The 131,955-nt window shown below is 41.2% G+C and overlaps 1 protein-coding gene across 2 annotated transcripts; it reads right to left on the reverse strand.

Annotated features, from left to right (window-relative positions):
* Positions 1–529: 529 nt before the first annotated feature.
* Positions 530–73,884, reverse strand: LOC116980492 (ribosomal protein S6 kinase alpha-3). 2 transcript variants are annotated; one of them, XM_033032769.1, is made up of 23 exons: positions 73,459–73,884; positions 71,370–71,510; positions 62,751–62,810; positions 54,114–54,233; positions 48,844–48,925; positions 43,260–43,340; positions 40,259–40,338; positions 35,469–35,575; positions 35,266–35,303; positions 34,031–34,173; positions 32,163–32,233; positions 31,958–32,046; positions 30,588–30,652; positions 30,298–30,400; positions 29,863–29,984; positions 24,261–24,383; positions 19,749–19,838; positions 18,960–19,118; positions 15,009–15,170; positions 9,099–9,175; positions 6,211–6,328; positions 3,269–3,409; positions 530–2,105 (listed from the first exon to the last, which is right to left on the reverse strand). In XM_033032769.1, the coding sequence occupies exons 1-23, from the start codon at positions 73,516–73,518 to the stop codon at positions 1,980–1,982; spliced, it is 2,358 nt and encodes a 785-aa protein (XP_032888660.1). In that variant the 5' UTR covers positions 73,519–73,884; the 3' UTR covers positions 530–1,979. The 2 variants fall into 2 exon arrangements, with proteins under 2 accessions (XP_032888660.1, XP_032888661.1); XM_033032770.1 differs by lacking the exon at positions 71,370–71,510 and having other exon boundaries at positions 73,459–73,883.
* Positions 73,885–131,955: the final 58,071 nt, after the last annotated feature.

Consider the following 131,955-nt stretch of genomic DNA (forward strand, 5'->3'; position numbering starts at 1 on the left):
TAAGTGTTTGGTTCAGTCTTGGTCAGACTTGCGGTAACAGTAGCAAGAGTTATTTTTCATAAAAGCCCTTGAAGATAACATTTTTTTAAACGACTGTTTGAGGTCAAATAATGATGTCATTAACACAGATAAAGGAACAGCACGCAAGATATCAAAGATATGTAACCGCAATTAAACTAATGGAAGGGGAGAACAGAAATGCTGAGGAACGGAAATAAATATTTTCAGTGAATAGTTTAAATATATATATTCTTATTCTAAAAGTAGAGCCGGACATTATTAAAAAGATATTTGGCAAAAATATGGGGCAAGACGAGCAGAACTTAATTTAGGCACTGCCTAAATGACAGCTGAACAATATACTTGAAAAATAATACTTAACATAACATTGGTTCTAAGCAGCCATTCTCTGTGATGCCCAATGAAATGTACAAATTCCAGGCTGAACCTTCTTTCCAAGTTGATTGAAATAATTCCACAAATCCACACATTGATTCATCATTCAAAAGCAAAACTGAAAGGCTATAAGTAAATTATACCACAATTTTAATGTTTGAAGATTTATTTTGTATAAATTTGTTTTCCTGCATGATTACAAAAAAGTTTCCAGCCCATAAGGAGTGACATGAGTAATGTTAAAAAAACTCTGTTTTCATTTCAATTTCACCTCAAATCAGCCAAGGCAAGATTAAATTAAAATGAAAACATTCTGATGCTGTACCAGAATGAGGCACAATTAAGTCAATCTTTTCCAGCATTGACTATTCTGGTCATTCCAGTTAAAATGGCAGCATTGCCCAGCAATGTCAGCGGAATCTGACTTTAGACAGCTACCAAATTCACACTTTGGTAAAGACAGTATAAAAAACCTCATACATCCACTTCAGTGCTATGCTACGCTGTGGAGTCCAGTATAAAGCTTGATTTTTTTTTATATAGAAGTTTAAAAAAATATTACATCTGTGATACTGTTTCATTTTAAAAACTCACCAAATAGATTTAGAAATTCATAATAATTACATCCATCAACTTTACAACTTCCCTTCAAGCTTTGATAGCTGTATGACAACACTTAATGTGCATTATTTGAATATATTGCAATCCCAATGATAAGTAATCTATTAAAGACTACAATATCTTGAAAGTACTATGTAAAGAATGGAAGAGCTGAAGGAATAATGGATACACAGCAAAACATCTTCAACCAATTTCAATTTCCCCTCACCGCGACTCGAGTGCCAACATGAAACCATGAGAGATTTATCTTATTTTGTTCAGCAGCACAGTGAGCAGCAAAAAAAGATTACCATCCCCTTCACCATAACATACTAAACTAAATATAATGCAAGATTACTTTATAAACATACTTTCACACAAAAGTAAAAGTTTTTATAATATGTGTTCTAGTTGGTTGGTTGCCTTCTGGATTACAGTAACACAGTTGGTTGTTTATGAATTGAATCAAGATTCAGGCAAGGGGATGAATATTGATCATAGTGTGAAAATAACCGATGATTCAGACAAACATTGAATGTCTATTCTAAAAGAAAATGCAATTGGAGTCACTGCCTACAACCAGGGTCATGACAATCAAAAGTGGCACAAGGCTGACAGTGATAACACGTATAGGATGTACAATACTCAAGTGCTCAAAAAATCAATTACAACAATAACATTCCAGGTGGATTTGTACATTCCCAGTAAAAGTTCAGTATGTTTCAGAGTGCTTTTCCTATTGCTAATTTACAACTAATACAGTGTTCATTGCAACGCCAAGTTTCTATGCTTTTACCCAAATAACCTTTGATCCTAAATATGATTCCACTTCACATTCCATCAAAATTCCCAAAATCCTGGTATCCAATCATTCAAAGCAGGTCTAGCAGAAGGCAAAAAGCAGCATAAAGGTAATTGTTAGTTTTCACACTTCTGTGTTACATGTCCAAGGCTGCTATGAAGTCCAGTTTTCAGAGGTCACTTTAAAGAGCAGTTGAGGTAAGTTTCTTAACACCCCTTCGCTGAGCCAGGTTTGAGCAGCCAACTGGTTCTAGAATGGGCTGCAATGGTGTGCGGTTCAATGCAGAAAAAGTGGCAGCCATGGCCCCCTAAAAATAAAAGAACACGAGTGAAAAACACAAAGATAAAATGCACATATCTTTACTCAAATCAATGGATCATTAATTTCATAACTATATATTGGAATTTGTAATTGACTTTACAGGGAACCACTACACTAGCATACAACTTCCTCTTCTACGAAGTGCTTGGAGCTATCGACGATATACCAACCAATTTTTCCATACTATGAATTTCAATAAATCATTGTACCATCTTTCCCTCAATTAGAAAATTAACTTAAATTTAAATACAGCAAAATTAGTTAGCATATTAAAATTGTCAGATATTCCACAATCTGTGTGTAGATTTTCTTTTGGAAGTATATGTTGACTTATCTGAAATGCATCTTAGATAGCATTGAACACTGTAGCGCAGTGCACTGGAATGCCACCCTAGATTTTCATGCATTAATCTTTTAATGAACCTAGAAGCGTCTGGCTAAGATAAGTGCGCTACTGACTATGCATGATGCACAAGGATTAAAATGAATTATTTCAGTTTTCACCCTACTTCATTCTAACTTCTCCACATACACAACCTGGGGGGGAAAAAGAATCCCTGGTCTAATTTAGCAACACAAACAGATGTTTACAGGCCTAACCCAGCTAACAAATGGGTTCTGTTTTCAGACATCCATATATTAATTTTGTCCTTTGAACGACTTTTGAATTTAATAATATTCTGGGAGCTCATTTGTATGCACGAGTGTCTGCAAGTTAGCTGTTTATAACCCGGGTAAGCCCTATATTTTAAATTTTAGTCATAAGTCAGATACTGCATGAAAACTGCACAAGGAGTGCTGCAAAATAAACCACTAGGTGGCAAACCACATCCTAACCTACTTATAATTAATGTCTGTAATGATCAACTCTTAATATTATATAAATAGCCTTTTTATAAATAGCTTTGATTTGGAGTAATAATGTAATTTAACTACCTTCCATACATTTTTTCCCCTGTTCAATCCAACAGGAAAATAGATTCATTTTGTACTTAGTATGTGTTATAATTGACACCCAAAAAGCCAATAACTGTGACCCATTTTGTATGTTAAACTAAATTTTGCTTGAGCATCTTCTCATAGCGGTTTTAGTGATGGAGTACAAAGGGCAATATATGTTACTCACAAATCAAATAGGCAAGATCTCACCTTTACTAGATGAGGGGCATCCTGTCGGTTTAAGTGAAACTGTGGAAGTTGATCTCGATGAATAATCCAAGGGTGCCGGAGGATCTGAGCTGTGGATAACCTTTGCTGTGGATCCACATGAAGCATCTTTGATACAAGGTCCTATTACATCAAAAGTTAAAGTCATTATGCTTTCAATTATCGTTAGCGTCACTCTGCTCTGCTCAGTGGGTGGAAAAATTCTCATTACACAATTAAAAATATTGGTGGGTCAATGGCATTTCCAAAGCTTGAATACATTTAGCATCTCTCACAATTTCTTAAAGTACTTTAATTGAATGAAAGATGCAGCATGGAAACAGGTCCAGAGTCCATGTTGGCCATTGATCACCGATTCACACTAGCTCTATGTTATCCCACTTTTACATCCACTCTCCTACATACTGGGGCAATTAACAGAGGCCAATTAACCTCCAAACCCACCTGTTTTGGGGATGTGGGAGGAAAATGGAGCACCCAGAAGAAACCCACCCAATCACAGGGAGAATATGCAAAGTCCACACAGACAGCACCCGAGGTCAGGATTAAACTTTGGATCCGTCTTCCTGATGTACTAGCCAGAGGATCTGGGGTGGCAAAGGAACTGAAGGAGATTCACATTAGGCAGCTGTTGGGTAGACTATTGAGACTGAAGGCTGATAAATCCGCAGGGCCTGATGGTCTGCATCCCAGGGCTCTAGAGATCGTGGACGCATTGGTGATCATTTTCCAATTGTCTATAAATTCAGGATCAGTTCCTGTGGATTGGAGGGTAGCTAATGTTGTTCCACTCTTTAAGAAGGGCGGCAGAGAGAAAACAGGGAATTATAGACCAGTTAGCCTGACAACGGTGGTGAGGAAGATGCTGGAGTCAAAAATAAAAGATGAAATAGCGGCACGTTTGGATCAGTCCGAGTCAGCATGGATTTACGAAGGGGAAATCATGCTTGACTAATCTTCTGGAATTTTTTGAGGATTTAACCAGGATAATGGACAATGGAGAGCCAATGGATGTAATGTACCTGGACTTTCAGAAAGCCTTTGATAAGGTCCCACATAGGAGATTAGTGAGCAAAATGAGAGCACATGATATTGGGGGTAGGGTGCTGACATGGATAGAAAACTGGTTGGCAGACAGGAAACAAAGGGTAGGAATTAACGGATCCCTTTCAGAATGGCAGGCAGTGACTAGTGGGGTACCACAAGGCTCGGTGCTGGGACCGTAGCTATTTATAATATATATTAATGATTTGGGTGAAGGGATTAAAAGTAACATTAGCAAATTTGCAGATGACACAAAGCTGGGTGGCAGTGTGAACTGTGAGGAGGATGCCTTGAGGATGCAGGGCGACTTGGACAGGTTGGGTGAATGGGTAGATGCATGGCAGATGCTGTTCAATGTGGATAATTGTGAGGTTATCCATTGGTGGCAAAACAAGAAGGCAGATTATTATCTAAATGGTGTCAAGTTGGGAAAAGGGGAAGTACAACGGGATCTGGGGGTCCTTGTTCATTTGTCACTGAAAGTAAGTATGCAGGTACAGCAGGCAGTGAAGAAAGCGAATGGCTTGTTGGCCTTCATAACAAGAGGAGTTGAGTATAGGGACAAAAAGGTCCTCCTGCAGTTGTCCAGGGCCCTAGTGACACCATACCTGGAGTATTGTGTGCAGTTTTGGTCTCCAAACTTGAGGAAGGACATTCTTGCTATTGAGGGAGAGCAGCGCAGGTTCACGAGGTTAATTCCTGGGATGATGGGACTGTCATATGTTGATACATTGGAGCGGCTGGGTTTGAATGCTCTGGAATTTAGAAGGATGAGAGGGCTCTTATTGAAACATTTAAGATTATTAAGGGTTTGGACATGCTAGAGGCAGGAAACATGTTCCCAATGCTGGGGGAGTCCAGAACCAGGGACCATAGTTTAAGAATAAGTGGTAAGTCATTTAGAACTGAGATGAGGAAAAACATTTTCACAGAGATTTGTGAGTGTGTGGAATTCTCTGCCTCAGAGGGCGGTGGAGGCTGGTTCTCTGGATGCTTTCAAGTGAGAGTTAGATAGAGCTCTTAGGGATAGCGGTTAAGGAATATGGAGAGAAGGCAGGAACGGGGTACTGATTGTGGATGATCAGCCATGATCACATTGAATGCTGACTCGAGGGGCCGAATGGCCTACTGCTGCACCTATTGTCTATAAACCCGAGTCTCTGACGCTGAGGCAGCAGCTCTACCATCACAACTAAGCCACCCTTATTATTATTTTCTTTCACTCTCTCTTTCTCCTCAATTCTACATAGTTATCTTAACCTCTCTTCCAGTCTTGCTTATTCTATTTCTCTTCTAATCAATGCTGTGGCTGGTACATATCTAATCAAGGTTTTAAAGAATTCATATTATGTTCATGTCATGCAGTCAATCCCGGCTACAGAACTTTTGAAGCTTGGTAGCTATTTCCTAATATATAGGAAATGCACCAGCCAATTTGCTGCCAAAACATTTATCTCAGAAATATTAAATGATAGGTTAAAATTTCCTAGAATACCAGTGATAAAGATCATTCGTCCATATAGATCCAACGTCTTCAGGAACAGGATCCCAAATCTTTGTCTCTAGCAACCATACTGGCACCAGTGATATGGGGTTAGGAGAGTTGGCATACAAACTGCTTACTGTATGCAATTTGGGATTTTTAAGATAATTAGATAGATTTTATGATCCAACCCATTTTCCCCATATAATGAAACAATTCAATGCCAAATCCTTTCCTGGATTATTGTATTAAGTCCCTGGCTTCAGTATCTAGTGTTGCCTTATGTTTGTACATTATTCAACGTATTCTCTACTATCATGCATTCATGCATTTATGCACCTCCCCTTTTCAAGTATTAAACACAATTTATATGTCATAAAATGTCTTCGGAACCAACCTTGGCAACATCAGAGACAGTATCCCAGTAACCTCCAATCAGGCTAAACTTTCCACTACCTATTCTTGCCAATATTTCTTCTGGCGTGTCATCAGGTCCATTAGCAAAGGGGGTGTAACTGAAACAAAATTGAAATTCTCATTAAACCACAAAAATGAAGAGATTAGGAAATTTACATTGATGCACAATCAAGAGCCACACAAAGTAATATTTTCGTTCAACAAGACGTATGCAAAGATGACTTGTTAGAAATAAAATGGTGTTAGAGAACAGGATTGAATACTTCATTAATACTTCAGAATTCTGAATTTGGCCAAATGACATCACCTTGCAGGTCACCTCCAGTGTACAAATGCCCGACGTGTACAGCCTGTACATATGAAGAAGCATTTGTGAGACCAGCGGATGTATTTGCTGGCTGCTGTGGAGCTGTTGGCAACTGTTCTTGACAGTAGCTGGAATTTTGCCACATTGAACTCAAGAAGAATTCTAGTTTTCTAGTTAACACCACGATGACCAGTTAGCGAATGGAGAAGCACAATCTGGGCCAGTAGCAGTATCTGTTTTAAACCCATTAATAACATTTAGAACCTCACCTGCAGGATCATATCTTTTAAATAAAAGCCAAGCTTAGGTTAAATTTGTCATTATCACTTTTATTATTAAGAATGACAAAACAAGATTTTAAATGCTTTTCCAGACTATCGATTCCATATATCTGCTGCAGTGTAGGAACCTAGTTCAGAGTTACACTGATCAAAAAACTGTTTGGATCATGAACATTTCCAAGAAACAGAATCTTGCCGTAACTCAGAGAGGACCCATAGCCATATCGTAATTGATAGGAAATAGGAGACAACCCCCACCCCACTCCCCCCGTCAAGCCTCAACTACATTTCCCCTCCACATAATCTTCAACTCCCTTGCAATCCCAAAATCAATCCAGCCCTTGTACTGTATTTAATAACAGTCACCACGGCTCTTTGGGAGAGAATTCTAAAGATTCACAACCCATAGAAATTCTTCCATGTCTCCACCATGCCCCTTATTTTGAAGATATCTGGTGAGATAAGTATACACGAAGAATGTTATGAAATTAGACGCAAGGAACATCTTACACTGCATTAAGGTATTTCAGAACAATATCTTTGCTGCGCTCCTACATAAAGCAGTTCCAATCCAAAATAGTGATGCCTTGTATGATGTAGTGCTTTCACATGGCAGGCCAGAACAAGCCCCACAAGACAGCTGAAAACTTGCCAACAAATTTGAATATTTCAGACATTTTGAAATACAAATTCTTTAAAAAATAATGAAAAACAATTGTGTTTGTTTAATGAAACGATGAAAAATATTTACATTTTGAATTTTTTAATATAATTTACTGAACACATGCCAGAAACAGTTGGACTCGATATTTCCACACCAAGTTTGTGGGCAGATTATTTATCTTCCAAGGAATTGCATAAGGAGTTCATATACAGGAATGTAAAATACCAGCATGAAGGGGGTCTTTGGATTTGTAAACTTGCATGGTGATTCCAAACTTCGAAACATAGAAAAATAGGTGCAGGAGTAGGCCATTCAGCCCTTTGAGCCAGCACCACCATTCAATATGATCATGACTGAACATCTATAATCAGTAGGTAGACAGAAATGCTGGAGAAACTCAGCGGGTGAGGCAGCATCTATCGAGCAAAGGGAATAGGCAATGTTTCGGGTCGAAACCCTTCTTCAGACTTGTTCAGTCTGAAGAATGGTTTCGACCAGAAACGTTGCCCATTTCCTTCGCTCCATAGATGCTGCCTCACCCGCTGAGATTCTCCAGCATTTTTGTCTACCTTCAATTGTCCAGCATCTGCAGTTCCTTTTTAAACATCTAAAATCAGTACCCCGTTCCTGCTTTTCCCCCCATATCCCTGAGAGCTAAATCTAACTCTCTTGAAAACATCCAGTGAATTGGCCTCAACTGCCTTCTGTTGCAGAGAATTCGACAGATTCACAACTCTGAGTGAAAAAGTTTTTCCTCATCTCAGTCCTAAATGGCCTACCCCTTATTCTTAAACTGTGACCCCTGGTTCTGGACTCTCCCAACATCGGGAACATTTCTCGTGCAGCTACCCTGTCAAATCCTTTAAGAATTTTATGTTTCTATAAGATTCCCTCTCATCCTTCTAAATTCCAGTGAATACAAGCCCAATCAACCCATTCCTTCATATGTCATTCCCACCACCCTGGTGAACCTACGATGCACTCCCTCAATAGCAAGAATGTTCTTCCTCAAATAAGAAGACCAAAATTGCACACAATACTCCAGGTGTGGTTTCACCAGGGCCCTGTACAACTGCAGTAGGACCGCCTTGCTCCAAAACTCAAATCCTCTCGCAATGAAGGCCAACATGCCATTACCTTTCTTCACTGCCTGCTGTACCTGTATGCTTACTTTCAGTGACTGATGTACAAAGGCACCCGGGTCTTGTTGCACCTCCCCTTTTCCTAATCTGACACCATTTAGATAATAATCTGCCTTCCTGTTCTTACCACCAAAGTGGATAATCTCATTTATCCACATTATACCGTATATGCCCACTCACCCAACCTATCCGAGTCACCCTGCAGCCTTATATCACCCGCCTCGCAGCTCACACTGCCACAACTTGGTGGTACATGCATGCAAAAATGCTGTACATTGAATGTAGAACTGCCAGCATTTCCATCAACTTCTAGCACAGAATAATAGTCACACAAATTTAACTTTATTTTGTTTTGTTTAATTGCTATATCCATCTTCACATGCAACACAAAGCATGCAGAAGAGTCACTGCCTTTAACCTGGATGGATAGTTTTTTCAATTACGATTAATAATGAAAACTGCCCACAAACTTACCCAGTGAGCATTGTGTAGAGAAGAACACCAAGACTCCATATATCACATGCTGCATCATATCCTTGCCGCTTTAAGACCTACGAAGTATAATACATTAACGTAGTTAGCAGCTTATGTTTACAATTCACCTTTTAATGAATGACTTTATCAGCACAGTGTGTGCAGTATTGGCATTCAAATTTGATACAAGAGCTTTCAGTGGGCAATGCATAGTTGAACTAAGTTGCTGCCTGGAATGAGGAAATACAGGTTGAGGCATCTACCAAGAACAACCGAAAACTTAGCACCAAAAGGATTGTGAAGCTATGAAATTAATTTGCATTTTCATTGAAACATTCCCTACGGATGCGATGGATATATCCATCTTATCTTATACATACTTAGCCTTTGTTTAACTACACCAAATGCCTTTAAATGTTGTCTTAATTACAATGTCTTAATGTTGTCTTAATTACAATTAGAATTTCATTGCAGAACATCACATGACATTCTGCATAGATCAAAGATAAAATACCTTTGAGGGCCCTTCCATTGTGAACATCAGTAATTATACAGGATGCATGGAATCAGATTTAGACAGTTGCAAAAACACATTAGTTTGTAGCACTATTATCTGAGCCATAATAATAGAAATGTAACCCCTTACTTCAGGATTTGAAAACATCAATTTTTGATTATGGATCTGGGACAACTAATAAAAAGTGCAACTTTCCAGCTTTAAAGGAGCTACAGAAATCCAAGGTATCTTGGTACTAAATTACATGGTGAATATGTGTTACAGACAAGAGCCCAACTGAGACATCTACAGTGCCCTCCATAATGTTTGGGACAAAGACACATCATTTATTTATTTGCCTCTGTGCTCCACAATTTGAGATTTGTAATAGAAAAAAAAAAAATCACATGTGGTTAAAGTGCAAATTGTCAGATTTTATTGAAGGCCATTTTTATACATTTGGTTTCAACATGCAGAAATTACTACTGTGTTTATACATAGTCCCCCCCATTTCAGGGCACCGTGATGTTTGGGACACATGGCTTCACAGGCGTTTGTAATTGCTCAGGTGTGTTTAATTGCCTCCTTAATGCATGTATAAGAGAGCTCTCAGCACCGAGTCTTTCCTCCAGTCTTTCCATCACCTTTGGAAACTTTTATTGCTGTTTATCAACATGAGGACCAAAGTTGTGACAATGGAAGTCAAAGAAGCCATTATGAGTGAGAAACAAGAATAAAACTGTTATTTTATATAGGTAAGCTGAAGGTTTGGCTGAAGAGACATCAGCCAAACCTTAAGCTTGCCAAAATCAACTGTTTGGAACATCATTAAGAAGAAAGAGAGCAGTGGTGAGCTTACTAATCGCAAAGGGACTAGCAGGCCAAGGACCTTCACAGCTGATGACAGAAGCATTCTCTCCATAATAAAGAAAAATCTCCAAACACCTGTTCAACAGATCAGAAACATTCTTCAGGAGTCAGGGGTTGATTTGTCAATGACCACTGTCCGCAGAAGACTTCATGAACAGAAATACAGAGGCTACATTGGCAGATGCAAACCACTGGTTAGCCGCAAAAATAGGATGGCCGGGTCACAGTTTTCGGCTGTGGGCCGAGCATCAAAATTCTATATGTATTCTATATGTATTCTATAAAATATAATTAATATAATTGTGAGTTTTTTTTTAAATTAACTGCCGCAGAGGTCCTCTTGAACCAGCCTAATTAATAGGTCAGGGCAGTTCTTCTGGGTTCCCCCGTTTACTGAACCCCACTGACTGCCAGTGTGCAGAGTGGGGGTCACGGCCATAGTGGGACTAGGGCAGTGCCAGGCTGGGGGAAGGTTAAGGCAGGAAAATGCCTAACCCTAACGCTAACTCGCCCCCCTCCCAGAGCTGCCCAAGGCTCGAGCTGGAGCAGCTTTGGGATCGGCTGCGGGCTCCGTACTGTGGACCTGCAGCGCGTCCACCTCGGCCAGCATGCCCTTCTGGTGGTGGCAATGGAGCGGGGCAGCACTGCCTTGTACATCGCCCGGGCTGCCTTCAGCACTACCAAAGCGCCGGCATCAGACCGCCCGCTCGCTTGCTGCAACACCGGCCGGCCGACAGCCCGACCGACTCCTCGCAGCACTCACCGGAGGCCCGGCCCAACCCTCACCTCCCGGCAGAGGCCCGGCTCAAGGCTCACCTCCTGGCAGCCCAACCCTCACCTCCTGGCGGAGGCCCGGCCCAACGCTCACCACTGACGACCCGACAGACAGACTGGATTGACAGAGGGACCCTAATCCTAACCCTAGCTCTACATTTGTAATTTATCATTTTTATTTACCAGTACACATTACAACATTATAAAGATAAATCAAATGAAAAACAAAATTATCAGCAAGGTGAGCATTACCTTTATCCTTGGAAACCTTGCTATTGCTATTGATGTAATGAGGAGGCAGCCATGATCCCAGCATCCTCGCTGCCTAGCGACCATAAAACAAAGAGCGGGATTGGCCAATTTGCACCTGACCTCAATGTCAAACGTGCATTGATTGAATAATTCCTACTCAGAAAATTTGAGGTTTTTCTCATATTTCTTAACAATGTGAAAGTTTTGGTCTTGATGAGTTTCAGGTGTGATTTCCCTTCCTACCTATGTTCAAGACACATCATACACTCTCCGCTGCCTCCGCGCATTCCATTCTCTAGGCCCTCACCCCCTCATCTTCACCATGGATGTCCAGTCACTCTACACCTCCATCCCACCACCAGGATGGTCTCAAAGCCCTCCGGTTCTTTCTCGACCAGAGAAGCAACCTATACCCAGCCACTGACACTCTCCTCCGCCTAGCGGAGCTGGTCCTTACCCTCAATAACTTCATGTTTGACTCCTCCCATTTCCCCCAAGTACAAGGCGTAGCTATGGGCACACGCATGGGGCCCCAGCTACGCCTGCCTCTTTGTCGGGTACGTCGAACAATCCTTGTTCAATACGTACCAGGGCCCCATCCCCGGCCAAAGTGAGCAACACCGGAAATTGGAGGAACAGCACCTCATATTCCGCTTGGGGAGTCTGCATCCTGCGCGCATGAACATTGAATTCTCCCAATTTTGTTAGCCCTTGCTGTCTCCTCCCCTTCCTCAGCCCTCGGGCTGTCTCCTCCCATCCCTCAGACCTCGGGCTCCTCCTCCTCCTTTTTCCTTCCTTCTCCCCGCCACCCCCTATCAGTCTGAAGAAGGGTTTCGGCCCGAAACGTTGCCTATTTCCTTCGCTCCATAGATGCTGCTGCACCCGCTGAGTTTCTTCAGCATTTTTGTGTACCTGTGATTTCTAATATATTTTTACACAATATGTTAAGTATTCAGATGGTTCTGTGAGTTGGGTCATGAAACTAAACGAAAAAGATCCTCGGCCCACAGCCTATTTGCCAAGAGGTACTTAAAAGAGCAATCACAGTTCTGGAAAAAAAGGTCTTGTGTTCAGATGAGACGAAGATAAACTTATATCAGAGTGATGGCAAGAACAAAGTTTGGAGGGGAGATGGAATGGCCCAAGATCCAAAGCATACCATCTCATCTATGAAACAGTGGTGCGGGTGTTTGTAATTGTTCACATGTGTTTATTGCCTCCTTAATGCAGGTATAAGAGAGTTCTCAGGACCTAGTCTTTCCTCCAGTCTTTCCATCACCTTTGGAAACTTTTAGTTTTAGTTTAGTTTAGATTAGAGTTACAGCACAGAAAACAGGCCCTTCAGCCCACTGGGTCCGCGCCGACCAGCAATCCCCCGCACACTAACGCTATCTTACGCACGCATGAAGGACAATTTACAATTTTACCAAAGACCATTAACCTACACACCTGTACGTCTTTGGAGTGTGGGAGGAAGCCGGAGCTTCCGGAGAAAACCCAGGTGGTCACGGGGAGAATGTACAAATGCCGTACAGACTATACTATAGAACGGGTCCCAAACGGCTAGTTCTATAGTATAGTCTCTTTGAATGAGTGGAAGAAAAGACTCATGGGAAGTGGAAGAGAAGATCAGTCTTGTGGATGTGGGGACAAGTGTTTTGTTTTATTGCTGTTTATCAACACGAGGACCCAAGTTGTGCCAATAAAACTGTTAGAGACATCAACCAAACCTTAGGCTTACCAAAATCAACTGTTTAGAACATCAGTTTGCCAAGAAGTACTTAAAAGAGCAACCACAGTTCTGGAAAAAGGTCTGGTGGACAGATGAGACGAAGATTAACATATCAGAGTGATGGCAAGACCAAGGTACTGCCCAAGATCCAAAGCATACTACCTCATCTGTGAAACACAATGGTGGGAGTGTTATGGCTTGGGCATGTATGGCTGCTGAAGGTACTGGCTCACTTATCTTCATTGATGATACAACTGCTGATGGTAGTAGCGTAATGAATTCTGAAGTGTATAGAGACACCTATTTGCACAAATTCAAACAAATGCCTCAAAACTCATTGGCCGGCGGTTCATTCCACAGCAAGATAATGATCCCAAACATACTGCTAAAGCAACAAAGGAGTCTTTCAAAGCTAATAAATTGTGAATTCTTGAGTGGCCAAGTCAATCGCCCGATCTGAACCCAACTGAGCATGCCTTTCATATGCTGAAGAGAAAACTGAAGGGGACTAGCCCCCAAAACAAGCATTTGTTGAAGATGGCTGCAATACAGGCTGGGCAGGTCATCACCAGAGAAGACACTCAGCAACTGGTGATGTCCATCAATTGCAGACTTCAAGCAGTCATTGCATGCAAAGGATATGCAACAAAATACTAAACATGACTACTTTCATTTACATTACATTGCTGTGTCCCAAACATTAGGATGCCCTGAAATTGGGGGGTGACTCTGTATAAACACTGCTGTAATTTCTACATGGTGAAACCAAAATGTATAAAAATGGCCTTTATTAAAATCTGACAATGTGCACTTTAATCACATGTGATTTTTTTTCTATTACAAATCTCAAATTGTGGAGTACAGGGGCAAATAAATAAATGATGGGTCTTTGTCCCAAACATTATGGAGGGCATAGTATTATTTGCAGGTCAATAAAGAACAAAGTATTTCTGAACATGTCACTGCACTTCAAAGTAATGTCTTGTGTCGAAAACACTGCTGAGAAGATTGGAAACAGAACAAGCAATGCTGCATTCTATTCTTTCATCTTTCAAGACTTGAATGTCTTTTATTAAACTAATAATACTTTTGGTAAAGACTGTTCTACATCAATTTACAAGCTGCAACATGCCTTGTAAATTGATGTCAATTGCATCATTCTGGGAAACCAACTAAATGGATAGTCTGGCAAACAAAACCACCGATGATGCAATTGGATTGCAATTCTCAGGGAGGGTTAAGGTAGACATATGGAACAAAGTAGACAATAATTTACATTGTGTGAGATACTTGAAATTGCTTGAAGCTATCACTTGAGTGTATCAATATTTATTTATTTTCCTCATCTTGATGAGCGCAAAACTTAATTGGGGGAAAAAAATTAAGATATAGAGAGAACAACTGTTGAACAAACATTTTGTTTGAAAAGTTGCTTCCATTATCTTAATTCCATTCACTGCCTTCAATTTTATCGTATCACTTCTAACAAAGAAAGGTCAAAGTCTTGACCAAATCTACATCTAGACCATTGCCAGGGATGATTAGCCCACTCATCCTGCATGGAAAGGAGCTGCTGATCACAGATAATCTCACCTAATGCAACTAAAACTGGTACCTCAGCATAATGGAACAGTGAAGGGTTGATCTGCAACCTACCATACTCTGCCAAGTATAGATTTCAGATATGCTGCAGTGCCATGGAATACCTTGATGAACATTGAATATTTTGTTGTTTCAAGAGACACTTAATTTTTTTTTAAATATTTCAACAAAAGACACATCTTACCTCAGGAGCAACAAAATTAGCTGTGTAACATGGAGTCATGAGAAGGCCATTGTCAGCACGTAACTGCTTAGCAAATCCAAAGTCACAAATGCGAATCGATTCTGGATTGCCTGACTCATCCACATACAAGATGTTGCTTGGTTTCAAGTCTCTGTGCACCACCTATATGGATTAATATAAATAGAGAACTTTATTCCTTTATCAATCTATTCTCAATGAAATAATACACTGGTTAGGCTATTACTCATAGCCATATTGCTCAGATGTACAGCAAATGCACAAATATTCAAAAGGTCTTTTGAAATTGATGAATACGCTTCGAAACATGTCACCGTCAGACATTAAAATGTTTGCAATTTATTCCTGCTTCAATATAGATTCACTGGATATCTTTTGATTCAGCGTGGAACAGTTAATGGCAGCCAAGTCTCTTAAATATAGGAAATAAACTACTACAATGACGTTAGTTAATTAGTAAATATCCTAGTAGTTCACTGTGGATTGGAGGGTAGCTAGTGTTATCCCACTTTTCAAGAAAGGAGCGAGAGAGAAAACGGGGAATTACAGACCAGTAAGCCTGACTTCGGTGGTGGGAAAGATGCTGGAGTCAATTATTAAAGAGGGAATAATGGGGCATTTGGATAGAGGAAAAACGATTAGTCCAAGTCAACATGGATTTATGAAAGGGAAATCGTGCTTGACTAATCTTCTGGAATTTTTTGAGGACGTTACAAGTAAAATGGATGAAGGGGAGCCAGTGGATGTAGTGTATCTAGACTTTCAGAAAGCCTTTGATAAGGTCCCACACGAGAGACTGGTGACTAAAATTAGAGCACATGGTATTGGGGGTAGGGTGTTGACATGGATAGAAAATTGGTTGGCAGACAGAAAGCAAAGAGTAGGAGTGAACAGGTCCTTTTCAGAATGGCATGCAGTGGCGAGTGGAGTGCCGCAAGGCTCGGTGTTGGGGCCGCAACTGTTTACCATATATATTAATGATTTGGAAAAGGGAATTAGGAGCAACACTAACAAGTTTGCGGATGACACAAAGCTGAGTGGCTGTGTGAGCTGTGAAGAGGATGTTAGGAGGTTGCAGGGTGACCTGGACAGGTTGAGTGAGTGGGCAGATACGTGGCAGATGCAGTATAATATAGATAAATATGAGGTTATCCACTTTGGCGGCAAAAACAAGGGAACAGATTATTATCTCAATGGGGTTAGGTTAGGTAAGGGGGAGGTGCAGCGAAACCTGGGTGTCCTTGTACACCGGTCACTGAAAGTTGGCTTACAGGTACAGCAGGCAGTGAAGAAAGCTAATGGAATGTTGGCCTTCATAACAAGAGGATTTCAGTATAGTAGTAAAGAGGTTCTTCTGCAGTTGTATAGGGCTCTGGTGAGACCACATCTGGAGTATTGTGTACAGTTTTGGTATCCTGATTTGAGGAAGGACATCCTTGTGATTGAGGCAGTGTAGCGTAGGTTCACGAGATTGATCCCTGGGATGGCGGGCTGTCATATGAGGAAAGATTGAAAAGACTAGGCTTGTATTCACTGGAGTTCAGAAGGATGCGGGGGATCTCATAGAAACATAAAATTATAAAAGAACTGTACAAGCTAGATGCAGGAAAAATGTTCTCAATGTTGGGCGAGTCCAGAACCAGGGGCCAGTCTTAGTATAAAGGGGAGGCCATTTAAGACTGAGGTGAGAAAAAACGTTTTCGCCCAGAGAGTTGTGAATTTATGGAATTCCCTGCCACAGAGGGCAGTGGAGGCCAAGTCACTGGATGGATTTAAGAGAGAGTTAGATAGAGCTCTAGGGGCTAGTGGAGTCAAGGGATATGGGGAGAAGGCAGGCACGGGTTATTGATAGGGGACGATCAGCCTTGATCACAATGAATGGCGGTGCTGGCTCGAAGGGCAGAATGGCCTCCTCCTGCACCTATTTTCTATGTTCACGATACTCAATGCTCCTTCAGTGCATCAGTGGTGAAGAGTTCAGGTGATGCTAGGATTTCCCCTGTGGTTGTCAGGATTTTTACACTTTCCAAGTTAAGCTAAACATAAGCACTTTAATTTAGATTTTTTTTTAGTTCAGTTCAGAGATACAGACTGGAAATAGACCATTTGGTCCACTGAGTACACTAGTTCTATCCTACATTCCAGACATTTCACAAAAGCCAATTAACCTACCAACCTGCACATCATTGGAATGTGGGAGGAAACCTGAGCACCTGGAGAAAACCCACGCGGTCACAGGGAGTATGTACAAAATGTACAGACAGCGCCCATAATCAGGATCAAACGCTGGTCTCTAGCACTGTAAGGCAGCAACTCTGCTGCGCCACTGGGTCGCCCAATTGATATTCAAATAAAGGGACAACATGATGAAAGGGAGAAAGTAAATAAGGGGAAAATGTATCAAATATTTTCTACCGAGTTATCAGTTCCTTACAGTTTTAGTTCTGGTATTAATTTGGAAATGATTTTGCACCTCAGAAGTTATCCAAACAGAGCCATCAGAATTTTGCAGAGAGTGTTTCAAGTCACCCTGGACCAATAAACTGAAAGTTTCTTCTCTATGGCAGTAAAATTAGTTTGGACATGTCAATCAAATTTATTAAGTTAGATGACAAATCATCAGAACTATAAAAGTATCCTGCAGCAAACATCAGCACATACATGAAGTATGATAAGGTCATAAGGAATAGGAGTAGAATTAGGCCATTTGGCCCGTCAAGTCTACTATGCCATTCAATCATAGCATTTCTATCTCTCCCTCCTAACCCCATTCTGCCTTCTCTCTACAGGAGAGAATGAAGGATATAAACTATGGAGAAAAGCATTCACCTTTATATGGGAAAATGTATTAGGAATCACCTATTCATTCCCCAAAGTCCAGATGCAGAACTAGGAGATAGTGCTGGTGAGAAACAAAGGTAAGGGAGGATTGTGGGATAGGATGTGGGATTGGGGTGAGGAGAACAGGATGCAAGGTTGAGTGGAGGGCTGCAGTTTTAATAAATTATTTATTTATTTGCGGTGTCAAATATAAAACAAATCAAATTTACATGAGACCTTACTTTTAACTTTGGTGTGCGAGTATTGCGCACTCAGCTTTGGTCTGCAGTTTAGTTTCTATTAACATGAACATTACTGACTGAAAAAGGTTTGAAGCAATTAAATACTGCTACTCGTTTCCACAATGAATTCCAACCATTAGAAACAGCTGCTCTAAAATTTATCAACATCTTTAATAAAGGTGACTTTGACCGCAAGGGCACAATCAACATACAGTCAGGTTATTTCATGTCAGCCCACAGCTGGCGTGAGGTGGGATCAGTGGGAGATCATATTGGAGAGCAGACAGCATGCATGTGACATTGGCAGTTATTGAGGCTGCTTGTTTATCTCGTGCATTTTAATCCAAGTAACTTCTCATTGCATGATTCCAACGTCTCATTCACCATTGATATTGCAGTGGATCCAGAGTCAATCTCCAGTAATATTTAACACATCAAATGACTGGAAATCATGTCACAAAATGCTGGAGTAACTATGTGGGTCAGGCAGATCTCTGGGGGGAAAAAGGAATAGGTACAGTTTCCAGTTGGTATCCTTTTACAGAGCCGAAATGTCATCTATTCCTTTTCTCCAGAGATGCTGCCTGATCCACTGAGTTGGTCTAGCATTTTGTGTCTATCTTCGATATAAACCAACATCTGCAGCTCCTTCCTACACATGGAAATCATGTCACTCGGCTTTGGCTTAATGAATGAAATCCACACAATGTTCACTATTTTCAAATTTAGATGTCCTGCAAGTTACTTTAAGTTAAAGTGAATTTAAGAGTCTACCATCAACTACAATATTAGAAAGCTTGAAAGAAATAATATATTCCCTATGGCTTCAGTACTAGAAGTAATTAAAAAATATTAAAAGTATTATATTTACCCCCTGGGCATGTAGATAATCCATAGTCTTTGTTATGGTATACAGCACAGCATTGGCTTCACGTTCTGAGAAAAACTTTTGCCTGAGAATCTTGTCCAGCAATTCTCCTCCTTTCATTAGTTCTGTCACTAGATACACATATTTGCCATCATGATAAACCTATAAAAATGACAATGATACATAAACATAGTTACAATCATTGAGTAACTGATCACTATTATTTCGACATGTACTATATTCAATCTTCCAACTAAATTGTGAAATAATGTACAATGCGAGTGAGGGGATTTATTAGAAATATACATGGATGTGGAGGGGTTTCCTCTTTGGGTCAACTTGGAACCAGAGGCCAATGTTTAAAAGTATATGTCCACAACTTATGAATGCCCATGTAATGTATCGTACATACAAGTCAAGTTTATTCGTCACATACACATACGAGATGTGCAGTGAAATAAAAAGTGGCAATGCTCGCGGACTTTGTGAAAAAAGACAAACAAACAACCAAACAAACTACAAACATGCTCTCGGGAGACTGATGGAATAGATTTGCTATTTGCTGCAGGCATTTTTGCTTAGTGGAAACTTGGTTCATTGCCACATTTCCTACTTACAAACTGTTCAGGTTACGAATGGTTCTCAGGAAGGAATCCTGCCGTAACCAGGGAACACATAAGGGGTCATCCATTTTAGCCAGATATGTTGAATTTTTTTTTCCTGTTTAAATGACATACAACCTGGTAGATGGAGAACACAATATGGCGGAAGTTAATGAAAAACTACACTTACATCTTTCAAGGTGATAATATTGGGATGCTGCCCATAGCGCAGTATAATGTCAATCTCTTCAGTGGGATCTCTCTTGACTCTATCAATAATCTACAAAACAAAATTATTAAATTGTGCAGCAGAGCATTAGTATAATCTGAAAATTATCACAGAACATCAAATCGTCACACAATCATACTTGCATTTTTTATGTAAGTAATATACAATGTGCAAGACTGCTGAAGGATTAGACCTTCGAGTTATACCAAGAACGAATAAATAATTCAGGTAACTGCTGCAAACAGTTAACTTTAAAAAAACAATTAAAAAATCTTCCCCCCTTCCCTTGACATTTGATATTATTTATCATCACCAAATTCCATATTTAATGTTCTGTGATAAGGTGGTGTGGAGGTTGTCACCACAGATCACAAACTGGACCTGTGTGTTACAATCACAAGAGGGTGGGTATTCTGCAGCAATTACAGTGCCCTCCATAATGTTTAGGACAAAGCCATCATTTATCTATTTACCTCTGTACTCCACAATTTGAGATTTGTAATAGAAAGAAAAAAATCACATTAGGTTAAAGTGCACAGTCAGATTTTAATAAAGGCCACTTTGAAACATTTTGGCACCAAAATGTTTGAGACAGGGCAATGTTATGTAAATGAAAGTAGTCATGTTTAGTATTTTGTTGCATATCCTTTGCATGCAATGACTGCTTGAAGTCTGCGATTCGTGGACATCACCAGTTGCTGGTGTCTTCTCTGGTGATGCTCTGCCAGGCATGTATTACAGCCATCTTTAGCCTATGCCTGTTTTGGGGGCTGGTACCCTTCAGTTTTCGCTTCAGCATATAAAGGGCATGCTCAATTGGGTTCAGATCAGTTGACTGACTTGGCCACTCAAGAATTGACCATTTTTTAAGCTTTGAAAAACTTGTTGCTTTAGCAGTATGTTTGGGATCATTGTCTTGCTGTAGAATGAACCGCCGGCCAATGTGTTTTGAGGCATTAGTTTGAACTTGAGTAGATAGGATGTGTCTATACACTTCAGAATTCATTATGCTACTATCATCAGCAGTTGTATCATCAATGAAAATATGTGAGGCAGTACCTTCAGCAGCCATACATGCCCAGGCCATAACATCCCCACCACCATGATTCACAGATGAAGTGGTATGCTATGTATCTTGGGCAGTTCCTTCTCTTCCATATTTTTCTCTTGCCATCACTCTTATATGTTAATCTCAGTCCGATCTGTCCACAAGACCTTTTTCCAGCACTGTGGTTGCTTCTTGGCAAACTGTTAGCTGGCCATCCTATTTTTTCAGCTAACCAGTGGTTTGCATCTTGCAGTGTAACCTCTGTATTTCTGTTCATGAAGTCTTCTGCGGACAGTGCTCATTGAAAAATCCACACCTGATTCCTGAAGAGTGTTTCTGATCTGTCGGACAGGTGTTTGGGGATTTTTCTTTATTATAGAAATAATTCTTCTGTCATCAGCTATGGAGGTCTTCCTTGGCCTGTCAGTCCCTTTGCGACTAGTAAGCTCACCTGTGCTCTCTTTCTTCTTAATGATGTTCCAAACAGTTGATTTTCTTGTTTCTCAGTCTCATAATACAGGTGCACAACCTTTTATCCGAAAGCCTTGGGACCAGACACTTTTCGTAATTCAGAATTTGTCGGTCTTCGGAATGGAAATTTTTTAGCGTAGATTTTAATGGCTGGCTCAGTGGTAGAGTGCTCGGCTCATATCCGCAAGGTCGCGAGTTTGCGCCTTGATCGCGGCAGTAAACTCGGTCGCGAGTTTGAGTGTTCAATGTAGTTTTTTCTTGCAGAATAAATGTTTGTATGAAATGCAGTGTAGGAGAGGTGTACTGACTGTGTGGGCAGAACTTTGGAAGTGATTGCCCACCAGTCTAAAAAGCCGCTGTGTCTCCCTGTCCCTGGGATAGCAGGGGGCGATCAAACAGCACAATAACCCCCCCCCCCCCCTCTCCAACTCCAGAGGAATCCGCTCCCCAATGGGCCGCTACGGCGACAAGTGGCAGTTTGCCCACAGCCCGAGCTGCGCCCCCTCATCCGCCACCCCAAGAACAAGACGTACCTTGCACACCATCAGCTTCTGCCCCTACGTGTTCCTCTGGAGTTGGAGCGGGGCTGGGCTGGAGTTGCTGCTGGAGTGGGTCTCTGGGATCTCCGTGCTCGCAGTGGGCCTGGGGGTCGGTGTCCCGTTGGTCCTGACGTCTCCGGCCACCCCCCTGGACTGGAGCTGAGACTGGGAACTGTACCGCCCTTGCCCCCTCCCTCTGCAACTGCAAACAACCCCACTCTCCTGCAAGGGCGGTACAGCTCCCGGAGGATGGCAGGTGGCCGGAGACGTCAGGACCAACAGGAACCCGCTCCCCGATGGGCCCCTACGACGCCCCGAGCTGCGCCCCGTCATCCGCAACCCAGGTCCCTCTGTAGTTGGAGCGGGGCTGGGCTGGGCTGCTGTTGGCTGTGGGTCTCTGGGATCTCCGTGCTTGCAGTGGGCCTGGGGGTCGGTGTCCCGTTGGTCCTGACGTCTCCGGTGACTGTCACTGTCCTGCTGCAATCACCGACGTGAAGACAGTGCAAAGCCCCCGCGCCGGTGCAATGGGCGGGGAGCTGGAGAGGGGAGGGAAGGGGTCACACACATGGCCGGGAAGCAGAGGGGTGTAGGTGGGGTGAAACTGAAGCGAGCGACAATCTGCTGCTGCCTGCCCGCTGAGTTAAAAAGTTCCCACGCAAGACTCACGAAACACTGTGTTTCGTGAGTCTACCGTGGGAACTTTTTAACTCAGCGGGCAGGCAGCAGCATATTGTGAATTATTAACCCTCCCGCACAATATACCCTCACCTTCTCTTTTATGAATGGGGATTTAGTTCCCCTTTCTTCGAGGACCGACCGGAGGTTCCGCTGTCACCTCTGCGGGCCGCCCTCGGTGAACGTTTTCAAGGACCTTTCTTCAAGGACCAAAAAAATGGCCGCTATTCGGAGGTTTTCGTTATTTGGATCTTCGGATAAAAGGTTGTGCACCTGTAGCTTCTTTGACTTTCATTGGCACAACTTTGGTCCTCATGTTGATAAACAGCAATAAAAGTTTCCAAGGGGGATGAAAAGACTGGAGGAAAGACTAGGTGCTGAGAGCTCTCTTAAACCTGCATTAAGGAGGCTATTAAACACACCTGGACAATTATAAACGCCTGTGAAGCCATGTGTCCTAAACATCATGGTGCCCTGAAATGGGGAGAGCTATGTATAAACACAGCTGTAATTTCTACATGGCATAAAAATGTCCTTTAATAAAATCTGACAATGTGCACTTTACACACATGTGATCTTTTCTATTACAAAACTCAAAATGTGGAGTACGGAGTCAAATGAATAAATGATGGGTCTTTGTTCCAAACATTAGCGATGATCACAGTGAATGGTGGTGCTAGCTCGAAGGGCCGAATTGCCTACTCCTGCACCTATTGTCTATTATGGAGGGCACTGTAACTTCACACTAACTTCTCAAAATCTTTTTGCCATCTACAAAGCACATTTCCTACAGTATGATGGGATTTAGCTCTTGGTCAGGTAATTACAACTCCAATGACAGCAGTTCATTGCCATTTAGTACATTCGTCTCTTTCGCTGTCATAACACTGCTGAACAGAATATCCAGAAGTTTGCAGCAATTGGCCAAACTTTTCTCAACAGCACTTTCAAAACCTTGACAACTACTTACAAGGAAGCAGGCAGCTGCCACTTGAGAATGCATCAAACTCTCCTCCAATCTGTACACTATCCTGAATTGAAAACATATTTTTCCATTAAAGGATCAAAATGCTGGAACTCCCTTTCTAATACAACTGAAGATCTTTCACAACGGACTGTAAAAGAGATTATCCACCTACCTTTTCAAGGTTAATTAATTAATACGGATGAATACATTTTAACTTTAGTCATAAATGCCCTGATATCACAAATAGACAAAGCACCAAGAGAAAATGGAGAGGGAGTGGTGTTGGAGCAGGGAAGAAGAGATTATGAACATTAATTAAGGGAAAATTATATCTCCAAGTCCTTATTGCTGTAATTTCAGCATTGATATCTGATTAAACTAAATTAATATGAACCCTCATGAATAAATGCAAGAGATCACATTTACGAACTGTCATGGACTACTCACCAACTCGCAGTTGGTATGTTGACAAACAAGTAGTTCTGCACCAACCTTCATAAAGCTACCCACTCGAGAGGTGCTAAACTAAATATCCACCCCTTCCTTCAGCAAAACACAAGCCCACTGGGGAGTTATTACAGTTCTGACCTAAACTTGGTACATCTGAAACTCAAATGATTGTCATTTTTGACTAGAGTGCCTGCCTGGCTGAAATTGGATATCATCTCCATTTATAAGCCTCCACATTTGAAACATGGCATTTAAGATGCCGAAGCAATGTCCCATTATTAAGGCATTTGCATTATAAAACTAAAAAGAAAAAAGGCACTTACCTTAACCGCATAATCCATGTTAGTGGATCTGTTCACGCATCGTTTGCAGATTGAATAGGAACCCACACCAATGTCCTCTTTCAGGTCATAATTGTCTGCAAACTGAATACTGGTTCTGTGCAACTGTAGAAAAAAATACAAACATGAAGCAAGTCTACACTTATTTTGAAGTATTATTTTCTATATTGTGATGTTTAGGGAATTTAAATCTTATGTTACAGAGGTCCTGACATTCTTAAAAATATTTAGCTAATTTATCAAATCAGTTGAAAATATATAATGTATTTAACTTATTTAGCCTCGTCATGTTCCACTTACTGTTTCACTGACTCGTCTTTTATAAATCCTTTAAATTTATCACCTCTATTCATTTATTGTTATTAGCTATCTTTACTCAATTAACACGGAAGAAACAATAACGCTCTAATCCAGGAGCAAATATGGGATTGAATGCCAAGGACCCCTGCTCCTTTCTGAATCAGTGCCATTTGAATTTATTTTAATTTATTTGCCCGAAGGCGAGCAGAGTCTCAGGCTGGCATTTCTTTTAGTCAGTTGCACAGATTGAAAAAAATACTTGAACGCAAGAATTAGAGCAAGTGTTTCAGCAATTCAGCATTTTCTGAAAATGAATTATTTCAGTTCCTAAATTTACTTTATTTCAAGGTGATTAGATAAAGACCAAAGACAGGTACATTAATATCTGCAGGTTTAATTAATGGCAGAAGTAAATAATTATGGACTGTAATTTTTCAAAAAAAAAAACAGTAAATGGCAAAAGTACATTAGATTTTGCAGAGAGAAAGAATTAACATTTCAGGTCAATTAACTTTCATCACTCTGTACACTGATGAATGAATCTGAAATATTAAATCAGGTTTCCTTTTTCAAGAGATGCTGTCTAACCATTGGAATATTTTTGGTTTATTCAGTGATGTTCAAATCAATATATTGAAATGAGATCTCTAAAAGTAGAATATTATCAAATGCATTCAGTACTTTTTTTTGGCAATAATATTGAAGGGATCATGTTATTGCAATACAAGTATTTGGACATGAGTAGCATCTGTACCATGCCATAAACCTTTTGTGCACTGGATATGCAAGCTATACTTTTAAGGCTTTTACAGGAAGCATACAACATTTTCTCCATAGTTTAGAAAAATCATGAAGATTATACTGGCAGTTAAAAATCAAGACAACTTTAAAATATTTAAACTTCCTATTTACAGCTACCTAGCAAGAGAGGATGGACTTGGCTATTTCACTTTGTTGAAGTGATTAATAAATCATTTCATGGTGGTGATGCATGTGGAATTCATTGCCACAGACGGCTGTCATGGCTGCCAATGGACATTAAGGCGGAGAGTCACAGATTCTTGATTAGCAAGGGTGTCACGGGTTATGGGAAGAAGGCAGAAAAATGGGGTTGAGAGGGAAAGATAGATCAGCCATGATTGAATGAAGACTTGATGGGGCGAATGGCCTAATTTTGCTCCGAGAATCAATGAACATTAAAAATAGAAAATGTTGAAAGTTCCAGTTTTTTTTTAAATTGGCATAATGATTTGGGGTTTTTAGCTCTAGATTAGTTCAGCACCATATATTGGAATAAATATATCACCTTTAATGTGTATTGAAAAACAGTTTCAATATAATCTGATGAAAGGTCCTTTTCTCCTGACCTGACCTGCAGTTACTCCAACTTTGCGTCTATCTTCAATATAGTCTTCCTGTGCTCTCTTGTAATCTATATAATTAAAAGTCTCATCTTGACCACTTCCTGTTTGCACTGTGCTTTGATTTTAGAAAAAAAGCTACCATATATGGCTGTGATTTTTTTGGCCATTTTACTCAAAGTCCTCCTACACTGCGCAGACCCCGAGGATTTTTCCCATCGATTAAAAATAAAAGACTTTAGTATTAAAAAAATCTTGAGATTCTCTCTCCTGTCAATCACCACCATGAAGGCCACGCCCCTTCCGGTGGGGGGGGGGGACTAAAAAACACGGAAATGTGGCCGTGGCTCAGTCTGTCTGCAAGATGGCGAGGGAGAGGTCACCACTCTGTCTGAGCTGGGAAACTACAGAACAATGTGAGTATGCAATGTACTTGAATAAATGATTTGTTAGCCCTTAATGAAAATGAAATTAGATGTTTGGCCTGGCCTGTGCTTGAAACGGCAATGGCAATGGAAATGAAGTGAAAATGCAATGAGCTGTTTGGCTTGAGCTTGCCAGGTGCTTGAAACTGCAATGGCAATGGAAATATAGTGAAAATGCAATGAGCTGTTTGGCTTGAGCCTGCCCTGTGCTTGAAAGTGCAATGGCAATGGAAATGAAGTGAAAATGCAATCAGCTGTTTGGCTTGGCCTGCCCTGTGCTTGAAACTGCAATGCAATTGGAAATGAAATGACATGAGTTGTTTGCCCTGCCTGAAACCACTCATTTCGGCCCACCAGTCCCTTTCCCCCAAAATGCCCGTATTAGCCCAGGAGGAGCATTTTGGCTCAAAAGGCCCGTGCCAGGCCAGGAAAAGTCCAGAAAAAATGCCCTTCACTGAGATTTCACTCAGGTTTTTAAAAAAAATCTTTTTTTAATATAAAGCCCATTCGGCCCATTAGGCCTGTACTAGCCCTGGGGTCCCTTCGGACCATCAGTAAGTATTCCCCTTGTAAGTATTAAACCTCACCCCAGGCCAGGATAGACTTTACTCCTTCATTGCTGTGAAAAAGATGAAAAATGTCTAAAATTGATTCTCCACCCTCTCCCCCATCTCTCTCACAGAGTCTCTCACCTATTTTGGGCAGAATTTCTGGTAGTTTCTGAGTGCCAGCCCACCAGGCCTGAGTGACTGAGCTGCCAGCCCACCAGGCCTGAGCTGCCAGCCCAAGAATCCATTCGGCCCACAATGTCCATACTAGCCCTCTGGAAACCAGTCCCTGTGCCCCCCCCCCCCCACCAATATTGGAATTGGTAGAGAGGTGGAATATTGCGTTGGGGGACCAGTGTGAACATGGGACCCAACGGATCCCACTTAGTCTAGTTGCTTTTAAAAGGTGATTGAAATCACACTTTATTAGACAGCGGGCTATAAAAATAGATAAAATAATTATTACAGTGCCCTCCATAATTTAGTTTAGTTTAGAGATACAGCGCGGAAGCAGGCCCTTCGACCCACCGAGTCCGCGCCGACCAGCGATCCCCGCACATTAACACTATCCTATACCCACTAGGGACAATTTTTACATTTGCCAAGCCAATTTACCTACATACCTGAAGGTCTTTGGAGTGTGGGAGGAAACCGAAGATCTCTTAGAAAACCCACACAGGTCACGGGGAGAACGTACAAACTCCGTGCAGACAGCACCCGTGGCCGGGATCGAACCCGGCTCTCCGGTGCTGCATTCGCTGTAAGGCAGCAATTCTACTGCTGTGCCACCGTGAATGTTTGGGTCAAAGACCCATCAATTATTTATTTGCCTCTGTACTCCAGAATTTGAGATTTGTAATAGAAAAAAAAAAAAATCACATGCGTTAAAGTGCACATTGTCAGATTTTAATAAAGACCATTTTTATACATTTTGGTTTCACCATGTAGAAATTACAGCAATGTTTATACCTAGTCCCCCCATTTCAGGGCACCATTATGTTTGGGACACAGCAATGCCATGTAAATGAAAGTAGTCTTGTTTAGTATATTGTTGCATATCCTTTGCATGCAATGACTGCTTGAAGCCTGCGATTCATGGACATCACCAGTTGCTGGGTGTCTTCTGTGGTGATGCTCTGCCAAGCCTGTATTACAGCCATCTTTAACTTATAGAAACATAGAAAATAGGTGCAGGAGGAGGCCATTCGGCCTTTCGAGTCAGCACCGCCATTCATTGTGATCATGGCTGATCGTCCCCTATCAATAACCCATGCCTGCCTTCTCCCCATATCCCTTGACTCCACTAGCCCCTAGAGCTCTATCTAACTCTCTCTTAAATCCATCCAGTGACTTTGCCTCCACTGCCCTCTGTGGCTGGGAATTCCATGAATTCCACCTCAGTCTTAAATGACCTCCCCTTTAGTCTAAGACTGTGGCCCCTGGTTCTGGACTTGCCCTACATTGGGAACATTTTTCCTTATGTTTGTTTTGAGGAATCGTACCCTTCAGTTTTCTCTTCAGCATATAAAAGGCATGCCAATTGGGTTCAGATCGGGTGATTGACTTGGCCACTCAAGAATTTACCATTTTTTAGCTTTGAAAAACGTCTTCGTTGCTTTAGCAGTATGTTTGGGATAATGGTCGCTGTAGTGTGAAAGATACATCTTCTAACTGCTGGCCAATGACTTTTGAGGCATTGTTTAAATTTGAGCAGATAGGATGGGTCTATATACTTCAGAATTAATTATGCTACTACCATCAGCAGTTGTATCATCAATGAAGATAAGTGAGCCAGTACTTTCAGCAGCCATACATGCCCAGGCCATAACATCCCCACCACCGTGTTTCACAGTTGAGGTGGTAGGCATTGGATCTTGGGCAGTTCCTGATCTCCTCCATACTTTGCTCTGGCCACCACTCTGATATAAATTAATCTTCGTCTCATCTTTCCACAAGACCTTTTTCCAGAACTGTGGTTGCTCTTTTAAGTACTTCTTAGCAAACTGTAACCGGGCCATCCTATTTTTACAGCTAACCAGTGGTTTGCATCTTGCAGTGTAGCCTCTGTATTTCTGTATATTCATGATGTTTTCTGCAGACAGTGGGCATTGACAAATCCATACCTGAAGAGTGTTTCTGATCTGTTGGACAGGTGTTTGGGGATTTTTCTTTATAATAATTCTTCTGTCCTCAGCTGTAGAGGTCTTCCTTGGCCTGCCAGTCCCTTCGCGATTAGTAAGCTCACCAATGCTCTCTTTCTTCTTAATAATGTTCCAAACAGTTGATTTTGGTAAGCCAAAGGTTTGGCTGATGTCTCTAACAGCTTTACTCTTGTTTCTCAGTCTCATATGGCTTCTTTGACTGTCACTGGCGCAACTTTGTCCCTCGTTGATAAACAGCAATAAAAGTTTCCAAAGGTGACGGAAAGACTGGAGGAAAGACTAGGTGCTGAGAGCTCTTTTATACCTGCATTAAGGAGGCAATTAAACACACCTGAGCAATTACAAACACCTGTGAAGCCACGTGTCCCAAACATTATGGTGCCCTGAAATGGGGGGGGGGGGGGGGGGAACTATGTATAAACACAACTGTAATTTTTACATGGTGAAACCAAAATGTATAAAAATACCTTTTAATAAAATCTGACAATATGCACTTTAACCACGTGTGTTTTTTTTCTATTACAAAACTCAAACTGTGGAGTACAGAGGCAATTAAATAACGATAGGTCTTTGTCCCAAACAATATGGAGGGCACAGTACAATTTCTCTCAAAGTCTTTCCCAAATAATTTGACATGGAACTGCAATCAGGACTGAACTGAGCTATTTCACCCATTTTCTTAACATGAATGTAAAATGAAACAAATGCTTTTGACAGGTAAAAGGATATTTCTTATCAAATTAGTAATTCTCACAAGGTTCAAATCTTGTAATTGTCACTTTAATTACCTGTATAACTGGACGTGCAGCTGTTTGCATTGGCTGGGGCTCATCCTCTGAGGTATTAGCCACAAAACTGAATCCACGAAAGAGCTGATGAGCATTGGCACTAGGTGGAATACCAGGGGAATCTATACAACATTACATCCAACAAGAAACTTCAAAAAGACCATATTCACATGTTTGTATAAATATATTTAAATTGTTATACATCACATGGCAGAACTATTTATAATTACTCTCAAGTTTTTCTCCATTTGAAAGAGTCAGTTATTTCTAGCTGAATTTCACTTTCACATCAGAAGAAAAGCAACTATATGACAAAGAATTGAAGTTTTATATGCAATTTTTTGTGCAGTCTGTCCTTCAACAGAAGTACATAACTAGTTGAACTGTCAGTAAATTTTAAGAATTAAGTGTAAAATTAATTTCCACATTCATTACCTTTTGGTGTCTTTGCTGTAAACTCTGGATCAAAATAGAAAGTATCCTCTGGTCGACCAATTGCAGGTTTGAAAGGTGGCTGTATTTCCCGCCTGCACAATTTCTGAAAATAGTAGTGAACAAATGAACATTTACGAACATTGTGAGGAGTAACTGCGTAGAATAATGAGAAAAAATTAGCTAAAACCTATGGTTTACTATGAACTGGAGGAAATTATATAACATTTATAGGTAATTGAAAAATGTAAATTCATCTAAAAAAAAAATAATCAATGTACAATATTACTTACATTCCAATCAATAGTGGAAAAGAAACCATGCCTCTTAATTTCTTCAACACCATCTGGACCTGCTCCTGGTGATGGAATTTAAAAAAACAAACTATGATTTATCATCTCCATCACTTGCCAACTCCTCAATACTTCATTAGAAAACAACATACAGATAATATTTAATCTGACGATTAAGGATAAGAATTAAGGATATTTAATCTGACAATTAAGAAATAAGCAATTTCTATTAGATTATGTTCATCCATTCTCACCATCAAACACTAAGTGACATTGATGTTATAAGACGACCTTTAATTGCTATTATACAATGACCACAGTGAGTATTATCACCATGCATATGATTATAGCAAAAGGTATGGGCAAATAATCTAACAAAATAAAAGACAACCAAATTTCTGCATTTGAATTTGGTCCATTGCCTGATAGTTGTACAAAATCTTTATTCTTACAACCTAGTATTATGAGAAAATTAAAGAAATAAGATTTGTATTTAAAGCAATCATCTTTCACATCCATTGCGGAGCATCCAAATCACTTTTTAGATAATAACTTCTCTTTGCGATGCTGTCATTGTTCCAATAATAACTGTGATGCTTTAATTATGTACAGCAAGTGCTCACAAATAGACGTGATGCTAACCAGAGAAACAGTTTCTAGTAATAGTGAGTAAAAATAAATATACTGCCAGAAATTCAGAGCATTAGCAAGGAAATTTCCCTGGTGCTCTTCTAAACAGCACAAGAGCTTTCATATGCACTTCAGAAACCTAACAAGTTCAGTTGGTGCTTCAAGTAAAAGATTGCAGCTCCAACTGTTTAGTACTCGCTCAGTTTTGCAATATTACCAGCCACAGGACAGCCGGCCAACCGTAACTGTGCTGGTTCTTGAGAAGTTCTTCATTCTGTACACCTTCCTTGTCTGTAACTATTAAGTTTCTTATCAATTTGAAAGTACAATGCAATTCAAAAACTATTTGAATCACTACACTACTATTCAAAAATTCCACTGGCAGAAAAATCTGAATTCTCTGAAAACCAAAACCAAATTCTCTGAAAACCAAAATTGGGAGAGTTGGGGTGGAGAACTTAACAGCAAACAAACCATTTTTATTCTCCTCGCATCAGTAATGATCTGGAATACAGAGCCTGAGGCACTTCGATCATAACCTTTAAAAAAAGGAATTGAATCGCTAATCAAAGCAAAAAGGAAATTTGAATGGTAATGGTCAAAGATCAGGAGAGTGGGACTAACATTTTTCATGCCCACGATAGACCAAATTATCAGCTCGTGATTTAGAATTCCATAAGCCCCTGAATTGCTTCCACTACCAGTTCATTATGAATAAAATATATTAACTGCATAAATACCTAGTCTGTTTCCAGGATTACGTTTGAAAAGCATTCGCAATAGGCTTTGGGAGTCCGTGCTTAAAAATTGTGGCATTCCCAATTTTGCTCTGCAATAAACATACAAGAAATAAGAATCCTTATTTTGAAGAAATGGACGCAAGAACAATTTTTGACCGTAAAAATCACATAATTTACAAGACCAAAATACTTTAAAAGAACTTACTTTAGGATCATTGTCATGGTTTCTTTTCTATCCTTCCCTTGAAAGGGCAAGGTACCTGTAAGCATTTCAAACTAGGAGAGAGAGAACAAAGTTTACTATGGCACAATTTTTAAATACAAAACATTTATTACAAGGTGTCATATGACCAAAGGAGAACATACTTTATGGTCCCAGTAAACAAATTTAATTTACGTAGCAAAGAATTGAAGAAACTGAACTAATGTCAATGACTACAACAGCTTTCTCCAGTAAAGGAGTAAGAAAATTGAGGAAAATACTATATTAATTATGTCAATTGTGGAACTGCTATGTATGATTAACACAAATGACACAATCTCCAGTGTGGCTATGAATAGCACTGTTACTTCATGCCACATTGGTATAAATTTTAGTTTGGAATAAACCTAATAAATTCATATTATTACTTCTAATTGAAGCATTCCCACAGAAATGCAAATTAAACCGTTTAATAAAAGAATCACTGTCAAGGTTTTTCAAAGTACTCCCTGGAACAAGTGATTTTATTTTAAAAGGCCAAAAAATAATATGCACTGCACAACTCTTTTTCTCAATCCTGAAATATCCCAGAAGCAATTGGTGCAACATTTGAATGCCTCAAAGAATATAGATAGGATCTGATCAGGCTAACAAATTGGATACAAGTAAACAGTAACTTAATTCTGTAAAATATACCTCTTGTTGAAATTTTTAATTTTAATTAAGTATATGTAGTCCATTGACCCAGATTTTGTTGGAATTTCTCCAGAGATGCCAGTAAGTTTTGGCACAAGAATACACGGAAGTCCCAAACTTAATTAGCAAATGCTGCTGACGCGGCACTCATGATCTCAACATGGAGCAGGATTGCAGGAAGCTGAGGGGTGATCTTGGAGTGCAGGATGGAGGCTGAGGGGTGATCTTGGAGTGCAGGAGGCTGATAGAAAAGGTGAATGCACAGAGTCTATTGCCCAGGGTAGGGGAATGAAAAACAAGAGGACATATTTTAAAGGTGAGAGGGGAAAGATTTAATACTAACCTGTAGGATACATAACCTTTTCACTCGGAGAGCGGTAGGTATATCGAACGGGCTATCGTAGTAGTTAAGGCTGATACTATAACAGTATTTGAAAGACACTTGGACAAGTGCATGGATAGGAAAGGTTTAGAGGGATGTGGGCCAAATGCATGCAAATGCCCAAAAGTAGCTTAGATGGGGGATCTTATTTGCCATGGAAGGGCTCATTTCCGTGCTGTATGACTGAGGAATCATGTATTTAGCCACTTGCATTAACTAATACACTCATCTAATGAAAGAAAATCATTTATGAAAGTAAAACATGGTGTAATGTCATCCAAAGCCTTTACTATCGTGTTTCCAAAAAACAACTTTACTATGGGACATAAATTGGAGTTCTATAAACTACACAAATCCCCAAGACCCAACTGAAAAAATACAAAATGGGAATGGAAAAAAATTCTCAACAACCTTATTCATTAAAAATAACACTTGAAATTCAAATAAATTACCGAAAACTTTATTAAATGTTATCCTGACCAAGCTCCAGCATAGAAGAGTTACAAGCTGACAAAAGGTGGTAGAATAAGAAACATGGATGTAAAATCCACAGCATGCAACAGGATTAATGGTGATTAGTATCTCAGAAGTATTGCTTTCAAATGAGATTTATTTAGAACATTTATGTGAGAACATTTGGGACTGATAATTCAAAAGCTACCAGTGTTCAACGGTCCTCAAATGTACAAAAAGATAAACATTTTTTTTTTAAAGTCTGGGAGATTGAGTAAATGCCAATTAGGTATTAAGACGGTTTCTGTGTGGAAAATGGTCCAATGTGATCAAAGCTTACCATGAGAACACCAAAAGACCACCAGTCAGCACTCTGAGTATGACCTCGCCGGTTGACAACCTCTGGTGCCATGTACTCCACAGTGCCACAAAATGAATAGGCTTTCTTCTCATGATCGATAGACTCTTTGCTCAAACCAAAATCTAAGTGTAAAAGAGTTTATTTTAGAATTCATGCCATTCATCTGGTGTACAACACTTGTATACTACTGATACTTTGAAATCAAGAAATGTCGCAAATTCAGGCTAATTAACTATTTGACATTAACACTGAAACACAGTATTTTGTTGATTGCAGCTCTTGAAAAAGGTGGCAGAAATTTTTCCGCAAATGTAAAGAATTGTCTCAAGTGTGATGGCTGTCCTTCCATTGAATTTCTAGTTATAGATTTTAAGAACAAATCCCAGATTAAGTTGTGCAACTGATTTACAAAGAACTTATTATCTAAACTTATTTTCTAAATTGATAATGATCAAACTGCATGTCTGAGATTTTTTAACCTTGAAAAATAAAAAATCAAGAATATATAGTTTGGGTATAGTTGTATTTGCTGCCTTTACAGCAGATTTGGTAAGCAAAATCATGAACAGGAATTCACAAATCACCACCAAAACGTTTGATCTCGTGGAATTTGTGAAAAATTAAACAGAATTGAACTAGTTTACCAAGGTTCACAGCAGGAAATCACTTTAAGGATTTGTTTTTGAAAATTAACAAAGTCATCTCTTCCATTAACATGTACAACTATATTTAATCAATGCCATATCCATTTCGAGTTAAGGAATTCTGCCTACAATCAGAATTCCCTCACCTGTAGACCATGCATTCATGTTGAGAGGCAAAAAATTGTAGGAACAAATCCCCCCACCCACACATATTATTCATACATACACATATTGTAGACATTCTATGGAGAAAAAGAATTGGAGGGTGCTGAGTTTGACGATACCCTAAAGATGGTTCCAGTGGAGGGACTGGCAGACAGCATGCCAGAGAATGCACCTAAATGCACAGATACTAACAAGGTAGAGAAGGGACAATAACTCCCCACAGACCTTTTGATCAATATGTCATGGTGGCCCAAGTGCCATTATCAGTAACTTTATTGATATTTTTTCTTTGTTTGCAGGAAGTCTGTGCCTCCATCACGAATAGCAAGAACAGTACGTTTTATGTTGTTTCCAATCATTGACCTTTTATGAATAAAAATCAGCAAAACTAAAGAAATTACTCACCTGTCAATTTAATATGGCCCTCCTCATCCAGCAAAATACTGAAAGGAAAAAAAAAATCATATATAATTCCATGAATTAATCAAAAATAGGTTAATTTCAGTAAAATTTACACACCGCACTAATTATAATCAATCGTGCAAAAAACAAAATAGATAATCTGTTGAGCACACAGAAAAAAAGGCTAATAAATAGAAACAGCTTACTTTTCTGGCTTTAGATCTCTGTAGATAATTCCCAGACCATGAAGATGATCCAAAGCAAGTGCCAATTCTGCAAGGTAAAACTTAACATCTTCCTCAGTGAACATGACCTTGAGAACAGAAATAACATGCAGAAGAACAAATTAAAGTTGACCATACATTGAGTAAATCTAAAATGCAACACATCTTTAGGAAAAAGCTAACAAATTCTTTGATTGGAGTTTTATTTAATCTTAACCGTCTCAAATGGCATTTAATACACTGATGAAATAGTCTGTCACTCTAGGCACCAGAGTCCCACTTAAGTGATTTTTTAGACGACTGTCATAGTCGTAGCAGGTCGCTGAAAAAACGGCAACTGGACCTCCTACGACAATGTCTACAACAAGCTACAACAACCTACCACCTAGTCAACGTCAAGCTGCGCAAGCAGCCCATTAGTACGTCCACCTACGACCACATCTACAACAACCTACGACCACACAGACGACAACCTACGACAACCGAAGTCAATCTACGTCCACCCGCAACAAGTTACAAGAAGCTATGACACTGTCGGTGACAACTGAGGACAACTCAGTCGCCGGTACCTGTTGCAGGTTGACGTAGGTAGTCGCCAATGGAATTCACCACAGTCAGCACTGCCGCCAACCTATGACAGCACCTACGTCAGGAGATATCAAGCTACATTGGCTTCAACCTACTGTCACCGAAAATCTTTGAACATGTTGAAAATTCAGTGGCGACCAGAAAGACGATACGACTCTGAGCGACTGAGGAGACTATTCACGACCATACAGGTGACACCCCGGCAACCATGTGGCGACAGCCTAGTCACCTGTAGTCACTTAAAAAATACCCGAAGTGGGACAGGCCCTTAATTGGACTGAAACCTGGGTACAAAACAAAGTTCTAAACAGTCCGAGATGAAATGAGAACCAGACCAAGGAGGGAAAAGAAAGAGTTGCAATCGAAGGGAAGGTTAGAGTTTTGTTTTAGAGGTCTATGAACCAAAATAGCAGCAGGGCAGAAAGTTGTGGCAAATCTCTGAATAAGATAAAGCAAGTATGGAAAACAGCTTGGGATGATCTGACGTTTAGGTGGATGGAGGATGCAGGCAAACGAGTAATTAAGTATTTAGATTACACGTCACAGATCTGGGTTTCGACAGATGTGCCGAGAAAGGATCGTTATGTGATTTATAAAGGTCAAACTTTGAAACACAACCCATATATGAACGGTCTTGTTCACCTGCAAAGACTTAGCAGACAGAGACTTGAGAATGGTGCTTATAACACCTGCGGGCACAGAAGCACAGCTGTGGCAGGGCTCGAAATTAACGGTTGCCCGGGTGCCATTGACCACCCAAAGTGCCGCCGGGCAACCTAAACACAGTCATTTTGCCTGGCTTGGCACTGCAGCTACTGGTTTATACCGAAGATAGATACAAAAAAAATGGAGTAACTCCGCGGGTCAGGCAGCATCTCTGGAGAAAAGGAACGTGACGTTTCGTGTTGGCAGCGGCTGTATTGCGGGGCAAAGACATTAGGTGCTTGGTGACGAAGGGTCGGAGCGAATAACGGACCCCGCATAGCGGCAGCAGCGGCTCCATCTCCTCCTCCCGTACCCCGCCCTGATAGCGGCTGCTGCCTGCCACTCCGCCAATGGCGCTTTCAAAACAGACCCTCCCGCACGCCGAGGGAGGGAGGGAGGGGAAGGCCTCCTTCCGCCGTCAGAATATAGTTATAGGATCTTTGAGCTGCACCGCTCGGCACCGCACCTTTCTGTTGGCTGGCGGAGGAGGGGAGCCGGTGGAGAGGAGATCCCAACCGCCTCCCCCTTTGGCGGCGGACAGGGACAGTCAAGGCAGCGGGGCGATGTTGTCCGAGGAGCACTGACCTTCCTTCCTTCCTCCCCACCTCACCCCCCCCCCCCCTCTCTTGTACGCCCACACCCCCGCCCCCTTATCCTGGGGCCCCTCCTCTCCACCCCGCACCGATCCCCATTCCGCCCTCTATTCAATCCTCACTGACATCCCCTATGCTCCCTCCCCATCTATTCATCCTGCACTGATCACCCTATCCACCTCGCATTGATTCTCCTGCCGCCCACCCATCCATCCTACACTGGTCCCACAATTCATCCTGTACTTACTCCCCTTCCCATCCATCCTGCACTTCTCCTCCGTTCATCCTGCACTACTCCCCCATTCACCCTGTACTGCTCCCCTCATTCACCCTGTACTGCTCTCCTCATCCATCCTATACTGATCCCCTCATTCATCCTATACTGATCCCCTCATTCATCCTGTACTGATCCCCTCATTCATCCTGTACTGATCCCCCCATTCATCCTGCACAGACCCTCCGGTCCACACTGTACTGAACCCCCCCCCCCCATCCATCCTGTACTGATCCCCCCCTTCAAGAAGAATGGGGAGAACAGTCTGAAGAAAAGTCTCGACCCGAAACGTTGCCTATTTCCTTCGCTGCCTCACCCGCTGAGTTCCTCCAGCATTTTTATCTACCACCATCCATCCTATACTGACCCCCCCCATTCATCCTGTATTGACCCCCCCATCCATCCCGTACTGAACCCCCCAATCAACACCACTGACACCCCCCCGTGCTCTCCCCTCACAATTTTACATACTCCAACCAACACGTACTAATTCACCTGCCTCAATCCATCCATTCCGCACCAATTGCCTTCTCAACCCCCCATCCCCGGCCATCTATCCACCCGCACTGATTCAACCCCCACCCCTCCCCCTCCCTGACCCTATTGTGTTGGAAATGTGTTCAGAGCGAACATTGGCTATGTTTGATAACGGAATGCAATCAAATGTATTTTAATTCGCAATGTTATTATTTGTTTTAGTCCATAAAGATGGATTAATTAAATTGTGAACACGTGAAACATTAAAACCGCAGTGTTCGATTGTCACTGCTACCGTTGACACGTTATTACAGAATTCATTTTAACGGCAAATCAATGCTCTTAATATGGGGTATCAGTACTGTAGTTATTTAATAAGCAACATTCACAACTATATGTTGGATTTATCCAGGTTTTACTTCTACAGTCGGTCATATACATTACAAATTTGGTTAGGAGATATTTCAGCTCAAATTTTGATGTTAATTCTTTTTTTTTTAATTTTATTTATTTTTATTAGAAGTACAGTAAATTACAGTAATACACATCACATATATCTTATTACATTTGTTGTACCACTTCGTTTTTCGAGCTTTAAAAAAGGTAGAAATAAAAGAAGTAAGGAAAGTGAGCAAGAGTCGTGAAGGTGCAGGAAAGTGTTGGGAAAAAAAAGCCCCTTAGAGAAGAAGTTAGAGAAGGAAGTAAAGAAAGGAAATAGACCCTAGAAAGAAAAGAAAAAAAAGGAGAAACAATCGCTCTATTATAACACAAAACTCCGCAAAAAAGGATATATCAACCGTGTTTTTTTTACCCCCTTGATGTTAATTCTGAAGTGGGAATGATGGAAACAGCGTTTATCAATTATTTTTTTTAAATCTGTTGCGTTCAAACTGGGTATTGCTGTTCACACCAAGTACATCTAATCTGAATGTCTGGTAATGTGCCGGTTTGACACCTTTAAACATATTACCAAAAGAACATTTGCTGCAGTTATGTCCTTTGGCCATCTCTAGTCAGTTAGTGTAATGTTTAACCAGTCAGATGGGTATAGTCAGTTTTAACAGCTATTATCATAAAATGCCTTTAGAAATTTCCTTGTAACCTGTATATTTTGTTATGGATAAATTATGTGGGAAGCGAGTGTTTCCGTACCAATAACAATAACGACCCATGCTATGGCCATGTCATGGTAATTTTCGGTCCTTCACAGAAAACATGCTTGCATCAATCTGTAGTGTGCATGGTTAAGCATATATGTTACCATGGTCCAGGATTTATTGACACAGGCTGATCATACGTTGAATAATCTAACTACATTTTTGTTTGGAAGTAGAAAGAACTAATAGAAATTGCATTAATTGCAATGTGTAAAAAGAGTTGAGATACTGTATTATAATTTTGCTGCATGTCATTGTGGTATATATCATGTCTTGATTGGTGAATATGTTTAGTTTGTTACTTAGTTTGTGAATGCTTCATTGAGCATCATTCCGACTGGTAACTACGCACTTCATCCGAGCACATTATCGCGTCATGCAAACTGTCTTAAATAACCACCTAAACTGTCATTTGGCAACCAAAAAAGCTGCCAAGGTTGCCCAGCTGACAACAGGGAAAAAAAGTTAAGTGAGAGCCCTGTGTAGGGTTGCTGTCTTAAAGCACCAGAGAGCCGTGTTTGATCGCATATACAGTCTGTATGGAGCTTGCACGTTCTCACTGTGACTGCGTGAATTTTCTCTGGATGCACCGGTTTCCTCCCACATTCCAAAGACGTATAGGTTTGCAGGTTAATTGGTTCCTGTAAATTGTGCCTAGCATGTGTAGTGTACGGGGTAATTGTAGGTCGACGTAGACTTGATGGGCAGAATGCCGTGTTTCCACTTGTATCTCCAAACTAAACATAAAATAAAGATGTCCAATGTTCCCAATATTTGCTATGGGGATGTAAATATCTGCTCATCCAGTAAAGGTGGCAAGTAAAGTAATGAGAGGAACTGGAAGTGTCAAGTCTAGTGGTGGATGGAAACTGATGTACTATTGAAGCCAAGGTAGAACCATTACATATATTTCAAAGCAGAATAAATCCTCTGTTTACTATTTTATATAAAAATGCATTGCACATCTGAACGTCTTACCTCCTTGGACAGCCGTGTAAACAAGTCACCTCCCCTGAGAAAATCCAATAGAAGGTAGAGCTTCCCTTCAGTCTGGAAAGCTTTGAAAATGTGTTAATTCTTATGAGTAAGAGTTAAAAACCAGCAGTGAAGACTTGCACTTATGAAGCATTATTCACAACCTCAAAATATCTCAAAACCAAAGCATATTTTTCAAGTGCAGTCACCACTATAAAGCAGGAAATGTGACAGGAAGGCATCATAAACAAAGGCCTGAATTTTGTGGCCAGTGATGAAAGCACATTTATTACATTCATAGCTACCTAAAGACTTTCAGCGGTATTAGAAGGACAACAGAGAAAATTTAGACTGCACAATGTTTACTGCAATAGATTAAGGGACCACAAGCTTCAATTTAAAAATAATTAGGAATAAAAACAGGTAAGAAATGTGGTACTGAAGGATAAAAACAACAAAGGAAAATAAAGGAGGTACAAGGAACTACAGTTGCAGGTTTACAAAAAAAGACAGCTGGAGTAACTCAGCAGATTAGGCAGCACCTCTGGAGAACACAAATAGATGACATTTCAGGTTGGGACACTTCTTCAGTCTGATTGTGGTAGTGGTGGGGGGAGGAGACTGGATGAGAAGTGGAGGCAGGACAAAGCTTGGCAAGTAATAGGTGGATACAAGCGAGGGGAAGGATTTTGATTGGCAGATGGCTGGATAAATGGCAGCGATGAAAAGACAAAGTGTATGATAAGGATGGAAGGGGTGCAATTTGCAAAGCCAGAGGAAGAAATATAGGTGGAAGGGGATAGGGCAGGGAAGAAATATAGGTGGAAGGGGATAGGGGAGGGAAGAAATGGGTGTGAACCCAGGTGGGGCACAGAGAAGGCGGGGAGAAGCTGGGATTGTAAGTAGGTTAGTTACCAAAATTGGAGTATTCAATGTTCATACCATTAGATTGTAAGGTTAGATACCATTAGATTGTAACCCATCCAGAACACGCGGTGCTGTTTGCATGTGGCCTCACTCTGGCAATGGAGGACCCAGGACAAGTCAGAATGGGAATATGAAGGGGAGTTAAAATGGTTAAGAACCAGGATATCCAGCAGGCCTTGGTGGGCAAAACACGTGTGTAGTGAAACAGTCGCCAAGTCTTTGCTTGGTCTCGCCGATGTAAAGGATGCCACATTGGGAACCGAATACACTTGATGAAGTTTGAGGAGATACACATGAACCCATCACACCTAGAATTACCACTGGCATCGTTTTTCCAAAGACGCTATCTCAATTTCTCCATCTCTGCCCCCAAGTTGTGGCTTTCCATTCTAGGACAATCTGATTATTCACTGGAATTTAGAAGGACGAGAGGGGATCTTTTAGAAACATATAAAATTCTTAAGGGATTTGACAGGCTAGATGCAGGAAAAATGTCCCTGGTGTTGAGAGAGTCCAGAACCAGGGGTCACAGTTTAAGAATAAGGGGTATGCCATTTAGGACTGAGATGAGGAAAAACGTTTTCACCCGGAAAGATGTGCATCTGTGGAATTCTATGCCACAGAAGGCAGTGGAGGCTAATTCACTGGATGTTTTCAAGAGAAAGTTAGGTATAGCTCTTAGGGCTAACGGAATCAACGAATATGGGGAGAAAACAGGAACGGGGTACTGACAGCCATGATCATATTGAATGGCGATGCTGGCTCGAAGGGCTAAATGGTGTACTCCTGCACCTATTTTCTATGTCTTCTTTCTTTAGTAAATATTGTATCTTCTGTTCTGTCATAGAAGGATCCTTCTCCCACATCTCCTCTGTGTCCCATTGTTCTACTCTTGCTCACCCTGCCCCCAGACAGAACAAGAATAGAGTTCCTTTGATTCTTACTTTACACCCCACAAGGCTCAGCATCCAAGGCATCATTCTCCAACTTTTCCCACCACCTTCAACGTAATCCCACCACCAGTCACATGTTCCCATCCACACCTCTTTCTGCCTTGCACAGAAACTGCTCCTTCTGCAACTACTTGATACACTTATCGCTTGCCACGCAATAACCCCCTCCCCAGGTACTTTCCCCTGGAACCAAGAGAGATTTAACACCTGTACCTCTCCAACATCCCTCCCGGACTCCAGCAGTCTTTCCAGGTGAGAGGAGTTCACATGCTCCTACTCTAACCTCATCTACTGCATTCAGTGTTCCCAATATGGCCTTCTTTATATCGGCGGGACCAAGCATAGAACAGACAATCGTGTTATCGAACATGTGCACTGTCTGCCAAGGCCTGCTGGATCTCCCGATTGCCAACTATTTTAATTATCCTTCTCAGTCCCACACTGAACTCCCTGTACTGGGCCTCCTACATTGCCAGTTAGGTCACACTCAAACTGGAGGAACAGCAACTCATATTCACCTTTGAAGGTTTACAACCCAATGGAATGAACAACGAATTATCCAATATTAGGTAACCATAAACTACATACATCCCTCCACCCCCTCACTTTTCTGTGCCCCACACAGATTTTCACCCATTACTTCCCTTTGGTCTCGCCTTCCACCTATATTCTTTCCTCTGGCTTCACAATTCACACCTCTTCTACCCCATCTCTATCTCAGATTTCTTGCATATTTATCTCCAGCCCTTATCCAATTCTCTGCCCCCTTCCCTGTCTGCACCTATCACTTGCCAAGGTTTGTCCGGCCCCCACTGCTCTTCCAGTTTTCTCTACCCCAACGCAATAAGCCTGAAGAAGATTCTTGGCCCATAAAATCACATATTTGCATTCTCCACAAATGTTGCCTGACAGAGTACTCCAGCACTTTGCATCTTTTAAAGTGATAGAAATGGAAAACAACCCAACTTCCAAAAATTACTTCTGAAAGACATAAAAACGCAACTATTTACAGTAACTGATGATACTAGGTTATCACTTAATGAGCTTTCACCAATATATACCAGGGTTATTGCAATAATTGGAATCTTTACGATTATTTAAAGAAAAAAAATTTGCCAACTCACCATAGTGTAACTTGACGATGAATGGATGATTCACTTCAACCAAAATGTCACGTTCCATTTTAGTCCGAACTCGATCTCTTACTGTCATGAAGGTGCAAAATAAGTTCTTCAATAAGCATAGTTGATAAAAGTAATAAATAGTGTGCCATTGGTATCAGAATGTATCTACCAAATTAATGCAGAATGCTATAAACAAAATTAAAATATAAGAGTGTAAAACTCAAATACTATACAAGCTATCTTTTCAGAGATTGATCGAGTTACATTCTTATAAATGCACAGCATTTGAATGCTAGTAATATTTACCATTACAAAGCAAATACACAATATTAATTTCTAAGCTCAATTACTGCAAAAGCAGACCTAGCAAATTAAGATAATTTCAGGTAAATGTGTTAACAATATTAGGTTTTTCAAAATGTAAATGAATCGTGATAACAAGAGCGTTACTTATTTTGAAAATAATTAAATGAGTCCATCAAAAAGGATTTATATGGGAGAATTGTCAGATTGTGAATCCACAGGTTCAGAAAAATCTTCACAAATATAGTCAGATTGAAATCCCATGGAGATGCATAATTGCAAAAGCCAAGTAACATTGTGCAATACAAAATCAAAAAGTAGATTGCAGAGTAATGTAATAAAAGTATAGCATTTTCATTTAAAGGTTATCATTCTTATATAGATTCATGGATATCATATCAATTTCACAACATAGGAAGTCATCCAAAGTCAGTTACACCCAGTTTATTTTGCTTACAACCCTGTAAAATTCCCTTTTAAGATTTTCTTTAGATGCCCCCTTTAAGGACAGTTTATAACTGTCTTTTCAGATTTAAAATTCCAGATCATGACAAAGTTGGTTAAAATTTGCATCCTCTCAAGATTAGAGGAGGGGGGGAGAATTTAAGGGAGGTGCAGGGCAACTTTGTGTTTTACAGTGGTAGATGCCTGGAACACTGCCAGGGATGGTGGCGAATGTAGATATGATAACTGTGTTGAAGAAGCTCCTAGATATGCAGGGAAATAAGAATATTAGGTAAGGAGGTGGAGATTAGTTTAACTTGGCATGGATATTTTAGGCCAATGGGTCCATTCCTGTGCTGTACTTTCCATGTTCTGTCCACTTTACTATGTGTATCATTCTTTTCTCTCAAACTTTCACTCAAAATATTCAGAAATTATTTAATTTTAATAAGCACATATAGGTTCTCCTTATTTATTTCTAAATGAAATTGTTCCCGTCTCATATTACCTATGTAACTGGCAAGGTCCCTATTTATTCTCACACCTTAAATTCACTGAAGAGGTTGGTGATGATCCACTGTAGTGTAGTTTCACTAATGCTCTCAGATATAAATTCTTGGATTTAGAACTATTTCTACAATATATAGGCGTGTGGAACTAGAAGGGAAACTTGATCGTGGTGACATTCCCCCATGTCGACTGTCTTTGTCCTGTATGAAAGATCACAAGCCCCGGAGGTTGGCTGGATTACCGCTTCATTTTTTACCCCTTTTCTTTCTTGAATAGTGATACTGCTCCAGCTCTTTGACACTACCCCAGAATCTAAAATGAAGACCGTATCAGCCTGCAAATTTTGTTTTTAATTGAATCCTACCCAGAGAAAATCTTTTCACAACATTTAGTAAAGCTATCCATTATTTTTGCTTTCTGAATTCTCATACAACCAGCAAATATTTCTTAAGAATATTACACAAAATTAAAACAAAAATCGAAATTTGAATTTGGTGTGCCAGGTTCCGATGTCATTTTGTTCATGCAATGCCTCTTATCAACCTACAACACAGCATGCCCTTAGTCCTGTGAGTGATATAGCAGGTACACAAAAAAGCTGGAGAAACTCAGCGGGTGCAGCAGCATCTATGGAGTGAAGGAAATAGGCAACGTTTCGGGCCGAAACCCTTCTTCAGACTGATCGGGGGTGGGGGGGTCGGGGACAAGAAAGGAAAAAGGAGGAGGAGCCCGAAGGCTGGGGGATGGGAGGAGACAGCAGAGGGACTGAGGAAGGGGAGGAGATAGCAAGGACTAACAAAATTGGGAGAATTCGATGTTCATGCCCCCAGGATGCAGACTCCCCAAGCGGAATATGAGGTGCTGTTCCTCCAATTTCCGGTGCTGCTCGCTGTGGCCATGGAGGAGACCCAGGACAGAGAGGTCGGAGACGGAGTGGGAGGGGGAGTTGAAGTGCTGAGCCACCGGGAGGTCAGCTTGGTTATTGCGGACCGAGCGGAGGTGTTCGGCGAAACGATCGCCCAACCTCCGCTTGGTCTCACCGATATAGATCTGCTGACATCTAGAGCAGCGGATGCAATAGATGAGGTTGGAGGAGATGCAGGTAAACCTCTGTCGCACCTGGAACGACTGCTTGGGTCCTTGAACGGTGTCGAGGGGGGAGGTAAAGGGACAAGTGTTGCATCTCTTGCGGTTGCAAGGGAAAGTGCCTGGGGAGGGGGTGGTAAGAGAGGGAAGGGAAGAATTGACAAGGGAGTTATGGAGGGAGCGGTCTTTGCGGAAGGCAGATATGGGGGGAGATGGGAAGATGTGGCGAGTGGTGGGGTCACGTTGGAGGTGGCGAAACTGACGGAGGATTACTTTTTGTATGTGACGGCTGGTGGGGTGAAAGGTGAGGACTAGGGGGACTCTGCCCTTGTTGCGAGTGGGGGGGATGGGGAGAGAGAGCAGTGATGCGGGGTATGGAAGAGACCCTGGTGCGAGCCTCATCTATGGTGGAGCAGGGGAACCGCCGTTCCCTGAATAATGAGGACATTTCAGATGTCCTGGTGTGGAACGCCTCATCCGTGGAGCAGATGCGGCGTAGACGGAGGAATTGGGAGTAGGGGATGGAGTCCTTGCAGGAAGCAGGGTGGGAAGAAGTGTAGTCCAGATAGCCATGGGAGTCAGTGGGTTTATAGTGGATGTCGGTAATTCATAAATCACACTGAATTTATCCCATCTATTCACTTTGTCTGATAAGAACACTATCAAAGATATGAATTGGAAATGTTCTAACATCAACTGGAAATAAAAACTAAAAAATGGTGAAAATCAATGTTATGAATATTGGTCTCTCAACAATTACATTAAATTGCAAAGCTTAAGAGTACTTCCCAAACTCGGCGATAAAAGCATTGAAAATGCTATACATGGCATACAGGGCAAGCATTGCTACTTAAATGGGTAGAGTTGACACACAGTTGAGCAATTTAGAGGTTTATTCATTCCCCATGGATGCTGGATAATCAGGACTTTACTGTACATCTCCAAATATTATCAAGCGGCCAACTTTCATCTTTTGGTGTAACCTTCATGCTATATACAACTTTACGAAAAAACACAAAGCATTACGCGCAATACTCGCTGTCTCAAAATGAAGACTTTCATTTGGGTCCTCTTATTGTTTTTATCCCAGCTAACCTCTAACATTTGCCAATGTATTTCTAGTTACCAACAGTGTTTTGTCCCCAATGCATATCACAAGTTTCCTGTTTCTCGTTTTATCTAAACATTTATTTCCTGTGTCTGAGAATATTGGCTTTGGATGTGCTTATTTGTATCAAAATTACTCCCCTAGCTACTCAACCTTGAAATGCCTTTGCATTGCAGTACTACCTGACAATGCCATCAACGTATCCTTGGCCATTCTACTATTTTATCATTATTCTACTATTTTTCGTGATCTTTATCCCTTCATTAATGTTTTCACGTTGTTTTGTTTCTTGGTTAATTCATTCTTTCTTCCCCTCCACAGCAACAATCCTGACAATGCACACAGCAACAGCTTGTCACTGTATTGCTAAGCCAATAATTTAAAAAATGAGAAGAACATTTTCATATCTCTTTTTACCTCTTGGTGGATCCAAAGCCAGTTCTATACGCTAGTATTTTTAATCAAAAAACCCTGCACCGAAAACAATCTTGGCGAGATGCTGCAAAATGTTTCGTTTTGTATGTACCCTCTGGACAGCTGGGTGCTTCTGTGCATATTTCACCAAAAATCAAGATGTAAATTGGTAACTTGTAACCAACTTAAAATATATTGAGACTAGTCACATTTTTTGAGATTTTAAACACGTAATTTCACTCACTTGTTATGGGGCTTTCTCACGGGGCGACTTGACGCAAGATGTAACCAGAGTGAAGTGGTCGTGGTCTAGCACGATATCACACGATAGAACGGGGGGTAGATAAAGAGTTCCCACGGGTACTCGGCATTTCTGTTATTTGTGCGAGTGACTTGTCCGTCTCCCGAGCTTTCCCGTTAAATCTCGTTGAATTTCGTTGAATTGGTACCATTCTACAAGTTCCCCCTCTTGTTCCCTGGTGAAGTTATATGGCCTTACCTTCTGCCATCTTCCCTTTATATACGCGTCTGTTGAGGCTATTCCTACAACGGCTACTGGGGAGGCAATCTGAAATCCACCTTGCTCACCCTCTCCCTGCTCCAAGGAGCCCACAGGCAGTGTTATCTGTGGCATCTCCTGTTGCCTCTCCACCTGTCTCTCTTGCTGTGTCTCCTCCTCATTCTCCTGCATGGCAAAAACCTTTCTGACATGCTTTACCACCTTTCTTTGAGCTTTTCTGGGAGCCATCTCTGCAAGTGTTCCAGTGAAAAAGATTCTCCAACAATGACAATGAGGTGGGACGTCCTCGATGGACACATGTTCCATTGGCGATATTGAGACCACCTTTTTTACTAACCTTCTGTCCCCTCTGTTCAGCTTCCGGGTTCACCGTTCGCAGGAGTTCCCACGGCAGGAGTTATTACGGATATCGCACTGGCCACTACGTCCATATAATGTTTCAATGTTCAACCACAAGTGTACAAGTCACTCTTGGAGAAATTCAAGCTTGCTTGAATTTTCTCCCGAGTCAACAAGTTACACGAGTACCTGCCGTTAGCGCCACGGTGGTCCACGAATGCCGTATGGTTATCGTAGGAGGTTCCCACGATGTTCAACTCTGGTTACCTCTTGCGTCAAGTCGCCCCGTGAGAAAGCCCCATTAGCATTCTTCAGCTCCATTGGAAAACCTATGCAATCATTTATTCAGAGTAGGGCGAGGGAGTCATCACATCAGAATATTCAGTTAAGATATGTGAACAGAGTGCTGCTACACAATAAGATTAAAGGGCCTGTCCCACTTAGGGTATTTTTAAGCGACTTTCACAGTCGTAGCAGGCGACTGGACCCTTCCCCCTTTGACATAAAATTTGAAATAGAATCATTACTTTAACAACCAAAATAAGTCAGCACCGGCGACAACCTACGTTAACCTGGCGACAACTACGACAGCACCTACGTCAGGAGAAGTCGAGCTACACTCATTGGCGTCAAACCCACTGTCGCCGACTATCTCCAAAAAATTTTCAACATGTTGAAAATCCAGCGGCGACCAGAAAGATGCTACAATTCTTTGGGCGACTGAGGAGACTACTCACGACCATACAGGCGACACCGCGGCGACAGCCTAGTTGCCTGAATAATAGCATAAGTGAGACAGGCCCTTCACAATGAATAACAAGTTCTTGGTAAAATCATCTTAAAAAAAAAGAAATATTCACCTTTTAATGTTGCCTTTTTAAGTACCTTCATAGCATACAGATGCTCAGCATCACTCCCTTCGGTCTTTCTAACCAAAAACACCTAATTATAGGAAACAAATACAACTTAACAACTCATTTATATAACATCGTTACTACAGGCAAAGAAAACAAAGACAGAGGTATAACTAGATAAAGATTGACAAAATCATTGTCAACAATGAGACACCAAAATGTATTCAGAAATTAGGTCATCTTAAAGATGGAGGCGTTTAGGCAGGGAATTCCAGAACTTGAGACCTACATTTCAAGTGCACAGCGAAATTGGCAGGTGCCAGGAGTTGGAAAAACCCATTCAGAAATGAATGATGAACAGCATAACCTATATATAACATTTTCAAAAAGATACAGATGCTGGACATCCGAAATAAAAAGAGGAAATATTGGAAACACTCAGGTTGGGCTGCATCTGTGAGAAGAGAAACGGCTAACAAAGACTCTTTGTCAGACCTTAGGGATAAGCTATAAACAATGATAAACAAACTCTGGTCAATGAGTGAATGGACTAATTGAAGAGGAAATATAAAAAGAGTGTTGGAACTGCAAAGTGCAGAGCAAGGGAATATGCCCAGCAGTTGGGTTGGGCGTGACCTCCCGGAAGAAGTAAAAAAACATACATGCTGTTTGCAATAAAGTGATATCTATGAGGCACCTTAACCTTTCTGTTGCCTGCAACTTAATTATTCATCCCACTTCGACAGGAGTATGATGATACATGCTTTACTTATCTGAATGAGTGTAACTCCAACAACACTCAACATATTCAGGTAGCCCAATGGGACTCGTTCTGCAAAGTGGACTAGGTTACTTGAAAAATATTCAAACTTTTCTGCAATATGTCAGATATTGTGGGGTTTTTTAATAAGCAGAGCTGTATTTATTGCACAACAGGAAAAAAAATCACAAGGTTCAAAATTTTAGAAATATCTCGTGACAATCATGTAGAATAAACTTCACACTGGATAAGATCAATAAGCATTAGGAAAAATATATAAATTGCACTGAAGTTATCGTATTACAGAAATTAGTAGCATCATTTACAACCTAATCTATGATAACGCAACTACATTAAGAAAAAATAGATAATTTGAGTGTGCTGGCTTGTCTTTCTGGCATTGTTTAAAGCTTTAACGATTCAAAGCTATTTTAGTGAGATATGCCATTTTCAATCAACAATCTAATGATAAGTTGTCAGGTATTTTGGACTGCACAAGAAATTTCTTCATTCAGAAAGTTGTGATTCTTTAGAATGTTCTACCCGGTGGGGTTTAGACTGATTTATTAAGACCAAGATCAAAGAGTCTTATTCCTTGTTTTCATAATGTACGAATTCATCCTCCATTTTCAAGTTCCATGTTCAGTCTGAAGCGTCTCGACCTGAAACGTTACCCATTCCTTCTATCCAGAGATGCTGCCTGTCCCGCTGAGTTACTCCAGCATTTTGTGTCTACCTTTGATTTAACCCAGCATCTGCAGTTCTTTCCTACACAATTCATCCCCCATTCTTTTCCAATTGTAGTTGCAATCCAGTTCTAAAAAAATGTTAAAAATCTCTTGCTTTTTCTGCAGATAAGGATACAAGATGTAGACAAAGGTCATTTCAACTTGCTTTCCCATTCTCACACAGACCTATCTTCTGCCTTTCCACTCCACAGTAAAGCCAAACACAAATTAGAACAGTACCTCATTCCACATGGATATAGCCCAATCTACCTGTGGTTTCTCTCCCTTGATTTACCTTTACAATCCCCTCCCAGATCTACTTCCATCTACCCATTCCTATCCTTCTCTGGTACCAATGTATCAGCATCTCTCTCTACCCTTTCCCCTCCCCTACTTGGGTTCATTTGCCCATCACCCTATCCCCTCAACTGGTCCAGCCTTTGCCTCATCCCACCCTCTCACTTATACACACTGGCTCTTTTCCCTCTATACGCTGATCTGATTAAGCAAAATAACCAGACACGTTGACCATCCCTTTGCCTGCACATATCCTACTTGACCTGCAGAGCCCTTCAACGATTATCTTAATGCCCCACAAAGGGTTAGCTTATTTTATATGGTTTTGCAGACAATGATAAGGTGGTCAAAAAGGTATTTGGTACTTTGGCCTTCATCAGTCAGAGTATTGAATATAGAAGTTGGGATGTCATGTTGCAGTTGAATAAGACATGGGTGAGTCCGCATTTCAAATATTGCGTTCAGTTCTGGGCACCATATTAGAAAAAAGCTTGAAACGGCTCAGAAAAGATTTACAAGGATGTTGCCAGGACTAGAGGATGTGAGCTATAGGGAGAGGTTGAGTAGGCGGGGTCTCTATTCCACGGAGTGCAGGAGGATGAGGGATGATCTTATAGAGGTGTACAAAATCATGAGAGGCATAGATCAGGTAAATGCACAGAGTCTCTTGCCCAGAATAGGGGGATCGAGGATTAGACTAGAGGACATAGGTTCAGGGTGAAAGGGAAAAGATTGAATAGGAATCCGAGGGGTGACTTTTTCCACACAAAGGGTGGTAGGTGTATGGAACAAGCTGCCAGAAGAGGTAGTTGATAACAGACAATAGGTGCAGGAGTAGGCCATTCTGAGGAAATATTATACAATAGAATTGATCAGATGATAAATTTTGTGTGAGGAACTGTTAAGTTGCAAGAGAAGGACTTGGAGCTGAGGTTTTTAGAAATACATGGCCCCACAAAGAAATAAAGAACACACACACACAGCAGAACAGATGGCTTATCATAACATGGAGATGTTGGATGTGAATAGGAATGGCTTTGTTTGCTTTGAAGCAGCTATAACGCTGTCAGAAGTTGTATTTGGTTTAGTTTGGTGTTTAGAGTATAGGTTATTGATGGGTTTCTTCTCAGGACATGAGCATCATGTGTCCTTTCTTTATGGCATATCTTTGAGCTCGGTTGTGCAATAAAAGGGATTTATGGTTGTCTATATTGGGTCGTGGGCACAAAGGTTAGATAATAGTCTGTGATCTGGTTTGTGCAGTTTTAATGTATTTATGTTGAGATAAGGCATAGGTGATGGTTGTGTGACCTTTGTATAAGGGTGGTTTCTTATGTTTATAGAAAACTGAGAAAGTAACTGTTTTGATAATCTTCCATTTGCTGTGTGAAATGCTATTAGTGAGAATTAGGCCTTACATTCCTTTCGTCCAGAGATAGAAGGGGCAGGTTGTAATTCAGAATGAAACTAGACCCGAGCTTGGGAAGAAGCAATTATAATTAATCAAGTGTGACAATTAGTGGCCTTTGTGTGGTTGGGGATTGTAGAAATAACTTAAGTCCTTACCACTTTGTAAGAATGGGGCAAAACTCATATTTAATCCACATAACTGTATTTTAACTATGAAGTAGGGAAATTATTTGTGATGTGTATTGTGTTTTAATTAAGATTGTGAATATTAGACTTTGTTTAAATCTGAGGTTTTAGAAATAACTTTCTTTTCCAAAAGTGAAAATATATGTTTTGTGTGTATGTATTGTGCGATTGCTGTATGATGTGTATTTTATATTCTGAGAGGTGGTCTCTGAGAATTAGTTTTATATTTCTGTGGTTTTACTTCATTGAAATAAAATGACTTTGAGCAAAGAGGTTAAAGAAAACCACAGAGGGGAAAAAAGGTTGTAAAGAGGCAAGAAAAATCATGTGACTATACGTGTTGTCAATCAATGGAAATTATTTAGTTGAATGGTTAATGCAAATAAGCTAAATGTATGGTAAAACATAATGATTGGTTAATAGTTTGCCACTCCTTCTGTATCATAATTGTCTCATACCTATATAATGTGTTACGGGACCTGCCCCAGAGTTTCTACCTCTGTGTTGGAAGGTTTAAAGAATTATCCAGCGCTGTCAGAATAAAGAATTGATTTTAGCAGCAATGGTTTGAATCAAGTTTTCTTGAATTGGACTGTCAAAAGAACTTAGTTTAACAATTCGGCCCTTCGAGCCACCACCACCATTCAATGTGATCATGGATGATCATCCCCATCCAGTACCCTGTTCCTGCCTTCTCCCCATATCCCCTGACTCCGCTATCTTTAAGAGCCCCATCTAGCTCTCTCTTGAAAGTATCCAGAGAACCGGTCTCCACCGCCCTCCAAGGAAGAGAATTCCACAGACTCACAACTCTGTGAAAAAGTGTTTCCTCATCTCCGTTCTAAATGGCTTACCCCTTATTCTTAAACTGTGGCCCCTGGTTCTGGACTCCCCCAACATCGGAAACACGTTTCCTATCTCTAGCGTGTCCATACCCTTTATAATCTTATATGTTTCAATAAGAACCCTCTCATCCTAAATTCTAGAGTATACAAGCCCAGCCGCTCCATTCTCTCAGCATATGACAGTTCCGCCATCTCGGAAATCAACCTTGTAAACATGCCATTCACTTTCTTCACTGCCCGCTGTACCTACATGCTTACTTTCATAGACTGATGAACAAGGACCCCCCAGATCCTGTTGTACTTCCCCTTTTCCCAACGACACCATTTAGATAATAATCTGCCTTCCTGTTTTTGCTACCAAAGTGGATAACCTCACATTTATCCGCATTAATCTGCATCTGCCATGCATCTGCCTACTCACCCAACCTGTCCAAGTCACCCTGCATTCTCATAGCATCCTCCTCACAGTTCACACTGCCACCCAGCTTTGTGTCATCTGCAAATTTGCTAATGTGGCTGGGACTATCCCATTTTTTAAGAAACAGTTAGACAGGTACATGGATAGGACAGGTTTGGAGGGATATGGTCCAAGCGCAGGCAACTGGCACTAGTATAGCTGGGACATTGTTGGTAGGTTTGGGCAAGATAGGTCGAAAGGCCCGTTTCCACACTGTATCACTCTAACCAAAGATTTAATAACAGGCCTAGTGATGTTCCCTTAAATCGCTTAAGAGTTAACTCAACAGCAAATGGTTTTGCAGCCTCCTCAGAACTGCAGTGACCCAGATTTAATTCTGACCACTAGCAATGTTTCCAATGACTGCATGGGTTCCTCTGGGTGATCTGATTTTCCCCAAAATTAATGGACAAAATGGCATTCTCCCTCACTGTGAGAAACATTATACAAATTACTATATTAAATATTAAAAGACAAACAGAAAACTACATATATAATAAGCAAAAACAAGTAGAGGGATACACATAAAAAAAAAAAATCTGGATATTGACCAATTAAATATTTTCAGATTAATCTCAATTCCTTAAACATACCTTTCCAAAGGATCCTTGCCCCAAAACTTTAAGAATCTCAAACTGTGCTGGGTCAGCCTTTTCGCAGCCTTCTTTAACAAGGCATGTAATTGGTATCTCCCGTTCATTTGCTTCATCTTGCTGGAGAGGAGAAACACAAACATTCAACTGCATCCCTAATGTATACAGCAAGTACATCCCATCCCCAGATTGCAAATACCTGATTTACGGATACCCTTACATACAAACGACTACCATATTATTAAATTCAATAGTTCACATATGTAATACGTTTCTTCCCACTAATGTCCCCACTCTCACTTCCAGTAATTGTTGTTTTGTTTATCATGTGACTTTGAAGCGATTCATTACAATATTGTGGAGGTATGGTTACCATATCTCGTGGTTTTTGTGCATTTTCCGACATGGGCTAAAATCGACTTATGGCTACCAGTAAAAATGGAACCCTGTTCACTACCTGGAGACAGCTTGTAAATATAATATCCAAGGACCTTTTTTCTTAAAGAATACTCCTCAAATTGCACATAAATTGTAATTACATAAATGTAAATAATCTAACAGACAAATACGGCATCAGCAAATTTCTTCCCAAGACAAGAATTTAAGGTTAATTTCAACTTTTGAAGTTTGAATCATATTTATTCCCCTGTAGGAAATACCCATGAAATGCAGATACCAGTTGTTGTAGAATCCTGATACCTAATTGTGTCTTATTGGGACGTAATTAGAGAAATCCACCATTTGTATCCAGTTTAGTTTTACATGACACCAGGTTGACTCGAATCATATTGAATTGTCCCAACCCATTAATGCAGTTAACTCCAAGCCATCTCCTTGGACAATAAATGCTGCCACTTCCAATCATGTCTACAATCTGCAAATTTTAATAAATTAAAATTGTACACTATTGGAAGTGCCAGCTCAGGATAAGATTTGCCCAAAGGGATGATGCTTCAACCAAAGGAATAATTAGGGATGGCAATTCCATTTGGGGATTTTGACTGTAATGTCTATTCACAGTTGATGTTTGCAAATTTTCCTTTCAATTAAAAGCATTAATGCTAGGAGAGTACAAGCTTGTTGGAATGAAGAATGAAAATACATCTTTAAACAGTCCGGTTTAAGCAATTTACATAGGACAAATAACACTGGAAATTTTGGACCATTACAACTTGCTTCTGTGTTGGTGCAGCGAGTTTAAATTTTCAAATTAGTAAGCACTTTCCAATCTTTTTAAATCTGTGATGCCAGATTAAGAAAGCTCAAAACTTTACGTGTTTAAAAAAAACAACCAATCTATTGCGAAAGATCAATGTATTTTCTGAAAGTGCTCAAAAAATGTAAAGCTTTTCAAAAACACTGAACCTCAGTCTTCCCAATGTTAAATGATAGGAAGAGTATCACGTGCAATTTGTTGTTCATTCCTCATCTGCTTACCACCTTCTAAAAGCCATGCACTTCCCCCGCAATGGTAGCAAGACTGTGGATCAACTATAATCCAACGGGCTAATATCTATCCATTGATAGCATATAGCAAGATTTATGGTTATCTTCATCTTTGCAAGCTTGCAATTTATGAGAACTATTAACCTAGTCTGCCAAGTTGAGAACCACATTCATCCAGCCCACAAATGGTTCGAAGTAGTCAAATTATCTGATTCACCTTTTAATTATTTGCCAAACATTAATAAATATCAATGAGGATGAAATGTAAAGAAACCAATGGCAAGGTGGAATGGCACATATTCCTGCTGCATTTCTAATTGGACGGTTTGGTCAGATATTAAACAACTCACAGCTAATCTTGATACATAATTCTGAAGCCCTAATCAATGACTAAGAATATCCCACTGCATTACAGCTTTTCCAAAGTTCAGACAATTATATTATCGATAATATGGTAATATTCTTTTAAAACAAAATCCTGAGGGGGCTTGGCTGGAAATATGCTGACAGGAAATTCCCTTTGGTGGAGTAAGCTAGAACCTGTTGGCGGTGTGCAGTCTCAGTGTAGAGTTTAGCAATTAAAATCGAGGAAGTTTTTTACCTCCTGGATTATGAATCCATGGAATAGATAGTTATTTCAATGTAAAGATGTGACAGCATTTAAAGCAGTTGTAATTCACTAAACAACAAATATAAATAATGTATAATAAATTAAATTTCAGGAGCAGAGTTCAACCCGTTGAGTGGCTTGAAACCAAGGCCCAAGAAATGTGTCCCTTCATGGAACATCCTTTCAGCAGAATGTTGACTCGCCCAGGCCTGCAAACACAGAACAGTTAGATCGCATGGGCAGACACCACCTGTCTTTTCTGACGGGTGTACGCAAAGGAGTCATCCAAGATTCTCAGTGAAGTACTCAACGTGTACTAAAGTTCTGTCAAGCTTTTTTTATCACGGACATAAAAAGGCCACGCTGAGCAACCTGAAGCCTTGGGGCTCCAAGTCACACACACCAACTGGCAAAACAGAATTAGGTCTATGTCAGCTCATGCAAGTCTGTCTTACAACAACATCATCACCGAAATAGAATGCGAGTCTTCCTGAAACCCACATGTCACGAATGCCCTTACTCAGACCTTTGTCTCGGTCACTGCTATCTGCCTGATGCACCTCAAGCAATAGTCCTTTATGGTTTTAGCCTAGTCAAGATAATAACCACCTGGCCTTGGACCAACTACATGTAAATTTAACAGTAATTTTAAACGACTGCAGAATACAAATGCACAAAGTGTGGGGTCTGTCACAGATTTTGTCTGCCTCACCTTAATGCGATTGTCTATGGACCTTATCTGCTCCATAAAAATAAACTAAATCTCACTAAATCAGGACTGACATATGTTGAAAGAATGGGTCGACTGGGCTTGTATTCACTGGAATTTAGAAGGATGAGGGGACCTTATAGAAACATATAACATTCTTAAAGATTTGGACAGGCTAGATGCAGGAAAAATGTTCCCGATGTTGGGAGAGTCCAGAACCAGGGACACACAGTTTAAGTTGTTAAGTAGTAGGCTATTTAGGACTGAGATGAGGAAAAACGTTTTCACCCAGAGAGTTGTGAATCTGTGGAATTCTCTGTCACAGAAGGCAGTGGAGGCCAATTCACTGGATGTTTTCAAGAATTAGATTTAGCTCTTTGGGCTAAAGGAATCAAGGGATATGGAAAAACTGCAGGAACGGGGTACTGATTTTGGATACGATCAGCCATGATCGTATTGAATGGCTCGAAGGGCCGAATGGCTTACTCCTGCACCTATCTTCTATGTTTCTATATTTACAAATACTTAAAGCATTTGATTATTTAATACAAATCAACCTTTCCGGAGTGTCATTCATTGGAACGCAAGTGTACAATCAGCATTGAGACTCTCACATCATGGCTCTTCGGTCTTTTCAACCTAGTTTGGGTTCATACCCCTTATTTTGATTTGATCTAATGATCTCAAATTTAAAATTAGTAAACCACCAGTTTCTGTTTTAGAGGGGGATTCCCCCCACGTAAAGTAAAGAAGAATTTTCCAACTTCTCACTGTCTGACTAGGATATCAAGATTATTTTGTTCAAACTTCAACTAAAGTAAAAGATTGAAGCATACTTTAAGATATCGCAAGTTGATGCCAGGTAGCTTAGCTGGGAGTTACTGTTGCACAAATCCAGCCATTCAGAGTTCAATTCTGATTTCTTGTGTCTGTGTGGAGTTTGAACTATCCGAGCAAGCCACAGTTCAAGGAATGGGTAATAAGTGTGGCTGTCCACATTCTATCAATAAAACCAATCAAAATAAGTCTACTCTGATCCTGTTACAGATGGAACAAATCCATCATCGATCAAATTAACCAGGAAAGTGAATAGCCAGTCACCATGTATGATTTTGCACGTTATTATTCATTTGTTACTTTAAGCAGATCAACCACATGGGAAGCAACAACTTTAAACCAGGGTTGAATTTGCTATTACATAGCCTTTTCAATTATCAAGACAGGACATTCAATCGAGCAAATTCGGCCCCATGAGATATTCAACAGTTGCCAAGCACCATTCAGAAGCAATACAGGCTGACAACAGGTTTTACATTTACAAATTTGCATGCAATTGAGAATGCAGTAGGTTCACAGATGTACATCTCATGAAGATTTTCACACATTTCCTGTCCATATCTTAACTTCCTGCTGCCACACATTTTTGATCAATATCTAATAACATTGAAAAATCACACTACGCAAACAACCCTCGCTAGTCCGACACAAATGAAGAATTTTGACCTCTAGTCTTTTGACCTCTAAACTCTCGGGAAATAATTCTCCACTTCAAACATTATCCAATTTTAAAAATATATGTGGAATACATCTTTCAATTAAGCTCTTGCCCCATGATCTTAACCAAATACAAAAGATGGATACTCATTTTTCTTTGTAAGTCACTGCAAATACAAAAGATGGATACTAATTTTCGTTGCATAAATCGTTACATGAAGATTTTGTTTGCCGTCAAGATGAATGAGAGCAATTATGCTTTACAAATAAAAGGCAGTTCTCCCACACACACACACACAGCAAAGGCGGGGGCCAGGGAAGGCGGGGGAGCACTGTCTGAAATTCACACCGCGATGAACAGGAAGGTAAAAGACGGCTGGCACAGTGTACGATAAGTCCTTTAGAGTGCGCGGTGGGGGGGAAGAGAAGGGGGAGACACTTTTAAGAAGCCAGACAACTTTTAATTAAGTTTAGCAGGCATTTAACATTACCGGTCGGTTTTCCTTGGATCTGAAAACTCCAATGAGCCAATAAAAATGCCCGGTCAGCAAAGATTGCCTACGGCTACCTCGACTGCCTAGCTACCCCACTCCACTGCACTACGAGTTCAAAAGAACCATGCCGACTAATTTTTACTCGGGGAAAATTTTTCCTCGACCAAACTGAGGCTGTGATTATGCGGGAACGTCCCTCGAGCATGAAGGACAGTTACAGTGACCTCCTCGGACCACGTGTCGACCATGCTGCAAACTCTTTTAAACTCGCAAATTAGGTCGCCACAGTGGGACAGGCCCTTTAATGTATTATTTGTCATTGACTAGTGGCTGTGCCTTTAAGCTGTCCAAATCGTAACCTTAAATGCTCTCAATGCTCCAAGATGTTTACCACCTTGGCTAAGGACCTAATGCACAATCTTTAAAGCTTTAAGGAAACAGTAAATCTGTATTAACTTCTGTTTAATAATGTACCCAATTTTTTTTATTATTGCTGAGTGGTTTAGAAATGCAAGTCATCTACAAACCTATAACCAGATCTTTCAAAATATTTAAAGGGCACCTGCTTGAAACATGCATTATACAATATTGATCTCATTGATTTTTTTTTCAGTTTTAAAGCTGTATTCCTTAAGGGACTGTATCATGTGACTTTGTGGGTCTACATTGCAATGTTTAGTATAAATATTCTTCATTTCAAGATTAAAAGTACAAAAGGATTTGTAGTGACCTCCACCCCCAGCTATGATTTAAAAAAAAAAAAACATTAAATAATCTTATTAATGGAGCAAAGGAGTAAGGAATGTGTGGTTTTAAAAAGTCAGTAACTATTCAACCGTAGGCTAATTATTAAATTATTTATCTCAGGAATCACAGTGGTCACCTCAGTCTGGAGCCGCAGGAGATGGGGGTTGGAATTACTTAACTCACGTAAAGTGATTAAGACTGGAGGGTGGCAAATGATGTGCCTCTTTTCAAGAAGGGCTGCAGGGAAAATGCCGGGAACTATAGGCCGGTGAGCTGAACATCTGTAGTTGGCATTTGGAATGGCAAGGGCTGATTAGGGATAGTCAGCATGGTTTTGTACATGGGAGGTCATGTCTCGCAAATCTTATTTGTTTTTTTTGAAGACATGACCAAAAAGATTGATGGGGGCAGAGCTGTAGATGTTGTGTACATGGATTTCAGTGAGACATTCAAAAATATTCTGCATGGTAGGCTGCTCTGAAGGTTAGATCACATAGGATCCAAGGAGAGGTAGCTGAATGGATAGCAAATTAGCTCCATGGAAGGAAGCAGAGGGTGATGGTGGAAGGTTGCATCTCAGAGTGGAGGTCTGTGACTAGTGGTGTGCCTCAGAGTTTGGTGTTGGGCCAGTTACTGTTTGTCCTCTACATCAATGATTTGGATGAGAACATACAGGGCAAGATTACCAAGTTTGCTGATGATACAAAGTGAGTGGTTTTGCAGACTGTGAAGATGGTTGTGAAAGATTGCAGCAGGATCTGGATTGATTGGCCAGGTGGGCGGAGGAATGGTTGATGGAATTTAATACAAAGAAGTGTGAGGTGTTGCATTTTGGGACATCAAACAAGGGCAGGACCTACACAATAAATGGTAGGCCTCTGGGCAGAGGGGTATAGGAGTAGAGGTGCAAGGTTCCTTGAAGGTCGAGTCGCAGGTAGACAAGGTGGTCAAAAAGGCTTTTGGCATTTTGGCCTTCATCAGTCGGAGTATTGAGTATAGAAGTTGGGAGGTCATGTTGCAGTTGTAGAAGACATTGGTGAGACCGCATTTAGAATAGTATGTTCAGTTCTGGTTACCATGTTATAGGAAAGATATTGTCAAGCTTGAAAGGGTTCAGAAAAGATTTACAAGGATGTTGCCAGGACTAGAGGGTGTGAGCTCTTGAGAGAGGTTGTGTAGGCTGGGTTTCTATTCCATGGAGCACAGGAGAATGAGTGGAGATCTTAGAGATACACATAATCATGAGAGGAATAAATCGGGTAGATGCACAGTCTTTTGGTGGGTGTATGGAACAAGCTGCCAGAGGAGGTAGTTGAGGCTGGGACTATCCCATCGTTTAAGAAACAGTTAGGTAGGTACATGCAGGGCTCGAAATTAGCGGTTGCCCGGGTGCCATTGACCACCCAAAGTGCTGCCGGGCAACCTAAATGCAGAGTCATTTTACCCGGCTTGACACTGCAGATACTGGTTTATACCAAAAATAGACACCAAAAACTGGAGTAACTCAGCAGGTCACGCAGCATCTCTGGAGAAAAGGAACGTGACGTTTCGTGTCGGCGGCGACTGTAGACAGTCATATATCCCATTGATGCAGACCAGCGTATATAACTAAATGGCTAATGTTGCTACCTTCCATTCTCTAGTGGTATCAGTGATCAACCCCCAACAGCATCCAAAGGGGAGGATTGGAATCTTCTCCAGAAAAAAATCCCTTCAAAACTGATGAGCTAATCGGTAAGTGGACATGGAACTTACTGAAGAGCCTGAATGAAAATAATCATGAGAATCTGAAAGACATCTGGTTTCAGGTAGATTGCTGAAAGAGGTGTAGAGGTATAATGGAACTATTGATGAGAGCCAAAGAATGATGCAATTCATGTGCATAAATTACCCAAATACAGGTGTGCCAAGCTTGTAGTGTCATACCCAAAACGAGTTGAGGCTGTAATTGCTGCCAAAGATGCCTCAATAAAGTACTGAGTAAAGGGTCTGAATACTTATGTAAATGTGATATTTCAGTTATTTATTTTTAATTACTTTGCAAAAATTTCCAAACACCTGTTTTCGCTTCTTCATTCTGGGGTATTGTGTGTAAATTGATGATTAAAAAAAAGAATTTAATTCATTTTTAAATAAGGCTGTAACGTAACAAAATGTGGAAAAAGTGAAGGAGTCTGAATACTTTCTGAATGCACTGTAGATAACAGATTCCATCATAAACATCTTAGGCAAGGGACCGAGTCATAACAAAATGATCATTCAATACAAGTCATCAGTTACTGCAAGATACTTTAATATCTCATTTATGGAAAAGTCATTGTTTACAAAAAACATCGGTGATGCACGTTTAAGAATTCACCAGTATAATCACAGAAAATTATGACTGAAAGTAAAATTGTCTTTCATTGGACAGTGAAGATCATCCATGTCAACAATTCAAATGTCTCAAGTGTTAAACTTGATGGTCCACTTTTTTTATTCATTTATTTAAATGAACAAAAGTATCCAGGCATCAGTGTTCAGCACCTTTAGTTACCAAAACTCTCAAAATCACCAATCTAGAAAATGAAAGTGTCAAAAGGATGAGGTCAAAAGCAGCCTCAGTAGACAAAAATGCAGATGAGGGAATCAGGAAATAACCAAAATCAGCCCTGCCAAATTTAGGATCTTAATTTGCGGCCAGTCCTATTCTCCTCTGGAACTATTTTAAAACTACATACCAGACATAACATTAATAACAAGCTTTCTAATCCATTTGGAGTCTCACAATCAAACCACTCAAATGCTCACCAGATGATTCACAACTACATTCCTTTCATTGGTTATAAAGATAGCAGTGTGAATCAAGAACATTGCCCTTCTCAGGATTTGGAATGTTTACAGTAATAAAACTGGCAAAGTTGAGATATGAGACTATGTTGAGATCAGCAACCCCAAGGAAACAGGAACCCATCTTGCCTGCATCATGATTATTCAATGGGTCAGTAGATTTACCAATTCAACTACAGTTTTACACATTCATTATAAAATTTATTCTGAAATTCACTGAACAATTGGCACTTTCTATAAACTTTGCTTGTAATATGATAGCGAGTAGATTTTAAGACAGACACATATATATGAAATCACAGACTTACAGGTTGAAGAGCTGTTTCATCCTCTGACATAGGCTCATCTATCAGTTGTTGCTCATCCTGCTGCAACATTTAAAGAAAATGGTTACAGGTAATCAAATCTTTTTTAAAGTACATAATTATATTTTTAATTATATGTTTCTAACATGTCTGTTAAATCTTCCAAATACTGCTGGCTGAGAGTACTTCTAAATTGTTATTTCCTAGTTCCTATAACTAGAGCTTCACCAGTTTGTTTCTACTAGATTATGTGAAATATATAAAGCAGAAAGGATGATTCTACTCCTTCGTCATAGGCCAAGAACTTTGTTAATCAGGTAACCAAAAAAGCCAGGGTCTAATGCAAAACAGCAGTTACAATTCATTAAAAAAAATTAAAAGTTCAATGTTTAGGTTATTTTCAAATTGACTTTCTTTAACACCATGAAAAAAAACATTCCATTTGAAGACAATCCTCCTTTTATCACAGATAATTATCCGAGTAATCTCTACCACAGCATCTCAGAAAGCATTGAAGGAATTTGAAGATAATTCATTAGACATTATAATTTCACTTAGTGGACTAAATATTTTATTTACAAATGTATAATTAAGCTTTGGCTTCTTCCTGCTCCTTTTCAGACACATACGATTTCATTTATTTATAGATATTGTTTATGACACTTTATAAATATTCTTGTTTTGTTGTTTTTATGCTGTTTCACACTTGCTTTTTATTCTTTTATTCTGTTCGAAATAAATAATTAAATACAGATAATTAGATAAAGGATAATATGAAATCAAAACTATATCTACATTCTACAGATGTAGCTCCATTAAACGGCAAGATTTTCAGTTTGAGACCAATTTCTATTTCAAAAATAGGATCGCATGGTCCAAAGTTATTACGTTTTCCAAGACAAGTGTTAATTCACTGCAATCAGGTGCTTTATTTTGCAAGTTAATTCTATTACACAAAACAGATTTATATGGATGTGTTGTTTCAGTTAAAATGATACCCATGTTCCCGTCATAATATATTGATTATATTTCAAAATTGCTGCAAAGTATACTGGAACATAAAAATACACTGCATTTTAATAAATTAGGAAATTAAGTTAGAAGCCTTGCATGTCAATTCTATGTCCATGCAATTTGTCTTGAATGCCCAAGTTGTCGCTTCAATTTACCTCCATTAGCACAAGATCTGTAACCAATTTAGTTCACAGTAGCCATCAGTTAGATTTAGCTCTTAGGGCTAAAGGAATCAAGGGATATGGGGAAAAGGTAGGAACGTGGTACTGATTTTGGATGATCAGCCATGATCATATTGAATGGCGGTGCTGGTTCGAAGGGCAGAATGACCTACTCCTGCACCCATTTTCTATGTTTTGTATCAGTGGAAAAACTTTAAATACAATCAATCCAGAAGAGCTATAAATGCACTGTTAGGCACCACACCGTTTATATTTTTCTGCAATAAATGTATATCCAAATGGTTCACAGATATTTTAGTGATTAGACCCAATTAATGTAACTAAAGGAACTTGCATCGTGATAGGGGAGTGCATAACACTTTATAAAATCAAAAGACCACTCATTTGATCACATTTCCCTTCTACATAGATAGCTAGGATATAATATTGTCAAGAAGGGCAGGACTTCAGTGAATAGATGCTACTGGAGTGATAGAGATGCAGGTAAGAGAGAAGGGGTTGTTGCCTTGTGATCAGGGAGGGCATAACTACGGTGTTCAGTGAATATTCTCGGGGGATAATCCAGTGAGGCAATATAGGTACAACGTAGAAAATAGGAAGAGAATAGTTACTTTGATGGGACTGTATTATAGGCCCCCAATAATTGACATGGATGAGAGGAGCAGATGTGTAAGGAGATTGCAAATAGCTATAAAAATAATAGGGTGACATTAGTTGGAGATTTTACTTTCCTTCATATTGACTGGGTCTCCCATACTGTAAAGGGCTTGGATGTGGCTGGCAAGCGCGAGGCTTTAAAATTAAGTTAGCAATAGTACAGAGACAGCATGTTCCTGTAAGATAAAGGGAAAGGTTGGCATGTTTAGGGAATCCTACTTGATGCATTTCTCTATGCCTTGCCTTGTAAAGCGACTTTGAGTCCTTGAAAAGCGCTATATAAATTCAATTTATTATTATTATTATTATTTATACATAAGCCAGGAGAAGAATCATCTAAACGTTAAGCATTGTTTTCTCATTTTTAAGTTACAATATGTAAAGTTTTCAAACCATTTTTATGGAAATGCCACAACACAAATTAGCAGACTGAATAATTTCAATCCTCAATTTGGATGCAAACTCAGCTTTGTCAAACTCCAAACTCACACGGTCACAGTATACATGAAGTATCTTTACAATCAAAGAATCTAATCTTATGAATTAGAGCGTTCAGAAGGCCAGAAATAAAATAATATTTTGTTAGCCACCTATACCAAAATGTTAAATCCACTGTTGTGCATATACTCAAATGGAAGAGATACGTTCAATGAGATCTTGTCTTGCCATACTATGCTGGAAGTAAAATTGCAGATGCTGGAAATCTGAAAACCCCCCACAAAATGCTGGAAATACTCTGAAGATTTGGCAGCATCTGTGAGGAGAGTTAAATTTCAGATCAATGATTCAACATCATATCTTACCCTGACTGAATGCAGAGAACAATTCAGACCCAAAACATCTTAAAAGGCAGCAAAATAACAATTGGTCTTAGACCCTAAACACCACTGGTGAAGGGCCATTTCATGGTGCATCCTCTGGCTGCTTTGACCGCTAGCACATCCTGCTCACTGTAATGCTGGCTTGATAGTTATCAACAAAATCCAGGTCCCACAATTCCTTGCTCTAATATCAAAGACCCCCTAGACAAGGTTCATTCGACATAGCTTTCAACTCAATTTACAACTCAAAGCAACCAAGCCGTCCAAATACTGGATACATTTATGCTTGGGCTGATAAAGCAGCAGAAACACCAATCACCCTAACTAGATGTTGACTATCTCCTATGAAAGAACCTTTGACATTAAAAATCTGTGTGATCATATCTCCCACGAGCAGCCAGCATCTTCCAAACCAGCAACATTAATAAAGTTGCTCTTGTAGCAATGATAAAGACAAGGTATTCAATGGCGAGTGATTTTCTTCACAAGTTCCCAAATTATTTCCAAAGACTTAATGCTCCCACTTTGTCCAAGGGCACAAACCAATCCAGAGACTTCCCATTAACTTCATACAGATAACTATCTGTGCTTATCATGGTTAAGCATAATATGGATAATTTTAGTTTGGCCCTCTACTGGGAAAAACAAACAGGATGCGACAAAGCTAAAACACAGCTGACACCCCAAGAAATAATCTAGACATTATCAACAAGTATCTCTGATCAAATGCTCAACACATGATTTGATAACCCTGAATGGTAAATCAGCTTCACACTTGGTAAGCAAAGGCATCAGTATGTTGTACCTATACCTGTCCCTATACCATCTCCCTCGCACCCATCCAGGGACCCCAGCAGCCTTCCCAGGTGTGACTTCCTGTAACCTGTCTGCTGCATCCATCCAGTGCTCCACATGCAGTCTCCTTTGTATTGATGAGACCAAACGTTTCATCGAACACTTGTGCTCAGTCTGCTAGGGCGTGCTGCTAATCATTTTATCTCCCTTTCGCATACTGACCTCTGCCCTGTGCCAAATTGCCATTGCCAAAGTGAGGCCACATACAAACTGGAAGAACTTACACAGGCCGGTAGTGACTGACGCGCGACGGTCCCGCGCGTCATCATGCGTCCGCACAGCCGTCTGGAGCGCGTGACGTCATTTGAAGATAGACACAAAATGCAGGAGTAACTCAACAGGACCGGCAGCATCTCTGGAGAGAAGGAATGAATGATGTTTCGGGTCGAGATTCTTCTTCAGTCTGAAAGAAGGGTCTTGACCCGAAACGTCACCCATTGCTACTCTCCACAGATGCTACCGGTCCCGCTGAGTTACTCCAGCATTTTGTGTCTATCTTCAATCTTCTTGGCCCTGCTCTGGGAGTAGGTGTGGGGGCGGATCCGAATCCACAACGGCCGTGAGCCCCAGGCCGAGCTCGACCATCGCTTGCCTGCTTCTGCTGCTGTTGGAGGTGAGGCGTTGCGCCGCGCCAGGGTATTGGGCCTGTCCCACTTTGGCCGTCAGTTACGTGACAGGCCGGTGGCGCCCAAAGATTTTGTTCAGGACAAAGTCCACACTCCTCCACGCCACACTCCTTCACACCACTCCATGCTCCCGTCCCGCGTTACCCACACGCTAGCAGGTCGTGTAAATGCCACGCCAAGTGGGACAGGCCCTTTACAAGGCAAATGGCACAAAATTGAATTAGTCCAACTCGAGGTAACTAACCACCACACACCCCTCCGCCCCTCTCTCTGTGCCCCATCAGGATGTGCACCTACTTCTCCTTCCCACTTTACCTTTCCACCTATATCCCCCCCCCCCCCCCACTCCCCCACCACACCACAACATTTTACATCTCTCTACTTATCACACAGCCTTTTGTCTTCTTCTCATCCCTAGCCGGTGTCCATCTATCTGCCAATCAAGCCTTCTCCTTCACCTGAAACCACATACCACTTGTGTAGGGAGGAACTGCAGATGCTGGTTAAAACCAAAATAGATACAAAAAGCTGGAGTAACTCAGCAGGTCAGACAGCATCTCTGAAGAAAAGGAATAGGTGATGTTTCGGGTCGGGACACTTCTTCGGGGTCTCAACCTGAAACATCACCAATTCCTTTTCTTCAGAGAAGTTGTCTGACCCGCTGAGTTACTCCAGCTTTTTACATCTATCTTCCACCGATCATTTGCCAGGCTTTGTCGTTTCCCCACCCTGCCATGCATGTCTTCCAGAGATGCTGCTTGACCAGCTAAGTTTCAATTATACAAAATTCCGTTTTTTATAACAATGCTGCTTGCGTGAGCAGCCACTCTAATTATAATAGGTAAATGACCATATAATAAACAAAGGGTATTGTTGTAAAAAACGAATAGCCGACCTTCAACTGGGAATAAAACAGATACTATTTGACTGCAAAACCTACCAGCAGAAAATATCTTATCAGATAGTCAGGAAGATGATAAACAAGCAGTGCAAATTCATATCGCTGTTGCTACCCAGCAGCAGATAATAGATCTGTAAATACTGTAAATAGTGGTAGTAGAGTAATAAAATTATAGCTCATTTAATACTTCAAATCCTGTTTTGAATTATGCCTGTATTCTTCCCCCAAAAAAAATCTTAACTCAGGCTCGTTATATGCCTGGTAGACAAAAGTGCTGGAGAAACTAAGCGGGTGTGGCAGCACCTACGGAGCGAAGGAAATAGGCAACATTTCGGGCCAAAACCCTTCTTCAGACTGATGAAAGGGGAGGGGGTTGCGGGAAGAAGAAAGGAAGAGGTGGGGCCAGTGGGCTGAGGGAGAGCCGAGAAGGGAAGGAGAAAGTAAGGACTACCTGAAATTAGAGAAGTCAATGTTCATACCGCTGGGGTGCAAACTGCCCAAGCGAAATACGAGGTGCTGCTCCTCCAATTTACGATGGTCCTCACTCTGGCCATGGAGGAGGCCGAGGACAGAAAGGTCGGATTCGGAATGGGAGGGGGAGTTGAAGTGCTGAGCCACCGGGAGATCAGGTTGGTCTCACCGATGTAGAGCAGCTGACATCTAGAGCAGCGGATGCAATAGATGAGGTTGGAGGAGGTGCAGGTGAACCTCTGCCGCACCTGGAAAGACTGCTTGGGTCCTTGAATGGAGTCAAGGGGGGAGGTAAAGCCACAAGTGTAGCATTTCTTGCGGTTGCAAGGGAAAGTGCCCGGAGAGGGGGTGGTTCGGGTGGGAAGGGACGAATTGACCAGGGAGTTACGGAGGGAGCGGTCTCTGCGGAAAGCAGACAGGGGAGGAGATGGGAAGATGTGGCAAGTGGTGGGGTCACGTTGGAGATGGCAAAAATGATGGAGGATTATTTGTTGTACGTAACGGCTGGTAGGGTGGAAGGTGAGGACAATGGGGACTCTGCCCTTGTTATGAGTGGGGGGGGGGGGGATGGGGAGTGAGAGTAGAGTCACGGGGTATAGAAGAGACCCTGGTGAGAACCTCATCTATGGTAGAGGAGGGGAACCCACGTTCCGTGAAGAATGAGGACATTTCCAATCCTGGGTGCAGATGCAGCGTAGACGGCGGAATTGGGAGCTGGGGATGGAGTCCTTACAGGAAGCAGGGTGGGAAGAAGTGTAGTCTAGATAGCCATGGGAGTCAGTGGGTTTATAGTGGATGTCGGTCAGGAGTCTATCCCCTGCGATGGAGATAGTGAGGTCAAGAAATGGAAAGGAAATGTCAGAAATGGTCCAGGTGTATTTGAGTGCCGGATGGAAGTTAGTGGTGAAATGTGTGTGGGTGCAGGAGGTAGCACCAATGCAGTCGTCGATGTAGTGGAGGTAGAGTTTGGGGATAGGGCCACTGTACGTCTCGAATAAGGATTGTTCGACGTACCCTACAAAGAGGCAGGCATAGCAAGGGCCCATGCGCGTGCCCATAGCTACGTCTTGCACTTGGAGGAAATGGGAGGAGTATACCTGACATTTTGTACTAATGGAAACCAGCATTGCCTTTTTGACAAGTTCCATTTCTACTATATTTTTTGAATCTTATAATATGGTTCCATAATCAGGCCAGAAAAGTACAGTGTAGCAAGATACTGACATACTCAGCCTGTCATCCCGAAACCAGGGAATAGGACCTCAACCAGGAAAGAAAAATAGTCAAGAAACAAACCAGAGAAAAAGCATTAAATTACATGAATAGAAACGCTAGCAAAAACGGAGAAGTCGAGATAGAAACTATGAAAATATAACTGCTGGATAAAAATGGACCAAGATCTGCCCAGTTTGCTTTTTACTCTCCTGACATAATATAATGGAGATGTTGACCAATTATAACAATCATGCTCAATTAATCTGCTTTGTCAGTCATCACTGCACGAGAATTCTCCTAGATCTGATGGTCCCACCAGGGTGCAACAGTTATCATGGGCAGGAATATCCAACACATAGATTGGCTGTAACAGGAATAAGTGTTCTTACTGATCTCCGTTTCTGGCCAGAATTTGGTCAGCCCAGCAGAGAGCCATCAAACTTCCGTAAACTATACAGATAAGAACCACAATGATACTTGATTGCTCAACCTGTGGCTGTACACTGATAAGAACTTCATCACACACTCATTTCCCAAGGATGGCCTCCCCTTCAGCAATCCAAGCTCTGCCACACACAAACTGGAGGAACAGCACCTCATATTCCTATTGGGTAGCTTCTAACACAACAGGATGAAAATTGAACTGGAGGAATCCCAGTCTACCACCCCTCTGTCTGCTGCTCCTTACCCCAGTTTCCCCCCCACTACACCAGTCACCCTGCTCCTGCCCCATCCCAGTACACTCATCTTCCATCCCCAATTCCCATTTATCCTTTCTCTCCCCTCCCTCCATTCACATCTTACTAACTTTCCTTCCCCGTGGCTTTGCTTTTCACTTCTCCTCTGACACCCATTTCTCTCTTTTTCACCTCTAGCTTTTGATATTATTCCACCCATCTGCCAATCACCAGTACTCATCTAACACTTGCCAGGCTTTGCCACACCCTATCTCTCTTTACCAGCTCCCCCCCCCCCCCCCCCCAAATGCCATGTCTACCCATTCCCTCTGTAGATGCTGCCCGACCTGCTGATTTCCCACAGCACTTTTCTATTTGCTCAGGATTCCCGAATCTTCAGTTTCTTGCATCTCCATACAGGCGAATGGCATAAGCCAACCCCTAGCAATCCCCATAATAGGTGCAACAAAACATTAAATCTGTACATAAAGATCTCAACTTTTGAATAAGTAATGTGCTAATAATATCATTCTGATTAAGCTGACAAGATGATTCAGCCTAAAGTAATAATAATTTCACAAAATTCTATCAATACATTTTGTCCATGAACATCAGGGTAAGCTCAAGCCATTTTGGAGCGCTAAAGAATTATTAATCACATTATTTTGGATAGTGAGAAAATCTTTGAAATATAGAAATTTCATAAAGATATCATCAAAAGCAATGTTCATTGAAACATTAATGTTAAATTTAGTTTTAACATTTTTATTAGACCAATGATATTCCAGTAGTCTGTAAATCCCTTGATTTCAAATATTCAGACCAACAAAATTCATACGAAGCTATTGTTGTGACAACTAAGAAGATGACCTCAAACCATTGTCAAAACTTTCAAGCCATTCTCCAGATGCCCTCAAGAACCTAATGTGGAAACCCGCTCAATCACCCAACAACCCATGAAATGAAAAGTGGTATCTGTCCATTTTTAAAGGACCAGTATTAGTTGCAACTGGGCAATGATTTTATTATTCCAACCACCATAGAAATCTACATGTATATCACCCACATTAAAGTCATCTTATACTTGAAAACGCTATCATTTTTTTGTCAATTTCTTTTTACACTTTTCATTGTGTATTAATATGCATGTTTTAAAATCAATTCTATATTTATAGAGAAATGTTCCAAAGTATTTAAGTATACCTCATACTGTGGAGAACTGTTAAGTTGTATAGCATTACTAGCCTGACATCGAGTGGTGAAGTCACGTATTGTTGTGCCCCTGTTTGGGCTCTCTGTTGGTTTCTGGCTGTGGAGAAGTTTACATAGGGGAAACGATGTTGACTGCGAGGCAAAAAAATACATAAAGAGGAGAAACTTCATCTCTTGCAAAAGCCAGTGAACAATTTCAGGCAGATATATGCAGTATGAGACTTACACTTTGCACATTATCACTATTATAACAAGTGTTAATCACATTTTCATAAATGCACATTTTATAGCAATCCTGGTTTTTAATGATACCTCGGTTATTGCATTTTAATGACAACCGATCAAAAGTACCGACCAGGATATTAATGGAAACAATAATGCCACCCTCAAAGAAAGTGTTGTAATTTAAGGAAAGCTTAAAACCAAATTTATTGATCTGCTAAATGACAATCAGTCATGCCAATTTTTTCAACTTTTAGAAACCCAAATGCAAAGTGGTCATAGAGTCATATAGCATGAAACAAGCCCTTCAGTCAGTCGAGTTTATGCGCCCATCAAGTACTTATCCATACAATTCCCACTTCCCACCAGTCTACCTAGAATCTTCAATGCCATGGGAATTCAAATTTCCATCTAAACGTTTATTAATTTTTTGTCATAGTATGTCACTTTCCCATCTAAGCATTTCTTAATTATTTGAGTGCTACCTTTGTCACTTCCTCAAGTAATGCATTTCAGATTTCAAGTAATCATTAGGTGAAAATTCCTCAACCCCCAGCAGGCCACGTTGCTCTAAATCTTCCATGTCTTTACCTTAAAACAATCTGTTCTGGTTATAAGAGCACATTGGTTTAACTTACAATCTACTTAACGATGCCCCTCAAAATTCATAGAGGTTAAAAATCAGAAGTAGAATTGGCTATTGATCTACAACCCACCTCAACACATAACAACGTTCTATCATAATGTGCACAAATAAGACTGTGAATAAGCATTTACATGGAATATTTCCAACAGCAAATTAGCCATGTCATGAGGTTAACATCAATGCATACAACACGTTAAAACAGAATATTGGTCAACTATGCACTCCTTTGGCTTAAAGATGTCAGGCAACAAGATCCAATATTATTAAAATATTAAAAAGCACCAATTTAGAGTGATTCAATAAAAAGCTAACTATTGCCCCAAGTTCTGATCAGGCTCAAAAGTTTCAGATTGTGGGGATAACAGCAAATTGCTAAAATTCGGTATTGCAGATTCAATACTGCAGATGAAAAGTTTAAGAAAATATTTCAAGTGGCTGAATCATTAGCAGACAAGAAATAAATCAATTAATTTGAGCATAAAATTCAATTAAATAAATCCTAATACTACAACTCGACTTTACGAAGGCAAAATCAAAATGATCGAATCTGTGCTACAGAGTTTTCACAAAACTTTGCCGATTGGTGGCAAACCCAAATAAGCAAGAACCTGAAACAAAAATACCGTGACAGCAATGTCAAATTGCAAATGTAAATCCTCGAAAATTAAATATTCTGTACAGACTAAAGGCAACAAATACTTGGCTTTCTTTGCAACTGTGACAGAACTGGACACCCAATAACGTTATCTTTGGTTATTAGACTAGAAAGATAAATCCTCCTTATCTGACCCTCCCAGAAAAAAAGTTAAGTTACAAACTCTGAAACCCGGCCACGCCGATGAAACGGGGAGGGGAAAGGACAGGGATGAGGGAGCGAATGGGCGAATCAACGCAAGACGAAGAGTGACCGCAAACGAGAAGAGAATTGGGAGATGGGGTAGGGTTAAATAGGAGCAAATTTGGCTGATGGGGACAAATGATTAAAAGTGCCCAGGAGAGAGGAGGAACGAGGAGTCCGGGTGCGAGAAGAGATCGAGTTCGGGAACTGGGAAGAATGTCAGGGGAGGCGGGGTGGGGGTGTGCAGAGTGGTGGGAGATGAAGTCAAGAGGGTATCGGGCGGGGCGATTAGCCCAGACTGTGGAGACGGGACGCGAAGCAAACAGCGAACAGGGCGGGGGACTGGAAAGTTGAAGTCGGGCCTGTCGGCTCACCTCTCTCCCCTTCTCCAGAGCCATTTTCTGCCAGGGGTCCACCAGCTGGGCGAGCGGCATCTTGCCGGGGAGTGGCGGACGGTCCGGTGTCGGGTGTGGGCGGGGGTAGAGCTCAGGTCTCTGCGGCTTCCACAGTCGGGCGGGCGGAAAGGAGGTGCCGGTACCGCCGCCGCTGCCTCTATATCTCTCACCCGCTCTCTCTTCGACGCCTGTGTGGGCCCTGGCCTCTCCCCCCCCCCCTCCCTCAAACCCGCGCGTTTCCGCTGTAGGGCGCCGGACCTCCAACCGTCACCCTGCCTGCCTCCCTTTCTTTCTTTCCTCTGCCGTCGCTTCCGCTCTCAATATGGCGATCGGCGGCGGCGGCACCACCTGTGCTCCACAGCGAGGCTGCTGCCCGTCACCCCGACGACAGCCCCGGGGAGGGAGGGAGGGGACGTGGCCTGCCCCGCCTGTCAATCATCGCCGCCGCCGCCAGGTGAATCCAAGGCCCAGCGGCTGGAATGTGCATCTGCAGCCCCACTTCCACAACACTGGAGGTGAGTGGGAAGGAACTGCAGATGCTCGTTTAAACCGAAGACAGACGCAAAAAGCTGGAGTCAGCATCTCTGGAGAAAAGGAATAGGTGACATTTCGGGTCGAGACCCTTCTTCAGACTGAGAGTCAGGGCAGAGGGAAACTAGAGATATGAAAAGGTGCAAAGAACAAATGAATGAAAGATATAAAAAGGACAAATCAAAGGCAGCAACGATGATCAAGGAAAGGTAGAGCCCACGAGGGTCCAATGATTACTGTGGAGTAGGTGATAACGAATGGATACAAACAGTTAGCAGGAGGAATCACAAAGGGGGTGCAGCGAGTGAGGGTGTTGCAGAACTCACATCGGAGAGAGAACTTCTTCAAAACAGGCATACCTTGAGAAGACATCGTACCGGCCCACATTGTTCGAAGGAACGGAGGACCATGGTCTAGGGTCCTTCCGCAGTCGCATATTGAGGGGCAGAATACCCCCCTCAAACAACAGAATGAATATCACCCCAGGAGGCAACATGAATGGCAAGGGTTTTGTTAAAGATAGGTGGAAACACTATTGACTGTACAGACACTGATTATGTATGAAGAGTTTTTACACAGTTTTTTGTTTTGTATATATATTTTTATTCTGAATAAAGTTTATTTTTGAAATGCAAAAAAGGAAACATAACAATAGTCTAGATCTATCGAGATGGCTGCAATGCAGAGGAGGCGGTTGCCCATCTCTGCAAAGAGGGTCTGGAGAAGGATGCAATGGTCCTTGTCACAGTTCATCCGAAACAGCTCTGTAACAGAACTCTCTGATTTACATGCTGTACCCAGGCATCATTTGGTGACAGACATCAAGCTACTAGAGGACCATCAACTCGGTGAAAGGAGCTCTTTGGTCCATACTAAACTTGTTGGTGTTCCAGCAGAGCGAGATGTCTGTCAGATATTGCCATCTGGCTCAGTCGAGACGGTAGGGGTACGTGCTGAGGGAAGCACTGAAGCTCAGTGTAGCCAACTAGCTCTGTAATGCAAGGCTCTGTGGGGAAGGATCACAGTCTAGGGTCCTGCTGCAGGATCTTGTGGGAGTGAATCCATATTTCCAATCACCCCGCTCTTTTCCCAGCAACTGTGCACATCTCCAATCCCCCGGTCCTATATTTACCCTTTCATCCTCCCTTTTTTCCTTTCCCTCCTCTCCCACTCCCTCCTGTCACCTTCCATCAATATCTTTCCCTCTGACGTTACATTTCACTCATCTTTTTTCCTTATCTGATACCTTTTTATCTCCTTTTCACCTCAAGCTTTTGTCACTCATTCCTCCAACTGCCATTCAACCTCCTTCCCACCTCAATTCTCTTACCATTTACTAGGCTATGTCCCACCCCCAACCATCCTGTCAGCTTTCTCCCCCCTATTCCAATCAGCCTGAAGAAAGGTTCCGACCCGAAATGTCAGCTGTCCATTCCCTCTGCAGATGCTGCATGATCTGCTGTGTTCCTTTGTTCTTGGTCATTTGGGATAGCATTACTTAATACAGAGGTTCTGTCTCACAAATTTGATTTAATTTTTTGCAGAAGTGAGGAAAATGTTTGATAAATTTAGGGCAGTAAATGTTAATTAACTACATGGACTTTGGCAAAATATTTGGCAAGATACCTCACGATATGATACGATAAAACTTTATTCATTCCCGGAGGGAAATTGGTCTGCTGACCGTTACAATACGCAATGTACAAAAAAACTTGAAATTAGAAGTGTAAACAAAAAGAAACAGACAAGTGACTGTTGGCTGGCTGCCGTGTGCACAAGTATTTGAACAAGTGTGAGGTGTTGCATTTTGGGAGGTCAAATCAAGAGAAAAGCTGAACCCTTTTGAAGATTGATCTGCAGATGAATCTAGGGGTGCAAGTCCATAGCTCCCTAAAAGTGTCAACACAAGTGGGTAAGATGATAAAGAAGGCACACAGCACGCTTGCTTTCATAGGTCGCATCATTGCGTATAAAAGTTGAGAAGTTATGTTGCAGCTGTATAAAACTTTGCTTAGGCTGCATTAGGTATATTGTATGCAGTTCTGTTCACCTCACAATGGGTAGGATGCGGAGGCTTTGGAGAAGATGCAAAAAAGATTCACCAGGTTATTACTTGATCAGAGTGTTTTAGCTACTAGGAGATGGTGGATAACTTATTTTGTTTAATATGGAAGATTGGAGGCTGAAATGCAACTTGATTGAATTACAGGCTGTCCTCACATTACGTAAGAGTTGTGTTCCTGAGAAGTGCCATAAGCTGATTTTTCATGTCAGAAACGTTCATTTTCTAAAGCTACACATATCATGATGTAGAAACAAGAAACTGCAGATGTTGGTTTACAATACAATATGGTTTTATTCGTCACATTGCACATAAAGTGCAAGTGAAATGAATTTGAACCAAGGAAAGACATAAAATGCTAGAGTAACTCAGCGGGTCAGGCAGCATCCATGGAGAACATGGAACGTTTCAGGTTGGCAACCTTCTTCAGACTGATGCTCTGCATATGAAACATAGAAACATAGAAAATAGGTGCAGGAGGAGGCCATTCGGCCCTTCGAGCCATTCATTGTGATCATGGCTGATCGTCCCCTATCAATAACCCATGCCTGCCTTCTCCCCATATCCCTTGACTCCACTAGCCTCTAGAGCTCTATCTAACTCTCTCTTAAATCCATCCAGTGACTTGGCCTCCACTGCCCTCTGTGGCAGGGAATTCCATAAATTCACAACTCTCTGGGTGAAAAAGTTTTTTCTCACCTCAGTCTTAAATGACCTCCCCTTTATTCTAAGACTGTGGCCCCTGGTTCTGGACTCGCCCAACATTGGGAACATTTTTCCTGCATCTAGCTTGTCTAGTCCTTTTATAATTGTATATGTATCTATAAGATCCCCCCTCATTCTTCTAAACTCCAGTGAATACAAGCCTAGTCTTTTCAATCTTTCCTCATATGACAGTCCCGCCATGCCAGGGATCACTCGTGAACCTACGCTGCACTGCCTCAATCACAAGGATGTCCTTCCTCAAATTAGGAGACCAAAACTGTACACAATACACCAGATGTGGTCTCACCAGAGCCCTATACAACTGCAGGAGAACCTCTTTACTCCTATACTGAAATCCTCTTGTTATGAAGGCCAACATTCCATTAGCTTTCTTCACTGCCTGCGGTACCTGTAAGCCAACTTTCAGTGACCGGTGTACAAGGACGCTCAGGTCTCGCTGCACCTCCCCCTTACCTAACCTAACCCCATTGAGATAATAATCTGCCCCCTTGTTTTTGCCGCCAAAGTGGATAACCTCACATTTATCTATATTATACTGCATCTGCCCACTCACTCAACCTCTCCAGGTCACCCTGCAACCTCCTAACATCCTCTTCACAGCTCACACTGCCACCCAGCTTTGTGTCATCCGCAAACTTGCTAGTGTTGCTCCTAATTCCCTCTTCCAAATCATTAATATATATGGTAAACAGTTGCGGCCCCAATTCCACTCGCCACTACCTGCCATTCTGAAAAGGACCCGTTCACTCCTACTCTTTGCTTCCGGTCTGCCAACCAATTTTATATCCATGTCAACGCCCTACCCCCAATACCATGTGCTCTAATTTTAGTCACCAGTCGCCCATGCAGGACTTTATCAAAGGCTTTCTGAACGTCTAGATACATTACATCCACTGGCATCCATTTTACTTGTCAGGTTCTCAAAAAATTCCAGAAGATTAGTCAAACATGATTTCCCTTTCATAAATCCATGTTGACTTGGACTAATCCTTTTACTGCTATCCAAATGCCCCTTTATTACCTCTTTAATAATTGACTCCAGCATCTTTCCCACCACCGAAGTCAGGCTAACTGGTCTGTAATTTCCCGTTTTCTCTCTCTCTCCTTTCTTGAAAAGAGGGATAAATTAGCTATCCTCCAATCCACAGGAACTGATCCTGAATCTATTGAACATTGGAAAATGATCACCAATGCGTCCACTATTTCTAGAGCCACCTCCCTGAGGACCCTGGGATGCAGACCATCAGGTCCAGAGGTCCGGTAGGCGGCGCGATTCTCGTCTGCAGCGGCCTCTGCAGTCCGTCTGCGTTTTTATTATTTTATGTCTATGTTTTTATGTAGTTTTTGTTATTTTTTATTGGGGTATGTGTGTGGGGGGGTGGGGGTGGTGTGGGGGGGTTGGGGGTAACTTTTAAATCTCTCCCTGCACGGGAGACCCGACCTTTTCTTTGTCGGGTCTCCGTTGTCGTTGGGGCTGCAACGAGGAGCGGCCTCCAACAGGAAGACCGGGGGCTCTGGTGCCGACTACTCACCTCACCGTCGCGGAGCTGGCCGAGTCCGGAGCGGGTGGAGCTGTGGTGGACGCTGCTGCGGCCCGACCCCCGGAGATTCGGTGGCTGCAACTGCCGGTTTGGCGGACGGTAACACCGGGAGCCCGCGGGTCCCTGGAGGGAGACCGCTTTTCGGGGCTTCCGCAGCGGCGACTTCTCCCGCCCGAGTTGCGGGGTTGAAGAGCTCCTGGAGCGGGGCCTTACATCACCGCCCCGCGCGGCTTGGAATGGCGGCGGGTCTCTGCGAGCGCACGCCGGGTGCTCTAACACCAAGACCTGGTGTGCGACCCTGCATCACCCGGCGTGGCTTTAATGGCCACGGGACAATCGCCATCGCCCGCCGGGGGCTTTGACTTTGACTCTGACATCGGGGGGGGGGGGGGAGAGTGCAGTGGAGAGAGAAGTTTTTTTGGCCTTCCATCACAGCAATGTGATGGATGTTTATGTAAACTGTGTTGTGTCTTGGGTCTATTTGTTTGTAATGTATGGCTGCAGAAACGGCATTTCGTTTGGACCTCAAGGGGTCCAAATGACAATAAATTGAATTGTATTGTATTTATCATCCTTCAGTCCCATTAGCCTGCCCAATACTATTTCTCGCCTAATGAAAATTTCTTTCAGTTCCTCTACCCCCTTAGATCCTCTGTCCTCCAGTACATCTGGGAGATTGTTTGTGTCTTCCTTAGTGAAGACAGATCCAAAGTACCTATTCAACTCTTCTGCCATTTCCTTGTTGCCCATAATAATTTAACCCGTGTCTGCCTTCAAGGGACCCACATTTGACTTTGCTACTCTTTTTCCCTTAACATATGTAAAGAAGCGTTTACTGTCCTTCTTTATATTCCTGGCCAGCTTCCCTTCGTACTTCATCTTTTCAGCCCGTTTTGTTATTTCTGTTGTGCTATGAAAGTTTCCCAATCCTCTGGCTTCCGGCTACTCTTTGCTGTGTTATACATCTTTTCTTCTAACTTTTCTTGTCAGCCACGGTTGCCTCCTGCTCTTCTTAGAATCTTTCTTCCTTTTTGGAATGATATGCTTCCCATAATATTTTCAATTGGTTGAATATTCAATCTAATTCACTCCATAATTAAATTAATGGGATATATACGATATTCAGTCGCTAATCAATACCACAAAACATTTAATAATTATTTTTACTACTATGTTGAGAAACGCTAACATTTTCGGGAAGAATTTGCCTAAAGTCAGATTTCTGTAAGTTAGGTGTTTAGCAATTTGGGAGCCTCTGATATAAAATTAAGAGAGGCATAGATAAAGTAGAGATAATCTTTTTCCCAGGATTGAAGTGTCAAATACTGGCATGCTTTGGTTTAGTGGGAGGGGAAAATATTAACAGAGATTTGCGAGGCAATTTTTTAATACAAAGAGTGGTAGGTACCTGGAACCTGCTGCCAGGGGAAGTGTTAGAATCAGATAGGATAGCAACATTTGTGAGGTATTTGGAGATATAAACAGGCATAGAATAGCAGGATCCAGAGCATGTGCACGTAGATGGGATTAGTTTAGATTGGCATCATGGTTAGCGCAGATGTGGGCCCAAGGGCATGTTTCTGTGCCTGTACTGTTCTATGTTCTATAGCAGTTAACCCTTTTAAGTACCAGATGACTTTTTGAACGTGTGTTTGTTATGAGTCAATAATGTTTTTTATTCTTAAGAACACCAGGTGCGCACGTTGTAAAAGGCAGGGACATTCTTTCATATTCCTTCAGGCTTATTTTATTGACCAGCTTAAATCCTTATCTTCACCTAAGCATGTAGAAATTTTGCCCTTTCTATGTACAGAATATCCTGAAAATACTCAAAAAATCAGGTAACATCGCACATGAAATTAAAAAAAACCATAGTTCATTTGCGTCTGCACTACCACTTATCAAAAATGTGACAGACCTTTTACCTCAACACAATTTCCCTGCATTATACTCCTGTTGTTTGATTCCCTTCGTATCTCGAAATCTATTAATCTCTGTTTTGAATGTACTTTGAGATTGTTCCTTCACATCCCTCGAGTAATGGAAAAACTTCCATGACCTGATGTGTTTTGTCAAGATTAATGTTCTGACCCTTTAGCTAACTTTAGCTGACAAATACAGCCTTGCAATATATACATCCTCTCCACAGCAACATACCACAGGCACACACATCATGCACAGAAATACAAACACACACACACACACACAATAATTTAACCCATGACAACATTATTTTCCTTTTGTTTTGCAGAACATGGTTGCAAGAAATTCCTGCCTCTTAATAGACATTAAAGCCCCTTCCAATTCCAAAGACTTGCCAAGCTGATGAAGTTGCTCAGTTCTGCTTCAGAGAAATCAGATGAGGACTCCACACAGACACCAACCCAAGATTAGGATTGAACCAGGTTAATCAAACTGCTACCCAGCTGTGCATTTATTGTGAGAATTGCACAGTGGGCAGATTGGTAGCAAACCTATGTTTTATCTATGTTTAGTTTGAAGCCATTCTCTCGTATATTTAGGCAAATGAGTTGATGATCAATTGAAGCTTAACCTCCAGAAGTAGATGTAAATATGTTTGGTCTGTGCACTAGAGCTTGGTGACTGAGATGGGAGTGACATATGGCCTGGAATGGTGGTGAAGTGGGGTTGAATACTTTCCCATTTGTCCTGTTGATTAGATCCAATGTAGAGGGACGCTTTTTTGAGATGAGTGTATAACATTGCAATGATTAAGTTGCTCAACATTCCCCTTTGAATAGATGAAGGGGAAATGATTTTAACCAGGGCAATATGTGCCTTTAGTTCAATTAATCCTTTTACGTTCCCAAAATTTTACATCCCTTTGATAAATGCTGATTTGGCTTAAGATCAATGGATTACCACAGACATCAGTAATTTAATTATTAATTCAATAATACAATAAATTCTGAAGCCTTTAATATTGATTCAATGTTCTATCTGTATGTTCTACTGCAATAATATCACTACACGTCGTTGGGATTGGAAAGGAAACCAGAGAATCTGGAGGAAACTCATATGATGACAGGAAGAATGTGCAAACTCCACGTAGACAGCACCAAGGTCATGATTGAAGCCAAGCTGTAGTAGATGTGAGACAACAGCTTAACTGGCTTTGCCATCCTGCCGCCCTTGCAGGCCAACTTGGAGGTAAACTTGGTAAGTTTAGAGGCCTAACACTCAGTTTGCTGTTGACTCGAATGAGAGAATGAGGGATAGTGGTAGAAAAGATGTGCCTAATTCTACGATTTGATATCATAATATTCTTAAAATATGAAATGTGTACGGATATCTGTAACACTCAGCTGAATTGGCCAATTGTGATTCCAGTCCCTTTCCAACACATTAAATTCATAACTATAACAACAACTTACTTGTATATGCAACTTTTAAAAGGCACAAATCACAAGGTACTCCATCTGAGAGTAAAAAACAAAAATTGTCACTTGCCATCTAAGGAAATATTAACACAGATATAAAAAATGATTTTTCAAAGAGATATATTTTAAAAAGTATCTAAAAAGTATAAATTGGGGTAGAGAGATTAGGAGAGTTTGCAGAATAATTTCTTAAGCATAAAGTCTTGCGACCTAAAAACACAGGGACCTACGGCGGAGTTATTAAATTTGGAGATGTGTTCGCAAACTGAAATGAAAGAATGCAGATTATTCAGTTTTATATACAGTACCTGTATGTAGCAATGTTACAAAATTTTGAGATTTAAAAAATCAAGTCTGTAATTTATCCCATCAGATAAAGCATAAAAATAAGTTTAATTTGACACCTAATTCACTTTCATATCTCAAGTATTTAAAAAGTTATGGCCATTTTCATACTCGGAAATGATCATCTTGTTCCCTATTGATTTTCTATGGACATAACAAAAAAGTTGTGATCGTGAACAGTCAAAAGCCCATAACTTTCTTAAAAATTAAGAGAACTGAATGAAATTTTCAGTTATCATAGATTGAAGCATTCTGAAACAAATATAAAATAATCTTACTTGGATGACCTGAAATTAAAGCATATAATTAGTTAGTTACCTAATTGTAGCTAATTTCAGACTTCAATTACTAGATCTAAACATCTATCCATTTCTTAATAAATGATTAACATTTTTAAATAGCCTAAATGTCCAAATAATATTCACAAATAATTCACAATAAAACATGATTTTTAAATCTCATTTACATTAATTTATAGACCAAATGGAAGGAATTTAGTGTTCAATTGCTGTAAATAAATGCCCATTTAAATCAGCTTTCCAGTGGGTCTCTGTGGAACGCGCTGGTTTAAAACGTTCACATTGCGGTAGATTTGTGCCCCAAATGCCCAGAAAAATACTGCGCGATATAATGGGCCCAAAATGAGCTACTCGCAATATTAAACTTTGTATAAAGGGATCTTTAGAAGCCCTTTTTAATGTAAAAATATACAACCTACCTTCTGTGGTTTGCTTTATGAGACCCTGCGGTTGCTGGCGGTCGCGGGTTTAGAGATTGATTTTTAAACTACTATAACTATTATTCAAGGCCTTTAAACCTAATAATAGCTTTTGCGACGGGGTCTTCCAGCGATTTTTCGTTAATAATTAACTAGGCTGAACATCTTCGATTTGAACAGCCTAGAGAAAATCGCGTTTTAAACCCGCCCCCTCTAAACGGCGCCAAAATCGCGCACACCCGCAGCGGCAGATTTTCAACGACGCTTCAGGTAGGCTTTGCAACATACCTACTGTATGGAATTATAGAAATAAGGCAGAATAGGAATATGGAAAGATTAAAAAACAGGTTTGAGAATTTTAAAATCATGGCATTACTTGACAGGGGGCTAAACTAATGCACCTACACAGATGCAATGATTGAAAGGCAACAGAGGTTCAGAAGACCGTAATCTTATTACAAGTGGATTCAGAGAGTCCAAATAGTCTCGCCATTTTCAGTGATGGTCAGTGATGCTAAAGTCCTAGCAATACCAACACATCATGTGGTGTGACTTTAGCATCACTGACCATATGACCATACATGTTACACATGTATAATGTATTTGTATAATCCGATGTATAAAGTCATCGTTTCATGCAGCATAGAAACAGGCCTTTTGGCTCACACCAACCATCAATCACAAATTCACATTAACCCTACATAATCCCATGTTATTCTCCCAACATTCCACCAACTCTTACAGAGTTTACCCCTCACTAGTACATCAGGGCAACTTACATTTAATCTATCAAGCAGCATGTCTCTGTGGTGTGAGAGGAAACTGGAACTAATGAAGCAACAGGGAGAATGTGCAAACTTTACACAGGCCACATCTGTCAGGATTGAACCTGGCTTGATGGAGCCATGGGCAACAACTCTACTAAACTGTACCGCTGTGTCACTTGTGCAGGCCAACCTGGAAGGAAACTTGAGCATAACACAAAGTGTTGGAATAGCTCAGCAGGTTAGGCAGGATCTGTGGAGGGAATGGAGGCAACATTTTTGGTTGCGACTCTTCTTCATTGTAGTAGGGAAAGACCCTGTTTCTTTTCCAGCCTTCTGATTCCTACAATAATCAATCTGAAGAAGAATCCCGACCCGAAATGTCAGCTACCCATTCCCTCTGCAGATGTCGGACCTGCCGGACTGCTGACCTGCTGAGTTATTCTTGCACATTGTATTTTGTTCAGGATTCCAGCATCTGCAGTTTCTTGTGTCTCTGGAGGTAAACTTGCTAAGTTTGGAAACCACGCAGTAAATATGTTGTTGACTTATATGAGAGAATGGAGGACAGTGAAAACACTTCAAAAATGTTCCTAAAGCCTGTTGAAAATGTCTAACGTTTTTGTCAACTCTTGTATTTGTATTGGTTGATTACTGGTGTACTATAGTTTATTTTCCCACCATTTATTCTTGTTAGATGTACCAAGATATAGTAAAAAAAATTGTACTGCATACTAACCTGGTGGATCATACCATAGATGAGAACAGCAGGTGATGCAAAAGAAAAAAGAAATTAACAGAGTGCCGAACAGAGTGTTACAGCTACAGAGAAAGTGCAGACAAAAAAGTGCCCCAACGAGGTAGATTGGGGAGATACATGCTTAGTATCGAGAGGTCCATTCAAGAGTCTCATCACAGCAGGGAAGAAGCTGTTGTGGAATCTAGTGGTATGTGATTTCAAGCTCTTGTTTGTTCTGTCTGACAGGAGCAGCGAGATGAGGGAAGAGTAGAAAGAGAGACCTTTCCCGAGGCATATTAACTGCAGATGGAGTCAATGGAGAGGAGGTTGGTTTGCTTGATGGACTGGGCTGTGTTTGCAACTGCGGTTTCTTGTGGTCTTGGGCAGAGCTGTTGCCATTTCGGGCTGTGATGCATCCAGACAGGATGCTTTCTAAGTTGGATTTGTAGAAATTGGTCAGAGTCATCGGGGATATGCCAAATTCCATTAGTTCCTGGTTTATAACCAGTCAAAATTAAGATGGGACATGCAGAAATCCATAGGAGAAATGGACTACACTCACTACTACCCACCGATAAACCCTTCAAGCACTTCCCACCCTACCTGTGGCAGAATCTGCAATGAGACACCTCAAACTCAGAATAAAAGCAAGAGGAAGAAGAATATCTCAGGAATAATAACAACTTAGTTTGGTAGTACCACAGTACCACACAATATTTAGATCAGCAAGTACAATGGGCATTTTATATTACATTTCGAAGGTTGTGGACATTTGGATCAGAAGGATGATATATCAGATCAAATATTTTCGGGCACATTGCATTGAAAAACAGGATGCCGTTCTATCTACTGTATATGAAAACAACTGACACTGGATCCATTTTCATTTTCACATATTTTCATGATATTTACCATATACAGTATACTGCATCTTTTCATCATACCTCTGCCTTTTCTGCAACACCATATATTCCCCTTTCTCACTATATGACTTAGTTGAATACATTTTTATTTGCCCACTTATTCTGTTTATTCTTTCATTTCTGTCGGAGAGAGACAAAGTGATTGCTTTACTTTTGGTCTCCAGGGTCTATGAATCAGATAAAATAATCAATGTAAATGTTAGCATAACATGCTGGAACAGCGTAAAGGTCAGTGTGTTGGATGAATTGAATGTTCAGTATTCTCAGCAGGTTTGAGATTAGCAGTTTTGATCAAACTCATTTAATGATTCCAACATTTGTTATATATTTGCAAATGCATTGGATTATCCCTTTGCTGTTATGTACATCGAATGGAAAAATAATTATGCACTCCGGTATCATAAAGCAGAGTCATTTTTGCTTAGAAAGTGGGTACTAATTGCCACACTGCAAAATCCTGGAAACAAGACAAGTAACCAGATCATTTATTTGGGATGATGGTTGAAAGATAACATTAGCCAGGTTACAGGAAAAATATTCTCTTATTATTTAACAAATAATGACACAGGATATTTTACATTCATCCGAGAAGGCTGACTGGGCTTTTGCTTCAAGGTTTCATCTGAAAGCCAATACTTTTGAATGTGCAACACTCCTTGGCTATTATCAGCGATAGTCTAGATTTTACTAATGTCAGTTGAAAGGTCACACACAAATCGATACAGATATTTCAAAAACATCTAATGTTCAGAAGAGAAAGTCATGAGCTGGAATGAGGGAATTAGATAGGATATTGGATTGCAGCTGGGATTTGACTCCATAGCCTGGGTTTAGAACAATGTTGAACAATACATAGCTAATTGGAAACTTCAATCAGAGTAACGACACTTCTAAGAATTGGTTATTTGTGCTAGATACACAATATCTGTATGATAAATATTTTTGGTGGAATCCTTGAAGATGGAAAAATAATAAGATGGGAACTTGTGAAAGTTTCTTTCATGATGTCAGGAGAGTCGGGGGAGAGTGGTGGGAGAGAGGGGGGGGGAGAGAGAGGGGGATGACTTGAATGAGGGGGGGACGAGAGAAAGAGGGCGGGGTCGGGATGAAGAGCTAGGGGGGGGCCTCGAGAGGATGATGGGAGGGGGAAAGTCGGCCCCCTTGTCTCTCTATTTGTTTCTGGTTTCTCTCCTCTCGAGAGCGTCTCTTTTCCTCCCTCTGGGGGGGAAAAGGGCGGAGAGAGAGTTGCAGACATCTCTCAACTGTTAGAGACATAAAGCAGAGACAGACCCTCACCAAATACAGGTTAAGTGACCACTATTTGGCAGTTGAAAAAGGAAGACAGAAGAGATTCTGGCAACCAAGAGAAAACAGAATATGCGGCCACTGTTTGACAGATGAGGTTGAAACAGAGGTGCACTTCCTCCTAAAATGCAATAAATTTGACAAAACAAGGAAAGCATACTTTGACAAACTCAGTGTGGCAACCCCTGATTTTAAAGAACTAGATGATACTTCAAAACTAAGAATAATCCTTGGCGAAGGAAATACGGCACATCTTGGTGCACAATACGTAACAGCATACCATAAACTGAGAGATGGTGAATGACCAACATGCACATATGTACGCACACACTAATCGACATTAACTAACACTAAGAAATTAATATTGAATTGCTAAACTTGCTATTGTGTTGTACTGCTTACAGCTACAAGAACGTGTAGCAATCAATAAAGGGCTATCGGCCTATTGCAAGTTTATGTACAGGGACATATCTATCCATGCACTGTATACTTGTATTTATACTTATGCATTTCAAATATGTATGTCATGTTTTATACTTTGGCAATATAACAATGTTTTTTTATCATGCCAATAAATTTTTTTAATTGAAAATTGAATTGAAGAGAGAGAGAGAGAGAGAGAGAGAGAGAGAGAGAGAGAGAGAGAGAGAGAGAGAGAGAGAGAGAGAGAGAGAGAGAGAGAGAGAGAGAGAGAGATAGAGAGAGAGAGAGAGAGAGAGAGAGATAGCTGATAGCGCTCGCGAACTCTCGCTCGGCTTCTCTGCTCTCGCTGCGCTCTAGCTCTCTCTCGCTCTCGCTCTATCTCTCTCTATCTCTCTATCTCTATCTCTAGCTATCTCTATCGAGAGAGAGAGAGAGTTGTGAAACAAATGAAACTTTTACGCTACTTGTCATTTACTTAAACTTTATTTAAGCTTTAAGCAACTCATTTCTGTAACACATAACTTCAAAGCGTCTGGAAAATATGGCTGATTACGCAGGCCTCGTCGGCCCGAGACCCCACACATGTGCACACTCTGGAAAAGCCCCGCACATGCGCACACTCTGGAAAGGCCCCACACATACACACACTTCATTCTCCCCTCTTATTTATAAGTTGAGATGGTCAGGAGGTTTAGTATTTCTTGATAACCATCGCAGCACTGGAGCATCAGGAGATAATGGTGTTTCAATAGCTGGTGGTACATATATTGCTTGGTCATCAACTTCACTCATATTTTTATTTACATTTCCAATTTTAGAATTACTTATAGAAGTTTCCATAGGGAATGATGAGAGTGTTGAAGCAAGTTCTCGATTAATATTATCAAGGAGCGATGGAGCTGATGGAGAAGACAGACATGATGCAAGATCACAAAGTGAGACAGTTGACTGATGTCCATCCTGATACTTGATAGTTGCATAAGAAGGGTTGACATCGGTCAGTTCAACTTCATCAACCAAGGGCCCATTCTTATTTGATCGGATATACCGACAAAGCAACACAGGCCCAGGGCTAGTCAACCATGATGGCAGAGAAGTACCACTAGAAGAACGCGTTTGAAGTTAAAGAACCGCTCATGTGGAGTAGTATTGGTTGCTGTTGACAGTAGAGATCTGATGGAGTGTAATGCATCTGGTAGAACACATTCCCACTGCTGATCTGGTATGTCATTTGACTTTAAAGCCAGTTTCACTGCTTTCCAAATGATTCCGTTATTCCTCTCAACCTGACCATTTCCAATAGGATAATATGGTGTTGTTTTACTTGTTGCAATTCCTCTATTAGAATGGTAGTCTTTTAAATCTTTTGACATGAATGAGGTGCCCCTATCAGAATGTATGTAACTTGGAAATCCACAGAATGAAAACAGTTGATCTAAACATTTGATAACCGTAGCAGCTGACATATTTGGACAAGGAAAGGCAAATGGAAACCTCGAATATTCATCAACTATGGTAAGTATATAAACATTTTGAGAGGAGGACGGTAAAGGCCCTTTGAAGTCAATATTCAAACTTTCCATAGGTTGAGTAGCTTTGATCAATCTTCCTTCTTTAGGACAGAAGAACCTTGCTTTTAATTCAGCACAGATTCTGCATGAAGCACACGTCATTTTCACGTCTTCTTGTATTGTATTCTGTATTCTGTAGAGAAAGGTAAGTTTTTGGAACAAACATAGTGTAACATACGAGTGACTCCAGGTTGACACAGCACATAGTGAAGGTCAGTGAGTGCAGAAGAATGAACAGAGGCACAAAATGCTTGAGTTAATGTATCCGGAGCAACATCATCCTTACCAGGGCGGTACTCAATTGAATAACTATATGCAGATAATTCAATCCTCCATTCATGAATTTTACTATTTTTAATCTTCGTTTGTTTCTGATTATGCAGCATAAAAGCTACTGAACGCTGATCTGTTATCAAAGTGAAGTGCTGTTGAGCAAGGAAATTACTCAATTTTCTCACTGCTTCAATAATTGCTGTAGCTTCCTTTTCGACGGATGGGTAGTGCAATTCACTACCTTGGAGAGTACGAGACATGAAAGCCACTGGTCGTCCTCCTTGATTTAATGTTGCTGATACTGCTAAATCAGAGGCATCACATTCAACAACAAAGGGGAGATCCTCATCGATGGCGTGTAATGTCGCAGATTCTAATTGTTTTTTTAAAGAAGTAAAAGCACCAATTGCTGTAGAGTCAAGGGGCAAAGATTTCGCTCTAATCAAAGGTTGAATTTTGTCAGAAAAATTTGGTATCCATTCAGCATAATATGCAAACATACCAAGAACCCTTCATAGAGTTTAATGTAGCTGGAACAGGTATCTCTTGGAGTGGGCGGAGTCTTTCTGGATCAGGCTTGATTTTATCATTTCCAACCCAATAACCAATTAATTGATGACATTGATGTTATTGACTTTGCCTCATTTAATGTTAGATTTTTAGAATGTACAACTTCTAAAAACTGTTGTACATTTTTGTCATGTTCAGCTTGGTCTTTTCCTGCAATAGTTATATTATCAAGATAAGGGAAAGTATCTTTAAGGTTTTTCTGTTCAACAGGTTTGTCCATCTCTCTCTGAAAAACAGCCACACCATTAGTTACACCAAAAGGAACTCTGCAGTAGTGGTATAATTTCCCATTTGCTTCAAACGCAGTGTATTTCTTCTCTGATTCTTTCAAAGGAATTTGGTAGTAAGCACTTTTTAGGTCAAAAGTAGAGTATCTTATACTTAGCTAATGTATTGATAATCTCTTCTATACGAGGTAATGGATACGCATCAAGCTCCGTGAACTGGTTTATAGTTTGCGAGTAATCAATGCAGAGTCTCTTTCTATGTCTCTCCAAGGGGTCCTTAACCACGACAGCTTGTGCCCTCCAAGGGGAAGAGCTGGGTTCTATGATACCTTCTCGTAAAAGATTAGTTACTTCTGTGTTGATAACGTTTCTGTCATCTTTACTAAATGTCTTGATTTTGTAGCAATTGGCTTGCACTTAGAGGATAAATTAGTGATTAATGAAGGACATTCAACAGATGCAACAGAAAAACCACACAATACTGGTGGCTTTGATAATACAAGATCAGGCATAGTTCCTTCATACATTATTTGATGTGATCTGTGCTGTTTCCGAAAATCTTGACCTAGAATTATATTGCTACACAAATTTTTCAAAATACCAAGACATACAGATTTATAACTAGTGTTGTTCAGAATAAAGTCTACAATACAAGATCTACTAATTTAAGGATTGAGAGTTGTCAGAGCCATCTATTTGAAGGAATTATAGTTAGATTTAGTCGAGACACAACTTGTTCACTTATAAAACTTTCTGAACAGCCAGAATCAAGTAGTACCTTCAGTGTATGGCCATTGATGGATACCGTTGTAGCTGCATAAGGCAAACTCTGAGGAAATGCAGCTGTAATTGCACATAAAGAAAGCATATACATGGCAGCAGTCACACTTTTAGTAGCTGCTTTGGACTTGCATACTCTAGAATAATGTCCCTTCTTGCCACAACTATTACAAGTTGCCTCTCGAGCAGGACGTATCTCTCCATTATGAATATTACCCCTGCAAAAGTAGCACTTCCTTTTTGAATAAGTATATGCTGCAGCAAGGGCACATTTATCAGCAGAAATTGTTTCAGCTTGCTCCATATTAGTACTAGGGTAAGATTCTTTTGTAGTAGTTGCAGCAGAATACACATGAGATGAGCCATAAGCATCTGAGTTTTTCTGAGCCAAGTCTAATGAGTAAGCTTGATTGTAAGCTGACTGTAAATCCTAGGTTTTGTTTTCTAATTGTCTCTGTCGTATTAAAGGCATTGCCAAACCATTGATAAAAGAGTCTTGAATAAGTTCCTGTCGATATTGATCAGCTGTAACTGCTTTGAACAGTCTTTACTAAGTCTTTGAAGTTCTTGTAAAAATTCATCAAGTGACTCGCCAGGTTTTTGTTTACGAGTAGCAAGGAGGTGTCGAGCAAATATTACGTTCGGTGTCTTAACGAAGAATCTGCTTAGTACATCAATAGCAGAATCATAAGTTGTACATTCCTCTATGTAATCATATACATCATAAGAGACAGAGTTTATTAATGTCCTGAATTTGTCTGGTGCATTGTCGCCACACTCATCAAAGAAGTTATTTAGTGTACAAGGCCAGTGCTTCCATTCCTTTGCAGCAGTAGGTGAGTTGGGATCCAGATCCAATCGTTGTGGTTTCAATAGTTTCTATATCTCAATGTCACACTGCTTAACTTCTGAGATTGAGTTGCTTAAATTGTTGTGAGGCAAATGAAACTTTTACGCTACTTGTAATTTACTGTTATTTGTTTGTTATTTTACTTGTTATTTTATGCTACTTGTAACTTTATTTAAGCTTTAAGCAACTAATTTCTGTAATACATAACTTCAAAGCGTTTTGAAAATATGGTTGATTCCGCAGGCCTCGCCGGCCCGAGACCCCGCACATGCACACACTCTGGAAAAGCCCTGCACATGCACACACTCTGGAAAGGAGAGAGAGAGAGAGAGGTAGGGAGAGAGAGAGAGGGAGGGAGGGAGAGAGAGAGAGAGAGAGAGAGAGATCGTAAGCAGTGAAACCTGGTACATAATGCAGAAGTATGACAGTAATCTTTTAAAAGGTATATTAAAGACCTAACACCTCTTCCAGACAAGAGAAGGGAAGACACATTAATTCCTCTTTGTGCAGGCCAGGAGGGGAGTAGCAGTGTGAATGGAGGAGTATGTCTGCCAGTCAGCCACAAAGATCCTGCAATGGGGGAGGTTAACTTAGACAGTTACCAGAAGTAGTGCCTCATTGGGTTGTCAGCTGAATGACCTTGGTATGGCCCTACGTATACAGCTCACAGCAAAGTGGAGAGGAAGGAAAGAATACCCTGGTGTCATTGGTCGCATTAAGTAAGGGTATTTCACTGCGCAATAAGATTTTTTTTAAATTACTAAAAATTCCCCATCAGGATTTCTGCAATGGCTAGCATGCTGTAAATGTGTGTAAAGAGGAGATGCCAGTCTTGCATGACATATTTACCCTTCCATGTCATTATGATAGTTTATATTTCACATTAATTTATTGGAGACCCTCCTTTGAGGCAACAATTTTAATTATCAATTTTCTATGTGAATCTCATTGCACTGTCAATGCACATTGAACTTATTTTCAGACTTTGGAGGAGTTTTAACTTCCCCTTTCGCAATATGTTCCCCTCAAACTTCACCACATCCTTGTTAAGCATGTCTATTTCCTTTAAAGAGAAATTTGCTCGAGGGGAAGGGCAAAATTTATCTTTGAATTATTTTACTTCTAAATTTCTTCCAATCGTATAATCATTTTTAATGTGCCCATTCTGTGTAAATAACATGCCCGGGTTCTACATAATGGTTAGTCAATTATCATTAATGTGACTGATTAACTAATGCCATTAAGGGATGGGAATCCGTCATTCTGACCCATCTTGCATTTTTATGTAAATTGTGGTGATTCGCCTATGTAGCGGTCTCTTTACTGCTCTTTGAAGTGGCCTAGTTATGTCACCCACTTTAAAGATCAAAACATATTTCCAAACTTTCAGCAAGATTAAAATAACCAATGTTCAGTGAGACATACTGCAACGATGTTAGAATCATCAGAAAATTAGCAGCAGAAGATCAGTTTGTTTTTAAACAAACTGGCCTCTTGACTTTTAGAAAATTAGCAGAAATGGTTCACCAACATCGATTTTTCATTCAATATATATATATCACCAAAATTAATTTGAAAAGTCACCATCTCAAGACTATAAGTGACAGAAAATAAATGCTGGCCATGCCAGTAATGAGCACATTGTGGACATATTTATCTGTATGAGTTCCTTTAAGAGATCTTGTGATTATATTGTTACTGATATTATCCAGTGATCAGATGATTGCACTAAGTACAATGATTTCACAAAGAGGACATGGTCCTCAGTAAACTGGACTGGTCCAGGAATGCTGAGGCCTTGCACAACAAGGGACAGAGCTGGCTGTACTTTTTGAGAAGAATCCGCTCCTTCAACATCTGCAAGATGTTCTACCAATCGGTGGTTGCCAGTGCCATCTTCTTTGCTGCCATGTGCTCGGGCAGTAGGGCGAAGGCTGCAGATGCCAATAGGATTAACAAACTCATCAGGAAGGCTGGCTCCGTCCTTGGGGTGGAGTTGGATTCATGGGAGGTGGTCTTGGAGGGGAGGATGTTCCTCAAACTGTGGAGCATCCTAGACAATACAGTTCACCCCCTCCATGACCCACTGGTCAACGTGAGGGGTACCTTCAGCAACAGACTGGTTCCACCAAGATGCAGGATAGAATGCCACATGAGATCTTTCTTCCCTGTGGCTATCAAATTGTACAATTCTACCCTTCTGTTGTGGGGTAAGCTGATGGCCTCCCTCCCCCCCTCCCCCCCCCCCAATCTTTGCACATCCCCAATCCTTTCCACTCGACATTTTAATTTCGTGTTTCAGGTATTTTGTGTTTTTATGATAAATAAAGTTCTACCGTATCGTATCCAACATGGTGATAACGACTGAACTGTGAGTGTTATTTTCACTTAATATTTAAATCTACATCCTTTGGGCTGTGCAAGTATTGTTTAGACAATTGCAAGAGATTCATTTGTAGGTGCAAGGCTGGTTAATCCGGGGCACTCACAGAGAAGGATACTTGAACCTCCTGATTAGTTGCTGGAGATCCTCAAGTATAGAGAGGAGTCTCAGTCTGTAACTCATTTTCACTTAACACACACGGAATTTTGTTCAGACCGAAAGGTCAGAATGACAATAAAGGATACATACTTATACAATGGCCTGTTTTCTTTATCCTCGTTACTTTTCTGCATATCTTTCATTCATTTGGTCCATATGTCTCTACATCACCGTCTATATCTCTAGTTTTCCTTTCCCCTGACTCTCAGTCTGAAGAACTGTCTTGACCAGAAATTTCACCTATTCCATTTCTCCAGAGATGCTGTCTGACCTGCTGAGTTACTCCAGCTTTTTGTGTCTATCTTGTATAGAGAGCTGTGACTTGCTTTTTTGTTAATTTTTATCTGCTCTGTGCTCAGATGTCCTGGATGTCAATCCTCTCTTAAGTACCCGTATTTCCCGGCAACGAAGACGCACCCCACCACCTCCACCGGTTGCGCCTGTGCTGAAGGACACACCGAGGCTGGCTGGCGGGTGGGCCGGCAGAAGGCGCTGAGGTGCCGGCCGGTTCCGCTGTCCGGTCCCGGCGGCCGTTTGCAGCCAGCGAGCTGCCATGTCAAACACTGGCTAACGGATAGATTCCAGGGTCAGCTCTGGTCTCACACCTGGAAGGATGTCAAGAGTTCATAAGGAAGCCAGAATGGGTGAGCAATGAAAGGTCTCAGTCATGCCTAGACTCTCGGGCTATTTACGTTGCAGGGGAAGGGGGTAGGAGACTGAGAGCATGTTCACAATCCTGTGGTGGAACAAACAAGGAGAAGTTGTACCAAGAGACGTACAACACGGACTTCGTGTGATCACACCAGAGGCAAACGGCAGAGAGTGGAGAGACAGCGCTTCAGGAGATCCTTCACAAAGAGGGCTGGGCCTAACACTGCCTAACACTGAAGGGGAAACTTTGTAAAAGTCTGGGAGGAAGGGCAAGGCAATAGGGGAGAGAGCCAAAAAATGCTGGAGTAACTCAGTAAGGCAGCATCTCTAGAGAAAATGATTCAGTGACGTATCGTTTCGGGTTGGGACTCTTCTTCAGAGATGCTGCCTGATCCACTCAGTTACTCAAGCATTTTGTTTCTATTTTCAATATAAACCAGTGTCTGTAGTTCTTTCCTACACAAGGTAAAAGGGGACCCAGGAGGGTGCTCATTCAAAGAGACGGGCTAGGCTCAATGGGCCAAATGGCCGCCATCTACTGCACCCATCGACTCCAGCAGCAATGTTGGTGCCAACCACACCTCCCGCACCTCATGTCAACATCTCCAGCACAACACAACCCCTCTTGCCCAACACCACCCTCCCGCCGCAATACCCCACCCACCCGGGGCGTTCTGCCCTCCCTCAGGTCATGGGGTACTATGTGTGCCACCCCGTCTCACTGACCCTGAGTCCCGCTACCGGGGCAGTCCCGCTGTCACCCTGTCCATCCACACGCCCGGAAACACAACGATAAACGGAGCGGGCGCGGGTGCCCGGTAACCAGTACCTCAGTGACCTGTCACCCGGATCCCCCGGTAAACGGTTCCCCTGGTACCCGGTGACTGGTGTCCCAGGTAGGTGGGGGATATACCCCCCACTTTTGGGGGGGATATTTCCCCCCATTTTTTGAGGTGGGGGATGGCCTGTATTATTATCCCCAAGTTTTAGGAAGTCGAGCAATAACAAAAATAATAATTACCTGCACCCATCCCTCATGTCGGCTCTACATTATCTTAAAAATACTTCAAACAAAAAGCATTGAAACCATACTTCTACAATGCACTAAAACATGATTTTAATATATCAAATTTCTAAAAGTCCCATCTGTGGGACCCTCTCCCACACCCTCCCCCTGCTTGGTCGCTCTGCTCCCTCGCCGGGTACCCCTGAGGCCTATGATCAGTGATCGCTCAGCCCCCCCACTTTCAAAAACGCCCCGCAGCCCCTGCAGGACCCCGTACAACTGCAGCAGGACCTCCTTGCTCCTCCACTCAAATCCTCTCGCAATGAAGGACAAAATTCCATTAGCTTTCTTCACTGCCTGCTGTACCTGCATGCTTACTTTCAGTGACTGATGTACAAGCACACCCAGGTTTCGTTGCACCTCCCCTTCTCCTAATCTGACACCATTCAGATGATAATCTGCCTTCCTGTTCTTGCCACCAAAGTGGATAACCTCACACTTATCCACATTATACTGCATCTGCCTTGCATCTGCCCACTCACTCAATCTATCCAAGTCACCCTGCAGGCTGCAGCCTCATAGCATCCTCATCGCTGCTCACACTGCCACCCAGCTTTTTGTGTCATCCACAAACTTGGAGATGTCACATTTAAATCCTTTGTCTAAATCGTTAATATATATCGTAAATAACTGGGGTCCCAGCACCGAGCCTTGCGGCACCTCACTAGTCACTGCCTGCCATTCTGAAAAGGACCCGTTAATTCCTACTCTTTGCTTCCTGTCTGCCAACCAGTTCTCTATCCATGTCAATACCCTACCCCCAATACCATGTGCTCTAATTTTGCACACTAATCTCTTGTGTGGGACCTTGTCAAAGGCTTTTTGAAAGTCCAGTACACCACATCCACTGGCTCTCCCTTATCCATTCTACTTGTTACATCCTCAAAAAATTCAAGAAGATTAGTCAAGCATGATTTCCTCTTCATAAATTCATGCTGACTTTGACCGATCCTGTCACTGCTTTCCAAAAGCGATGCTTTAACACCTTTAACAATCGACTCAAGCATCTTCCCCACTACCGATGTAAGGCTATTATTCCTCGTTTTCTCTCTCCCTCCTTTCTTAAAAAGCAGGGTTACATTGGCTACCCTCCAGCCCACAGGTACTGATCCAGAGTCGAGAGAATGATCACCAATGCATCTATAATGCATCAAACACATAATAGAATGTTTGTCCTTATTTTTCCCTATTTCATTTCCACCCCAGCATTTGTAATAGAACTGCTTTTACATCTAATGCATATAGGTAATAAAATTAAATTTATCAGTGCTTCTAACTTATTTCCTCAACGGATACCTAAATGTTTGTTCAAATCTTATTTGAGCATGATTCCAGGATGTACTTAAATCACTTATAAATTATTTAAAAATATTTACTCATGTTTAATTTTGCTGAGACCATACTGATTTGTCAGCATTTTATGTAGAAGCTGTGAAATATTGATGGTGCAAATTGATCTATTTTAGAGCTTTGAATTTTAGCTGTCCACTTAAAAAAAAAGGCAATGTTTTACTGCATTTTTATAACAGCAAATTTCATTCATATGATATTTTTAAAAAGGTAATATTTTTCAAAGCATTTTAACGGAGAGTAATTGGAACAAAATTCACACCACTTGAAAGAAAGAATAGAGCTCGGTCCAAAAGGTTGGTTTTGAGAGCTTCCAAAAGAAAAGAAAGGTGAAGGGATTCAAGGGAGAAATGCCACCATTAAGATTTAAGTAGTTGAAACCAACCTCCATTGGGAGATCTAAAGGAATAGGAATAAATAAAACTGCAGGATTGACAATTCTCAGGATTTGGACGAGGTTACCGAGATAGGCAAGGGTGAGGTTATTGACAAATTTTAACATAAGATTAAGATTTGTAAATTTGAAGTATTTCTTGGAAGCTATCTGTTGCATTCAAGTTCCAGCAAACATTTTAACCCTGACATTTAGTCATTCACAGGATGTTCACATCATTTTTAATATCAGCATTTACTGAACAACCCAATTGTCCTTCAATTGTGTAGGTTAAAGGTCAGTCTCATGGAAGATCTGTTGTCATGTATAGCCCTGACTAAGTAAGGACAGTAGATTTCCTTCTCTGAAGGGCAGTAATGAACCAGAAGGGATTTTGCAACAATTCAGCAGTTTCATAGTTATACTGATACTAGCTCTTATTCCAGATTGATTTAGGTATTTTTACAGTTGTCATGGTAAGATTCAAGTGGATGTTTGGATCAATGATTTGGAGCTCCCGCTGCTGATTCAGTAACTTCATCAATGTACTCCCATATCCCAAGAGAGCGAGACAAGGGGGAAGGGGGAGGACGCTGATCCACCACCCAGTTGCCATAGCTACTATTACTGCAGTGGCTTTTAGTAGAGCTGAAAACCAGGCATCAGTTTGTAGACCCATTTAATGTCATTAGTACTCTTCTAATGTTGTACTGAACTAGCCAGAGCGTGAGTGGTACAGTAATATGACTGTTACCTTCCAGTGGCACAGCCCGGGAAGACTACAAATGACTTACCTTATCATAGGTTTTGGATGAGCAGGATTGCATCCTCAGAATCGACTGATGTAATGTGGTCATACACCATACAGGCTCCCCTATCTTTCCACCAAACAATATCCTGGTTTTGATTTCTAAAATGTTAAGAATGTATGTTTAATGCCTTCCTATAGGTTAATTTGCCATCTGCTTGACAAGAATGGAAAGAAAAACTTGATGGGTATTCAACTGTCTGAGCTAAACATATGGTATAATGAATGACTATTCTGTCTACTAGGCTGACATTTGTTGACTGAACTGCTGATTAACAATAAAATGACGACTGAGAGGTGTTTGATGAGTCACCCACCGATGACCATCGTGCTTGGTTTTCAGCTCTCCTAAGTATAGCACGATTATTCTCAGTTATCAAAAAAAGATGTTGCAGAAATCATCACTTGCTTTTTCTAGACATGACACATTAATAGATCACATCAAGTACTTTGTCAATTGCTTTCAGGTGACGTCTTAGTGACGAAGAGGGACAGATGGCTGTTCATGGATTTCTTCACCTCAATGCAAAGTGACTTAACAGTACTGGTTTTAAAAGAGTAGCGTTCACAGTTGCCTGTTTGTTCATATTGCCTAATGTCACAATTGTTCATTTTATCGAGTTGCCAAGTAATTTGTAACTTATGCCAATTACGAATTATTTTGTAGTCTTTCACCATGTTGAGTTCAATTACATCACTTTTCCTTAATTTCCATCATCTCCTTTAAGAATCACAGAATGATCATAGAATCAGAGGAGAAAACCATTCAGCTTATTGAGTGTATACCAGTTCTATGCCAGAGCATGCCAGCTAGTTCCGCTCTCCCACACTTCTGTCTGAGGTCCTTTCAGGTATTTATCCTGCTTCCTTTTGAATGTATAATTGAATCTGGCTCCAAGAATACTCCACTATTACGCCTGGCAGTGCATTAAAGACTTAACCACTCCCAATATAAAAATATTCTCTTTTAAATCTTTTGCCAATCAGCTTTATTTTAAATTCCCCATTCTTTGTTCTCCAATGAGACCAACTTCTCTTTATCTAACCTGGCTGTATCCTTAATGAATTTAAATACATTTATTAGATGTCCTTGCAACCTTTTTGGTTCTAAGAACAATTCCAGCTTCCCCAATATACCCCCCTCCTTGTCATCATCTAGTAAACATATTCTGCACATCTCTAAAACTTACACATACAGTGTTTCCTAAAGTGTGACACCCAAAATTGGACACAATACCCCAGTTGCAGCTGAACCAATGTTTCATCATGCTTTTGTATTCTGTGCCTTTATTTATTAAACGGTGCCCCATATGTTTCTATAACCACGCTCTCAACCTGCTCTGCCACTTTAAAGAAACTATGTGCTTATATCCCCAGATCCCTCTGTTTTTGTATTCCTTTTAGAAATGTGCCCCCCAATTAATCTTGTCACTTCTCACTTTTCTACCAAAATACCATTGTGAAACCTATTATCATTCTCCATAAACTGGCTATGCTTCAAAGTTGTCACATTAGAAAGTTTAGAAGTTGTGTACGCAAGGTTATTTATTATAAGTGAGTTTGGTATTCCGACAGCGCATGCCCAGGTCATAGGCCACTCGTGGTAAACATTCTCGGCAGCTGTGCTGCTGCGTGTGTGCAGGCCTGTGTTTCATCTGTAGTCGGGGTCGGGCCCGGGTCTCCGGCACTGCTGAGTTGCGGCTGGGCCGTCACCGTACCCTCCCGGGTGTTCTGTCCCTCTTGGGGAGGTGGTCCGGAGTGGTCCTGGGCCAGCAGGGCGCCGACCCGGGGCGGTGGCGGTCCCGGGCTTGCAGCCAGCGGGGGAGGGGGGGTGCCTGTCCCGCAGGGTTGGCCAGCATCCTTGGACTAGAGGGGCGCTGGCCCGGAGTGGTGGCAGCCCCGGACTTGCAGCCGGCACGGAGGTGCTGGCTCCTGCTCGGCTCTGCTCAGGCTCCCAGGAGTCCCTTTCCCCGGCGGGCCGGGGACTGTCTGCTGCGCCTCTCACCTTGTCCAGTGGCTGTCGGTTGGCACACTCGGTACCAGCGGGGACCAAGCGCCGGTCATCGGCGGGGTTGCACATGGGTGCTGCAGTGGCTCGGCGGGTCAGGCAACATTTCTGGAGAAGGCTTTTGACCCGAAACAGCACCCATTCCTTTTTTCCGGGGATGCTGCCTGTCCTGCTGATTTGCTGCAGTGTTTTGTGTGTGTGTCCCCGTTGATGGCTGGTGCTCGGCTTTCGCCGGCGCCGGAGGGGTTGGCTGATGGCCGCTGGGTGGGGCGGGGGGTGCGGCTGACGGTCGCCGGTCCGTCGGGGAGCGGGTTCCTCGGGAGTTGGAGCGGGGTTGGGCTGGAGTTGCCGCTTCTTCTCTTCGCTGGCTGTGGGCCTGGGGCTGCCGCTGCTCCGGGCCGGTGTCCTGTCAGTCCGGGGTCACCACGGACGTCTCCGGCCGCCCCCTTGGCGGGGATGGGACACTCGGGGCGGACACGGTCCAGTGGCGGTTCGGCAGGGCTTGCGGCGCTGGGGACCCGGGTTTGATCCTGGCTGCGAATGAGGCGCGGGTCTGTGTTCGCGCAGCAACACAGCTGCCAAGAATGTCTCTCTGCTGGTCCAGTCTCTCCCCTTATCTCCCACTCGCATCTGCCACCTCTCTCTCGATGTTACACCACGCTCTCCCGCTACCTGGCACCCCTGTTCCTCAGATTAAATATATTTTTACACATAAATTATGAAGAAAATAATTTATACACAGTTTATACAGCCAGTGCTTCGTTCACTTTTTCTTTATCGCGAATGACCTTTGACAAATCCCATGATTCCTTGCGTTTGTCGGAATACCGAACTCGCTTATTACAAATGGATCTCGATCATTTGGGCCAATGGGCTAAGGTTTGACAAATGTCAATTTCTTTTTGCCTGCCAGGTCAATTTTGAAATGTTGAGAAGCTGGATGGGTTACGGTTAGGGGTAGGATTAAAATTATAACTACATCTTCATTTGCTGCGATTCCACCAGCTTATTCCTTGTTTAAAGCCTGATGTAAATTACACGTTTAATGCATGAAAATTAAAAAGAAATCTGCAGATGGTGGAACTTTGGAAATCATTTCACACATGCCTCCTGATCTGCTGAGTCTTTCTAGCCTTTTCTGTTTAAAAAAAACAACTTTTTCACATTACATTCCATCTATCATGTTTTGCCTCCTCACTTTGCTTGTATATACCTTCTAGAATCCTCTTTGCATCCTCCTTATTACTGACAATTTCACCTAGTTTTATATCATTAACAATTGTGGAACTATGACATTTGATTCCCTTGGCCAAATTGTAGTCGATAGCTGGGGTCCAAACACCAATGCTATTGATTACATCAGCCAACCTGGGAAAGAGTCAATTGTTCCACTTTTAGTCCCTTAATCAACTGTCATTAACCTGAAATGTACCCCACCCTGCACACTTTGTATTGGCTCCCTTACCTGTCCTACATTACCCCCCCCCCCCCCCCACATGCTCACCTCTTTTCCACCTATCTTATCCCCCCTACACACTTTGTCCTGCCTCTCCTCTCTCCGACCTTTCATACCTCCACCCCCTCTCCCCCGACAGTCAGTCTGAAGAAGGGTCCCAACTCAGAACGTCACCTATTCATGTTCTTCAGAGATGCTACCTGACCCGCTGAGTTACTCCAGCATTTAATGTCCTTATGATTAATCTGAAATTGAACTTCCCCATTCGTGAGAATTGGTTGATTGTTAACCGTCTTCTCAATTGAGGGATAATTAGGGAAGAAGACACAAATCATTTAAGATTGATTTCGGAGTATTTAGCCTTTAATGATTTAGGAGTATTTTGCCATTAATACATAATATTTCTGCACAGTATGAGGCGCTGAACATTTATTTTAGCTACAGGTATCATATGCATCCTCATACTCTGGAAAAATATTTTTTATTGAAGGTAAAATAGCAGGAGAATGAATTAATAGTTCTAATTCTTGTTTGAGAGATTGTAAAGTTATTTTATTTCATGGGTGAATCCATACCAAGTGGTCATCTTAAAATCATGGTTTACCATTCCACAGTGGGGTCAATATAGGATCACAAGATCATAAGTGATAGGAGCAGAATTAGGCCATTAGGCCCATCAAGTCTACTCTGCCATTCAATCATGGTTGAACTATCTCTCCCTCCTAACCCCATTCTCCTGCCTTCTCCCCATAACCTCTGACACTTGAGATGGATTGAAGGTTGAAAGTCAATTGTTTCCTGGTTTATTCAAACCGACGTCGCAGCGGCCTCTGCAGTCTGTCTGTGTATTTTTTATTTTTTTGTCCCGTTGAGGGTTTAGTTTGTAGCGGGTTTTTAAATGTGTATGGGTGGGGGAAACTTTTAAATCTCTTCCCTGCATGGAGACCCGACCTTTTACCTGTCGGGTCTCCGTTGCCGTTGGGGCCTAGCGCCGTGGAGCGGCCTCCAACCGGAACGACCTGGAGGCTCAAGTCGCGGAGCTGCGGACCTACCATCGTGGAGCTGGCCAGCGTAGGAGTGTGGAGAGCTGCGGCGGCGCGCTGCTGCGACCCGACTCTGGTGGATGATGACACCGGGAGCCCACGGGTCCCTCCTGGGAGACCGCTTTGCGGGGCACCGGCAACGGCGACTTCTCCCGCTCGAATTGCGGGGTTCAGAGTGACCTGGAGCGGGGCCTTACAACGCCCGGCGCGGCTTTAAATTGCCGCGGACTTGCTAGCGCCCGCTGGGGGCTCCAACATCAAGATCCGGGGCAGGGCATTACATCGCCCGGCGTGGCTTTGAGTGGCTGCAGACTTGCTAGCGCCCGCCGGGGCCTTTGACCTCGACCGGGAGAGGAATGGAAAGCAGGGGAGAGATAAGACTTTGCCTTCCATCACAGCGAGGAGAAGACTCACTGTGATGGATGTTTGTGTGAATTGTGTTGGTGTGTGTCTTGGTTCTTTTCTTGTATGGCTGCAGAAACTAAATTTCGTTTGAACCTCATGTGAGGTTCAAATGACAAATAAAAGGTATTGTAGGTATTGTATTGTATTGTTATGGTTAAGCTCTTTGAAATGAATTTAAATTATTGAAGAGTTAAAATGGGATTTGAACACCACAATCACTTAATTTTACTGCAGTGCAATATTTTCTCTCTGGGAATGGCATTGATGTCAGATTCTGAACCAGGTAAAAAGCAGAGAATTAGCAGGAGGTGGAAACCAGGGGAATAGCATAGATCAGAATTTAATGCATGCATGCTGAAATAATAATGTAATGCTGATTTTCAATGCAGCATATTGAAAAAATAAATCATACATGGGTCCTATTGATCTTTTTCTGAAGATTCTACAAAACATCTACTTCTCATTCATATAATCTCACATTCAGCAGAATACAAGAGAACACATCTCCTCTTTCTGGTGCACTCAAGCACCTCGTGGTACTATGTCAAAAAAGAGCAGGGGACTTCAATACATAATCTATTTTCCAATATCTCCATGAACAACATGCATCTATTAACCAACCTCACCATCATCACGTTGATTTTGGTACTGTTTGTGGAACCGTGTTTTGTACAATTTGTCCACTGTTGATTTCATTGCCATACTGACTACATTTCAAAGAATCATAGCAAATTTACAACACAATATGAGAGCAAACAGACTATTGTGTCCATGCTGTTTGGGAATGATATACCCAGGGTGGCACAGTAATATAGCTGGTACATCCTTAATGCTCACGCACAAGCTACTATCTTGGTCCTGAATAAAATTCACTCTTCCCTGTGTTATCTTATCAATCTTCTTGTACTTATAAAACATCTCTGTACTTTCTTTCATTACATTTTTACCGTATTTTTAATACTCTCTGTTTACTATCCTAATTTCCCTTTGTACATCACTCCAAACTTTCTATATTTTTCATGATTTCGTATTGGAAGCAAGCTTCCTTTATGCCTCATCATACGATCAATGAAACCTGTCATCCAGGGTTTGGTAATCCCACCCTCTTTCTTTGTAGGAATACCCATTTTTCCTGAAATCCTTGAATTTCCATCTTGAATGTCTTCTAATACACGAAGCAATGATGTGGCTTCAATTAATAACTATTTCTATTCCACTTTTACTAAATCAGCTCTGATTCACAGAATTAAAAAAATCCTATATCTAATTCTCTATCTTTCACCTTAGCTACATCTCTATTAATATTAGAATCATTGAAAGCCTCCCACTATAAATGCCCTATTGTCATGATAACTTCCTCACGATTTTCTGGGAAGATTGCATGCACCTCTTTCTGTTCATAAATTCATGCAGATCAGCTAAATAGAATAGACAGCACAGAAACGGGCACTTTAACTTAACTTGTTCATGCCAACCAAGATGCCCAATCTAAGCTATCCTAGTTTACCCATTTTGGGCTCATATTCCCTTAAACATTTCCTATCCGCATACCTGTCCAAGTGACTTTTAAATTTTGTTATAGTACCTACCTCAACCACCTCTTCTGCCAGCTCATTCTATGTATAGCCACCACACTCTGAGTGAAAAAGTTGCTCCTTGAGTTCCTTCTAATTCTTTCCCCTCTCACTTAAACCTATGCTCTTTAGTTTTTGATTCTCTTACCCTGGGGAAAGAGACTGTGTGCATTCACCCAATCTATTTCATGTATGATTTTATACACATCTGTAAGATCATCCCTCAGCCTCCTATGCTCTGAGGAATACAGTCTTGCATGCCGAACCTTTCCCTATAGCTCTGATCCCTGAGAACTGGCAACATCCTTGAAATTCTTCTCTGTACTCTTTCCAGAATAAAATGTTGTACAGTATGGTCTAGCGTGTCTTGCTCACACACGATGGTGGATATGCAGAGCGTACAGACTCTGATTTGACACCAGTGCTCTCAAGTTGTATAACAGTGATCCATATGCTAATCATAATTGCAGAATCTGATGTTTAGCGGCCAGAAAAAAAATGCCCTCCTCAATATACTTATGCTATTCAATGAGATTGAAAGTGGTTTGTGGGTGTATCAGTAACTGCTGGGGAATAGAATTTGTTGGGGAGAATTAATTAATTAATTTATTTCTCTTCAGAGAGTGCTGTGGTGCCAGATGGGACGATATATTCTCAATTAGTATCTGAAGGCATACACTTTTCCTAACTAAACTATTGCCCAATTTCTCCAGGTCTCCAACACATTGAGAAGGGGAATGCTATACTGCAGGACAATCTGCCAGAATGAAGAGAAAAATAAGAGAAGAATGGTACATTCACCAGAGAGCAGTTCTCCTGTGTGCACTTCAGTGCAAAGCAATGCCACAAGGACTCTGTTGCAGCTAGGCAGCAGTAACCAAGTTCCACTGCATATGGGACAGTTGAATCGCTTTCTGTGAAAGTGGGGTTGTTGATTTCTTTGTCCTGGGATCATCTCAGACTTGTGCTAAGAACATCAGCACCAAGTTACAATTTTCAACACATCTTTGCCCTTGGGTGACCGCAGAGATCTTGTACTTGAGGTGGTGAAACTTCAATGCTTGATCAACCTGGGTGAGGGATGGATAAGGGGCTGTACTGAAGAGGACCATACAGAATTCATTGTGCGATCAAGTTCCATTAACATTTTGTTATATGAAAATAATCCATTTATGGCCATATTAAGAAAGGTTTCTCAATTTTTCAATTTGCTTTCTGATCACCCCAAGCTAGAGAGAGGAATGACCAAGAATCTAACTCTTGGTCACAAGTAAGTCATTCTGACCCTGTACATGATTCCCAGGTAAGGATACTATCATGAAGGTCTATAATATCTGCAGTAGTTGAACAAATCATATGATGAAAAAGTCAGCATGTTTGGAGAAGGAGAGAAGAATGATGAAAAAGACAGCAACATTTGATGAGAATTAATTTAAAAAATGAAAGTAAGTATTTGGATAAACATTTATATCTTCCAGTTACTGTGGGCATTCTTTATATGGGGAATAGAGCAGGGCTGAACTGCTTCTGTTTTATGTCAATAAATCCGTGCTGTAGCCTGATGATCTCTCAGCGAAATGTTAATGTTTCCTGCTCATCATTTTTTTTTCCTTTTCATTGATTCTCGTCTCCTGTGACCAGGAGGGATGCTTGCATTTAAAGTTGGACTTAGTTCAGAAACCTCATTATAGCATTTGTAGATAGATCTCAGCTTGACGAGCACTCAGCTAACTCATCATTTGAGGTATACTTACTGGTAGATCTGCCTATTACTAACAAATGGAGCAGTGAATTGATTCCTGGGACATTTCCAGAACAGCAGATATGTGATACTTTGTCTTCTGCATTGCATATGACCTACAGAGAATAAATGTATCTGCTTCTTATTATCCACCCACTGCCCCATTCCACATTTACTTAACTTTTAAAGATAACTCATAACAAGAGGATTTCAGTATAAGAGTAGAGAGGTTCTTCTGCAGTTGTATAGGGCTCTGGTAAGACGACATCTGGAGTATTGCATACAGTTTTGGTCTCCTAATTTGAGGAAGGACATCCTTGTGATTGAGGCAGTGCACTGTTGGTTCACAAGATTGATCCCTGGGATGGTGGGACTGTCATATGAGGAAAGATTGAAAAGACTAGGCTTGTATTCACTGGAGTTTAGAAGGATGAGGGGGATCTTATAGAAACATATAAAATTATAAAAGGACTGGACAAGCTAGATGCAGGAAAAATGTTCCCAATGTTGGGCGAGTCCAGAACCAGGGGGTACAGCCTTAGAATAAAGGGGAGGCCATTTAAGACTGAGGTGAGAAAAAACTTTTTCACCCAGAGAGTTGTGAATTTGTGGAATTCCCTGCCACAGAGGGCAGTAGAGGCCGAATCACTGGATGGATTTAAGAGAGAATTAGATAGAGCTCTAGGGGCTAGTGGAATCAAGGGATATGGGGAGAAGGCAGGCACGGGTTATTGATTGGGGACGATCAGCCATGATCACAATGAATGGCGGTGCCGGCTCGCAGAGCCGAATGGCCTCCTCCTGCACCTATTTTCTATGTTTCTATGTTTTTATGTAACATGACAACCAGGGTAACAAGAGAAAGTTAGGTACATGATTTGCATAAGGATTCTTGATAATGCAAACTGACTGGGAGACACCAGTCAGGATGTGAATCTGCCGACTGGCTTAACCCAGCCCTGTTAAAATCAATGAAATAAAAATGCACTTGTATCATTGTCAGTTACTTTAAACATAGAAACATAGAAACTCCCATCTGTAATTCAGCCCATCATCCTTTAGATGAAGCTCCCAACACTGAACACAGAGATTCAGCTGGATCTGACAATATCTCTCTATAAATGAGGAATCAATTCCTTCCCATTATATTCTTTCTCCTTTGAGATTGCACTCTGCTGCAGTGTAGAATTAAACCCATTGTAAAACTGACCTGGTCAATCCAAACCTGAGCCCAAGGACACAGATTTGTATCCATCCCCTGACCCAGAAGCATTTGCAGCAAAGTCGCAACCACTTGCTTTGCTGCACAGCATTGCTATTGATCAAGAACAGACTACACATGCAGTAAGTTATTCCAGCCTGGATATAGCACTGAAATGGGTCAGCAAAAACTAACCCAAACCTAAAGTCAAAGTCAAATAGTTTTTCAGAATATACATCTGACCTAGCAGCTCAGATCAGGTGGCTGGGGTCAGACTTGAGCTAAAGGCCTGCTTCATTGCATCTCCTGCAGGCATAAAAAGTAACCAGCATCATCGCTACCAGCTGCAATCCACTCATATGTGGTACTTTAAAAGCAGGTGTAAATTATGTCCAACTTACAACCTTTCCAAATTTGGAAGTTAGCTGAGAAAGATTCAAGCAGTGTCTGCTGCCTGACATGAATTCACTAATTATTGTATTGCAGTTACCAAGAATCTCTTGGGTCAGCCATGCTCGTAGGAAGCATCTTCATCTCTATATCTGAAGGTTGCTGGTTCAGGTCCCATTCAAGAGATTTGAGCACAAGAACTGGGATAATATGACATGCAGTCCTGAGGGAATGCTGCATAACCAGAGGTGCTGTCTTTCAGCTGATGTGTGAAGTTGAAGGGTGTGGGAGGGGGGTGTCCCCCCTCTCATTGGTACGGAGCTTTTGCATTTTTTCAGTTTGAAATTGTGCAATCTGGTGCATACTGTAGCGAGTCTTTTAACTTGCACTTGAATGCAATATTTATGCTTCAAATTGGATTAGCTATGAATAAGGTTAGGCTAAATTACACTCCTAATTACATTCCACAGTAGAGCCAGGGTCTGATCACCAGGTGCAGCACATGAATGATCTTAGTATATTCATGTATGGAAATCAGATTATAATCAAACACTTGGCCCATGTTGACTAACCTGGGTCTCACTGCACACCTGGTACTACTCCTGACCCGGACTCCAGTTGCATACCTTCTCTCATTCCTGACCATGAGTCCAGCCTTACACCTGGCCCTCTAGTCTACCCTGATCATAGCTGCTTACCTGCTTAGGTTCCCAGTGCTGAACACTCCCATTGTCCCAGCTTTGACTGCACACCTAGTACTATTCCAGACCTTGACTCTGGATGCACACTTGGCCTTGGTCCTAGCCCCTCTGCACTGGCTATATATCTGGCCCACACATAAAGCCCCATATCTGACCCCCTGGACTTAACCTATTACGTTCAAGTCCACAGGTGCTTATCTAATGCGGTAATCTTTTATGGGACACTTCACAGACCAAATTTTGTACAACAAAATTTGCTACATCCATTGGCTTCCTTGTTATCTAACATGCTAGTTGCTTTGTCAAATAAGTCATCAATTGGTTGAACACAATTTCTCATCCATAAAATTATACTCACTCAGCTGTATAAGTATTCTGTTACCATTTCCTTCATTTTCCTAACAAACTGTCCTGAAGTCGTTTTCACCCCCCAATATTTTCAGTATTTTGCTGTCTTCCTCTCAGCTGGGACTTTTCCGAAATGCAAAGTCCAATAACTATATATTTAAGCAATATTATTCTATTAAATGTGTTAATATGAGAGTACATAATATTTTCTGTGGTATTCATAACACGACAATGATAAAAAGATCTTTGTTTTGATTGGACCTACCAACATGCATACATTATTATATTACAGTAAATATGTACCAAGGGCAAATTTTTGTTCCAATGCTACCCATTCCCAATTACTTTTACATTGAAGGAATTTGGGAGGGGGGTGGGGGGGTTAGAAATAGTCAGTGAGGTAAACAAACATAATAGTTGAGTGGCAAATGACAATAGTGCTACCTGCCCAATATTTAACTGAAGGAAATAATGGGTTATCGGGGCTGTATATTGTGACAGACAGCCTGACACCTTGCATTTTAATATTACACTTATCCCATCCCCCTGGATATTCCAGATGAATAAATTAAGATTTTGTCAACTAATTACAAATTAGGCTAATTACAAATCAATAACATTAGCCAACTCCGAAACATGAAGCGCTGAACATTGGGATCCGGACATCAAGGTCAACTGGCCTCAGTTCTCCGCTAACATCTGGCAGTGTTCTCCGTCCGAAGGTTTTTGCTGCGTAGCGTTTTTGAAAGAGGCTGAGCGATCACTGATCACTGGCCGGCGAGGGAGTGGAGCAACCAAGTGGGGAGAGGTTGGGACTTTTTGAAATTTGATGTATTAAAATCATGTTTTAGTGCATTGTAAAAGTATGATTTCAATGTTTTTTGTTTGAAGTATTTTTAAGAGGTAACATTTTCCTCACAAAGGGTGGTGGGTGTATGGAACAAGCTGCCAGAGGAGGTAGTTGAGGCAGGGACTATCCCAGCATTTAAGAAACAGTTAGACTGACACATGGATAGAAAAGGTTTGTAGGGTTATGGACCAAAAGCAGGTAGTGTAGCTGGGACATGTTGGCGGGTGTGGGCAAGTTGTGCCGAAGGGCCTGTTTTCACACTGTATCTCTCTATGACTACATTATACCTCCACCATGCATGAATGCTTCAAAATCAAGTGATCGAGTTTTATTGCTATATACTCAAGCATAGAAACATAGAAAATAGGTGCAGGAATAGGCTATTCAGCCCTTCGAGCCAGCACTGCCATTCAATATGATCATGGCTGTTCATCTAAAATCAGTACCTCTTCCCTGTTTTTTCCCCGTATCCCTTGATTTTGCTAGCCCCAAGAGCTAAATGTAACTCTCTCTTGAAAACATCCAGTGAATTGGCCTCCACTGCCTTCAGTGGCAGAGAATTCCACAGATTCACAACTCTCTACGTGAAGAAAGTTTGTCCTCATCTCAGTCCTAACTGTCCTACCCTTTATTCTTAAACTGTGACCCCTGGTTCTGAACTCCCCCAACATCGGGAACATTTTTCCTGCAGTTACAGTAAGTGAAAATCTAGCAGGCAAGCAGGATACTTTCTCCAACCACCCCCATTTGAAGGCCACTATCTTCCACCTTCTGGTTGATCACTGCGCAAACACCTCATCAGTAGTTATCTCACGCAGGTTGCACCGCTTCTCCCCAGTGCTTGGTACTTACACCCTGTTTGTCCTCCAGGGTGCACCGAGCCGCAGCCTGGTCCATGCTGGTCACCAAGGCGAATTCGGCACAGAGACTCTCACGGCAGCGGCACAATGCTTCCGACACCTCCAACAGCCCGGAACTCTTGAACTGAGGCTGCTCCATGGCTGGAGCTGCAGCGAGCGACTCGCCAGCCTGGCAAACACTCGCCAGCCCGGCGAACACTCGCCAGCCCGGCAAACACTTGCCAGCCCGGCAAACACTCGCCAGCCCGGCAAACACTCGCCAGCCCCGGCTCCCCGTCCGCATCTGTCCCCACCGCTGCTTCTGCTTCCATCCCTCCCTCCGGCTCTCCAACACCCGTGGCCCATGCAGTTGATCAGTTTTGACATTTTCGTTGATCACAAAATTTCTCACGACAGAGCGTGAGAAATTTGTGATCAGCGTGAGAATTTGTCGAAATGCGTGATTCTCATGCTCAATGCCTGAGAGTTGGCAGCCCTGGTAGATGGGTGTGTCTACATCTGAGGAGGCTAGCGTAGCCTCAGGGATTGGGAGTCATTTTAGACTCGAGGGATGGTTGAGACCACAGTTTTTACCACTCTCACTCTCATTCTCACATGACCCTACAAGACACGACATGGATGAAACAGTTATTAAGAATGAAAAGTTACAATTTGTATTGGAATAAGAAATACTTGATATGAATCACTACTTTGTTTGCACTACTTCAATAAAAGACCAATTAATCAAGAAATAACGACTATAAGATTTGTTTTTACTCCAAAAGACAGATGGGAAGAAAATCTTTTATATATACACAATTGTTCGATTAATGTTAGACATACTTTAATTCAATTTAAAACACTGCACACACTCTACTATTCAAAGACTAAATTGAATAAGATGTATCTCCTATTTGTGACAAATGTCTCCTTCAAGAAGCAACTATAACACATTCCTTTGCCTCTTGCATAAAATTACATAACTTTTGGAAAGGAATTTTTGAAATTTTCTCAAAAACATTAAAAACAAAACTGGACTCTGACACGGAACTGATTATTCTCGGAACGTCTGAACTATCAATATTTCAAAGACCTTTCCTCAATTATGGCCTGATAACAGTGAAAAAACTAATACTTAAATTCTGGAAAAATACCATCTGCCCCTGCTTTTAAAATGTGGATTACAAACATGTCTGAGACACTACACCTTCAAAACATGAGACTTGGCTTAGCAGTAAAATCAGAGCAATTTTCGAAGACATGGACACCATTCATTGATTCATTACAAGGATAGTTTGGTGCAACACAATTTTGGAATTAAATCGAATTACGTGTTGGGTGATGGGTGGGGAGAGATACGAAGCAGGTACTGTATATCATCACTTTTTGTTTTTCTTTCTGTTTTTGTCTTTTTATTTCTCTAGGTTTTTCTTATTTCTTTTACTTACTCTTCGGCTACACCAAGTTCGTAGTCTAGGGGTTCTATTCTTGCACATTCACTTTCTCTCTCTCTTGCTTTTTCTCTCTTCTTCTTTCTCATCTTTAGCTAAAAATTAAAATTGAAGCTGTACAATAACTGTATTATGTCATATGCCGCGGTATATACTTTTGTTCACTGCTTCTAATAAATAAAAATAAATAAAAAAAATAAAAAAGATTTGTTTTTACTATCGACTAGTGCGTAAGCTATATCTCTTCTACACCCCCGAGTAGTAATGGCAATCAAAAGTTGGACATTGGACAGTTAAGAAATTGCCATTACATATTCTGTTAGCAAGTTAAAAATGAGAACATGCAACAAAATCAAAACCTGTCATTGAAACACGTCTTGTTATAAATTTGTTTTTATTGCTCTGTGAGAGACTGAACAATCTACAGTTCACAGTCTTTGGAAATTATACTGACACTAACACAGCTGGGAGTTTGTCCTGATGTACACCTCATTCATTTGGAACTATAAACTCACAATCCTCCTGGGAAGACTCTAAAATCCCTTTAATACTCTTTATAGATTGATTGATTTGTTAATTTTGTGAAACTTAAAGGAACAGTTCCTGTCATTTTATTCTATGAAGTCTGCTTAATTCAAGCAGCTCTCCTCCATTCCCCCTCCCCATGCCTGTGTGCCACGTGGTCAGAGAGTGAGTCAATGGCACCTGTTCCTTTCCCACGCACTCACTGTGAAACAGGATCAAGCTGGGAATATGAAGCTGTAGTTCGCTCAGTCCACCCACACTCAAAAATAGCGGTGTTACTGGGTGACAGGTGTTCTGTTCTACTTTGTGACTAATTTATTTATAAAATGAGATTTCAACATACTGTTAGTGATATAGTCACAACAGGGGACACAGCTTCACTTGTTCTAACATGTGCAGCTTTTGTGGACCATATTTTACCTTTGTAGCATTTCTGATACAACAGAGAGATTATCATTTACTTCAGAGAGCAGTTAAGAATTAACTACGTTTGGAGTCACATTTGGCCTGGAGTCACATTTGCCAAGTGTATAAAAGCAGTGAGCTATTTTATTCTGAAGGACAATAATGAATCAACTGGTTTATGAACAATGTTCTGGACAACTTCACGGCCTTCTTTACTGAAAACAACTTCTTATACTGCATTTAAAATCTCAAACTACCAAATGGGGATTTGAAGTCATATAAGCTGATTGTTAGTCATGATTTCAACCTCGGTAAATAAAATAATAATTAAACTGCAAATCTTATTGAACAAGGAACAAATAAACCTGTTTGTGTGATATTGTGATTTTGGTGAATGTAGCACCCAGGGAAAATCATTCCTAAAGCCATTAATCTCAATTTAATTATCCCATTCCTTAATCTGGGCTATTGATGACTGGATTGATTCATAGCAAAAGGATTTGAGTATAGGAGCAGGGAGGTTCTACTGCAGTTGTACAGGGTCTTGGTGAGACCACACCTGGAGTATTGCGTACAGTTTTGGTCTCTAAATCTGAGGAAGGACATTATTGCCATCGAGGGCGTGCAGAGAAGGTTCACCAGACTGATTCCTGGGATGTCAGGACTGTCTTATGACGAAATAGACTTGGTTTATACTCTCTAGAATTTAGGAGATTGAGAGGGGATCTTATAGAAACTTACAAAATTCTTAAGGGGTTGGACAGGCTAGATGCAGGAAGATTGTTCCCGATGTTGGGGAAGTCCAGGACAAGGGGTCACAGTTTAAGGATAAGGGGGAAATCCTTTAAAACAGAGATGAGAAAAAAAAATTTCACACAGAGAGTGGTGAATCTCTGGAACTCTCTGCCACAGAAGGTAGTTGAGGCCACAGTTCATTGACTATATTTAAGAGGGAGTTAGATGTGGCCCTTGTGGCTAAAGGGATCAGGGGGTATGGAGAGAAGGCAGGGATGGGATACTGAGTTGGATGATCAGCCATGATCATATTGAATGGCGGTGCAGGCTCCAAGGGCCGAATGGCCTACTCCTGCACCTATTGTCTATGTTTCTATGTTTCTATGGAGACTAACGGCAGTATTCACTCCTGCCCTATTCCATGGACACAATCTTCTTGCTCCATGGCTTATTTTGTGGCTTCACCAGTTCACCAGTTAGAAGATTGAGGATGGGGATCTTATAGAAAATTACAACATTCTTAAGGGGTTGGACAGGCTGGATGCAGGAAGATTGTTCCCGATGTTGCGGAAGTCCAAAACATGGGGTCATAGTTTATGGATACGGGGGAAATCTTTTAGGACCGAGATGAGAAAAACATTTTTCACACAGAGAGTGGTGAATCTCTGGAATTCTCTGCCACAGAAGGTAGTTGAGGCCAGTTCATTGGCTATATTTGAGAGGGAGTTAGATGTGGCCCTTGTGGACAACGGGATCAGGGGTATGGAGAGAAGGCAGGTACGGGATATTGAGTTGGATGATCAGCCATGATCATATTGAATGGCGGTGCAGGCTCGAAGGGCCGAATGGCCTACTCCTGCACCTATTTTCTATGTTTCTATGTTTCTCTCAAAGAATTATCTCAGTAATATAACTTCTCTGTTCTGCCCCATATTCCTTTGATTTTTTTTGTTCTTCTCACAATTTTATCCAATTCCCTTTTACTGAAGAATCTGCTACCCACCACTATTTGTGACAATGTATTCCAGCTAAAAACAACTGCATGGAGATATTTCTTCTCTGATATTTTCGCTAATTATATTGAATTCACAAGATTGGGTTATGAACCCAGCTGCCGGAGGATTGATTCTATCAAGCCCTACTCTCTTCCATAACACTCAGGAATAGCTTCTTCCCCTCAGGCTTCTGCCCCTCAGGCATAAGCCAGTGATAAGCCATCACTTTAGATATGGTTGGTTTAATGTTTGAATTTGCAGAGTGGTACAATTTTATCCAGAGATGGCTGCAAAATAATTTCTTGGCTAGGGTGTTTTGAAGCTTTAACAGTCAGTTAAGATGGAGTCATGACTTAGCAGGCTGTAAAAGTCACTCTTGGCCCTCGTTTCCTTTGACTCAGTCTATGTGATACGACTAGAATGCAGAAACTCCCATTGATGTGCAGAAGCATTCACCATTGATGAATCCACTTCTGAGGTGCAAATTATGATGGAGAGGGCACACAGGATTTGTGTGAACATCTTTCAGAGGTAGGGTGTGATTACAAGCAGATTACCACTGAGTCATTTCTGGGGCAGAATGGTACCCGAATCGCATGATGACTTGGGTTCATTGATCCCAGAATCGGAACTGATCTTAAGATTGAACTTTCCTGACCATGACAGGTGGTCACCAAATGCATTGGAAGGCAGTGGTCAAATATTGGAGTGGGAAGAAGAGAAGGTGAAAGATCAAGGGGGTGAGAGAGGTTGTGGATTTTGGATGATGGTAGAGGTCTGATTATATGGGGTGGGCATTTTATTGCATTTAATGGAAGGAAAAGATCACATCAGTGTGGGTTGAGGAGACAGAGAGAAGCATTCCTGCTGCTCCTGACTCACATTCAGAATCAGAACAACAGCATGTATGTTGTATTTGGCATTTCCTGCCTCCCTGTAGTTTCTGGTTTCTGAGCTCAGGGAAACCAAGCCATTTATCATTAAAATCAATTGGCTACTGAATTCTGTTCACTTAAATATACATTTGATTATTGTGATCACTGATGCATTTCTCTGGGGTGGGCTGATACCAAACTTGCCAGATCAAGATGATAGTTGGAGGTTGGCTTCCAGAGTTTTTGAGATTTAAACCCGCTACCCAATTCATTCATGGGTGGGTGGCGGGGATTGGTTAAAATGACTCCTATTAGGTATAAGGTTCTCTCACATTTTGGGACATGGGACTTCTGTGACTGATGCAACTCCTTCACAGAGAAGCAGATGATTTAAAAAGCACTCTATTAGATTCATGTTATTGCAGAGAGTAATGAAAGAAGGTTTTATGAAAATGCTTTATTGGTTTAAATATTGTTGCATGTATCTATTTGAAAACCTGTTAAATACAATAATCTGCAACTATTGTAACAGTGCTTTAGTACTAACAGTAAGAGAAAGATATCTTTATTTATAGCTGTGATAAGGCGTTTTTACAATGCATCTTTCTCCTTGACATTCTATTAAATGCTTGTTATTTAATAGAGGGATTTTCAAGGATTTGTCTTTGCAGTGAAACCTCATGGGCACAGTGTGAATCACAGAGTAACCCACAGCACCACAATGTTGGTTGTAATTCACGCCTTTGTCAAGATGGGAGGGATTTACAAATATTTCAGCTTGCTCAATAATAGTTATTTATTCTTACGCTAAGCTGGGGGAATATCTTAATTTAATATTGTCACTTAAATTTGAATCCAGGACCAAACATCTGAGATAACAGACATTTAGAGAACCTGATTGCCGCTCACAGCTTAGTTGCTGAGGATAATTAACTCAAAGAGTAATTAATTCTCAGACAGCACAACAGTAACATTTGCATTACACCTGAAAACTCAGTTTCCTAGTAAATCCTCCAACATTGTTTCAGGCTACAACACATCTTGTTTCACACAGGCTTGATCCTTAATCTCTGCAAGAACAAATATTGATCCCACCATGAGGATCACTAACTCTAGTTCCAGTATATTGTTCTTGGAACTTTGTGCCTCCATCTATACCATCTTGATGTTCTGCTCTTTGCTTGACTGACAGGCCCACTCCTTCTCCTTACTAATCGGAAAACAGACTCTGCATTGCTTGGATAAATGATTGTAAGTCAAATCACTTTCTTCTCTTACTCTGACTCTGACTCATTTGGAGATAACAAACACATGCGTTCAAAGAAAAAAAAAAAAAATGTTTAATAGCTGAATTATTTTTTTTCCTGGTAATTTGCAAAGAGCTTACTTACACACGTCAGTGTTTTCGGCCAATCCCGGAGGCTGGCAATGTTTCTTGCAATTCCTGACCTGTGTGGTGACCGAACTGGGTTCAACAACGATGCTTCCAAATTAATCCAACAGATGAAAGCAATGTTCTGCTTGTAAGTAATATTAATGACTGGAAAATCTTTTTTTTTTGCCTTTACCCACTTTTCCCATGGTAATCTCTTTCCATAACCAAATAAGATATCTCAGGTTGTATTGCGTCCTTCTTGTTCTGTATTCAAAATAATCCTTCTTTATGTTCTCATTTGACAGTGGCAGATAGAGGGGTAGTGGGATTGCATGATCCATCCATTGTCTGCATAGAATGACACAACATAAATGGGTATACCATAGTTTTCAGATGCTTTCCTGGCAGTCTCCCCAGAGTAAATACATAGTAGGAGAAATGTCCTGTACTTCTGAAGCAAGAAGATCCTGCAAACCCTCAATGTGAAGGGTGTTACTGTGGATAGTCATGAAGGTCAATGCTAATGGTCAAATTCTGCAGTGCTGCAAAGAATGTAATGACCTCTCATAGCGGTTAAAGTCAATGAATTCACCTTAAATATTCTAATCTGCCACTTGAACTACCAAACCCCAGCACCACTCAATTTGTTGCACCACTAACCTCCTGAACTGCTCCATTTGCTGCAGCATTCTCAGTCACACCAACCACCTCCACCCTGCACGGCTTTCATGTGTTTCACCGAGTATCAGCTATTCAGCCAAGCACAATGGATGGCATTCACTTACGCACTTTCATCCTTCTGGCAGGACAAGGATGAGAGACCCAGCAATCCTGCCACACAATGCATAAACACCAGCAGGTGCAGAAATAGGCATTAAATATGTCATATAAAAGAAATTCTCTTCTTTCTCATACTGCCATTCTCCAACTGCTTGCCATCCAACAGGTAGTAAGAGTTGTTACCACATAATTGGGAGTTAATGACATTGAGTGATAAAGATTGGTGAGGGTGCTCAAAAAAGTGATGAGTAGAAGATTGGAAGTGATAATCGTTGAGAAGATCAGGAGAGAGGGGAGTGGATCACTGTAGCAGGGAGATGGTCGGACAGAATCCTGGGGGCATGATGATAGGATCGGTAGGAGTGAAGACTGGGATAGAAAGGGGTGAGATACAAAGTGAGTCGAGGAGAAGATTGGGGGTTGATTAGAGAAAACCTAAAGTGAGCGATGGACAAGACTGGACTGGAGATGAGTTTGAAGGGGGACATGATGATTAAGGAATGAAGAGGAGGCAAACAGCAGTTGTAGAGATGGGTGTCAAAGAAAGTGGGACAGGAAGGAAATCAAGAGTCAAAGGGATGGTCTGGCCTGCTGATAGACAACTGTAGGAAAGAGTTGCTAGAAGATTGAGGGTATGAGGCAGGCGATCAAGGCAAATTTAAGAACAGCAGAAGGTATTTTAAATTCAAGGTGCCATGGAGGAGATGGCAATGGCAACAGAAAGGAAAAGTTTAACGGGGCAAGCACTGAAGGTGTTTCAAACATAACTTGGAAAATTAAGATTTTTTTTGTAATGGGAGTACAATCTATCTTGTAGGTATCTTCACTAATAGATTTCTTGATCTGCCCATTAGGAATGGCTTTTAAAGTATTGTAAATTCTGAACTTTATACTGTGGGAAATGTTCACACTAATAAACAAAGCATGTGGCATTTATATTCTGCACATTTGAAGTAGCAAATCATGGAAGTAGCATAAATAGTTGATGCCACTGCATATTTTCAGGTATCTCTGTTGATGCCACTTCATGTTTGCAGGTATCTCTGTCCATCATGCATGCAGAGAACCGGGATTGTATTCCTGAAGCACATGGTATTTACACTGAATATATGATTGCAGTTGTGCCACCGTGTCTCCTTATAACAACAGTTATGTTGTGTTACATGGGAATGTCTACTACTTCATCCATATCTGGCATTTAAACTCAAGTCCTGAATTCAGGAAAACAAAAGCATTTCACAATCTCCCTATATAGGTGCACCCCGGGGTTGGGCAGGGTTCTTTTCTGGAGAACTGTTCATGTCAAATAGTTCGCAAGTTGGAAGTACATGTCAGAATATGCCTGCAATCCTGCTGCACCTGGTAAACCGATTCCACCAGTCTCCCAAATGCTTGCTTGTATGTACGAACTGTACATAAGTCGTGCGTTCGTAAACTGGAGAGGACATATAGACGGTTATAATTTAAAATATCTGTAGAAAACATAATAAACTTGAAATCATTGTACAGCCAGACATCGACCAACAACTAAACTAAAGTGATCAACCCATAAATATCACAGGCAGGAGTTTTCTCCTGTGACAGTTCTGAAAAGTAAAATGGCTGAAATGTTCAACTCTAATTGGCAGCACTGTGTCAAGTTAACAAGTTATGATTGTTTATAGCATTCTTACAGTAGACACTCACAAAGCATTTTTATATTGTGCAGTAAACATTAAATTGTGCCATAAGTCTGATTTGATCTAAATTTAGATAGTGAAGGTTGGTGCGGTGATTATTGCAGATGAGGATTTGGGATGATGGACAGGCTTGTGCAAGTGGATGACGAGTTGATGGGTGACGTTGCTATATTCAAAATATAGTACTTTTTTATTATGCTTTCACTTGCATGAAAGAATGGGCACCATTTCAGGGAACAGTGACAGTTGCTTTCGTGCACAAGTACGTGCTTACTCGCACAAGGACAACATCTGTGGCTTGTTTGTAACATCAAGGCCCCTGCATTATGAATGATGCATAAACTCTGCCCTAATTGTCACAGTGTAACCTTCAGGTTCCCCGCATTGATTCACAGATTATGTACAAATAGAATTGTCATCAATAAATCTTAGGAACAATTTATCTCAGAGTATTTCTGCAGTCATAAAGCTGACTCAAGAACAATGGAAACATCAATACAAACCTAATTATTTCTGTGAGAGACAGCACTGGAGTACAATTGCAAAATGAGAATTAACTTCAGTAATGCCCAGTAGATCAAATTTGACCTCGTAAAGGTGTAAGGAAAACAAACATTAAAGATGCTAAAGTGCTAGATATGGGGAAAAAATATTTTCTGACTGCATTGGAGCAAGTTAAATCTTACAGAGTGTATATTGACAGCTCTGCATCCGTCTGTGATTTGAAGGCTGAAAAAGCTATATGTCTGGGATCATCACAAATAGCTGAGTGCTCAGCACTCGCAGTCAGTACACTAAGGCTTGGAAATTCTACTCGATCATGCACAAAATACTTGTACACAAATCAATTTACATGCAAAAATATTCTGAAAGCAAAAATCAGACACTTTTTTCCCATACTCCACGAAATCCAATTTTTAATTCTAGTTATAATCATAGAGTCAAACAGCATGGACACAGGCTCTTCGGCGCAACTTGTCCATGTTGACTAAGTTGCCCCCTCTAAGATTTGTCCGCGTTTGGCCCAAATCCATCTAAACCTTTCCTATCCATGTATCCACCCAAGTGTCTTTTAAAATAATATTACAGTATTTTTCTCAACAACCTCCTCCGAGCAGCTCCTTCCATATACCCACCACCCTCTGAGTGAAAAGGTTGCCCCTCAGTTTCATATTAAAACTTGCCCCCTCACCTTAAATCAATGTCTTATTGCTTTTGCTTCCCTTATCCTGAGTAAAAGACTGCATTAACCCTATATATTCCCTTCATGATTTCATACACCTCTACAAGATCATCCCTCAGCCTCCTGCACTATAGAATAAAGTCCTAGCCTGCCAGCCTCTCTCAATAGCTCATCTCTTCAAGTCCTGGCAACATCTTTGTAAATCTTCTCACTACTCTTTCCAGCTTAATGACATTCTTCAAAACTGAACCAAGTACTTCACGTGGGGTCTCACCAACCTCTTTTTCAACTGTAACATAATGTCCTGAATTCTATACTCATTACACTGACTGGTGAAGGTCAATATACCAAAAGGCTTTTAGATCATCCTATCCACATGTGACACCACTTTCAGGGAACTATGTATATGTGCTCCTAGATCCCTCTGCACTGCAACATTATCGAGGACCCTACCATAAACACTTATGGTCCTGCCTTGGTTTGATTTTCTAAAATGCTACACCTCGCACTTATCTGCATTAAACACCATCAGCCATTCCTCAGCCCACTTGCCCAACTGATCAAGAGCCTGTTGTGATTTTTGATAACCATCTTCACTGTCCACGATACCACCCACTTTTATGTCATCTGCAAACTATGGTTTTCCCATGCATATCCAGTACTGATGAATGAAGTGGACCAGTGATAGACAATGCTCATCTGGACATTGCAGGGATAGGTACATGCATTGTCACACCTTAAAATCCATGTATTACTAAATTATTGAGGAAACCAATTTGGTTTATTTGCTCAGCCTCTGGATACAAATAAGGTCCTAAAGTTGCTGTTAAACCCCGGCACCCTTGCTTTCTCTTTTCGGTTATTAATGCAGCACCATCGTGCCAGATTATCTGCGCATTCTGAATTCATCCAGTTCTACATTCTCCCAAATCCCTGTGCCACCAGACTGCTTCTCTATTCTTGTATGATTCTGAAGCTTCTACCAGCTAAGCCTTGGGAAAAGCAAATTCATGTCATCAATCCCTGCCTAGTTGAGTGTTCAGCATAGATTCTATTTTTGCAACAGACCCAAGCCTCTCTCGCCTGTATTCAAGTATCAGTCAGATTAAACACTGTATTGATGGAAATGAGCTTGAATTCATGTCTTTTCAACTCAGAAGCAAGAGTGTGATCACTTAATATTGGTGTAAAGGATTTCAACAGAGCTTCAGGCAGGCAGGGTGACCTCCATAAACTTGTCTGTGGAAGTGGAGGGTATAATAAATGAGGAGTTAATTGGTGCAAGGCGGAAATACTTAACAAGTTCTGGGAAATAAACATGATTTATTATCAGTACCATTAATATCCCATAATCTAAATGCAAATGTATTACCCCAAAGCAACATTATAATCAGAAGCTGAGAAACCCTTTGCAAAAATAACTACACAAAGGTTTCTGAGTTTTCATAAAAATGCAAATGGTCACTAAAGTCCTTCAGGACAACTCCTGTCAATGCCTGACTGATCCCTATGTAACGAGAGTCCCACATGGACATGGTTGACTTTAACTTCTCTCTTTAACTTTTACGTTTCTTCTCTCCACAAGGGCCAACTATCCCAATGAGCCGATTCTACTGCAATCCCCATAGCAGGTCAAGAAAGTAGCCCATCATCAGCTGAACTGATTATCATTGTCAGCCTTGATAATGGTGTCCTTGTTGCATGACAAAAAGTAAATTGCAGACTGGTTGCAATGTTCTGTTATAAAACCTCAGATTACAGTTTCCAAATTGTCACCAACGAAAAGTCAAGTCATCTTGTTAAAAAATTATGCTCACAGCTCAAATCCCAATCATACATCTGTTCTGCTTTTAGCAGAAGTCTGTCAGAAATATGAAGTATTTGATTGGAAATTTTAAAAATTGCCTTTAGGCAGAAACCCGCCCACTCCAGTAGACCTTTCTGGGATTCAGAAAGGTTTAATGAACAACAGATGAGCAGGTCTGTGGACTGGTGCAACATTTTATGCTTCAGGGTAACACAAATTGCACATGAAAGGGATTATCTACTTATCCATTACCATCAATTTAATTATCAGGACTCGTCCTCACTTCCTGCACGGCATACTCAATCGTTTACCAGGGGTTTAGAATAATGCAGTCAGCTAATATAGCACTAGGTGCACATGTTATTTTTTTCTGCATTCAGGGCTATCAAACATGTTGAAATAAAAGCAACAAAAAGAACAGTTTGTGGAACTCAATGGGTGAGGTAGCATCTGTGGAGGGGAAATGCACAGTTGATGGTTCATGTCGTGACCCTTCATCTTGACTGAAATAAAGAGGAGAAGTAGGCAGGAAAAGGAGGTGATGGGGTACTGGGTGGTGGCACAGCAAGTATCAGCAAGTGATAGGTGGATACATGTGAGGAGGGTTGATTGGCAGATAACAGTCAGGTGGGGAGGAAAGGCCAAAGGTAGCCACAGAGGCTGGGAGGTGATAGGTGGTGGTCAAAGACTTGCAGATTCTGGAATCTGATTGGAAAGGAAGGTGAAAAATGTAACAGAATGAGGGGTGGTGGCAGATGGGAACAAGAGGGAGAAGAGGTGCGAGCAATAGCAGGGAAAGGGTCCATGGGAGATGTGTGTCAGAGAGGGAGGTAAAAAGAAACTAGATGATTGGGTGCCAGGAGTAAGGGAGTGGAGAGATAGGACCGGGAGAGAAAGGGCCCAAGGCAATGCCCGTTACTAGAAAATTCAATGATTGTGTTGTTAGGTAAAACAGAGATTCATCTGCACCTTCTGCAACCTCATCTATTGTATTTGGCGCCGTGGATGTGGCCTCCTCTATATCAGTGAGACCAAATGCAGACTAGGCAATCACTTTGCTGAGTACCTGTGCTCAGTCTGCTGTAACATTTCAATCTCCTGGTTTCCAGCCATTTTAATTTCCCATCCCATTCCCACACCAACTTGTCTATTATTGTTTGGTGTGAGGGTATTGCAGAAAAATTGGGATTTATAGGCCATATCAAGTTGTCTCTTTGACTCTCTGTAATTTTTGACTCAATCAAGCTGCTTTTTCATAGGCTAGTAAAGAGCCGACTACTTGTATGTGGGTCTGGAGTCGTACTAAAGGTTAGAACAGTAAAACATGAATGCTCACAGAGCGCTTGAGAACTAACTTACTTCTTACCACAGTTGTGGTTACTTTTGTTTGCAACAGTTTGTATTTCCAGATTTTTGCAACTGAACTCAGATTTTCAAACATCCCCTGTGGGACTTAAACTCATGATCTCTGATCAACCGGATTTCAATTTATTTGGTGCTGTGAATGTGGCCTCCTCTATATCAGTGAGACCAAATGCAGATTAGGCACTCACTTTGCCGAGTACCTGTGCTCAGTCTGCCAATTTATTTCCATGAATTGTGTGCAGTAGATTGCAAAAGATGAAAGTTGAAAATAATATTCTTAAGCGTTAGCGACAACTATTCATGGCCTATCAGTGGTGCTCACTGGCAAACCTCTATTCACACCTGCAATTAAGTACAAATTCTTTATATTTATAAATAAAATGATACACCAGTAATTGGGCACAATTAATATGCTCTCTCAACAAATAAAACCTATACATTTCTCATCTATATTACTAAAAGTCTGTTCTTGACCGGTTTTGGCATTCTGTGCTGCGATTTCCGAGAGAACGCCGCCACCTACAGCCGTCATTTTTGGCCATCTTGCTCAGAGTCCCCCTCCGCCGTATGTGTGCCGAGAATTTTTCCCGTCGATGAAAAATGACAGAGATATTAATGATTTTACAAAATTCCCCATTCTCTCTGCTGCCCCCGCTGGCGGCAGGGGGGAGGAACTATAAAACCAGGAAGTGGTGTGCCCCAATCAGTCTCTACAACATGGAGGTCTGAGCTCTGAATGACTGAACAAATGTCTACACAGCTGTGAGTAAGTACCCTTAATTTGGTTTGAAAATGAAAATATGGTTATGGTTAGTTTGATGAAAAAAGCACTGCCTGCAAATGGTTGTTTGGGGGGTTTGGGTTGAGTAAAAAGGCATTCTCTCTCTCTCTCTCTCCCTATCCCTCTTTCTTTCTCTCTCTCTCCCCCCCTGTCTCTCTCCCTTTCTCTCTCTCTCTCCCCCCCTCTCCTCTCTCCTCTCTCCCCACCCCCTCTCCTCCCCCCCTCTCCTCTCCCCTCCCCCCCTCTCCTCTCCCCTCCCCCCCTCACCTCTCTCCCCCCCCTCACCTCTCTCCCCCCTCTCTCCTCTCCCCGCTCCTCTCCCCTCCCCTCTCCTCTCCCCCCCCTCTCCTCTCCCCCCCTCTCCTCTCCCCCCCTCTTCTCTCCCTCCCCCCTCCTCTCCCTCCCCATCTCCTCTCACCCCCCTCTCCTCTCACCCCCTCTCCTTCTCCCTCCTCTCTCCTCTCTCCTCTCCCCTCTCCTCTCCCCCCTCTCCTCTCCCCCTGCCTTTTCTCTCCCCCCTTCCTCTCTCCCACTCTCTCCTCTCTCCTCTCTCCTCTCCTCTCCCATCCCCTCTCCTCTCTCCTCTCACTCCTCTCCCCTCCCCCCCTCTCTCTCCTCTCCCCCCCTCTCCTCCCCCCCCCCCTCTCCTCTCCCCTCTCCTCTCCTCTCCTCTCTCCTCTCCCCTCTCTCCTCTCCCCCTCTCCTCTCCCCCCCCCACCCCCTCTCTCTCTCTCTCTCCCCTCTTTTTCTCCCCCTCCTCCCCTCCATCCCCTCCCCCACCGTCCCTCCCCTAAACCCCCCTCCACACACCCCTTCCCCCTCCCCCCCCTCTCCCCCCCCTCTCTGAGTGCGGTGGGGAGGGTAGTTAGTGTGTGTGGCGCTGCATGCCGCCTCCCCCCCCCCCCCACAACCACACGTTGGGGGAACAGACCCAACGGGTCTGCTCTTGGTCTAGTATTTCATATTTCCTTAAAACACGGAAAAGTTGCGAGGTTTTGTTTGAGTTTCAGGTTTGAGGATCCAAATCCCAGTTCGAGGATTTGTAATTTTTCTCAGACTGACCGGATGTCATCTATGTCATAGATGTATCAACTTAAAAATCCAATTTTCTCTCCAATAGCACTTAGTGAGTCATCCCTAACTGGATAAGGGACTGAGGCAGGCCAGTTCAGAATTTATATGTAAATAACCAATCTGTATACAAACCCGACCCATTTGATATGTTATCATCCCATTGGGCTTGTTAGCTTTAATGGGGCTGAACACCAATGGTTTTCAAAATATGTAAAGGTTGAGGATGCTATCAACGTAAATGACCCTCATTTCCTTTCCTTTCCTATTTCCACACTTTGGTTTGTTGAACACAAGCCAGGAATGCATCCAATAAAACAAAAACAAGTAATAAGCCTGTACTCTGTGAATGACCTTCAGATCACACAAAAAGGAAATATTCCAATTAAACCAAATTTGGAATTGAGTAATATGAATAAACGTAATGTACTATCCGTATTTACAATAAGCAATTGAATAATCAAGGAAATCAATGAAATAAACGAATTCAGTCATTGCATTAGTTGAATGCACTGCTCTGGTGTGGGAATATTCCATGAGGCAAGAAAATAGTAACCAAGCAGGTTAAATCAAAAATGTAATTAAAGGGACGGGATTGCAGATTGTGCTTATTGAACAATAACTTCCATTTGTTCAGCCAGCAAATGTTTCCACTGAAGATTCACAAGCCAAAAAATGAATTAAAGCAAGTGAGTCATTCATTGGCAAGGACATACATTGAACAAACAAACTGCTTTATTTCTCATATGATCTTCCTATAAGTGGCTCAAAATAATTTAAAGGGCCAATGTTCATATATTTTCTTGGAAAATAATACATTTTTTAAGAGAACCTGTCCCTTGATAAAACATCCTTTAAATATCTGTTTGAAGGCGAGAATCTCCTAAACGTTTCTCTTTTTGCACTCACAAATTATCATAATTTTTCCATCAATGACACACTTAAACAGAATTAACTGTTATGCATTCAACAAACTAAGAGCTAAATGCCAATTGTTTACACTATCCCTCTTAAACTCTTTGCTCTTCCATCTTTGATCCTTCCTTCCATCTTTCTACCCTGGTATCTCAAACATACCCTCCCATTAACTCCACCTCTCGTCTTGCGCCAATTTACTTTCTGACTGTGTGCCTCAGTGTCATGCCCTTTCTATTAAAATTCTTAACAAATGTTAATGTTGCGCATAATTATTTTAAACTCTTTGACTGCCAGTATTCTTAATACACTTGGATTTCGGGAATGGTAATATAATGTTGGGTATTCATGCAGGGTTTGTACACTTGGATATAAAGATATTTCTTCATTCTATTTATGATTTTGCTATAATGCTATTGACTCTTCCGGGTGTGCATCGTCAATTTACATATCAAATTTTCATTGTAACAAAGAGCTTACTGAAATATCCATGGCATTTTGTTCTGACTTTTCAATTTATGAAATTTTATTGTCATATGTAGCGACAATGGAACCATTCAACTATTACTTGCTGTCACTTCCCTGGTCCATAAGCACAGTAACACAGATAACATAATAATTAAAAATACAACAAATTAATAACCATAATCCTAGGTAACCATAATAGTGCAAAAACCAAAGTCCATAGTGCAACCAAAGACAAAGTCCATAGAAGATCATAGTTGTTGAGTTTAGTGTTGTGTAGCGTTCAAGAGTCTGATGTTCTTAGGTCGACCTAGTTGTCATGATTTTCAGGTTCCTACACCTTCTTCCTGATGGTTGTAGCAAGGTGAGAGCATAGCCAGGGTGTTATGGGTCTTTGATTACATTGACTGCGTTTTTGAAGCAGTGCCTCCTGCAGATCTCTTCGATGGTGGGGAGGTCAGCAGATCTGATGGACTGGGCAATGTCAACACAGTCCCCTTCATTCCTGAATGTTTGAGTTGCTGAACCAGGATGTGATGTAACCAGCTAATATGCTCTCTCCCATATACCTGCAGAGGTTCAGTAGGTTATTCATCGACATAACAAATCTCCTCAATCTTCTATGGAAGTAGAGGTGATGATGAGCTTTATTTGTGCTTGCATCAATGAGCTGGACCCAGGACAGATCTTCAGAAATGCACACCAAGGAACTTGAATCTGTTGACTCTTCACTGCCACCATGTCAAGGGAGCAGGTTTGTGGATCCCCAGCTTTCCTTACCTGAAGTCACCAACAAGCTCCTTGGACTTGCTAACATTGAGAGAAAGAATCCATTCAATCAGATTTTCAATCTCTCACCTGTACTCTGACTCATCGTTACCCATTATATGTCCAACTACGATGGTATCGTCGGCAAATTTAAAGATGGCATTGGAGCTGAGTCTGGCTACAGTCCTGTTGTAAATCAAGTATTATCTGTATGCATTATGTTGCAAACTCAGTTTTGTTGAACAGGTTATTGTTATTTTTGGCAAGTTAGAAGAACACTAAGGTTGGGGAGATTTGTTAGAAGCAGCAGCTTAAACATTTATCCCCCAGCATCACAGGTGTACATTGGCTACAGTGTGAGCACTGGCAAAATATCCTGCAATCACTGGGGTTTGTTTGGTATATAGAAACATAGAAACATAGAAAATAGGTGCAGGAGTAGGCCATTCGGCCCTTCGAACCAGCACCGCCATTCAATATGATCATGGCTGATCATCCAACTCAGTATCCTGTACCTGCCTTCTCTCCATACCCCCTGATACCTTTAGCCACAAGGGCCACATCTAACTCCCTCTTAAATATAGCCAATGAACTGGCCTCAACTACCTTCTGTGGCAGAGAATTCCAGAGATTCACCACTCTCTGTGAAAAATGTTTTTCTCATCTCGGTCCTAAAATATTTCCCCCTTATCCTTAAACTGTGACCCCTTGTTCTGGACTTCCCCAACATCGGGAACAATCTTCCTGCATCTAACCTGTCCAACCTCTTAAGAATTTTGTAAGTTTCTATAAGATCCCCCCTCAATCTTCTAAATTCTAGCGAGTACAAGCCGAGTCTATCCAGTCTTTCTTCATATGAAAGTCCTGACATCCCAGGAATCAGTCTGGTGAACCTTCTCTGTACTCCCTCTATGGCAAGAATGTCTTTCCTCAGATTAGGAGACCAAAACTGTACGCTATACCCTGTACAACTGCAGTAGAGCCTCCCAGTAGTACCACTGCCCAAATCCTCAGACTTGAGTGACAAAAGCAGCAGACTTATGGGATCACCATCATCTCCAGGTTTCCTTACAAATCAAATTCTTTAGCGTCTTAGTTAACTGCACTTCATCTACAAGGATATCAAAAAGTAACTCCTGACTTATTGGAAGAAGCAATGAATATTGAAGCTGACTCACAAAAATTAATATCATATTTATATAATAGTATTCTAAATATAGACCTACCATCGACAGAGGTACTTAGAGAAGAGTGGGAACGGGAACTAATGATAAAAATTACGAAGGTTAAATGGGAAAAATACCTGATATATATTCACAAATGTTCAATTAATGTAAGACATAATCTAATTCAATTTAAAATTGTACATAGATTATATTATTCAAAAACAAGATTGAACAAATTTTATCCAAATATATCCGCCACTTGTGATAAATGTCTAGCCCAAAAGGCAACTATAACACACTCCTTAGTTTCCTGCATAAAACTTTATAGATTTTGGAATTATATTTTTGAAATATTTACAAAATTATTCAAGACAAGAATGGAACCTAATACTGAAATGATTATATTTGGCGTAATGGAAGATGGGAATAAATTGAACACATCTCAAAATCTATTCCTTAACTATGGTTTAATAATAGCAAAAAAATTAATTCTTAAATTTTGGAAGGGTACATCAATACCAACGCTTAAAATGTGGATTGCAAGTATGTTGGACACCGCTCATCTTGAGGAAATGCGATTCCTCCTAATGGATAAATCAGACCAATTCATAACGAGTTGGTCTCCATTCGTCGTTTTTTTGGAATCATATGGTGCAACACAATTGTAAAAAATAACTGTTTCAGGACTGGACGAGGGTTGGTCAAGATTATAAATAATGATCTCCTTTTCTTTTTTATTTTATTTTCTTTTCTCTATTTTCTCTCTCAACTTTCTTCATTTACTCGTTTTCTTTTTTCACACACTATATATTTCACATCTTTCTATCCTTTACTATCTAACTTCTTTTTCTTATTCTAATCTTTTTTCAATGTAACAAAAAAAAAAAAAGAAGTTGTACATAAAATGTATTATGAAAATATATATTAGGCACTTTGGTGCCATATGACTGTACTTACTTCTAATAAAATAAAATATTAAAAAAAAAACAAAAAAAACTGCACTTCATCACGCAGACTGTCAGGTTTAAGATGACTCACCATTACATATTCACAGGCAGCAAAACAGGCTTTGTCAGCAACGCCTACAACTCCATGGCCTATTTTATTTTTAAAATAATTTTGTAAAGTTCTGCAGATACATACTGCACAATTGGATTTTTTATTGAGATTAGTTTAAGGTGGAACAATGAAGAATGAACAACGGTTAAGAATCTTGCATTTCCCAAATTTTGAAGAAGGGTCAAAACCTGAAATGACACCAACCCTGCCCTCCAGAGATGCTGCCGAACCCAATGAGTTATTCTGGCACTTTGTATTTCTACATAAGATTCCAGCATCTGCGGTTCTTTACGTCTCCATTTTACTGCTCCATTGCGAAATCTCTTCAAAATATTCCTAATTTGAAGAAGTTCTCTTCCACTCCGATGGGAGTTCTGTGAAACCCACTCTCACTGCTCCCAATATGTGATTCCAGCTACTCTCCGGCCATGATCTGGCAGAGATTTACCACCACAGGCACGTGTGTTTCCTCAGCACTTGTCTGTACTGCCTTATTGTGCCATGTGGCTACCAGCTGTTTCCAGGCCTCCCAGTTCAGAGCCAACAAGGATCTAAGGTACCCACACTCCATCCATCGCTACTCACAACAGTTCTCCCCCTGTGCACTGCATTCTAAACTCTCAGCCATGCGCCCTTTCTGGCCCTTGCTTAGTCTCTCCTGCAGCTACAGGCTTCACGCACCCAGACCTGCCATGGACCTCAACGCCTCTACATCCCACTTAAAAAGCCTCATGACCTGAAACCTCACCTATCCATGTCCTCCAGAAATGATACCTGATCCGCAGATTTACTTCAGTACTTGTAGCTCTGTGTGTCTCCCTTGCATTTCCCAAATCCATCTTGCTAGGTGCAAACAGGCCTTAGCTCTCTGTGCTGAAAGATTACAGGGCCACGTGACATGATGCACAGGAGGCATCCCTGGGCTCCAACATCCTTCATCAGCAGTTGGTTCAATAGGCATGCTCCAAAATATTTCAGTTTTACCAGATTAAAAGCGCTTATGAAAGGGAAATTTATGAAAGGGAGACTTTCAACGTGAAAGATTATACCAAGAGATAATTATAAAACCTTGTAACCAGTGAAGGGAATAGTCCAGTCAGTGGAAAGACTATACACAATTACAATCAAGCCGTCCACAGTGTATAGATACAAGATAAAGGGAATAATATTTAGTGCAAGATAAAGTCCAGTAAAGTCCGATTAAAGATAGTCCGAGGGTCTCGAATGAGGTATATGGTAGATCAGGACCGCTCTCTAGTTGGTGATAGGATGCTTGGTTCAGTTGCCTGATAACAGCTGGGCAGCAACTGTCCCTGAATCTGGAGGTACATGTTTTCAAACTTCTGTACCTCTTGCCTGATGGGAGAGGGAAAATTCTTCATCAAAATAATAATATAACTTTTCATAATAATAATAATAATAATAATAATAATAATAATAATAATAATTCTTCATCATAATAATAATATAACTTTAATAATAACTTTCTGCCAGTATCTTTTATTTTGATCTTTTGGGCAGGCAAAAAACAAAATATGGATACAAGCAACTGCAAATGCTGTTTTTCAAAAAAAGACACAGTGTTGGAGTAACGCAGCGGGTCAGACAGACATGATGTTTCAGATCTGGAGCTTTTTTCAAACCAAAATATTTTTCTCCCTTCCCATCCTATCTAGATAGTTTTTGAATCTTTAAATGGTCTTAGGTCATTTTTTTCAGGCAGCAAATAAGGCCTATGCTTGACACTCATACCTGACAAAGAAAAAAGACCCGAATGTTTACATTTTGAACGTAAGCACTGCTATAATGCATGAAATATGGCACATTCATCACACAGCAAGATCCCACAATCCGCAATTACATTTATGGGCGGATAAATTTGATTTTTGCAATGTTTGATTTATATTGAATATTGGCCCAAGTGCAAGTAAATCTCGTCTCCACAGATTATTTAACATCCCTATGCATGGACAGATGGAGC

This window comes from Amblyraja radiata, chromosome 14 (genome assembly GCF_010909765.2).
Source record: "Amblyraja radiata isolate CabotCenter1 chromosome 14, sAmbRad1.1.pri, whole genome shotgun sequence".
Lineage (NCBI taxonomy): Eukaryota > Metazoa > Chordata > Chondrichthyes > Rajiformes > Rajidae > Amblyraja > Amblyraja radiata.

Bases quoted from the DNA above. Each gene is read 5' to 3' on its own strand.
- LOC116980492 (XM_033032769.1), bottom strand. From the start codon at position 73,518: ATGCCGCTCGCCCAGCTGGTGGACCCCTGGCAGAAAATGGCTCTGGAG. The intron at 32,234-34,030 runs GTAAGCTTTGAT...TCTCTCTCCTAG, and splicing joins GGTCTTTTGGTGTTCTCATG to TTTGAAATGCTTACAGGTAC. The intron at 2,106-3,268 runs GTGAGATCTTGC...TTTTATTTTTAG, and splicing joins ATGCCCCTCATCTAGTAAAG to GGGGCCATGGCTGCCACTTT.